This window comes from Rosa rugosa, chromosome 1, assembly GCF_958449725.1.
Source record: "Rosa rugosa chromosome 1, drRosRugo1.1, whole genome shotgun sequence".
In the NCBI taxonomy this organism is placed as follows: domain Eukaryota; kingdom Viridiplantae; phylum Streptophyta; class Magnoliopsida; order Rosales; family Rosaceae; genus Rosa; species Rosa rugosa.
The window spans coordinates 68,196,360-68,337,729 of NC_084820.1; the positions used below are offsets into that span (position 1 = coordinate 68,196,360).

General features: G+C 40.0%; 12 protein-coding genes, 3 long non-coding RNA genes and 1 pseudogene across 26 annotated transcripts; 7 read left to right on the top strand and 9 right to left on the bottom strand.

Annotated features, from left to right (window-relative positions):
* Positions 1–6,417: 6,417 nt before the first annotated feature.
* On the bottom strand, positions 6,418–9,883 carry LOC133733766 (uncharacterized). The gene is made up of 6 exons (XM_062161409.1): positions 8,997–9,883; positions 8,792–8,923; positions 8,636–8,722; positions 8,222–8,401; positions 7,963–8,154; positions 6,418–6,477 (listed from the first exon to the last, which is right to left on the bottom strand). Exons 1-6 carry the CDS (start codon positions 9,801–9,803, stop codon positions 6,418–6,420), a joined length of 1,458 nt encoding a protein of 485 aa, XP_062017393.1. The 5' UTR covers positions 9,804–9,883.
* A 3,006-nt stretch (positions 9,884–12,889) lies between these two features.
* On the top strand, positions 12,890–16,812 carry LOC133726386 (defective in cullin neddylation protein AAR3). Its single transcript, XM_062153918.1, has 9 exons — positions 12,890–13,126; positions 13,764–13,887; positions 14,104–14,155; positions 14,337–14,412; positions 14,541–14,623; positions 15,071–15,167; positions 15,769–15,814; positions 16,054–16,139; positions 16,257–16,812. Exons 1-9 carry the CDS (start codon positions 13,069–13,071, stop codon positions 16,559–16,561), a joined length of 927 nt encoding a protein of 308 aa, XP_062009902.1. The 5' UTR covers positions 12,890–13,068; the 3' UTR covers positions 16,562–16,812.
* A 3,051-nt stretch (positions 16,813–19,863) lies between these two features.
* On the top strand, positions 19,864–23,305 carry LOC133746083 (uncharacterized). Of its 8 annotated transcripts, none has more exons than XR_009863961.1 (10): positions 19,864–20,132; positions 20,248–20,275; positions 20,318–20,546; positions 20,669–20,749; positions 21,168–21,320; positions 21,578–21,638; positions 21,716–21,773; positions 21,978–22,083; positions 22,170–22,356; positions 22,833–23,305. It is a non-coding gene; the product is annotated as an uncharacterized LOC133746083 (long non-coding RNA). The 8 variants fall into 8 exon arrangements; XR_009863957.1 differs by having other exon boundaries at positions 20,404–20,546; positions 21,151–21,320; XR_009863953.1 differs by having other exon boundaries at positions 20,404–20,546; positions 21,941–22,083.
* A 54-nt stretch (positions 23,306–23,359) lies between these two features.
* Positions 23,360–28,628, top strand: LOC133733784 (uncharacterized). Its single transcript, XM_062161424.1, has 4 exons — positions 23,360–23,776; positions 23,902–24,085; positions 24,206–27,196; positions 28,546–28,628. Exons 1-4 carry the CDS (start codon positions 23,360–23,362, stop codon positions 28,626–28,628), a joined length of 3,675 nt encoding a protein of 1,224 aa, XP_062017408.1.
* A 743-nt stretch (positions 28,629–29,371) lies between these two features.
* On the bottom strand, positions 29,372–35,297 carry LOC133726387 (granule-bound starch synthase 2, chloroplastic/amyloplastic). The gene is made up of 8 exons (XM_062153919.1): positions 34,594–35,297; positions 33,759–34,320; positions 32,528–32,592; positions 32,173–32,250; positions 31,956–32,066; positions 31,796–31,840; positions 31,098–31,271; positions 29,372–30,605 (listed from the first exon to the last, which is right to left on the bottom strand). Exons 1-8 carry the CDS (start codon positions 34,951–34,953, stop codon positions 29,649–29,651), a joined length of 2,352 nt encoding a protein of 783 aa, XP_062009903.1. The 5' UTR covers positions 34,954–35,297; the 3' UTR covers positions 29,372–29,648.
* A 530-nt stretch (positions 35,298–35,827) lies between these two features.
* Positions 35,828–39,509, bottom strand: LOC133726388 (cyclin-T1-4-like). 3 transcript variants are annotated; one of them, XM_062153920.1, is made up of 7 exons: positions 39,243–39,508; positions 38,630–38,845; positions 37,597–37,678; positions 37,345–37,479; positions 37,102–37,265; positions 36,840–36,991; positions 35,828–36,566 (listed from the first exon to the last, which is right to left on the bottom strand). In XM_062153920.1, the coding sequence occupies exons 2-7, from the start codon at positions 38,794–38,796 to the stop codon at positions 35,998–36,000; spliced, it is 1,269 nt and encodes a 422-aa protein (XP_062009904.1). In that variant the 5' UTR covers positions 38,797–38,845; positions 39,243–39,508; the 3' UTR covers positions 35,828–35,997. The 3 variants fall into 3 exon arrangements, with proteins under 3 accessions (XP_062009904.1, XP_062009905.1, XP_062009906.1); XM_062153921.1 differs by lacking the exon at positions 37,345–37,479 and having other exon boundaries at positions 39,243–39,509; XM_062153922.1 differs by lacking the exon at positions 39,243–39,508 and having other exon boundaries at positions 37,597–37,727; positions 38,630–38,766.
* Positions 39,510–40,387: 878 nt separating this feature from the next.
* On the bottom strand, positions 40,388–41,369 carry LOC133746108 (protein DMP8-like). Its single transcript, XM_062174275.1, has one exon. It carries the CDS (start codon positions 41,299–41,301, stop codon positions 40,561–40,563), a length of 741 nt encoding a protein of 246 aa, XP_062030259.1. The 5' UTR covers positions 41,302–41,369; the 3' UTR covers positions 40,388–40,560.
* An 844-nt stretch (positions 41,370–42,213) lies between these two features.
* LOC133726389 (ATP-dependent zinc metalloprotease FTSH 6, chloroplastic) lies at positions 42,214–45,197 on the top strand. The gene is made up of 5 exons (XM_062153923.1): positions 42,214–42,947; positions 43,343–43,883; positions 43,975–44,288; positions 44,387–44,627; positions 44,710–45,197. Exons 1-5 carry the CDS (start codon positions 42,349–42,351, stop codon positions 45,052–45,054), a joined length of 2,040 nt encoding a protein of 679 aa, XP_062009907.1. The 5' UTR covers positions 42,214–42,348; the 3' UTR covers positions 45,055–45,197.
* Positions 45,198–55,076: 9,879 nt separating this feature from the next.
* Positions 55,077–55,613, bottom strand: LOC133718552 (uncharacterized). Its single transcript, XR_009850365.1, has 2 exons — positions 55,327–55,613; positions 55,077–55,232 (listed from the first exon to the last, which is right to left on the bottom strand). It is a non-coding gene; the product is annotated as an uncharacterized LOC133718552 (long non-coding RNA).
* Positions 55,614–55,869: 256 nt separating this feature from the next.
* LOC133726390 (pentatricopeptide repeat-containing protein At2g36730) lies at positions 55,870–57,800 on the top strand. The gene has a single exon (XM_062153924.1). It carries the CDS (start codon positions 56,024–56,026, stop codon positions 57,539–57,541), a length of 1,518 nt encoding a protein of 505 aa, XP_062009908.1. The 5' UTR covers positions 55,870–56,023; the 3' UTR covers positions 57,542–57,800.
* A 218-nt stretch (positions 57,801–58,018) lies between these two features.
* On the bottom strand, positions 58,019–60,051 carry LOC133726391 (amino acid transporter AVT1I). 2 transcript variants are annotated; one of them, XM_062153925.1, is made up of 3 exons: positions 59,743–60,051; positions 58,821–59,428; positions 58,019–58,714 (listed from the first exon to the last, which is right to left on the bottom strand). In XM_062153925.1, the coding sequence occupies exons 1-3, from the start codon at positions 59,930–59,932 to the stop codon at positions 58,199–58,201; spliced, it is 1,314 nt and encodes a 437-aa protein (XP_062009909.1). In that variant the 5' UTR covers positions 59,933–60,051; the 3' UTR covers positions 58,019–58,198. The 2 variants fall into 2 exon arrangements, with proteins under 2 accessions (XP_062009909.1, XP_062009910.1); XM_062153926.1 differs by having other exon boundaries at positions 58,821–59,486; positions 59,743–59,900.
* Positions 60,052–78,621: 18,570 nt separating this feature from the next.
* Positions 78,622–80,805, top strand: LOC133746119 (aquaporin NIP2-1-like). Its single transcript, XM_062174284.1, has 5 exons — positions 78,622–78,744; positions 78,928–79,152; positions 79,828–80,022; positions 80,136–80,197; positions 80,357–80,805. Exons 1-5 carry the CDS (start codon positions 78,664–78,666, stop codon positions 80,619–80,621), a joined length of 828 nt encoding a protein of 275 aa, XP_062030268.1. The 5' UTR covers positions 78,622–78,663; the 3' UTR covers positions 80,622–80,805.
* Positions 80,806–84,133: 3,328 nt separating this feature from the next.
* On the top strand, positions 84,134–88,234 carry LOC133746128 (aquaporin NIP2-1-like). Its single transcript, XM_062174292.1, has 6 exons — positions 84,134–84,397; positions 86,266–86,416; positions 86,513–86,737; positions 87,468–87,662; positions 87,737–87,798; positions 87,879–88,234. Exons 2-6 carry the CDS (start codon positions 86,291–86,293, stop codon positions 88,138–88,140), a joined length of 870 nt encoding a protein of 289 aa, XP_062030276.1. The 5' UTR covers positions 84,134–84,397; positions 86,266–86,290; the 3' UTR covers positions 88,141–88,234.
* LOC133746137 (uncharacterized) lies at positions 87,994–90,160 on the bottom strand. Of its 2 annotated transcripts, none has more exons than XR_009863983.1 (4): positions 89,820–90,160; positions 89,064–89,237; positions 88,736–88,888; positions 87,994–88,112 (listed from the first exon to the last, which is right to left on the bottom strand). It is a non-coding gene; the product is annotated as an uncharacterized LOC133746137 (long non-coding RNA). The 2 variants fall into 2 exon arrangements; XR_009863982.1 differs by lacking the exon at positions 87,994–88,112 and adding an exon at positions 88,355–88,600.
* A 7,474-nt stretch (positions 90,161–97,634) lies between these two features.
* Positions 97,635–98,690, bottom strand: LOC133726392 (gibberellin-regulated protein 6-like). Its single transcript, XM_062153927.1, has 4 exons — positions 98,515–98,690; positions 98,348–98,389; positions 98,219–98,252; positions 97,635–98,024 (listed from the first exon to the last, which is right to left on the bottom strand). The coding sequence occupies exons 1-4, from the start codon at positions 98,581–98,583 to the stop codon at positions 97,843–97,845; spliced, it is 327 nt and encodes a 108-aa protein (XP_062009911.1). The 5' UTR covers positions 98,584–98,690; the 3' UTR covers positions 97,635–97,842.
* Positions 98,691–103,071: 4,381 nt separating this feature from the next.
* LOC133733803 (ATP-dependent RNA helicase DEAH13-like) lies at positions 103,072–115,455 on the bottom strand (annotated as a pseudogene).
* Between the last annotated feature and the right edge of the window lie 25,915 nt (positions 115,456–141,370).

The following is a 141,370-nucleotide window of genomic DNA, read 5'->3' on the forward strand; positions in this document are numbered from 1 at the left end:
CCCAGATGGCCCAACAGCCCACAGAGTCCGCTGTGGCCTACCTTCAGCGCGCTTCCAGATTCAGAAGGCCAAACTGAATGTGATCCTGCCGGAGAAAGAGTTGATCAAGTTGGCGATCAAAGGCTTAGAGCCGCGCCAGCGAAAGAAGCAGCATGGAAGCATGATTCAGTCAATGGGAGAGCTCATCACAGAGGTGGGAAGCTTCGAACATCTCCTCAGAGAAACTGATGCCAGGAAGAATGCGTCCAGAGGGACATATGTACCAGGGAAAAATCGCACCATAGCGGCCCTGAGCTACCAGCCGGCTACGTATGATCCTTACTATCACTATCACAGTGAGGATTTGGTTCAGGAGGACGATGAGGAAGATGAGAGCGACATCGCCGCTTATGAACTGACAGGGAGAAAGAACCCAGCCTTGAAGCAACTGAAAATCTCCAAGGAACCTGTCAAGCTCAAATCGATGGCCTTCACTAAACCTGAGTTCGCGGCGTATACGTATGATGCCAACAAGGCACACGAGATTCTAGATGAGATGATCGCCGCGAAGATGGTGAAGACCGACTTTGGACCTTTCCCTCGACCAGATCAGCTGAAAGGAAAGAAGTATTGTAAATTCCATAACTTGTGGAACCATAATACAGCTGACTGTGTGAAGCTCAAGGACCAGATTCAGGTATGGCTCAATAACGGTAGTCTTCAAGTGGAAGCTCCAGTAACTGCAGCAACGCTTGTTGACCTAAACCCTTTTCCTGATACTGGGATCAACATGGTCGATGTGAACTGGACCAAGCAGAACCAGAGGAAACCAACCCTGGATTTGAACACACAGGGGCGCGAAGGAGAGCCTAACGAGGCCCCTGCCCAGAAGAAGGCTAAACCATTTGGTCAAGCCTCACCCGTAGTGTTATGCTCGCGATGCAAAGAAGAGTGTGGCATCCAAGTGTCGCACGAAGAGGTCGAGCAGACATTTCGTTTTGGCTCTCTCCCGCCCATCAAGTGGGCCTCGCCATCGCGAAACTATCAACCTTCCAGCCCGAGAGAAAGGGAGGAAATGGGGTCACCTACATCACTAAAGGACTCCAATCTGTTCAAGAAGCTGAGGGCAGCTACGGTTGATCAGCAGACAGAGGAGAAGGCTGCAAACAAGCACAAAGACATTCTGACCAAACCCTACATACCACCTGCTTCAACCGCTACCATCAAGGAAGGGAAGTGGTACACCAGGGAGAAGGGAAAGGCAGTGGAGATAAGTCCTTCCAAGAAGCGAAAACTGCAGCGCAGGTTTGGGGAAGCCAAGCGCGCGCTCGAGGCTTTAGACCAGGGCCTGATCAAACCTTCACAATTGGTCAAATCGCCTGAGCAGTATCAGAGGGAGATGGAAGCACTTGCTGCCAAGCCATTAGTGGCCCCTCGCAGTTTGCGAAAGCAAGCGAGCTCAGCAAAAGGGGCATCTGAGCCCAGTGTTTTTTGCAGAATTACCAAGGAGAGAACACTTCTGCCAGCCAGAAAGGAGAGCTCGCCGTCCAGGCGACCGCACGTCAGGCGCCGGTTGTTTCGCGAGGAACCAGAAGCCAAATCCTCAGTTTTCGAGAGACTGGGGGGCAAGGATAGGACTACCGACACTTTACAGTGGAGACCTAAGAAAGTCCAGAATGTAGTAGTTGCTCCCCTAGAGGCGGACGCTGCTGGGGAACCAAAGTCAGTTTCCCCTGAACAAGCTCCCGTGGTTCAGGAGCATGAGCAGTGTGAGGTTGGCTAAACAGTTCAACACGGCTATCCCTGTCAACGAACCCAAGCTCAACCTGGAGGACGACATAGGTGAATTAGATACGTCCTGCAATATGGTTTATGTGCTCCCAGCGCGGTATGCAATACCGGTCGCTGCTCAGGAATGCGTAGAAGCTGAGAAATGTAATACACAGCCCCTGCAGATCACGTCAGCGGTCACAACACCGGTAGAAGAGACTGTCTTTCTGGAAACAGAGGACGCCAACAGTAAAGAATTCTTCATGAGCTTCACTAGGCCAACGTCTGCTATGGTCCAGCACATGAGACCTTTATACATCACGGCAGAAGTTGGCGGTACCAAAGTTAGCAAGATCATGGTTGATACTGGAGCTGCTGTTAATGTCATTACTACTAGGACCATGCACTTGCTTGGAATCAAGAAGGAGAAGATCCAGTCAACGTTTCTCACTCTCAAGAACTTCGCGGGGACTGTAACAAAGACCTTGGGATTACTTTTCTTGCGTATCAAGGTAGGTCCAGCAGAGGGAGTTTATGTTTTCTTTGTGACAGATTGCTATGCGGCCTACAACGCTATCCTGGGAAGGGACTGGATTCACCGGAGCTACTGTGTTCCGTCAACCCTCCATCAGGAACTTATTATGTGGAACAGGGAGACAGATAAAGCTGAGGTGATCAAAGCGGATCCTCGTCCATTCCCAGTTTCCGCAAACTATGTAGATGCCAGGTACTATTTGGAGCCTATCGCTCCATTGCAAGTCAGTGGCCTCGATAACAAAGGCCGCCCTACAGGGGTGACGGCCTCTGAACTGGCACAGTGGGGGCTTACGCTCGCAAAAGAAGGCTTGGAAAGGCCTGGCCACGCTGTGCCTAAACCCTTAAACGATTAATGGATTACGAGCTTCTAGAGGAAGGGATAGAGGCCCTCCACTCGCTGTACGAAAGATTATCATCATATCTAGTGGAAAAAGAGGCCTATGAGCGAATCGCGATTTTGGAAATCGTTGAAGAAGAACTCTCTGATCAGGAACAAGAGGATGAGGTGGAAGTTCAGCTCGCTCCGGCAGCGTTGGACGACACGCCTCCCAAAGTCAGAGACCCTACCGAGAAAGTCAATCTCGGGACAGCAGATGAACCTATGGAAGTGGCTATCAGCGCTTACCTAGAGCCTAGCGAGAAACAGAGGCTTATCGACTTATTGCTAGAATTCAAAGACTGCTTTGCGGAAAAGTACGAGGATATGCCCGGCCTGTCACCGGCACTGCAGGATATCACCAGATTCCGGTCGCAGAAGAGGACAGACACAAAACCGCGTTCCGTTGCCCTGGGTTCACGGGCGTTTTTGAATATGTGGTTATGCCTTTTGGACTGAAGAACGCTGGAGCGACTTATCAAAGAGCCATGAACCTAATCTTCCATGACATCCTTGGAAAGATTTTGGAGGTTTACATTGATGACGTGGTTGTCAAATCTCAGAAAAGAGGGGATCACATCACAGATCTCAGGAAAGTATTCGAGCGCATGCGACATCACAAGCTTAAAATGAATCCCGCTAAGTGAGTTTTTGGGGTTCAAGCAGGAGACTTTCTGGGGTTCATTGTCCATCAGAGGGGAATTGAGGTCCCTGAAGACAAAGCGAGCGCAGTCATCAACGCATCTCCGCCACGCACGAAGAAAGAGCTGCAGCGTTTGCTCGGTAAAATCAACTTTTTGAGACGCTTTATCTCTAACTCTGCAGGTAAGATCCAGCCTTTCTCTCCTCTGCTGAAGCTACAGGGCCAGAGCGAGTTCGTCTGGGAGCATAAACACCAAGAGGCTTTTAATCAAATCAAGGCCTACCTGGCGAGCCCACCAGTGCTCGTTCCTCCTAGGGCTGGATTCCCATTAAAACTATATATTTCAGCAGCTGAGGCCTCCATTGGCAGCCTGCTCGCCCAAGACGATGAGGACGGTGTCGAACATGCCATATTCTATCTTAGTAGGACACTCACAGACTGCGAGACAAGATACACTCCGATGGAAAAGCTGTGTCTCACATTGTACTTCTCAGCATGAAAGCTGCGCCACTACATGTTATCCTTTACCACTTGCATCATCGCTCAGACTGACTTGGTCAAGTACATGCTGTCGCGGCCTATTCTAAGAGGCCGCATTGGCAAATGGGTATTGGCTTTATCTGAATTCTCGCTACAATACGTGCCACAAAAGGCAGTAAAGGGACAGGCTATCGCAGACTTCCTAGCACACCACCCTACCTTGGACATCCCCATAGTGAAGGAGTTGGAGATAGCAGTTGTGACCATAACTCGGCCAGATTTAGCGCGCATCCCAGAATACGCTGTTCGGTATCAAGCCACAGTCTCCTTGCAGCCCTGGATACTATACTTTGATGGTTCAAGAACGGAAACGTTAGCAGGGGCAGGGATTGTTCTGGAGAATCCAGCGGGCGATCGTTTTTCTTATTCTTTCCAGTTGGAGTTTAAATGTACAAACAATCAAGCAGAGTATGAAGCCCTTATCATTGGCCTAGAGGTTCTGCTAGAGTTGGGAGTAAGGGACGTTCAGGTACACGGCGACTCTTTGCTTGTAATCAACCAGCTCCAAGGAAAGTACAAGTGTGAAAGCTTTTTGCTTATACCCTATTTGCATCGCGCCATTAAACTTCTGGATCAATTCGATGATGCGGATTTGGAGCACATACCTCGTGAGCGCAACTTTGCGGCAAATGAGCTCGCTCAATTGGCTACAGGCATTACATTGAAGTATGGCGTTCGCGAGCGCATTCTGAAAGTCGAGCGCCGCACACTGCCTTCGTGGCTCGCACGGCCTGACCCACCGGATGATCCAGTCGTCGCGGTTCTCGAGCCTATTGATGTCGATTGGCGCATTCCGCTGATTGACTACCTCAAGCAACCAGATCCTACAGCAGACAGGAAGACTCGTTTTCTTGCCTTGAATTATTTCCTCAGAGGTGACGAGTTGCGACGACGTGGGGAAGATGGCGTAGACTTTCGCTGTGTCTATGGCCGCGAAGCCAAGAGGTTGATGCGCGAAGCGCACACGGGAGTATGTGGAGCCCATCAAGCAGGCCCCAAGATGCGTTGGCTTATCAGAAGACATGGGTATTATTGGCCCAGCATTTTGAAGGACTGTATCGCGTTCGCGAAAGGCTGCCAAGACTGTCAGGCGCATGGTCCAGTGCAGCACATTCCCAATATTCCCATGCAACCCATTATTAAACCTTGGCCTGCCCGAGGCTGGGCTTTGGATTTGATTGGGATGAGTTCATCATTGTAGCCACCCATTATTAAACCTTCACCCTCACTCCTCGCTCCAGCATAAGTTCATCATTGTAGCCACCGATTTCTTCACGAAATGGGTTGAGGCTGAACCTTTGAAGGAAGCTTCCGGCGCTACCATTCGCTAGTTTATCTTTCAGAATATTATTTGCAGGTTTGGCATTCCAGAAGTGTTGGTCTCAGACAGGGGGCAGCATTTATGGGCGGTGAGGTAGAGAAACTTGTCAAGGACTTGGGCATCCAGTTCGTCCACAGCACACCATATTATGCCCAATCCAATGGTCAAGCAGAGGCCAGTAACAAGATTATTATCACCTTGCTCAAGAAGATGCTTGTTGAAAACCCTAGACAGTGGCACGCTACGTTGTATGAGACCTTATGGGCTTATCGTACCTCCAAGAGGAATCCCACTGCTACGACCCCCTATGCACTAATGTTCGGTCATGATGCAATCTTACCTTTGGAAATCAACGTCCAGTCTTTGCGCGTCCAAGATCAGCATCACTTGATCGGGGAAGATTATGTTCAGGCGATGTGGCAAGAACACGAAGATCTCAGCGAGCAACGTTTAGCAGCTTTGGACAACTTGGTCTTGGAAAAGCAACGGATTGCTCGCGCCTATGACAAGAGGACGCGTGGCCGTAGTTACAAAGAGGGTGACTTGGTTTGGAAGGCTGTTTTGCCTTTTGGCGAGAAGTTGACCGGTCGCGGTAAATGGACTCCGCGATGGGAAGGACCCTTCGTTGTTCATCGCATTCTGGAGCGCGGGGCCTTTCACCTCAAAGATTTGGATGGCGACCTCCACCGCAATCCCATTAACGGGCGTTTCCTGAAGAAATACTACCCTAGTGTTTGGGAGTTTGAAGATCCACCGGATCCCCCTTCTTCTCAGACAGGGGGGCAACCTTAGTCTCCCCAGGTTCGCTTCATCCATATTCAGGCCTTTTCTGTGGCCTTAGTATCCTGTACTTGCTTCACCTACGAATACTAGGGGGCAACACTCTATACATTCAGGCCTTATTTGAGGCTTTATTTTTGTTCGGGCCTTATTTGAGGCTTTATTTTTGGTCAATAATTTCAAATTTCTTGTTATTGTTGTCAATTTTTCTTTTCTTTGACATTATGGGGGTGTTAAGAATGCATGTAATGGCCTATACCTGAGGCATTATTTTATACATTGATTTGCAAAAGTGTTAAAAACTTTCATTCATAAAGTGGCTTTGCGGCCAAGAGCAGTACAAAGTGCAAATCAAAATAATTACATTTGCGGTTTACAAGGCCAGAAGTGGCTTAGAATAAAAACCATAAAGTTACAGATCTACTAAGAGTTTCTGGATCTTGTGGCAGCGAGGGGGCTGTGCTCGGGTGTTCATACTCTCCCTCTCTTCACCCACATGCCTCCTCTGATCTGAGTCGCAGCCGCTACCGTCTGTACAGGACGAAAAAGGAAGGAAATAACCCATCGCAACCCTTCTGGTTGGATTATCCTCCGGGATGGAGATGGTCTTCACGGAGAGTGCGACTCACAACCACATCTACCTCCAGGGGAAAAACATAAGTCTTGCAGTCAGACCCTGGAGGTAGGCTACGGAGCAAGAACAGGCGACCCATATTGGTCTTCAGCCCTTCTTCCTCCTGCTCCACGCGGGCAATCTGAGAGAGGGGACCCCTCAGAATCGGGTTCCGCCGCGTCGGGAGCACCACATGTTCTTCAGTCTAAATGAAACCGGTGGATTTCACCGCGACTTCCAGAGACCAAAGACATGTGGTTGGACCTGAGGTTAGGCCATAAGACCTACCCAGGTATTGAGGTTAAGCCATAAGGCCTAGGAATTTGAGGCTAAGGCTGATATCGTGAGGAGAAGATTGTAGAAACTAGAGGAAGAGAAGTAGAGATTGGGATACTATTTCTGGGAAACCCATATTCATTTGTGTATATCATCTCTCCAGAGTGCAGGTATTTATAGTGCCAGTCTCAGTGGCCTTGACCGTACGATAGGCGGTTGTGATATTCTCACTGCCATCAATGAGCGTATCAATTGGTGTTAAATGCTAAGATCTCGGAAATGAAGATAATTGAAAGCGCGTGGGAAGTGGGGCAGTCTCCAAGGAGGTAACCGCTCCATTTCGAGATTATCTTTTCAATCTTTTCAAACAGTTTTAAAAGCATTAAAACAAATTAAAGCGCTGAACAGTTTGAGAAGTTAAGTTGATATGTATTTGGGCCAAGCAATGTGGGCTAAATATTAAGTTAATAATAATATTATTGTTCGTACGAAACATGGGCTTAATTCTAGAGGCCCAAAAGTCTGCGGCCTGCATGGGTCAGGCGAAGGAAAAGTTCATCTAAACGAAAACTAGCATCCGCAGCAGCTTGTGCGGCTTGTTGGGCTGCCACACGAGCTTGAGCCAGTTCCTGGGATAGCGTCTCGAAGGCAGCGAGGGGTTGTTCTAACTGAGGCTCCGCATGAGTAAGCCTGGTAGTAACGTCAGTTAACCGGGCTTGAAAAGCCTGAATCTGGGACCTCAAGTGGTTCATTTCGAGCGTCAGTTCCCTGATGAGGTTAGCTTGGTCACCCAAGAAGTCGCGCGCGGTCTCTGTGTGCTGAGTGAGGTTCTGATAGTGCGTCTCAGTCTGCCTAGCCTGCGCGTTCGCGACTGCCCGCTCATTGAGCCCTTGAGGAAGATTTTGCAGCAGTTGATCGACCTCTTGGAATTGATCTTCAGTGATGGCTCCCTCGCGGAGAAGTACCCTCAAATATTCTAAGACTCTCACGGGCGCACCAGGAATCAAGATATCAGGGCCCAGGAAGCGACGAAGGCCTTCTCTAGCTTCATCTACGACCCCAGGAGGGGTCACTTCGAGTACGCGAGCTAACCTTTCCAGAGTGGAGGGAGTTGGTTGCTCAGCGACAGGGGCCTCAGGAGGCTCAGCGACAGGTGCTGCCTCTGGCATTGGTTCAGGAAGGTCTCCCAATTCTCCGGCTTCAGCGACTTGGGGGGCAGGGGGAGGAAGTTCCTGACCAACCATATTAAGAGCGGGCTCAGCAGCTTCTGCCTCTACAGCTTCAGCTACAGCGTCCTCAGTGTTGAAGGTATTTGGATTCTGAAAGAAGGTATTGTCAGAATATTTAAGCCAGGAAGTAAATGAATTAGTTGGTTAAGGGAAATACCTCCTCGGCTGGGGGCTCACTCACAACGACCGCTGGCATTGACTCTGGGTTAACTTCGCTGGGAATAGGAATTGAGTCAGGCGCTATTTGTTCCAGGACAGGTATATCGCTTGGTTCCTTGCGAGGTGCATCCGGTAACGGTACTCTATCTTCGGCCTCAGGCGAGCTATCATCTATGATCTGCACTGGGATCAAGGCCAACTGTGCATTACTGGCAGCGCCCGCAGAAGGTGGAGAGTTGTTCACAATAGTTGGCGCTTGGGCTTGGGAAGCAGATGTGCCTTCACCAGCAGCTGAAGATCCTTCTTCAGTGTGTCTCAAGGACCTGTGGCGAACCTGCGAATGAGGATTGTTACATGGTCGCATAGAATGAAAAGAAATTGCTAACAAGTATTGAGTGTGCTTGTGTCTTACCAGTCGATCAACGATTGGTTCATCTTCTACCCATAGGTCAGTTCGAGGATCAGAGCGACTGCGTTTCCGAGCCGAGAGGGCGGCGATCTGTTGGGATCAGAAGATTAGGTTTGATTCGTGGAGGAAGTATGATTTACTCAAACAGAAAGTTCTTACCGTCTGCGAGTCATCATCATCAGAGGAGGATTCTTTGTCTTCAGGCTCTGTCATTACTGCCTTTTGTTTCCCAGACTGGCCAGTGGCTTGGGAAGTGTTGGCTGCGCGACAGCCAGAAAATGGCGCGTTTCCCTGGAATAGCAAAATTTGAATTAAAAGGGAAGAGCAAATGAACAAAGGACAAAACATGAGTCAGGATATTTACCTCTTGAGGGGGTTCGCGGATTACGATACCAGTCTGGGCCTGACGTGGGGCTCGCGCGGGTCGCGGAGCCGGCTCAGCAGCAGGAGGAGGAGCTTGTGCAGCGTCTTCAGGGACGCGAGCAAGTAGATCGACGTCGGCAGTATAGGGGTATCGCAGTTCCCCGAAAATGGCAGCGAATAGCTCATCATGCTGTTGCCTCCAGCAGTTAACAGAAACTTCTGCCCACCATGCCTCGTATCCTTCCTCAGCCCCATCCACAGAGTCAATCTCTTTAGCCCAGTCAGGGAGATCAACCAGTGCGAGTGTGCTTTGTGCTGGCGGAGGCCCAGAGAGAGGCCCAAGTCTACGCCAAGAGGTGTTGTAGTTCCAAGCATCATACAGAGGGAATGGCACTAATTGAACAAGGCCGAATTGGCGAGCGAAGTGGTTGGGAGCGTAGAGCTCGTAACTGAGTTCGTCAGCGGCAATCCTGATGTCTGAACAGGAGATTGCGCGGCGAAAAGCCAAGCGCTCGCGATCACTGTAGCGAGAGGCGCCAGGGAGAAATCCGTGTTCAAGCGGAGCCGGGAATCTTCTACTCAGCACTAAGTCGCAGTATGGCATCTCGTGCAGAAGGTACAAGTATGTGAAGCACTCAGAATAAGGAGGGGATGTGTACCTTTCATCGCGACTGAGCCATCGTCCCAGGAGTTGATCAGTAGGTGGAAGCAATGGGATGTCGTCGCGACGAAAATATGGGAAGTAAATTTGAATCCAGAAGTCAAGAATCCAAAAAGGGCCAGAAATGCTAGTCTCGAAGGGATGCATGGTGGCTTGGTACAAAGTGCGATAGAGGGCACCCAGCACTGGTTGTCCTAACCCCACGCGGCGACCGTTGTAGAGGGCCGTTGCCAGAAAGGTCCAGGCACCAATGGGCTTACAGGAGGAAGTACAAAAGATAAACTTACAGAGCCAGTACTCCAAGAAAGCAATCCCGCCAGTCGCATTGTGCTCCTGGCGGTAATAAGCCAACCACCGCGGATAGGAGCCGCTATGAGCGCTGCGACCATGTTGGGCCATGGTGGAGGTAAAAGTATCAGAGTCGAATTGGCCATGCAGATAAGGCTCGCCGTCGATGGGTAGGCCAGTGACGGTGAGAATGTCCAATAAAGTGATACTCATTTGGCCAAATCGAAAATCGAAGGTGTTGGTGGCGGTGTTCCAAAAACAGAGAAAGGCAGCGAGTGGCGAACGATTGCCACCGCGCGGAAGACGAAAACAAAGATCGATAGTATGGGTGATACCTGCTGCGTTCCACCGAGCCAGATCTCGAGCTCGCACCTCACGATACCAGGAAAGCTCCGCCGCACTGATAAAAGATGGCCAATGCCCTATTTTTGATCGATGATTAGGGGCACTCCAACTGGTAAAATCCCCAGGAGTCCTTCGGAGGACTGGGATGGGGCGGCGAACAGGTAAGCCATAGAAGGCGATGGCGTCGGCCGGGAAAGAATCTCGCGGTGTTGGACCCAGTCCGGCATGGTTGTTCGAGAGTCTGAGGAGCAGGGGTCTCTGGATAATGGTCTGGAGGACCAGGCAGGCACCGATGTTGGTTCCCCAAGAATGGGCGGCCTGTTTATTCAGTTCTTCTTCTTGATCGATAACCATCTTTTTCGGGGGAGCCATTTCTGGGTTTCAATGAGGAAGATGTGTGCAAAAGAGGGTTTCTGGGTTTAGGAGACTAAAGGAGTTTCTGATGTGACAGGTCTGAAGTGGCTGCGGATTTAAATAAGAGATTTTGTGAGGGAAACGATACGACAGAAAGGGCGTTTTTCGTGAGCGAAAGGACGCAACCCTCATTAATGACATCGTTTCAAGCATTGAACGCGTCGTTTTAGTACCCTTCAATCAGTTACGTTTTCATGGGCCTGATTTCGAAGCCTGGGGGGCAATGTTTGAGCCCAAAAGTAATTTTGGCAATATCCTTTAGTGGATCTAGCACAGCGGGCCGATACCTGCGGCCCAAAAATAAGCCTACTAGGGTTTGGGTTACAGCTTCGCCCATTCCGGAATCCATGAGGAAAACGAAACCTTATTGGAGTCAGGTAGCAGAGATTGACTAGGAAACTTCAATCAATAATTCTTCTACAACAAGGAGCTGTCGAAACCCTAGGTATATATACCAGGTTTCAAGGACGAATTAAGGACCACTCTCATATCAATCAATCCTAGCGATTACAAAGCCTCCCCGGAGCAAACCTTCAACCTTGTTGAAACCCGGTGACCGTGCGCCAGTCCTAGTTTCTCCAAGAGCCGACTGTCAGCATCACCAAACCAACCGGCGACCGTACTTCCAGTCCCAATCTCCCCAGGAGCCGACTGCGAGCGCAACTGCCACCGTTACTACCAGCGAAGCAAGGGTGACGCCCTCGCAACCCAGCGAAGCTAAAGTCACGCTTTAGCGCAACCCGTGCTTTCTCCAAACTTCCCAGTGATTGCTCTGCTTAGTCTACAATACTAAGTATCGATTCGGTGACGCGAAGAGATCACATCCAAAGTCCTTATCCGTAAGGCAAAAGTCCTTTTCCGAAAGGCTAGAGAAGAACCCTGTGACGAGGTTGGTGCTCTCCTCGTCCACAGCGCTTGAAGAAGAAGTCAGGTCAAGGGACTACCCCAACGACTGCACCCCGCGGTGCTGGCACGCCTGCGCAATCACTCGCTCAAAAGAGACAGTTTGCAAGCCAACTGGTTTTGGAGCCAAACAGCCGCTGTCACATTTGGCATGGCCTCTATGGCGGCCGCGGCCTTGGATGCCCTCGGCCACGACACAGGTGTCCAATTGATGACTCCAGGTAGCCCTCCAGTAAAAATTCGCCCTCCGATAGTAAATCTGTGCGATGGCACGCCTTGGTCAGAGGAGGAGCCTAATATATATTAGGCTCTTCCTCTGACAAGGCGTGCCATCGCAAACGACGATGACCACATATCCCTATGGGAACTATATAATTCCCATAGGGACATGTGGTCATCGTCGTTTGCTTCGGAACTAGACATATCCTTTGCTTGCTCTTCTTGATTACTATCTTAGGAGAAGTTATCTAATTGATGACCCATTTCATTGACTGCATATAAACAAGTATGCAGCCCTAATTCCTGACTCGTGAAGGAGAAGGCAATCATTTCCGTGTAGGAATATGAGTACGCCTTCTTGTACACTGTAGTTATATAATTACGTAAATGACGCACCGGTCTTGCTCAAAATTCTCGATATGGACCTTTTTGGTAAATTTCAAAATTAATATAATTTAGTAAATTTTGATCTAACTGTACAAACGAAGGTTAATGTCGAGTGATTTAACACAATTTAACTAAATTAACGGTCGAATTATTTTTTTTTGAGAAAGGGAAAACATTGCATAAAAAAAGCGATTAGAAAGTTACATCAGCAATGAATGCATTGGATAGCCATTGTGATCCATCCTCTACCCATACATCAGCAATTAACGGTCGAATTAGAACGAACTAATATTGACAGAAAATACATGATAAGTAAAATTTTCAATTCCAAACACCATGCATGTTGCTACCCAGGCATCTAGTATCCCCTCATTATACTTATTATGAAGAAACTTATGTTCTTATACATTCAGATTCCGTTGCGTCCTAAATCGACGACGATCACGATTCTAAAAAATTCTCCCTCTTTCCATACCTACTCTCCACAAATAAAAGCGGCATCATCGACGACCAACTTTTTTCTTTCAAAAAATTCCATAACCAAATTTTGTCACCCTAGATCTTTCAAAAGATTTTCTCTTGCTTTCTAATTTTCTATCCAATATCAACCGGGCTGAGACTTGAGACCCGCAACCCGGTTCCGGATCCGGTTCACCAAGAGCTCTCTTTTTGTTGGGTTCTTCTCTCTTTCTGTCCTACACTGAAACAAAACACATTTTCACAACACAACAAAAGAAAAAAGAAAGAAGAAAGGAAGATAGAAAAAGCGTCGGTACCTTAAAATTTGGTGGTGTTGTCGAGACTTACAGACCACCCCCATCTCCTCCGCTGCGAAAGCCAACCTCGCCGGAGCTGCATGGATCCGTCGGCCTCCGCTTCTTCCGACATATACGAGATTTATCGCCGATACTGTGGTAATTTGAATTCCTCCCAAGCTTTTTTATCTTTAAATATCTTTGGTTCTAGTTTATACTTGGTTTCTCTAAATTTTAAATCTTTGATTGCTTTGGGTTACAATTGAACAGTCTTTGTTGGTGGGTTGTTTATATCTTTGTGTTTGATTACCCAGAAACGGTACAAAGGGTACTCTGTTCTTGTTTTTGGAGTTGGGTTTTTGGGTTTGGTAATTTTTCTTTATTTGATTGGGGGAAAAATTGGGTAGAAGATTGAGTTGTTTGGGTTTTTAAGCGTTTTGGGACAAGTGGTGACCTGTACTGAGCTAATTGCATTTGTTCATTGCATAAAGTTTTGATCTTTTTATACTAGCTAATCGCATTTGTCAGCGGATTAGTGAATGAGTTTTGGATTATCTTTAACTATGTTGGGGAAGAATGGAATTCAATTTGACTGGTCTTTGGCCATACATGCTCACAATCTCAAAAAGTACCATAATTTTTGTTTTTTTTGTTTCTAGGAGATTTGTTCTGAAGTTCCAGTTTCGAGTTGATGAGATATAAGTTGTTTAAATCATTGGTTCTGTACAGTCTATCCAGTCATTTTGAGAATTTTAGTTTTGAATTTTAACAAGTATATCCGACTGTTTTATGGCAGATATCAGAAGAGGAAATGGGTATGGGGAAGGTTACAGACAAAACGATGAATCACTGGTCGTCCAATATTCAAAGGAGGCATTAACTCAGCTCTTAAATCTGGTGGACTCAAAACTGCGTGCTAGGTATGAAATTTCTATATTCAAACCAGGGTTATGCTACTGTCCATAACTTGGAGTGCCCTTATGAACTGGTCGTTGTGTCCTGCATCATTCTGTATAGGAAATTTCCTGTTCAAGTAACATTCTGAGTTTCTGACACTTGGCTTTGGAAGTGGAGCCATCTTTATTTTTCCCTTGGTTATTGGATATTTGTATAACCTAGAGTGTTCACTTTGACAGGGTATCACTCTTTGATGAAATTGGCAAGCTAATGTCACAGCTTGACTTGGTGGTGAGATTTCTGTGCCAGAAGTTTTTAAAGCAGATTCCTGTTAATGACTAGACTAGTGCTTTATATGCTATTGTTTTGTTAAATGAATTCTCTAAGTATGTTATGGGGAAAGTGTGTATTTTCTACTTTAAAAACAGAATAATTTCCCCCCCCCCCCCCCTCTCTCTCTCTCTCTCTGCAGGTAGACTTTTCAGAATTCTCGCGCTTCTATGAGTTTGTTTTTTTCTTATGCCGCGAAAGTGGACAGAAGAGTATCAGTAAGTTTTATTTATTTATTTATTTTTATTTTTTTGTTCCGGGCAGTATAATAATTCTCAATCTCTTTTATTAATTTCCAACAATAGCCATATGAAAATTCATTTTCCTTTCTTTGAATTATTTGCAGCCGTACCTAAGGCGATTTCTGCATGGAGAATAGTCTTAGCTGGGAGGTTTCGCTTGCTGAATCAATGGTGTGAATTTGTTGAGGTACAAACATGCTAAGATTGCTGTGACTCTATGCTTGTTAGTCTTTGTTATGTGGGGCACATGTTTTTTATTAATGAAGACACTGGCTAGATCAAGAATTTATTGTTCTGATGCCATGTAGTTTGGAAATATGACGTGCTAAGTTTCATCACTAAAGTGGCTTTGTAATCAAGGATAAAAGTTGTGCCAACACCACCATTATACCCACTACAAAAGAATTAAAGTCTGTGAAATTTGGCAACTGTTGTATGAGGGAATTTTTCTGCCTTTTGTTTATCTCATGCCGCATATTTCTCATCCCCAACCACCACATCCATGGATTTAGACATTTAGTTTTATTTGGTATAGAGGAACAGGAAATATAATATTATTATTATTCTTCCTTTCTTTCTTTCTTTCCGATTCATGTGCGTGTTTCAAGGCAACTAATTTTGGTTTTCCTCATAGAAAAATCAGCGGCATAACATCTCTGAAGATACTTGGCGGCAAGTTTTAGCTTTTAGTCGGTGTGTACATGAAAATTTGGAAGGGTATGATCCTGAAGGTATCTATCATCTAAATTCTATCTGATGATTGAGATGACATATTTTGAAATGTATGTATTTGAATTTGTTTTACTGAATCAATCTGTCCTGTGAGTGAGGCTATCAAATAGGACCCATCCAATATTATTATTTTTTTGCTCCTATTCACTTAACCCCTCTCCATCTGGTTATACTTTTTGAATTTTTGTCTGGTTGTTTCGGCTACTGATCCTCTTTTATAATTTGCTACATTTGAAATCACTGGAGCTGTTTTTGGTTCTTGATTTAATGCGTATTTTATAAAATTGAGGTTCTTTAGCAAAGTCAAATATGTATGTGAGGTCAGAACTTCTGAACGTCATTTTAATTCACTAGAGATTTACAAGCATCTCCAAATTTGTCTCTTCTATCTTGGCCAACTAAACATATGATAAATACTTCCCTCAATTTGTGGATATTGGTTAGGATCGTCTTTGTGGTTGCAACTGGAAATTATACGTACGTGCATTTGACTTTTATTTGTAGTTTTTGGTATGTGACTTCTGTAAGACAACTCCCTTGAGAGTTTTATGTCATCTCGTATGAGAAAAACTTTTAACCTTTTCTTTTACGGTTTTGCAGGAGCTTGGCCTGTCTTAATAGATGACTTCGTTGAGCATATGTACAGGTTCTATTACTAGACTCCCGTATCCTTCTCACTCCTTTACAGTATTTGGGTCAAATGGCATCTTCTCTACCCATATGGTTGGGGGTGGAGTGTGACTGGACAATGTAGCTGGATAACACCTAAATGAATAATAGCTAAAGTTATAGTTATAAAATGCCAGGGAAAGGAGATAAAACCATTTAAACTCTTAACTTTGTTATATGTATGCATCTAATTCCTTTGTGTCCTCTGTCTTACAGGTTTTCGGGATCTAATGTTAATTCTAACTTCTGTAACTGTGGCGACTCAGAATCCTGGTCATGCATATATGATGAACCTCTACCTGGTACGTCAATCACTATTCTTCCAACCAGCTCCATTGTCCTCTACCTTGACAGTTGCCAGATTTGTATGTGATGGAATGTAACGCTTCATTGTACTGTTGTGGTGTTTTCTTTGGCAGGCTTGAAGAGTTATCCTGGTTTGAAGAGGAAAATACCAGGGGATGTTGATATCGATGAAATGGAGTCCTCACCTACCTCCTTCCCGGAGTGTACAGACTTGAATCCTACATTAAGCTTTAAGAGGAGTCGGGTGATGTCATACGGGCCAGCAAATGATATACCAGGAAATCATGTAGACGAATGCATGGAAGTTATTAGACACAGCAGTCCATTAAATTCTTCCAAATCTCCATGTGCAGTTGAAGGTTGCCTGTCAAAGGGCTTTGCAGGGCTCTTACGGGAGAGGGGAGTTTCATTTACATAGAAGTCGCCAATATTCTTTCATCTGATCTATTTGTATGCTTTGGAGACCAATTAGGATTCCTTTTTTGGGGATGTCTTTCATTAATTTGGTTGGCGAGTGTTGATAGTCCTTGTATTGCAATTGATAAAATGAATAAATTAATTTGTTTTTTTTTTCCTGATATATTAGGGTAGTTATTTGAATTTTAAACATTTATGATGTTGGAGAGGCCAATTGAAATGCAATTAGTGATGAATTATGTGATTCTTTTCCATGACCTTGTCGTGTTCTATTTAGATTGAAGAATGCCTAGGCGTTAGGGGATACAAGATGGTGAAACCTCTGCATGGTCTTTAATCTTTCCAAAACTTGAATCATTTAAATGAAGGCTTGGAGCCTTGGATGGTTTTTTCATACTCTGGACCTTATTCAACAATGAGGATGGAAAATTCCGCTGGATCAAAACATGGCAAAACTTAAACCAGAAAAATGCAACCATAATCTTTCGTTTCTTTTCTCTTTAACATGTAATTCGTAGAAAGTAGGAAGCCTAGCTTCCTTGTTTTGTTGAAGCTTAGAAAAAGCTACCCATTTCTTCTTCTGAGCTATCATCAATTGTTACTGTGATGCGCCCATCATGTCCTGTGCGCTAACTCAAATAGTTCCCGTCAATTTAAATCTTAATTTCTTCTTCGAGGAATCTGCATTAGATTCCCAAGGACCGTATTTTAGTATGTTAATCAGATATCATTAGTCTATAATGGTCCTGCATAGTTGGATCTCGGTCTCATTTTATTGAGTTTCGTTCAATAAACAACCAACCGTAAGTCACTTACAAGTTACAACTAAAAATGTCAATTGAAGAAATGATTGATTAACCAAATCGAAGGATTGCTAATAGCAAATTACGAACTATACTAGAGCTTGATCTAACTTGTTTTCTTTCACTGATTTCTACGAACAACAACTAGTTGCTGATAGCATTGAACATTAATACTAGACCTTATCAAACACAGTTCTACCTATTTTCTTTTCCTTTTCTTTCACTCTTTCAGTTTATCTAAACGCTGATTAAAACGTTGTCGTAGTATAGTGGGAACGACTGTCGTTTAAGTCATCTCTTTCACCTCAACTTCAGGAGAGCCATCGGTAAATCGTTTCCAGTCCCTCGGATAGCTCCATCCACCGTAGACGGCGGAGGTTGGCTGTCGATAACGACGGCGACGATCTCGTCGTCCTCGCCAGCTTCGACGTCGTGAACCGCATCTCTGAGTTGAAGCTCCCATTCCTCATCCACAACATACTCGAATTCACCTCCGCGAATTGAGTGAGTTCGCGAGCTCGAATTGTCCTGACGCCGGCAGCGGCTGACGTTGCCGATCGCCAGCCGGAAGCTTCCGCCGGCGGAGGAGGCTGTCTGGAGGAGGAGGTCCGAGTCGGACCGGAAGACCTCGGCGCGGCAAACTGGACAAATCAGCGACTCGCCGGCGAGCCAGGTGTCGATGCAATCCACGTGGAAGGCGTGGAGGCAGAGAGGGAGGAGGCGGAGCTGGTGCTCCGGCTCGAACTCCGCCTGCAGGCAAATCGCGCAGTCTCCGCCGACGGTGACGGAGCCGGGGCGTTTCAGGTCGGAGAATTTGAACCGCGGGAGGAGGAGTAGGAAGGAGCAGGAGAGACTTGCCGGAGGCGAGACGGTGAGTGCTGCAGCGGCACGGCGGCGTTGGCGGAGTGACGGACAGGTTGTGATCGGCGGAGGCGGAGGTAGTAGAGGAGGTTTGAAGCAGCGACGACCAGGATGAAGAGGATGAGGAGCACAATCGCCGGCGACGACATGGTTGTGGCGGTGGTTAGGGTTTTGGTCCAGTGAGAGAGAGAGAGAGAGTGTGTTTATCAGATTTGAATTTGAATTTGGTTTGGAGTAGTGAGCTTTATATAGTCGCCGAAGGAAAGAGACGAGGATTCAAAAAGGAGGGAAAAATTTAAGTCGGTCCCTTCAGCCTTTAGAATCTATGAGAAACTGACACGTGGCGAATTGCTTGGGGTTTAAATTTTATTTTATATAACAAGGAATTCACTATATATGTTATTATTCCTAGTCGAAAAAAACCTATATATGTTATTATTCTCAGACCAAAAAAAAAAACTATATGTTATTATTCAGCATCATGTGTTAAAGTATGGAGTTGTGATTGAAAAACTGTTGGCATCACCAATTGAAACTGGTGTGTGCAATGGTGGATGTGGAAATTAAGACTTGCATAGGGAATGGAATGTATATGTGTCCCCCATTGTTATGGACTTGTTTCTTTTCTTTGAGTTTGTTATATATAGCAGATGGGAGGGATCCTCCTAGATCTTGTCAATGCTGAGCATGGATGTATTTCTACACCTACTTGATTCATAACCATTTTATCTTCAAAGAACCAACTCCTCATCAGTCAGGCTCTTATATTCTCAATGTTGTTTCTGCTCGTATTTCAGTCCCTAACCCAAGTGAATTGAGGTCTGGTCATCTGAGCACAAGGTAATTGAGCTTCCTCCAAGAAAGACAAAGCACAGGCTTTCTGGACGTGGCGATCTTCTTGATTTTAAGAGGTATTTACTTTGTTTTTGCTCTTCTCGATCAATTGGGTTCTTGCTCTTTTCCACCATTAATGATTTTGTATTTGAAGACGATTAGGGACACCAATTGTTACTTATTGTGTTGTTCTGAATTGGGTTTGTGTGTGATATGAATGAGTTTGATGAAATTCATTTCCGTTGTCGATACATCAACTTGGGTTTGAAAGTTTACTAACCAGGTGCGATTGGATGGACTTTCTAGTCTATGAAATATGAACACTCAAACACACATGGTATATAATTATATAGACCTAATAATTTTAACTTCTTGCTTTGCATAATTCTTCAGGCAAGAAGGATGATGCTTTCAGTAACTTTGATATTTGGGTTACAAAGTCAGATTTGCTCTATCTGGTGATTTGGCTATTTTTAATTTCAATTTACACTTTTATCTATTTATATTTTATTGACCTAATTTAATAATTATGTTATGAAAGGGTATTATAGACACTTCAAAATTTGGTGAAGCTCTTTGACACCAAAAGAGGGCCTCCATTTATAGTAGTAGAGATAAAGGACAACATTCTAACACTTGAGCATTATCGACTCGCAGTGAATCATATCTCTACTACAATAAAGCGAAGCGTCTAAAAGCTTCACCAAATTTTGAACTGCCTAATTTACCCATATTTCATCTGACTCTGACAAACAAACACAAGGTTATTACTGTAAAAAAACCAAACAAAAAGAAATTGAATTTGTTTATCCGGGGAGAGAGTCGGACGTGGGAGACGCACGAAATACCCACTCAACTGAGAATTGCCTCCTTCACCGGTAATAACCAACCAAAAAACTCACGATCTTAACATGAACGTGGGAAGTTATCGGCGCTCAATGGGCTCACCACGATTTACCAACTATAAAAGAGGCAAGATGGATGATCAACCCAGAACAAGGAAAAAGAAGAAAATCAAATTCCTGCAATTTCAATTTGGTTCGGAAGAGCACTCAACTGAATCGTGTTTAGAAGGTATAATCGTACTCTTTGTTTTTCTTTTTCTTTTTTCTGGTACATCCCAGAAAAAGGGAAACAAGAAAAATAAATTCCTTCGATTCTACTAATGGTGTTGTTATATGTGTAACAGGATTGGTGAGAATCAGTGAGCAATTAAGGTATCAAATTTGGTCGTTACAAAAAAAAAAAAAAAAAAAAAGGTATCAAATTTGGACAGAGTTCTAAGGTTATATTAATTGATTTCTAGAATCAGTTCATATCTTTATTTTTCTTTATGTGATTGCAGCTAGATGTGCAATACCTTCATGTTAATGCAGCTATTGATTCCAGCATAGGCCTTAACCCAGCCCCTCTTTTAGAGTTATCAGCAACAATTGGAAGTAAGGATCTTAGGAAGGTTGATGAAATTGGAATTCAAGTCCTTATTAGGTATGCCATTACATGCTTGATTAGCAATTCCATTGGTTTGTAGTTTTATTTTACACTTAATTTATGATTGGTTGTGTATGCATCATTTGAGAGAGGAGAATTGGTAACTTGCTCCATATCAGATTAACAGGACGGGTGAGCAATTAAGGAAGAATTGATTGAAGCTGTGAGGAATTAAGGAGCATATTGAACAAAGCTTTAAGGTTATTACTTGATTTCTAGAGTCTGTTAAAACGTCTAATTTTCTTAAAATAATATAAATGTTATGTTCACTATATACGTAGGAAGTAATTGCTTCTGCAGATTACTAGGAACAGTCAGATGGCATGCAAACTGTGTTCTTTTTATTGCTCAAAGTTAATCATTCAAGGCCAGATCTCTCTATGTCTTCTACCTCATTCATGTTGTTGGCTTTTTCTAATCTTAATTTCTAATATTGTTTACCGGTCAAAATTGATTATAGAGGGTTGTTATTTGTTTCCTTTACTTTTGTTTCTAATACTGAAACTGTGAAGATTCTTAACAAACAAAATGAGGTGACTTTCTGCTTATTGAGTACTTCGCTTTACTTTGATTTTGTTTTACTTAGTCAAATTGATTTCAGATGCTCTGTGGTGGCAGTAAAGTTGAGAGTACGTTCATAGGCAACGGTGAAGCAAACCACTGAATTACTTAGCTCGGTGCGCGTATACCCTACACAAATCAAGTTGGGGCTTTGATTGATGTTGCAAAGGTAGCTGGGGAGTAGCTGATTGCTGCAAATCTATGGGTAAGGTGCGTGGAATGTTACATGAGAGTTGCAGTGGTTATGAGAATGCAGTATATATGTTTAAATTAGTAGATTTTGTCAGTAGTACAGAGGTCATTGATGTTACTAAGACATCATTGCTGCAAATATGTGGGTAGGTGCATGGAATGTTACATGAGTTGCAGTCGTCATGAGAATGCAGTATCCTCCTTAAATTAATAGATTTTCCCATTAGTACAAAAGTCATTTATTTTTTTTTCCTTATATTGTTTTTGGGGTGCAGGACATTTAAAATCATAAACTTTATTGACGAAATAAAGAAGAATACATCTACAAGTTTTAAGGTACTCTTTTTAATGAATTTCAAAATCTCTCCATCTCTTTTCTTTTGTTCTCTGATTTACTTTGTTATTAATACTAGAGTTGTGAAGACTATTGACAAACAAAGTGAGGTGGTTTGCTTCCAAAAAAAAGGACTGGTAAGCAACTGAATTTCAATAAACATTATGTCTTTTTCTCATGTATCAGTTACTTTTGCTGGTATACATTGGGTTCCCAAGTTTTATTTGGATGCCCAATTTTCATACATGGTTTCAATTTGTATTTTGTTTTTTGTCAATTGGTTGGTGTGTTGAACTTTTTTCAGGTAGTGGTTTGATATCAAACTAAAACTACATTTATAGGTCTGAAGACATAGTTGCTGAATTATGGTATGCTTCCAGTGAAGTACGCATTGGTTAAATGGCTTCTTCATCACGGTCTCTTCCGCCGCCACCTAATGGAGATCAGGTACATTCACAAGTTCTGACTTCCATTGCTAGATAGGTTTGAGAAAGACAATTGATATTATTATGTTTATGTGGTTAACAATATAGGGAAACACAATGCTACATGCATTAGAGGCAGAAAGGCATCGTAGGAATGCCCGACAAAGAGAAAGGTGACTGTCATTAAATTCCTCACAACGAGCTGAGTGTTCAGCCCGAAGACGCGCCAATTATCAAATGCGGCGAAATATGGAAAATATAAGTAACAATGGAAATCAAGTGGAAGCAAGGGAGGGTAACTTACTGACTTGGCTTTCTAGAACTAGAATGTATTAAATCTTTTCAAAAAAAAACCAAGCACCACTAATTGATTATTGAATATTTTTATTCAATTCGTGTGTCTTCAATTCTTATATTTGTTAGCAAACACTATCGTTTTTTATGTAGTTCATAATTTGCTGAAATACAAAACTTTTCTATCAATAATATAGACAAGGATCGAACAATGAAAAAATAAAAATTAAAGAAAACAAGCTTTTTAGTTCCTTTCCTAACAAACAAAAAAAAAATTACTAAAGCTGTTGAATTTCGCTACCATTTATTACTGCTCATGTTCGAATACAAGAAATTATTCGAACAATACAATTTACATGTGCAGCACAAGTAATTTATAAATCTAAAATTATTATGTTTGTGACTATAGTAGCTTATTGTTAACATTACCACTTAAAAATATAGTAGCTTATTGTTAACATTACTATTTAAAAACAGGAAGTAGTCTCGATCCTATTCATCCAAACAATAGGCCACGTAGTAGTGTTACTGCGCAAGCACATGGTAGAGGTCGCGGACGCAGGCGCGGGTGCGGAACTCATAATTGTGCTAGAAATTTTAATGAGGCCATCGGAGTCACAAAATTTCAGTTGCCAGCATCGACGACATGTCCACATTGTCATGCCCGTTTGTTCTATCACGAAAGTAGAGACATGTGTTGCTCCAATAGAAAGATTGTCTTGCCTCCCATACATTCTCCTCCAGATATGATCGAGCTATTCTCCTCTGAATCTCCACAAGGAGCCCATTTTAGGCAAAACATTCGAGCCTACAACCATGTATTTTCATTCACATCAATGGGTGTGCATGTCGATGAAAGTCTTGCAACCGGGGGTGGTACTTTCACATTTCGTGCTCAGGGATCCATATATCATAAGATAGGAAGTCTTCTACCAAATGCCAATGATAGACCAAGATATCTACAATTGTATATATATGATACTGACCATGAAGTGGACAATCGTATGCTGGAGAATGCAGCATTACATAGAGATGTGGTTGAAAAAATACAAAGAATTTTGAATCAACATAACCCATTTGTGCAAACATTTCATCACCTAGCTCAGCGTCCGGATTTGCAAAATTGCAGACTCATCATTAGAGAGCAAGCTGCAAACCAACATCAGTACAGTTTGCCTTCAGCATCCCAGGTTGCTGCAATAATAGTGGGTACAAATGATGTGGAAAATCTGACAGGTCGTGATATTGTTGTACAAACAAAGCAAGGCCAGCTTCTAAATATTCAAGATTGTGTTGGGTACTATGATCCCTTACAGTATCCATTATTGTTCCCATATGGAACATATGGATGGGATGTGAATAGTAGGAATAATAATGGTCAAAAATTGACGTGTCGTGACTATTATGCATATATTTTGCAGGTGAATAAATTTTCCTTCATCTTTTTACTATGAATTAAAAATAATTAATCTTAAAGGACATCCCTGTATTCTATTTTTGTGAATGATTAAGAATATCACGTTAACTACTAAATTTATCATTTCAGATCCGTCAATATGATGATTCACTTTTACTCCGAGGGGGCCGTCTATTGCAACAATATGTCGTGGATAATTACGTCAAAATTGAAACACAAAAGTTGAGATGGATTCGCAGCAATCAAAGTACTCTTCGACGTGAGTTGTATGACGGACTACATGACTCACTTAATGCTGGTGAAAATAATGCAGGTATGAGTTTTTTCAACTTTTAATTTTTTAATTTAAATTTTTTAATTTAATTTTTTTTATTTTTTTTATTATACAAGTTAGTTTGTTTTAGTAGAGATGAATCAAATGCATTGAAAACAGGTAACATTGGTCGCAAGACTATTTTACCATCATCTTTTATTGGAAGTCCACGTGATATGCACCAAAGATATCAGGATGCAATGGCTTTGGTCCAAAAATATGGAAAGCCGGATATTTTTCTCACAATGACATGTAATCCAAATTGGGAAGAAATAAATGCAGAGTTATTACCTGGTCAAGTGGCACAAGATCGCCCGGATCTAACTACTATAATTTTTCGTGCCAAATTTGAAGAGTTAAAGAATGATGTTATTAAAAAAGGAGTCTTGGGTACTGTTGTTGCATACGTATATGTCATCGAGTTTCAAAAACGTGGTCTCCCACATGTTCATATGCTTCTCATGTTGAGTGACGATGATAAACTAAACAACCCAGATGATTATGACCACATTGTTCGGGCTGAAATTCCAAATCAAAATGAAGAGCCAGAGTTATACAATGCAGTGTTGGGGCACATGATACACGGTCCATGTGGGGTACATAGGCGAAATGCTCCATGTATGAAGCGTGGGAGCTGCAAACGAGGCTATCCAAAGCCATTTTCAGTAACCACATTTCAAGGAAATGATTCTTATCCTGTTTATCGTAGACGAGACAATCAATCAGATATGCAATCTAATGGCAATCAAAATAGACCACTGGATAATAGTTGGGTTATCCCCTATAATCCATGGTTACTCACAAAATATGATTGTCATATCAATGTGGAAATTTGTTGCAGCATTAAGAGTGTCAAGTATTTGTATAAATATGTCTACAAAGGTCCAGACAGAGTAACATTTGAAGTTCGGCCTGAAGCAAATCAAGATGAAATAAGAAACTTTGTTGATGCAAGATGGGTTTGTGCACCAGAAGCTTTGTGGAGGATGTTTAAATTCGTGATGAATCGAATGTATCCATCAGTTGAACGATTGCAAATTCATCTTCCAAATCGACACAATGTTTTCTTTAATGCCACTGAAAGTGTAACAGCAATTCTGGCAAATGAAAGAAGCTCGATGACAATGCTCACAGAATTTTTTACTAAGAATACTTATTTTGAAAGTGCACGTCAATACTTATATCGAGAGTTTCCTGAGCATTACAAATGGGATGGGAGACATAAAACATGGGAAGCAAGGGAGACCAACCAAAAAGTCATTGGAAGAATTTACACAGTGTCACCTTCAGAAGGAGAAAAGTTTTACTTGCGTGTTCTTCTTAATCATGTTCGAGGACCTAAGTCATTTGAGGATTTAAGGACAGTTGATGGGGTCTTACAACCGACATTCAAGAAAGCAGTTGAAGAACGTGGTTTGTTAGAAGATGACGAAAGTATTAGACAATGTCTACGTGAGGCCTCTAATATACGTATGCCGTCATCTTTAAGAAGATTGTTTGTCACCATCCTGGTTTATTGCATGCCCCATGAAGTACGCAGTTTGTGGGATGAATTTTATCCATTCATGATAGAGGATTATCCTTCTACGAGCACCACGGACAATGTACGTATCACAAATAGACTTTTACGAGACTTGAACGAGTTGTTGGTGCAGCACAGTAAGTCCGTTTTTGATTATGACTTGCCAGAAATGACTCAAGATGGTGGTGAAAATTCTTCAATGCCAAGGCTAATACAAGATGAAATTTCAATTAACATTCCTCAAGAAGACCGGGATGCAGTTCATCATTTGAATGAGGATCAAACTTTTGCATACAATTCCATAATATCTGCTATTGAGTGTCATGACAATGCCATATTTTTTGTTGATGGTCCAGGAGGAACTGGAAAGACATACTTATATCGTGCATTATTAGCAAGCTTGAGAAGCAATGATCATATTGTATTGGCAACAGCAACTTCTGGCATAGCAGCAACAATACTACCTGGTGGGAGGACGACACACTCTAGGTTTAAAATTCCTCTTAATCTTGATGCATCTTCAACATGTTATATTAGTAAACAATCTGATTTAGCAGAGTTGATAAGAAAGTCATCGGCAATTGTTTGGGATGAAGCACCAATGATGAATCGATATGGGTTTGAAGCTCTTGATCGAACATTTAGAGACATAACAAGTGTCGATTTGCCATTTGGAGGAAAGGTGATGATCTTCGGGGGTGATTTCCGACAAGTTCTTCCTGTTATCCATAAGGGTACGAGATCTGAGATGGTGCAAGCCAGTTTGATTAATGCTTCATTTTGGAAGGATGTGAAGATTCTTCGTTTGACGCAGAATATGAGATCCATCAACGATCCAGATTTCTCAGAGTTCTTACTTCGTGTTGGTAATGGAGAACAACCAACTGTGGTTGAAGACATAATACAAATACCTTGGCCCATGATCATACCATGGGAGAATGAAGAATCAATCAACCAGTTGGTTAATCAAGTCTTCCCTAATTTGGATCGTCATGTAAATGATGCCGGGTACATGGTTGAAAGAGCAATAATTACTCCAAAAAATGATGATGTTGACGTACTCAATGAAAGAATCATACAACACTTTCCAGGGCCTGAACGAATCTTATACTCTTTCGACTCAGTTGAGGATGACACCAGAAATATGTATCAACAAGAATTTTTAAATTCGATTTCACCTTCTGGTATGCCGCCACATCAATTGATTATAAAGAAAGGTGCCCCAATTATGCTTTTGAGGAATATTGACCCAAAGATGGGGTTGTGCAACGGTACAAGATTGACTTGCCGCGGAGCATATAACAATCTAATTGATGCAGAGATTTTAACAGGACATTTTTCGGGAACTAGAGTTTTCTTGCCAAGAATCGCTCTTAAGAGTGCCGAAAGTTCTGGACTCCCGTTTGAGATGACAAGAAAGCAGTTCCCCGTAAAGTTGAGTTTTGCACTTACCATAAATAAATCACAAGGCCAGACAATACCAAATGTTGGTATTTACCTTCCTGATCATGTGTTCAGCCATGGACAGCTGTACGTGGCTTTATCGAGAGGAGTTTCAGAGGCAAGCACCAAAGTTTTGGTAAAAAAAGGTTCATTAGAGGGTGAGGAAGGGGTATTCACAACATACGTTGTGTATAAAGAAATTTTGCTTCCTTCCACATAATGCAATTTTAGAAGGTACCTAAGGGGGGTGTATTGTATATGGAATTAGTGGAACTTTTAAACAAATCTATAGAATTTAAAAGTCTGGATGTATTCAATATAGACTTTTAGAAGTCCATGAAAGTCTTGAGGTATTCAATTAGGATTTTTAAAGACTTTATGAATTCCACCAAAATCTAGGGGTATTCAATTAGGACTTTTAAAAATGAATAAAAGTACAGAGGTATTCAAAATATCATTCATACTTATGGAATTAGAAAATCATGGATAATTATGGACTTTGTAGTGTTAACTATACATATCAAAATCCAATAATTTTCCAGCATTCAGACCAAAGATTTGAAAAAGTCTATCAAAGCTCCCTCTTCCAAAAAAAAAAAAAACTATCAAAGTTCTTCTCTCTGCGCCCGAAGTGGTTGGTCCTTCATCATCTCTCTTTCTTGATTTTTTGTCTTTTCTCTAATCTTTTATGATATCAACGTTTTTTGATACTCAACATGTTCATTGCAGCTGTTGAATGTGATTTATTTAATTATTTTTTAATTGTGATACTTCGAACTCTAATAGCAATAAAAATTATTTATGAAACCCTAGCTAATACCCAAATATTGTGGTCTACCCCTAAAACCTTAAACAGTGTTGCTATGACATACTAAATTTTATCTTATCAATTATTCTCATCAATTTGAATTTATATTATGATTCAAAGAAAGGTTGAACAATTGAATTTTATTTGATTGATTATAGATCAAGATATTGACAAATATTGTTATGATATATGTTAATCGGCGAAAACAAAATTGATGAGAATAATTAACCATAAACATCAAGTGATCTATATTGTATCTTTATGTTGTTGGAAGATTAGGAATGAGAACAAACTAGCTAGACAGAGTAACAATCATTCATTTGAGTCAATTTCTATTAGAAGATACATGAACATTGAAGAGGCAGCGAGTTATTATTTTGTTTTGTGTTTGGGCTGCATTGGTTTTGTTTTTTGTTTTTATATTTTGTACATGCTAGGAAATCTTTAGAAGTCATTCAAAATAAAGTATATAGATTTTCATGAATCAATAAAAGTCTGTTGCTAAAATCAATGGTTTTAAGAAATCAATAACAATCTATCAACTTTTTAAAGAGTCTGTGGACTTTTCAAAAAATCTACAAAAATCCAAATACAATACACCCCCCTAAGACGATTGATTATTTTTTTTATAAAAGAATTTTTTTTTAGTTGATAAAGCTGCATATTTAAGACATTTATATTTTTCAGGACACCATGAGATTGCTAATCTTAAGAGCCGCAAGGAAGATAACTTTTCAAAGGAAAAAGAATCCGTGAATGCAAGTGTGTAGAAGCTGGTCTTCATGTTACGGTGATCATAATACTTTTCATTATATTTTTAAAGCTTTTTGTATTGGCAGCATTATATAAGGGGGTAAAGCTATAGTATGTTAACATTTCTCATACATCAACTATTTTTACCACTTTAAGGACTCATGTTACCACTTTGAGGACTAATATTACTATTTTGAGGACTCATATGGTAAACTAAGAAAATTTACCACTTTAAGGACTCATGTTACCACTTTGAGGACTAATATTACTATTTTGAGGACTCATGTGGTAACTAAGAAAATTTATCACTTTAAGGACTCATGTTACCACTTTGAGGACTAATATTACTATTTTGAGGACTCAAATTACCACTTTTAAGGCAATTGTATGCATGTCATACGTTAACATTTTGTAGAATTTTCCTATATAAGGTACTTATATTTTGTTAGTTTTTTTTTCTTATCATTGTCATTTGTGTTTATTTAATCTGGGTACAAACAGCAAATATATGAGATGCCTTTTTTTTTTTTTTTTTTTTCCTCGCACTTTCGAGGTTTTCTTATATAAAATTAAAGATTTACGGCACTAGATTGAAAGTAGACACATTTAAGATGCAAAAGTAATAGTGAAAACATCGTACAAAGATAATAGCCCGCAAATAATAAAAAAAACACAGAACCTAATCGCACACGCGAGCGCGGCCCTTCTGCACAGAAATGGATAAAATTCATCCCACAAACTATGTACACCATTCAAAGAGTTAGGTAACATGCAACACAGAAATTATATTTCACTCATGAGTAACATTTCAAACATGCGTAGCAAGAAAGGAAGAACAATACGCACGCGCGAGCGCGGCCCTTCCGCACGCGCATCGCGCGTGCAGGAAGGCTAGTAGAAATAAAGGAAAGACAAATGATCTTTTAACAATATTTACATAGTAAAAACCACCGTGGTGACTTTGTTTAACAAAACCCGGCATATCTCGGTAAAGCTTGCCAAGAGTCAAAATTGTGGCCATGAAGCAGCAACAGCTCTCACCATTGGTACTTTGCAGCCACAACAACCTCCTCATACTTCTGAGCAGCATTGTCCCAACTTAGGTCTTGCATCATCCCTCGTCTCTGGATTCCTTCCCAACTCTGCTTGTACTCTCGATAAGTATATATGCAATTACCTAATGCATGGATGAGCTTACCTGTATCAGCACTGTCAAATGTCCACCCAAGTCCTGACTCCTCATATGGATTGAAAGGATGTACAGTATCTTTGAGTCCACCAACAGCATGAACGACTGGAACTGTCCCATAGTTCATGGCATATAGTTGGTTCAGTCCACAAGGCTCAAATCTCGATGGCATGAGCAAAATGTCTACACCGGCAGTTATTCTATGAGCTGTTTCTACAGAAAAACCAACCCATCCCCTGACCTTGTCTCTGTGTTGATGTTCAAACTCTTTCAGCATCTGTTCCAGGTCAGGTCTTCCAGTGCCTAACATGACTAGTTGCACATCTTGATCCATCATCCACGGAATCGCCTGTGCTATAAGATCAACACCTTTCTGGGGATCCAGTCTCCCAATGAAACCAATTAAAGGGACATCCTCACGGATCGGCAAACCCAGCTCCTTCTGTAAAGCTGCCTTACACTGAGGCTTGCCAGTCTGAAGTGTCTCTAGGGAGTAGTTTGTATAACCATCTGATCTCAAGAAAACATCAAACTGTGGATTCCAGTCTTTATTATCAATTCCATTAACAATGCCGCTGAGTTTCCAGTGATTTTCATTTATGATCCCATGCAATCCCCAACCACCTTCAGGTGTTTTAACCTCCCAGGCATATCCATGACTTACAGTAACCACACGGTCGGCTGTCTTCAAACCAGCTGCAAAGATATTGAAGTGCTCCCCTCCAACGGGATCATACAATTTGAAAAGGTCCAAGTAGTGTTGTGGAAGATCAACAAAGGAGAAATCACTTACTGGCCCACGACCCTGGATCAAATACAAAAGTAATGTAGTTCATATATCTTCTATTATGATTATCCCAAGAATTATTTTTACTAGGATGACATTCAAAATTTTTTAACAGCTTATTGTGTTCTGGACTTTACTTGAAAACAAAATTCCAATAAAAACTTGAATAATCTTTCCAATTCAAAGAGGTTTTGGCTCATCTTTGCAAGTTGTCCGTTTAGCGATGTTTATGCTTTACATGCAGTACAGACTGGAAACTCAAGTTCCTAAACTTAAATTGGCCACAAAGTATAGACAAGTTGGTCTAGTTTAATTACAATCTTGTGAGGACATTTTAACACATTCATGTTAAGAATTCTGCAGTCTCCTCTATATAAACCTGTATTCAACCAACTGATAGTGAAACCACTTGAGTTTACTTTCTAACTATGCAGATGCTCAAGTTTCCCGAGACAACAATATTATTTAACATCAAGATTCAGTTAGATGAATTTTATGCAAGGAACAAACCTGGTGAGCTATGTTATGGATTACAAGGATGGACCTTGTATATATCATCAAGCCATTGTCTCGATAGTACGCCTTCAAATACACTGGCAACAGTGCAGTATGCCAGTCATTTGCAATGAAAGCCAAGTTTCCATCACCATAGCAAATGCCACCACAGGGAACATGCCAAGGGGCCTGCAACAAATATATTTACTTTATGGAATCTAAGCAGATAAAAAGGACATAAACTTCGTTTAATCAACTTTAATATTAAAGAGAAATGACCTAATATTTGTTGTTAATTCATGTTCAACATTTCTAGGTGCAAGACCAACAAAATCAAAATTCTTGGTGGATGCTGCATTTTGTACTTCTTTCCTAAGAATTATAGAAAAATGTCGATGAATGATGGAAAAACTATAAGCACACTTGCATGTGACCTATTAAACTGGTTGCACCAATATACTTGTCATCATTTTATTCATTCGTTTATTTATTCTAGCTTCTGACATGAAATAGGCGATGGCTAACAGAAGGTCTATGGCTCTATGCACATAGATTTTTTCTTTTGTCTACATATCTGGACTGTGAAGTCTGTATCTGCTTCTATGCACTGATATGATACTGATATCCACCACACAAATTAGATGCTTGAGAAATGTAAAACAGCATTTGCTTATTTATTTGACTCTATACAAATGAGCATTCAACTAATGTACCTCAACAGCAGCCTTGCAAAATAACACCATCCGCTTTAAGATATCCTGCACCATCATCCAACATTATTCAAATGAAAACCAATCATCTCCAATTGTCGGCAAACCATTGTTTATCCCTCTTGAGAATCAATTGAAGCTAAAATGACAACAGATATTATACCTCACGCTTTCCTCCATATATATTATTCTCCATGTGACGGAACATAGGAGAGTCAATGAAGACAAAATCTACGCCATCAATATAGGAGTGAAAGTATGCTACTTCCATATGCTGCGAAGTCATTTGTTACAAATGAGCTGTTAAAAGCTATGTAATTCAGAACTTGACAGAATATTTGTTATAAAAAAAATAAAAAAGTACTGCAGATGCTGCATACCTGGCCATCTACTTTATATCCTTTCCGGACTCCTAAATCTTGAGGCTCAGCATAATTGCCATACCGAGGTGCCACAACCTGTGAGAGAGAGAGAATATTTAACAAAATTAATAAAAACTAGGAAATAAAAGTATTGAGGATAAACACTGAACAGCCATAGAATTGTAAATCAAATAGGGGGTAATATTAAACTCAAGTGCTGGATGTTCTAAATGTAAGTTCCCCAGGCGTAGAATTCCAATAAATTGGAGCTCATTTCCTTGAAACTGCTCACCAAGGAGATTCTGGAAACCAGTTTCATGTTATGATGTAGTAACACTTCCTATTGAAATAGTATTCAAGAGAAAAGCAATACCATAACCCTATGGCCACGCCGAGCCAAAGCCTTTGGTAAAGCTCCAGCAACATCTCCAAGCCCACCTACAAGACTCTTCATTATTAATCTCTAAATCATCAACATGCATAAGTGTGTGCTCAAACACACAAAAACAGAACAGAAGAGTCAGGTCACAGTGGTAAAATTTAATCAAGAGGTTCAACAGCTTGACCAGACTATTATTATCAGTACCCTTGTTTTTTTTTTTTTTTTTTTTTTTTTTTGCTAATCTTAAGAAAAGGAAAAAAAAATGGAGACATCTTTGGCAAGATTGTGATGGTCTATGCTATCAACTTTCAACAGTACCTTTCTAGTGATGGCTGACAACAATTGACCTCATTTCCCTTTTTCTTTTACTTTAAGTATCTGGAGTAAATGTAACTAGAGAGTAGAGACCTTATAGAAGCCAAATTACCTATGCAACCAGTTTACATATTAGGAAGATTAGTTACAGAAATGAATATATGCATGTCTATACAATATTATTTTTAAATTCAATTTTCTATCAACACCTTATCATGTTTCAATTGAAAAAATAGCAATTCTGATGGTTCAGTGAGTAGCCTGAACTTCAACCAGTTAACTTGACAATGACGTATTCATGACTAGTGACTAAAGGAAATAAGCATTAACATACTGGTTGTAAGCATTAATATTATTTTTAAATTCAATTTTCTATCAACACCTTATCATGTTTCAATTGAAAAAATAGCAATTCTGATGGTTCAGTGAGTAGCCTGAACTTCAACCAGTTAACTTGACAATGACGTATTCATGACTAGTGACTAAAGGAAATAAGCATTAACATACTGGTTGTGAGCATCACTAGAAGACTAGATATTAGCCCACGAGAAGTTCATTCAGCAACGATCCAATTGAAGACCCATGTTAGCTTATACTTTAGCATGAATAACTAACCAAATTGACTGAGATGGTACAGATAGACATTATGGATACATTTCATCTCATCTCCCATCTATGCCAATCTCTTTGGGAACAAATCTCTAACTATCATATCAAATTTCAGAAGTGTAAAACAATAAAATGTACATATATCCCCATTCTTGTTTGTACTTCTATGTACATGTGCTGGTCAGAGTGTTTATAAAAAATTATTTTCTAACCAAAAAAGTGTGCTACGTGGATAGAAGGATATTTTCTACCCTATAAATGATATATCACTTCAGAGTATGTGCTTATTCAAGTTTACCTGTTTTCGACCACGGAGCACATTCTGCTGCCACCAATATGATATTCATGACATTGGGCCCAGCCAAAGGAGGGGGCTTCATGTCTTCGATTGTAGGATCCGTTACCCCAACATTGACCTCCTGTAAACTTGGTTCTTTCAGATCTACATGCTCTTCTTCATCTTTCAGAGAGGATGTCTCAACAGTAGTTGAAATAAAAGATGGCAGAGAATCGGACCACTCTGACTTGGCACTAGTCTTATTCACATGCTTTGTGGACTCTGCCTCATAGGGAGCCTTATTAAGAGGCACAGTTTCTTCATGCTCCTTCTCAATTTCACTAAAGCTTCTACTAACAGCAGAAGGTACTGTTTCTAGTTCCTTTTCTGCAGTTGAATGACCATAGCTGCTTGAAGCAATGCTGTCATTTTGTTCTTCAATAGTGTCATTACCACCACCTGAACTTTCTACATCCGAAAAAGAATCCTCTTGTTCAAAAGAATCAACCTCTTCTTGATCTTCTTCTTCTTCTTCTACAGTACTACTTGTTATAGAAGATACCAGTTTCCTTCTTTCAGCAATCTACAAAACACAAAGTTTCTTACTTTAACTCTCCTTAGCCACTAAAAACACCTCCACATACAGAAACACTATATACAAAGCAGACATTCACTCTATATTACATATTTTATTTCTTGCAGCAATCTACAAAAACAAAAAAAATCTTCCTTTTAACTCACCAACACTAAAAAGACCATCAAATATAAAACTACTAAAAGGGAAGCTAACATTCTACATTTGAATCATTTCTACTACACAAAAAAAAAAAAAAAAAAAAGCCATGGGAGAAATTACCTGTTGAAGTAGGTCTCTTTGCATAGCAAGAACCTTCTTGCTCTTTTCAATGGTGGCCTGAAGCGCATCCTCTGATTCACCTTTGTCCTCCACACCTTCCCCAGAGACCTTACGAATTGCTCTAACAGGCTTCACTCTCCAAAGCTGACCTTTTGTGCAAGAACTAATCTGCCCACTACACAACCCCACAGCTTGTGAACACCCACTTGCTGAACCACTGATCAGACTCACCTCACCGGCCCTCCTCCGCCGGTGAGTGAAGAATGGGAATCGGAGCCGGCGACTGTTCTCGCTGTGGAGCAGCACAGAGCTCTCAGCCTTGGTCTCGATCACAAAAGGCACAGACTTTATGGAAGCCATGAGTGTGTGAGATGATTTGAGTGGGGGTAATAAAGCAGACCCAGTTGAGGAAATTGGAAAAAGAAGCAAACCCAATTCAGGAAATGGCGGCTGAGTGATGCCCAATAGAACAATGCCTGAGAATCTGACAACTTCTGGAAGCAAGAGACAGGGGAACCATGGACATAGAAGAAGGAGCACAATCTCTGTGAAGAGTCGTTGAGATGGGTCCCTCAGAAGATGAAGGAGTGTAAATCATGGAGGGGTTTTATGAGGCTGAAAATATTTGCGATGAGAACTCAAAAACTCAAAAGTAGTGACTAGTGAGAGGGTAAACAAGTTAAGTTTGAGGGTTTACTCTGACACAAGTGTCAGAGATTTTGGGGTGTGTGGGCCTGGGCTTCTATGCAAGGCCTGCCACTGGCACTAATATTTTACTACCAACCTTATAATAAAGCAATGATTTTCTCTCTGAAAATCAAAGGGATTTAAAACGTGGTGGCTGAAATGACCCACCAGCTCAGTGGTGATTATCATTAAATTTGATCCGTTAACGAATGCCACGTTTTGCTAACCTTTCTGGTTTTGAAAGTCACTCTTTTGCCTTTTTCTCTGACTCATGGCCACTAGCCTTTCACTGAATCAAGAGGTTGTTGCTTTTTCAACAGAAAAGAGTGATGATGGAAAACGTGGTTTACTTTGTCAATTCAGCTTGAAGATTTGGATAATGTGTCAAGTTTATTATACTTGTTTACATGTAAAGCTCAACAACTTTTCTAGATAAAGATCTATTCTTCAGTATACACTGATGAATTTCAATCTGTCTAACGAAGTTAGATCCTTGGTGGCAAAAAGTTGGCATCTTTTCTGGATCTAAAATATGGATCATGAGATGAGTATGAATGAAGTTCCTTTACTGATAAAAATGAAAAGAACTAAGTTTAACAAGTAGCAACTGCATATAAAAGAGCAGGTGCTACAAACTAGTACACAATCACATTCCCAACGAAAGTGATATACAAAGGAAGTGATACAAGTAATGGCATGAAAGCCCAATTCAAAACCTCACAATACCTCCTTTTGTTCCTTCTCTGGGGAGGCATCTTCTACCACTATACCACCTTCAAGCTCACTTTCTATCCAGGCTTCAGCATCTATCTCTACATCTGTGGCATCCACCATCTTCTTATTCAAAACTTTACCGCCTGATCTCCGCCTCTTCAATTTATCTCTAATCCGGTCAATGTCAATCGCATTATCGTTCTGATCATCTGGTTCCTCTCTGACAGGTTTGATCCCAGCACCACCATCCTCAACATTGCCACTTGGACTGCCACTATCACATGTGTGGCATGACAAAGCTTCCTTCGTGGTGGTACAGTTTTCACCTTCTATAACATTTTGGCCGCAAGACATAATAGACTCTCCTAGTCCTCTGTCCTCTTCCACCAAGGTGCTGTGCCTAAAATGACAATCAACCACTGGTTCACTTGAAACACATGATTGAGAGCTACTAGGATCACTTGGCCTTCTTATTAAAGTTTCAGACTGATTTCCCTTCCCACCATTTTTGGGTGATAGAGCTTGTTTTCTGCTTGCCTTCTGCAAACTACGTACCATCTCTTGAATGACATCTGAAAAAAGTTTACAAAGAAGTTATAATCCTTTTATAGTATTAAAAAAATAATAATAATAAAAACAAGGGAGGCACTAAAAAGAATCTATTCAAATTTGACACTATTTCTGACCAATACTATCCGATATGAGAAAACATACCAAGGTAAGGATTCTGTATTAAGACATGACTTATATGGCCACCCTTGGTTTGAGAAGTGGTAAACAGAATACGACTTCAATAGAAACAATGAAACAGAAATAATAAGAAATTGAAAGGACTTGCAACTAACCATCTAACTGTTTCGGCGAAACATTAAATTCCACCCACCAAACTTTTCCCTCCTCCTTAGGAAGTTTGACTTTTTCTATTTCTGCAGCAAGAAACAGTGAACCAGCTGCAATGTAGTTGGGCTCATACTGCAAGCACAATGATGTGCAAAGGCTAGACATTCATTCATGAGAACAATCAGTCATGGAAACGGCAACCATACAACCATTAAATCTACCTAAGATGCATACAGAAAGCTCTGAATATAAGAATACAATCCTCACCAATCATTAACATAATTCCATGCCCTCTCAGCAAGGACAGAGAAAAGATCTAATCTCCTTAAAGCTTCAACAAGTGACATGTACGGAAGCTTCATCTCAAAATCAAAACCAATTGTGGACAACAGAAGTATCTCTGCAACTAAAATCAATTCCTTGAAGACTTCCTACATGCAGAAGGAAGAAAATAAGCAACAATGATTACTAGGCAGCATATGATCTATACAAATGGGCATGTCTGCATACTTTTCGTCTGACATATGGTAATGCAGAAGCATCCGATTTGTGAAGCATATCAGATGCCTCACGAAGAACATCATTCAGAGGGCGCCGTGTATCTTGTATTTTGCAAGCAACAAAGATGCTTACAGTTGCAATTGTCTGAAAAATGTTGGCAACCATGTACTTAAATGAAAATGGCATATCCTGCTACATCTAGATAAATCATAAATGCAAATTATTTAACACTGTTCAGAAACTCATACACAAAATCTGTACCTTCCAATCATTCTTAGCATGAGATTGACGCATGAAAAATCGGTGGCACAACATCATTGCACATGCTATTGTCACCTGAGGCCTGAAAGATATATAATATCGATCACCTTTACCAGGAATTATTATATGCCCTGAAATTTGTATGAGTAATTAAAGAATCTGATTGGAAAATGGAAACAACAGGAATGAGACATATTTCCCCCACGGCAACTCAAAATAGAAGTATATACGACCTAGGAAATAACATTAATGCAACTAAAAGGGAAACAACAGATATATAAAATCGATCACCTTTACCAGGAATTATTATATGCCCTGAGATTCATATGAGTAATTAAAGAAAAGTGGCATAAATCTGATTGGAAAAGGGAAACAACAGAAAGGAGATATAATTCCCCCAAGGCAACTTAAAATAGAATTAAGCTCTAGGAAACAATACTCTAATGCAAAAAAAAGGTAACTCTTATAAATATGGAGACACTCAAAAGGAGAGTAACACGAGCAAACAATTTATTGGGTTATCTAATTTACAATTGCAGGCAACTCATCTGAAGGGTCTTGCGAAAACCTCATGGAAGACGAGGTTTCTGAGAAATAAGAATTTGACAACAGAGGTTGAAGCTTCAACCGGAATTCAAACAATCATACAAAGTAACAATAAAGATGCTGATGGCACGCAAAAAGATTTCAATCATACCAATGGAGAATCCCGAAAATATCTCATCTAATCGCAGAAACAAATAAAGAATCTTATAAATAGCGTAATCAACAGCCAGATAATTATGTCAACTGATTAATCCATGCACAACTTGATTAACTGATATAGAAAGAACAGGCCTTAAGCAATGATGGAAGTTTCTTTCTTGTTCGTTCAAGCTATAAAGAGAAAATGCAGCCTATGTTTGTAGACATAATAACAACTTCACCATTCTACTGGAGTCAACCAGCCAAAACAAGCCATACAGTCAGAAAAACCACAGAAATTCCATAACTAACCTGAGACACTATCAATACAAGTATGGTCTCAACTTACAAATCAAGCCTCATGCCAAGCTCTTTAAGATACGAGCAATATAACTCGCGCAATTCTGTCTCTTTCTTCCTGCTAATCCCATCCCTCCGAGATGGAGAACAATGTTCTATCTCCTGCCTCGTAAAATACCACCCACGACACTGTGGTTCTTCTTCTGGTGTGCACATGCTATATAACACAACCTTTTGCAAACTTGTACTTCAACTAGTAATTTGCCTGGATAGTGAACCATTCAAAAGAAATATTCATTATTAAACCTCCCAACTATATATACTATGCCCAAATCCCATGAGAACTTATTTTACTACAAATTTTCATTAAAGATCATAACTTTCACCAAACCCATTTATTTTCATTAAAGCTCACAACTTTCACCAAACCCATTTCACTCAGATAACAGAAAAGCTTATACAATTACAAACCCATCAATCTCCAAATTGCAATTACAGAAGCAAAAGAATTCTTCAGAAGCAAAAAAATTTAAACTTGCAATCTAATTGTGTTAAATTGAGCGCATTTGAACCAGATTAAATTCAAAATCAAACCCAGTAAATCAATGAAATTTCAATCTTTATGGGTCATTTCATAATGGGTTTATCGAGCAGAGCATTACCTGTTTCTTCACTCGTCAGAAAATCAGTCGGCGCATTCTTTGAAGTTGAGAGAGAGCCAGTGGGAAATTTGGGGAAAGATTTAGGGATTTGGTAAATAGGGTTCGACCAAAAAAGAAACAAAACTTTTTGGGAAAAGATTTGGGAAATTTTGGATAGGTTTAAACCGAAAAGGAAAAACTATATATTTCTTATTAGCCTTTCTTGATCACCAAGTATCCGATTTGCTACTTGGATGTGTTCCTGGGCTTGGACCACATTTGGATCGTCTCTGTCTTTTAATTATCGATTTTATTTTGTAGTTTTCTTTCTTAGTATTGTAAAAAAAAAAAAAAAAAAATTATTTCAGGGCACATTTTTGAGTTTCATCGATTCAAAGAGTACGTGTTTAAAAATTATATGGGAACATTTTTGTTATAAAAGAAGAATATGATATTTTAGTAAAAAAAAAAAAACAGATTTTGATGAAAAATGTCAATTTGAAAAATTTGAATACTGTTGAAAGTAGATCGTATGATCTCAAACTTTCACAAGATTTTATGTACCGGTCGTAGTTTTTTATAAATAGAGATTATTAAAAGATGCCACCACCACATATTATAATACAAATATTTAAAGATGATTGTCACTTCACACTATATCTTTATCCCCTAATGCAATCTCGGTATCTTTGGCATAGATTCATTGATTTCATTCACATTCCATCACTACTTTTCTTTCTATTTTACGTACCCCTTAAGAATTTTAACTTATTTTAAACATTTTGCATACTATGTTGGGAAGGGGAAAATTGTTATTATTAAGGCCGGAAGATTTAGGTGTCATGGACGCTTGAAATTGATTTAGAGTCCAACTCTACATTCATTAACACGGTAAAAATGAGAGTTTCACAAAGCTCTTTTAACGACTAATATGTAGGATAACATTGATCTGGTTTAATTTTTTTACTTGTTTATGCATTTCTTCAATCTGGCTTTACCCCACTTTTTTTTTAATATAAGAATATGGTTTCACTACATGCAGGATACTTTTTGTAATTCGTTAAAAGAAAATAATGTGCATTTCTTTTTCTTAATAACTAACAGTAATCATAGATCATGTAAAGAAAAGACACATGCACAGATACAAATTACAACTAATCGGATCATCATCTTCGTCACTAAGGTCAGTTACAAAAGAAGTAACAAACAGTTTGAACAAATTACAACAACATCACTACAAACACCTTCTCAAACCCTACCACAAATACAACATTATTGCAATCAAAACAAACCCTATTCAATACTTAGAAACTAAATTAATTAACAATCTAATTAGTTTTCATGCGGCCATGCAGCCAATCCCATGGCGAGAATTCGGAAACACAAGAAACAAGCCACTGCAAACAATTCCCACCATCAGCGGGAAACTCTCCATGACCTCATCCATGTCCTTCTCGTGCCCGGGAAACATACACTCCGTCACACGCCGATCCGAAAACGCAATCGCCATGAACACCATCACTGACATTATGGCATGAACAAAGTCCGTCAGCCCCACCCTATACCTCTCATCCTTAGGCACGTCCACCGTCAGCCCCGGCTTGAAAACCGCCAACCCCTTAGGCGTCACGAAGCCGTAGTACATCTTCCCATCGGCGCCTTTAAAACTGTCGGTGAAGTGGAAGAAGAAGCAGGAGAGGGAGCAGATCCCTAGGAGGACGTGAGTCATGGTGGTAGTGACGGTGGTGCATTCGCCGTTGCGGTAGATGGCGGGGAGGACCATCTCGAAAGTGAGGAGGGTTCCGGTGGGGAGGAAGTTGACGAGCATAGAGGTTTTGGAGATGGTTTTCTGGACGCCTTTGGCGACGGCACGTCGTTTGCGGCCGTGGAGTTGGTCGTGGTTGAGGCGGACGAGAGGGAGGGATGAAGAAGGTGGCTTACTGGGGTTGGAGCCGATGCAGGAGGAGGAGGAGGCGGACTTGGGCTTGGCCTGGTCCTCGGGGTCGGGGTCGGGTGGGTCGCCGTACACGGCGTTGTTGTAGATTTTGATTCCAGAGTTTTGGGGTTGATCCGGATCCATTTCGAGGGTTGTTGATGATGATGATGATGGGTTTGCGACTGTGAAGAAAGTGAGATGAAGATTGAAGATAAGAGTTTTGGGAACCGTTTTTGAGGATTTGAGGAATGTATATATAGAGGGTTTGTGGATTTGAATTCAAAACTGAGGTGGTTATCGGCGGTTATTGACTAGTTAACTGATGTAATATATCCACAGACCACATTCAGAAGGATTCTGATTCTAAATAAAGTGCAAATTAATTCCAGAAATATTATTTATATCAAACAAAATTCCAAGAAATCTTACACTTCGCACCATGAAACTGTCTCAAAAATAAAAAATAAAACACTTTAATTGTTTGAATAAAAGCATCGGAGCACTTAGTTTTGGTGGTAAAAGTTCTGAATTCACACTGTTTATTGGTACACATATTTTCATCAATCATCTATTAAAATCGATCAATTTGAATACGGGGAAAGAGATATGACTACACCTTATTTCTAATTATTTATCAATTGTTTGTTGAATTTCTTACAAAATGTATTTGGAGACTGTGACAATTTATTTAATTATCTTAGGGGAAGAAGAATTTTAATTATAACTACGGTTAGACTAATTATTCATGAAATTTAACTACTTGTGGTCAATCCAAAAGTAGCTCTATTCATTTCAACAGTATTCATGAAATGTTCTAGTTGTGTGGTCGATCCAAATGGAGCTATAACTTCCGATCCATAAAAATTAAACCAAAGAACAACGTGATATTGAGTTTTGACTTTTGACCTATGATTATGCATAATCCCATTTCATTTCTTCCAAGTGTGTGGCTTAAAGAAAGGATAGTTTGTAGATGTCCCATCATCTATGTGACATAGTTCTAGACAGTTCCTGAGTCATATGGAAGGTAGACCAGACAAAGCAAATTTGCAGTGCTGGAAACCTCCAATCTCTCCATATATAGCACTATTTTGACACACCCTCCAAACCAGCTTACAACTTACACTAAACAAACCAACTGCTCAAAGCTTAATCCTCACAGTACTACTGCCTCAACTCTTTGACAAAAGAATGTCACCTGCTCTCTTTCTATCTCTCCCCCTCTCTTCAGTCTGTAAAACCCAGGAAATTTCCAAGGACACCTACCTCAACACCAACAGAGAAACCCCATGTCACAAGTCTCACTCAAACTTGAAATCCACTCGAAGATCTCTATTAAATTCTGCCACTCTTGGACTCATAGTGCCTGGACCCCTCTCTGTTTCTCACCCTGCAAAAGCTGAGCCTGAGCCAGAGAGCCCGATTGCATCAACTTCAAGCAGAATGTCATACTCAAGATTCTTGCAGTACTTGGATGAAGGAGTTGTGAGGAAGGTAGACCTGTTTGATCAGAATGGAACTGTCGCGATCGCCGAGATCTTCAACCCCACATTAGAGAAGCTCCAGAGAGTCAGAGTTCAGCTACCTGGATTGCCACCAGAGTTGCTGAGGAAACTAGAAGAGAAGAACATAGACTTTGCAGCTCATCCAAGGGAAGTGGATTGGTGGCCTGCAGTACTGGACTTGTTGGGGAATTTTGCTTTTCCATTGATACTTCTTGGGATATTGCTTTTGAGGAGTTCATCACCAAACATACAAGGAGGCCCCAACTTACCTTTTGGACTTGGAAGGTATAGTACTCTCCTATTACCAAATTTCTCAGCTATGAATATGATAATGTTTTAAAGAATTCAAGATGTTTGACTAAATTCTAGCATAGTTAGTAGACAATTCTTTATTCCTGTTAATCCTATTTAGTAATTAAGAGGTATTTGAGCAGTTAGGAATTAGTTTTGGTGTAAGAAATTTTTCTCCAACAAAAATGTTAAAAGAAGTCTCGAGTTCGAATACGTTTTCCATTTTGAGGGAAAAAAAAAAAAGAGTGAGATTATGACCAAGCTTTTAACTGTTCTTCTAGTAAAATTGTTCGAATAATATACCTACCTATTTTGTACTTTCGATATAAGTTACTGACTATGAATGCAACTAAATACTTGACATGAATACTTGTACTATGGACCAACAGGAGCAAAGCCAAATTCCAAATGGAACCGAATACCGGGGTAACATTTGATGATGTGGCTGGGGTCGATGAAGCAAAGCAAGATTTCCAAGAGATTGTTGAATTTCTCAAAACTCCAGAGAAGTTTGCTGCCGTTGGTGCAAGAATTCCCAAAGGGGTTCTTTTAGTAGGGCCACCAGGGACCGGAAAGACATTGCTGGGTAAGGCCATTGCAGGAGAGGCAGCGGTGCCTTTCTTTTCTCTGTCAGGGTCAGAGTTCATTGAGATGTTTGTAGGAGTAGGAGCTTCTAGAGTAAGAGACTTGTTCAACAAGGCAAAAGAGAATTCGCCGTGCTTGGTTTTCATTGATGAAATTGATGCTGTTGGGAGGCAAAGAGGGACAGGAATTGGTGGAGGAAATGATGAGAGGGAGCAGACATTGAATCAGCTGCTTACTGAAATGGATGGATTTAGTGGGAACAGTGGAGTAATTGTTATTGCTGCTACTAATCGCCCTGAAATTCTTGATTCTGCTTTGCTTAGGCCCGGAAGGTTTGACAGACAAGTAAGCTCTCTAAGCTATGTAATAAGTCAAGTCTTCTTGAAGTGTTTGAATTATGAAACTGATGTATACATTTGTCTTTGTTGTCGTGTAGGTCACAGTTGGATTGCCAGATATTAAGGGAAGAAACGATATATTAAAGGTTCATAGTAACAACAAGAAGCTTGATAAGAGTGTTTCTCTTGATATTATTGCTATGAGAACTCCTGGCTTCAGCGGTGCAGATCTTGCAAACCTCATGAATGAAGCTGCGATTCTTGCTGGCAGGAGAGGCAAAGATAAGATAACAATGAAAGAAATAGATGATTCGATTGATCGAATTGTTGCAGGGATGGAAGGCACCAAAATGACTGATGGAAAGAACAAAACTCTTGTGGCTTACCATGAAGTAGGCCACGCCATTTGCGCGTAAGTAGAACATTCGTTCCTCATATGTATTACATTATAATACTCTCAACATTGTGTACTAAAACTAATGTATTCGTATTGTTTGTGATGAATTGCAGAACATTGACTCCAGGCCATGATCCAGTGCAGAAGGTCTCTCTTATTCCCCGAGGCCAAGCTCGAGGTCTCACATGGTTCTTACCGGGTGAAGATCCCGCTCTTATTTCTAAGCAACAGCTGTTTGCTAGAATAGTTGGAGGTCTAGGAGGTAGAGCAGCAGAAGAAGTAATTTTTGGAGAGCCAGAAATAACAACCGGTGCAGCAGGAGACTTGCAGCAGGTCACACAAATAGCAAGACAGGTACATGTAACATATTTAAGAGCTAAAGTTAGGCACTAAATCCTTAAAAACCAAACTAACACTTTTCTATTAATCTTTTCAGATGGTAACAGTGTTTGGCATGTCCGAGATTGGACCATGGGCATTGACAGACCCAGCGGCCCAAAGCAGTGATGTAGTGTTGAGGATGCTAGCAAGGAACACTATGTCCGAAAAACTTGCAGAGGATATTGACTTGTCAGTGAGACATATAGTTGAAAGTGCATATGAGGTTGCAAAGAAGCATATAAGGAATAACCGGGAAGCCATTGATAATTTAGTAGATGTGCTATTAGAAAAGGAGATCCTCACTACTGGAGATGAGTTCAGGGCAATTCTGTCTGAATTTACTGATACTTCTATGGTAGAGCCGGATAGAAACTCGGTCAGGGAGATGATTGAAGCCTAGTAGGTATAAGGTAGGACAACTGATGTAAAGATAGTAGTGACATTGTTATATATGTATATAGATTATCACAAGTTCGGTTATGTTCATGTAATGATATATTACAAATTACAGGAATAATCTCACTACACTACTAATTCCATTTAGGGGAACAATGTTAAATTATCATGCTTGGTAAATTTACAACCATATATCATATATCATTGCTCATGGCCAATTGGCCATCATCAAAGACAAACTCTATATATAACCAACAGATATTTATCATGATCATAAACAAATACAGATCTTCACCTATACATTGACTGATCTGCAGAGGCGTAAACTTTGGTGATTTTTTGGATGTTGAGTTAGCAGTTTTCTGCGGTTTTAAACCTTTGTTGAGTTGGCTCCTTTTTGTTGATCCAGCACTTTTTTTTTTAGAGAAACTTAGAAAAAAAAACCCAAAAAATGAAGCTCCTATTTAAGAAACACCCATTCCTATTAGAATCAAATTCCCCTTTTTTTAATTTCAAAAAAAAAAAGGTGCTGGAACAACAAAGAGGAACTTACTTTGTCGCAATGGAGTCTAAAGCATGGGATTTTGCTTTCAGCACATGATGGCTCCTGATCTGTGCCCAGTTCCACCACACCTAATCTCCTCTAATCAATCTGTTCAACAGAGGAGACAGCCAACTAGCCAAGTTCTCCATTAAATATACATGTTCAACCGTAATCACCTGAACCAGAAATTACATAGATTAGAACTAGATTAGAACACTAAATAGAACAACTAAGAATCTAATATAAAAAATAAAACGTTTTGAATTCACACTGGAGTTTTTAGTACAAAAGGTATACCATTTTTCCATTTTATCAATGCATGAAGTCCTCAACTTGGCAGATTCTGCATTCGCCACCGCTTGAGGAGGAGGAAGATCATAACTCATAAGTACAATAGCAGATTCTGCGTTCTTCATGCTTGTCTAGGTTGCTCCTTCTGACATATGAACCGGTTTCTACGTCGTCCGACTCATCAGTAATCCTCCCTGCTCGAATTCTTCATTAAATATGCATGTTCAACCGTAACAACCTGAAACAGGAACAACATATATTAAATTATTAATAAAGACCAAGCTCAAATGAGACAAAATTGGAACTTGAGGAAGAATAATGTGCTCAAGAATAATGAACTGAATGGAAAGCTAGCTAGAGAGTGAAAAACACATCGACAGAGAATTCGATTATTTGATCTCTCTAAAATTCCCAGGCTTTCTCAAACTCACACTCACATCTAGCTAAGCTTGTGTGTTGCATCGAAGGGTTTAGCAGCTCCTCACATTTATAGCACTGTGAGTGCTGGAGGTGGGTTAGGCTCGGACACACCGAAGCTGACTTTGAGCCTGAACCTGCCTGGAAACCATGCTAAATTACAAAGATGAAGCCCATTTCACCAGGCCAGATCTGGAAACAGATGCGCAAATTGGGTGTTTTTTTCTGGCACATTACTTCCATCACATGAAATTTCTGTGAGTGCATTGTTTTGCTCAGTATTTGTTGCTTTTTGCTCTGTTTTTGATGCTTCCTGGGTTTGTTTTTAAATTTGACGGTTATAGAAGGTTGGATTGTCTTGGCAAGTTACTAATGTCTCCTTCACCTTTTTAGTAATTTTGCAAGTTACTAAATTGCAAAATTACCGAAGATGGAGTCCATTTCACGAGGCCATATCTAGAAACGGATGCGCAAATTGAATGGTTTTTTTCTGGTTCTGGTACATTACTACCATTACATGAAATTTCTGAGCGCATTGTTTTGCTCAGTATTTTTGCTACCTGAGTTTGTTTGACGGTTATGAACTTATGGAAGGTGCTTCGCGAATGGCGAAGTTACTTATGACTCCTTCACCGTGTAAAGAAATCCCTTCTATTTGTTAAAAAAAAAAAAAAAAAAAAAAATATTACGTACACGTTTGAACTTAATTATAAGATCTTCAAATTAGTACCAGAATCAATAAAACATGTAATAAAATCACATCCGTCATATTTCTATCACATAACTTTAAAAAATTGGTATATGAATTATATGTAAAATTTTGTTTATGCAAATAGAATGGCACATGGAGAAATTATACGTTACAGTGTAATTATGTATATTCAGTAAAAATAAACATCTACAAACAGAATATACGTAATTTCACTATTATATATGACTTTGTTGTTACTCAGTAATAGCATGTGGAAAATTGTGATGATGTGCATGTTAGTATGTGATGCTCATCATCTAGATTCTGACAAACTTAAAAATCTTACTTTTAAAATGTGAAAAATTATATGTAAAATTTTGTCGTTACTCAGCATGAAAACCAAATAGAATGTACGTGAAAAATTTATACGTTATGTATATTCAATGAAAATAGGCATCCACAAACAAAATACACGAGTTTCAGTTTCACTATAACGTATATTTTTGCCTATAACTCATCAGTCACCACATTACAAAGTCAAGGAGGCGGAAGTGCATAACTCATCAGTCACTACATTACATTGCATGATTTACATTTGAGGGAACCGATTATTCGAGTACTTGAAGCATCAATTGCATGGTGCTCTTTGCAACCATCATTGCTCATACCAATCCAGCACATAAACTATCAATACAACCTACGTACACATATTCATCATGATCATACACAGATACAGATCTTCAGTTATCCATCAACTGCAATGCCACTGCGATTCTGACGGGTGCGGATCAGCCTCCGACTCGATATCAAAAACTATCAATTCAACCTACACATATTCATCATGATGATACACAGATACAGATCTTCAGTTATCCATCAACTGCAATGCCATTGCGATTCTGACGGGGGCGGATCAGCCTCCGACTCGAAATTCGGATTGATTCAGTAAATCGAAGATGAAGACTAAATGGTTGTTTTAATTAATCTGAACCAATTTTTGTCGGGCCGTCCTTACCCACCCATGCACTTGCAAGCCAAAACCTGTTTAGAGAGAGCCACCATCATAATGATGAACTGTGATGTTAATCTTAATGAAATAACAATAATCAAGCTGCACATTTTTTTTTTTTTTTGAAAATGGATTGTGTTATATTATGTAGATTAATAGTCAACTTACGACCACAGCAACATATATAAGCATTAATTACTATATGCTGTTCTCAACCCCACAAACGCCAATCACTGCGCAATTGAAAGTTTGAAACAATAGACGGACGAGAGATGGAAAAGTGAGTTCATAAAAAGATAATTAATTGAGAAAAGGAGATGCAAATGTAACTCCGGCCACACTAACCCTGGACTATTATATATTATCCCTGGTGAATTGAGGAGATAATTGAGGCCGAGGTGAAGGTGACGGTGAAGCCGAAGGTGAAGGCTGTCCAATCCGAATCTGAAGGCCGCCGCCTACGTTACTCGCTATGATCAGAATGTAAAAACCGATAACCTATAACAACAAACAGAAAAACCGCGATAGATATATAAGATTTCGTTTTGTCATTTATTTGATGAATTTAATTAAGCAATCAATTTAGGGTGGCTTACAACGAGGATAGCAATGCGGCAAAGAGCACTTCGACTTAAAACGGTATTGTTTGCCGCATTAAGTCGAGCGAGGTATAATTCTGCTCTTGCTGCCGCTGCATGCAACCTTCAGCCTCCTCCATCACCCTCCTAATCTCCTCAATCTCCCTCCTAGCTCGTAGGCTGCGGCGGCTTAGCAGGTGGTGGCACCGTTACTCTATAACCACCCTCATACTGCTACGTTTCAGACAAAATTAAACACAATTAAATATTGGTACGTATTATCCAAAACAAGTACTAATGTACGTATTTTCTGTGCGCAGGTTATGTATGTACCTGGTTACAGATCTCACAAGTAGTCTTGAAACGAGAATTGACCCATCGCTGGATACAATCTCTGTGCGCAAACTGCGCGCATATCAAAATAAAGAAAAGTAAATCATATTGATTCACACTGAGCCCCGTATACGAGTAATCTACTATATGCATGCATCTGTATCATGTGGTGTATATCATATATATACCTTTAGGGTGCCATTGCACCGGCAAGGAGCCTCCGTGTGGTCGATGGAGTCCTCCGTCTGACAGATTCGGCACTCGGGGCTCAAAACAGTCGTCAAGGAGGCGGAAGAGGATCGGTCGTCCTCTGGCATGTTGCCAGCTTCCTCTCTGACTGATTCCGCGACGGTGGAGACTGACACCTCCAAGCTTTAACTGCTTGAACTCTCCATTATAATAACACCTGCGCGAGAAGCTAGCATCAGAGATTAAGAAATGAAGAACAAGATCGATCGAGAAGACAAAGACCTAAGAGGCAAAAGCAAAAGAGTAGGAACTAGCCAGCAAATGGTAAGATTATAAACCGAGAGAGGCAGAAGAATAAGATCTCTTCTGGTCAGACCTCTTGCTCTCTCTCGAACTCAGCAACGAGCTAGTGTGTGTTTTGCATGACCACTGGTTGAGAAGCTGGTCACATTTATAATGCTGTTTGTGCCGGTGGTGGGCATAGGCTCGGATGTCCCATAGTCGGACCCTGATCCAGCTTCGTGAATTGCGTAAGGTTAAAGGTCCATTTGGCTGAGGGCAGGGTAGAACACCGACGCGTAATCGAGGTTTCTGCCACCTAATTTCAATTTCATGCAGAAGTGCGTGGGTTGTGCTTCTTCTATTTCGTTCGTTTCTGGCCGGGTTTGGCTTTATTTGAGCGGTTAGACCAACTCGGAATTATGTTGGCGGACTTTACTCTTATATCCCTATGCTTTTGCCGAAGTCCTTCTAGCTACTTGAGTGGGTTGGAAATTGGAATTATGTTTCACTAACCTTTTTTCCGAAATTATGATAAATTGAAGATATAAATTGGCATGGCTATTCCATTAGCTAAGATATAGTATTTGACATTCAATACTTAAAATTTTTTCCATCTATGGTGATAATTGATACTGTTGCATCAAAGAAAATGTTGCTATATACATAAGTGACATTGGATATACATGATTGTAGCAGACCACATTTCTGAAGTTTTTTTAGTGAAGTATAATAGCTTTGAACTTCAAAACCATCCGATAAGTTAGCTAAGAGACTACCAATTACCAGAATTGCAAACTCTTATAAAGCCATAGGCCACCACTAGATAGTATCGCCTCATAGATCTGACCATATCATGATCCTTGAGAGAGAAAGAAGAGTGGAAAGGAGGAGGAGAGAGAGAGAGAGAGATTAATGTTTGTACTACAGTCCATTTACCTCAAATTTTTAATATCTAGTCACATTTATAGCGAGGTGGGCAACTCGATCTTATGAAACCATTGAAGTACCAAAATTGTTGAAGAAGATCTATGACTGACATACCCATAGGCCACCGCTAGATAGTGTCGCCTAATGGGTCTGACCATATCGCGATCCTTGAGAGAGGAAAAAGAGAGAGGGAGAAGAGAGATGGAAGAGAGAGATAGAGAAATCTACAGAGGAAAATCAGTATTTGTTCAGTCCACATGCCTCAAATTTTTAGTATCTCGTCACATTTATAACGAGGTGCGCAACAATGGTATTCTTAGGATCAGATATATTAATGTTGACTCCGAGCCTATTTTATGTTTGGAAAAGTGGAAAAACAAAATCTAGAATATTCCGCCTAAGAAAAAGCCTGACACATAAACGAATGTTTTCAGCTGCACATGCAAATTATTTTACTTTTGCTTTTGTTTTCATCGTATTTTGAACGTGTTTATACGTGACAGTTATAATAGTTTGTATCATCTAAAAAATCTATTTATACTAGGGGTGGGTTCGGTTCCGATCGGTTCGGTTCGGTTCCGAGCCTAAACCGAAAACCGAACCGAAATTAGAATCGGTGCGGTTTTTGCGTTTTGAGAAGTTGGCACTGAAAACCAAACCGAACCGAACGGTTCGGGTCGGTTCGGCCCAGTTTCGGTTTTTTTTTTTTTTTTTTTTTTGAAAAACAGATTGTTACCAAATTTACTTCTTTGGTATTGTAACTCAAGAAGTTTTTGTTTCTTGAAACCTATAATAATAATCTATAACAAGAAGTTTACAAGTTTACTAATGCATGCTTTGTACTTCACTAGACAATATATAATCTATAATTCGATACTCCATAGTCCATATAATTCAATTGATATAATCCATCAAATTCTAGCATCAACATATGAAATGGTAAAAAAATATAGAGTCCAAAGTTTATAAAAGTCCATCATTACATCAACACTAACCTCACAAATTAAAAATGTATAAGTTCACTAAAAGATTAAACATCACAAAAAAAAATGAACCAACATCAACATATGAATGAGGGCAATGGCATGATCTCAAGCTCGGAAAGATGAAGTCTTCGACTTTGGAGGTAACATTCCGCTCCGACTACTCCCCACTGCAGCTCCACATGGCATCTTAAGTATCTCTACATTAGTATAAGAGAATAAATAAAAAAAAACAACATTAGAAAAGAAATACATACAATCATATATAACATAAATATTACAACTTCATTAACCCAAAAAACTTTAACTAAAAAAATAGAAACAATTACCTCTTTCCGCTTCTTCACACAACTCCATCTCCTCAATAGTAGGCATATGATGTAGATACACATTTTCACTCCTAAGCCAATTTTGTGTACATATCAAGGCCTCCACCATTCTAGGACTTAGGGAGCTACGATATGGATCAATAATCCTCCCACTCGTGCTAAAGGAAGATTCCGAAGCTATGGTTGACACCGGAATAGCTAGAACATCCTTTGCAATGCGGGCCAATATAGGATATTTACAAACTCCATTCACCCTCCACCAATTCAACAAGTCAAAGTCTTCACCATCTCCTTCAATAAGATCTCCAAGATATCTATCCACATCGTTGTTTACAATCCCGGCTTTCTTTGCTCTTCTCCTTTGCTCATTCTCTTTCAATCTCTTTTCTAACTCCGTTAGACCCTTACTTGAACTAGATATCCCCTCACTTGATACTTGAGAACCAACAACCTCACCAACACCACTTTCCCTTCCCTCTTCCTCATACACCTTGTAAAGGTCATACAAGAGATCCTTCACAGTCTTTGTGTTAGCTTCCACATTTTCATCCGTATCCCCATCATCAAGAATCTCAAAATAGTCAACAACTTTCTCAAGTTTATGACGTGGATCAAGAACAATAGCAATGAATAGATACTTATTCAAGCTCTCAAAGCTACCCCAATACTTGAGAAACTTGTCTTGCATAGGTGATGCAATCTCAGACAAACATGGGTTCTTTTGTTCTTGCAAGAGACCATAAATAGAGAGTATATCACCAAAAGTACTATGAACGGTAGGAGAATTAGAACAACATACCTTCAAAGTGATTTCATAAAATGGTCTCAAGAAATCCATAAATTGCTCCCCATATTGCCAATCAACACTTGCCGGTGGCCCTTCTTTTGGCTTTTCACCCTTGGCACCTTCAAGCCATGCACAAAAATTACCCGCATCTTCATCCACCATTCTATCAAAAGCTTTTTGGAATTTCAAAGCCCGTTCCAACATCAAGAATGTGGAATTCCACCTAGTAGGGACATCCAAAATCACAAGCCATTTGCACTCTAGTTTCACCCTTTCAACACATTCCTTAAAAAAATCAAGCCTTTGTGGGGAGGATCTAACATACCTCACCACATTCCGAATGGCACCAATATATATCTTCATCACACTCAACCCATCATTGACAATCAAGTTAAGAATATGGGCGACACACCTCATTTGCAAATTCTTCCCTTTATGCAAAAGTGCATTAGGGACACCTCAATCACCTATCCTCCTACTCAACTCCTTCAATGCAACATCATTTGACGAAGCATTATCAACGGTGACTGTGAGAATCTTCTCTATACCTCATTCCAACAACCAATCCTCCAATAGCTTAGCTATAGCCTCTCCCTTATGACTAGGAATCACACAAAAATTTAAAATTATCTTATGCAACACCCAATTATCATCAATAAAATGTGCAGTGAGGACCATATAATTAATGTTTTGAATAGAAGTCCAAGTATCGGTTGTAAGAGACAACCTATATCTACTCAATTGATCCATCAATTTTTCCTTTTCCCCCAAATAAAGCTTAAGGACATCCTTTGCTATTGTCTTACTGGAATGAATTCTCCAAAAAAGAAGAGCTCTACCCATAAAACGCCTAAACCCCTCTCCCTCCACATGAGAAAATGGTAGCTCATCTAATATAATATACTCCACACATAACATAGATAGCTCTTGTTTAGTGCATTCTACAGTACACAACTCAGTAGTTGGCTTTTTAAAAGAGAAAATCTTTTGTCTTTTAGCTTTCATCATCTCAATATTAGGGGGATACTTTAGACACTTGTCCATATGATTATTAAGGGAGGTTGTACCATTCTTCCTAGGATCGGCATAGTAAATTTTTCCACAATAATTACATTTACCCTTAATTCTACCATCCACCACATCCCTCTCAAAATGATTCCAAATATCTGACCCTTCTTTTCGTTTCAACGCCTCAAGGATGCTTTCCACACTTCCATCATCTGCAAGCTCGGTTGCTTGACTTCCTTGAGTTCCTTGAACTTCCGGAGTTGCAGTAGAAGTTCCTTCGTGGGGAGGTATTGGTGTTGTAGATTCACCAACACTAATGTTGATCTGCAAAACAAAACAGAAACTGCAATAAGTAACAAAAAACAGAAACTGCAAACATAAACAAAATACCAAAACTGCAATAAGAGACAAAGAACAGAAACTGCAGTTTTGGTGCGCAAAACTCAAACATAAGCAGTTTTGATATATAATAAACAGAAAACTGAAACTGCAGTTTTGGTGCGCAAAACTCAAACATAAGCAGTTTTGATATATAAGAAACAGAAAACGAAAACTGCAGTTTTGGTGTGCAAAACTCAAACAGAAGCAATTTTGATATATAAGAAACAAAAAACTGAAACTGCAGTTTTTAAGCACAAAACAGAAACTGCACTAATGACAACATAAAACAAAAAGCAGAAACTGCAATAATGCCAGCACAAAACAGAAAATCAAACTGCAAAGTGCAAACAATCTTGATATATATATAGCATAAACACGTGTAATGTGATTATCTCAAATCCAAATCAAATTTCCAGAAAATCCAAATCCCATAGCACAATAAGTAGATTACCAGCAGCCCTTTAGGATAGAAGCACATACCTGAGATGATGAAGTCGATTTCGGATGAGTACCCGAACCGGTAGCAGCTGATTTAGATTGCCTCTTCATTTTCTAGCTATGCAAATTATTCCTATTCAAATCAGTAAACAGAAACGTGATTATAGAGGAAGAAAAGCAAAACAAACCAGTCCAAAACATTCAAAATATCATTCCAAAACAACAAACACATTCAAAATATCATTCCAAAACAACAAACATATTCAAAATATCATTATGGGCAGCAACCAGCAAGTTCGTTCATAACAGTTATCAAATTCCACAATAGTAAACATTCCAAAACAGACTCGATAGTAATCATCCTAGGATTTGTATCAAAATCACACAATGTTTTAAGTTAATAAATTTGGCTAAACTTTGCAATTCTTTCTGTAAATGATAATGGAATCATCAAGAGAGGAATTTGCTTGACAAAAATAGTAATCAGTGATCAACCACTCAACCTACCTGTAACCCACTGTTACACTTAACTTGAATTGATTCTACAGCTAACTAATTATACAAGTTCATGATTTGCTTTAACTTGCTTGGCAAATAAAAAGAAAAACATCAAAACTACATAGAAAAACAACTCAGAAGGGCAGAAACCCCCAACCCTCATTCTTCATGAAACGAAAAAAGAGATTTACCTGATAATGAACTTGATTTAATCTTCAGACCAGCTGCACCACCATCGGAACTTGACTTCGATTTGAGAGGTTTTACTGAAGGAGAAAATCAATTAGGGACTGAAGAAGCATCTTTAGTTTCGAAATTGTGATCTCATAATACCTGCTTACCGGCAATAGCCGAAGAATTCCGGCGAAGGTGCGAGGGAGATGACGAGATCGTCCAGATGTGTTGATTTGATTACCAAGCTGTCAAGCTCAGATCGAGAGAAAGGTCAGAGCTTTGCTTCGAAATCGATTGGCGGCAGACGGTTGGAGCTCCAGCAGCTACACACACACAAAGATTTTTAACATCAGCTCAGATCGTTGTAAATCAAATTGCAGACGGAGCTGGAACCTATAACTCTGGATCCGATCTTACCTTTCAGAGACTGAAAGAAGGAAAGCGGATGAGTACGTGAGGCTGTTAGCCTAACAGGGGTCAGAGAGAGAGGGAGAGGGAGAGGTCGGGGGTAGGGGCTGAGTTCGAAGCTCGTTCGGGACAGAGAGACTGAGAGAGTGAGAGAGAGGGACTGAGACGAGAGAGGCGGATTGAGGCTTTTAGGTTTTTAGGGTTTCCGCATTATATTTATACATATACAAAACGACTTCGTTTTAAGGGTATTCGGTTTTCGGTTCGGTTTCGGCCGGTCCGAAACCGAAAACCGAACCGACCAGATTCGGTGCGGTGCGGTGCGGTTTTTCGCTTTTCGGTGCTGTTTTGTTCGGTCCGGTTTTTTCCGATTTCGGTTCGGGAATCGGTGCGGTTTTTTTTTCGGTTTTCGGTCTCGCGAGCCCACCCCTAATTTATACGTTTGCAAAAATCATTCCTCTTTTTTCTCATAGCTGAAAATTCGTCGGCAAAGTTCCTCACCCTTTTATCTTCTCCATCTTATAATATCTTTACTCTTTCATTTTCATCATTACTTTATTGTGGGCTTTCTTCTAAGTTCTAACCATCGCAAAACCAATTTTGCCAGAAAAATTCTTTGGGCTTTCTTCCACAGTCCACCTGATATATGTTTTGTTTTGAGGGTTCAACTGGATTTTGAGAGCGAGTGTGACCACTTTGCTAATGAATGGTTCGGCTTCCAATCCCACCCGCCAAAACCTGTAATTCAAACTTTGGCTCCAAGAAGCACCAATGTCTCTTCCTCCTCAACCTCTGCCTCTCCTTCAAACCCTTCTCTCAGATTCACGCCCAAATCCAACTCTCTGGCCTCCACAGAGACCCCTACCTCCTCACCCAACTCATCCGCTTCTGCGCTTTATCTCCCGCCAAAAACTTCACCTACGCTCGAACCCTCCTCCACCACTCCCATGCTTCGCCGCCGTCTTCCTGGAACTTCCTCATCCGAGGCTACGCCTCCAGTGACTCCCCCAGAGAGGCCATCTGGGCTTTTCGCGCAATGCTCCGCCGTGGAGTTAGGCCCAACAAGCTTACATTCCCTTTTCTTCTCAAGTCCTGCGCCATGGTCCCGGCGCTGAAAGAAGGGAGGCAAGCTCATGGATATGTTTTCAAGTTGGGTTTGGACTGTGATTTGTATGTTCAGAACAATTTGGTTCATTTTTATGGGGATTGCAAGAAGATCAAGGACGCAGTAAAGGTGTTCGATGGAATGTCTGAGAGGAGCGTTGTTTCGTGGAATGCGGTTGTGACCGCTTGCGTTGATAATTTGCGGTTGAGTGATGGGATTGTATATTTTTTGAAGATGAGGGAGTGTGGGTTTGAGCCGGATGAGACTACGATGGTGGTCGTGTTGAATGCGTGCTCCGAGCTTGGGAACTTGAGCTTAGGACGAGGGGTTCACTCCTATGTAATTGCGAGGGGCTTGGTCTTGAATTGTCAGTTGGGTACTGCGCTTGTCGACATGTATGCGAAATCTGGGGCTTTGGGTTATGCCAGGTTGCTTTTTGATAGAATGGAGGGGCGGAATGTGTGGACATGGAGTGCAATGATTCTAGGCCTAGCTCAGCATGGGTTTGCCAAGGAAGCGCTTGAGCTTTTCCCAAAGATGTTGAACTCTTCGATATGCCCAAATTATGTCACATTTCTCGGAGTCCTCTGTGCTTGTAGCCACGCTGGACTGGTGGATGATGGATACCGATACTTTCATGAAATGGAACATGTTTATGGAATTACACCTATGATGATACATTATGGTGTCATGGTGGATATCTTAGGGCGTTCTGGCCGTCTGAAGGAGGCTTATAGATTCATGAAGAGCATGCCCTTTGAACCTGATCCCATCATATGCAGAACATTGCTTAGTGCATGCAGTACTCATGATGTAAATGACGAACTAGGGGTAGGAAATAAAGTTAGAGAGAAATTGCTTGAATTGGAGCCGAGTAGGAGTGGGAATTTTGTGATGGTGGCAAACTTTTTGGCTGAAACTGGTATGTGGGACAAAGCAGCCAATTTGAGGAAGGTCATGAAAGAAAAACGGATGAAGAAGAGGGCAGGGGAGAGCAGCGTTGAGTTGGGCGGATCCATCCATAAGTTCTTTTCTGGCTATGATTCTCATTCTGACTATGAGGATATCTATCGGATACTAGATATATTGAGCTTGCACATGAAGTTGGTTGACATGTAGTCCAAAATCACTTATGAGTTGACCTCCTTCATTTCAAAATCTCATGATGGAATAGCAAAGTTTTGATTTTTTTTCCCTTCATTTTCAAACTTCAATATCTGCTATTCTAGCACAGAATTTCTTATTCATTTACATCCAATACAGGATCAGAGCATATGTTACTAATTTGCTTCACTGGTTTAGCAAGCTGCAAGCCTGTAATTCCATATATAAGATGGACAGAGAGAATTATGGGGAGTGAAATTCCATATATTTGATCCATCCATACTTGATGTTTCATTTTTTGGTATCTCAACATCACATTTTTACAATCTACACTACAAAAAGACAAAACTTAAGATATTAACAAAGGAAATACGGATTGTCAAATGCAGAGTGTGAATTTGACTCCCCTTTCTTTTTTGTTTTCCAATCTTGATTATGAAATACTTTTGCTTCATAAGAGGTGACATTAACCAAAAACACTATCTTTACGAGTTGAGGAAAGACTTTCAAATCCTGAAATTGATCAATGTAAATGTTAACTGCTTCAGCTAGTAACAAGCTAAGCTTTCCTTGAATAATAACTCACTAGCTAGTCAGTTACAATAGACTAGCCTAAGAAGAAACAAGAATGAGCGAGAAAACTACTACAGTAACAAATATAAGGGTAGCCTTCTACAGATGCCCTATTATTTCTACCAGAGATGTGTAAGTACCAAAAATGACTACTGCAGCACCTAGTAGTATTATACCCCATATGATCAACATCTCACATCCAATTTTTCGATAAGTGCCAGAAATCTTAAGGTAGCAAAAGCATGGCATTATAATTGAAGCTGTGACACTCAAAAACGCTCCAACAAGTGCCATGAGATATGCGAAAAAGGGTACAGCCAAAGCTACTATAACACAGCTGATTACCAGGGTGGTACTGACTAATATGTTAAAGAATCCTTTATTCTGGTAACCAGGAAACCATCTTTTTGCAGCATTCATTATTGGTGTAACCATCAAAGCAAATTTGGATATTGGATTGACCAGGGTGGTGTATATTGCGACTTGTGAGCTAATTTTGGTAGTCGGGAGGTTTAGAGTAATCTGCGATTGAACTGTTGACCCGAACATTAAGTACCCAAAAACTGCCATTGATGCATAACAGATGGTGCATAATATAAAGCAGACAAGGAGAACCTGCAAGAAAGAAACAACAGATTGAAATTCGGTATGAACCAAAGCATTTCAAAGCCCAAATATGCAAACAGTATGAACAAAATTTGAGCATTCGAGCATTACTTACATTGGAGAACTGTTTTTTGTTTTTCATAGAAGTGTACAGGGTAGGGAACACAGGATGAGCACAATAACAAAAGGCGTATAAGCTGACAGCAGTAGGGATTCCACTCCACTTAATCGGTGACCCCTTCTGATGAAATCCAACTCCGTCAAAAGCACCAGTCCACAAAATTGATCCCAGAATGATAGCAGAAGCCAAAACCCCACTAGCAGATACATAGGAAAGAAGGCTCAAGTTGTCTAACCAAACAGTTGGCAGAACAATGAGGGCAGCAATCACTATGAAGCATTCTTTCCCACCAATTTTAAAACCCTCCACTTCAAATCCAATGGTTGGAAACATGTTATGTAAGTTATCTCCTTCCAAAATCAGGAAACCTGTTGCGACTAAGTAGAGTTCTAAGTTCATGAAAATTGACATCAATATTTTTCCCTTCTTCCCAAATGCGCGTTCGCCTATTTCAGGATAAGTTCTTATGCTAGAATCCATATCCATACATCTCTTGATTAACAAGCCCGAGTAAAAGGCTGCAGCAGCGAACAAAAACAGAAGTGCTAAGCTTGACCACCCTCCAGTTGCCAGTGCATAAGGAACTGATAGGATCCCAACTCCTGAAAACCGAAAACAGAACAATTCTGGCTTTGAAGTTCTTTCTACTGCTTGAGCAAGCTGGCACTCATGAACAATTACATAGTACAAAAATGCAACATTAATTACTCATAGATCAGAAATGGTGCACATAAATGCCCCAAAACTCATTCAATCGTTCGATATCAAATTACCATGACATGAAATGCTCCAACAAAATTGGTAATAACTAATTAATAAGTGAATTGTTGGAGAGTTTATCGCTTAATTAGTAGCCTAGCGTGTCAAAAATGAATTAAAATACAAGAAACTGACATATACAAGAATTATAGATAACCTGAGAGAGCATTGAGTCCATTGAAACAGGTTTTGAGAGTAGATGTTGTGGCTTTACTTTGAGGATGAGAATTGTTGGACTCTAGTTCTTCTTCAACTAGCTTAGCATTGCATCCTGGCTCATCATATTGCCGCTCATCCACGATAAGAGGAGTGGTCAGTGACGATTTATCTAGCGGTTCAGCTTCCATTGCACAGAGAGAGAGAGAGAGAGAGAGAGAGAGAGAGAGAGAGAGAGAGAGAGAGCACTTGAACCAGAGACGAAAACAATCCTAGGACAAAATATTATGAGGCTTGTGATCGATATGCGTGTAGTCTATATCTGGCCAGCCTATATAGCCAAAGAAAGGTGTTAAGGGTCCAATACTGTTTTGGTTTTAAATTAAATGTGGAGATTCACTAGTCTGAAAGAACGAGAAGCTGGAAATTGCATGTGTGCACGACAGTAGACCTTGGTCCACCTGTACCAGGCATATTTTTGGCGTGTGAGGCGTGTGAGCAACACGCACGTTGCCAATCTAACTGCGGTCCACTTGCACCTTGATCCACAATAGAATTTTCGGCCAAAGAATTTAATAAAAAAGATCCTGTGAAATATTGACAGAACAATATATGTTACTTTCAGAATGAATCAAGTGATTACCAAAAATACAAAACAGCGAAGACATCCGACCCACATTTATATAAAGAAGCATGTGCTGCATTATATTATATACATATTTGGCCGGCCCCCATTATTATTAGACATAAATAAGGAAAGTTATCCTACAAATTTGTAATATTATATACATGTTTGGCCCCATTATTATTATTATAAAAAATTATGAGCGCTCGAGGTACATGTATTACGTCACATCCGATGCGACAACCTATAATAAATAATAATATGGGCGTGGGGATGAGCCTCCCAGCTTGATTGAGTTCCAAACCCTTTTTCAAAAAAATTATACCTAAATAACCAAAATTAAAAGTTATCCTGCAAATTTGTAAGATGCATGCACTGCAATTTATGATACAAGACTGGGACCAAAAGGAGTATGGTTATTCTTTAATATGCAATTATTTTCCTTAATTTAGGCAGGGGAATAGGGAAATCAGAAGCCTCAGCCTCAGCCTCATAGTACGTGTAAATGAGAAATATCACCGAACTAATAGATAATCATTCTTATCAAAATGACTTCTAGGGAAGTTGAAAAATTAATAAATAAAAACTTCTATCATGGAAAATGATCTGAATGTCCAAGTACGAAGCATCTTCTCAATTTTTCTATATGTAACTTTGTCACGGAAGTCTCGTGTGAGGTGCGCTGCTTAAATCTAGTACAGAGGGCGACTAGGCAATTAATAATCCATTGATTAGCATAAGTTAAAATTGGTGTTGTCGCCCACCATAATAAAAGCGTGGTTAATTAGAGTCAGAAATATAATGATTAATCAAGAAGTGAATTAGATGAGGATTGAGTCCCCAGACACATGTCATGCAAAAGGAGGACGTGCAGGTTTTGCAACCGCTGCTAGTGCTGTCTGATAACATGGTGCTGTGAGTTGCTGATTAAGATAAGAAAAATCCGGTAATCTTCAGCTTGATTCTTATACTCAGAAACTACGGTAATAATTACCGACTCAATTCTAAAACAGCCGCTGGCACATGGAGATAAGGTGACACATGTCAAGAGAACGCTGGATCTATCTGGAAGTCTTCGGCCACGTCATACAGTCAACACAGCGCCACGAACACTATGTTAACACTGCCGCGGTCACAGTTTACATTAGCCTCCTCTTCATCAACTAATTTGTCGTCGTCATGCATGTTTCGAATTCTAGTACGAATTCTTTTGCATGATAATATATGGTGTTGAGGAAGGAGACCCCATCACGATTCTCAGCCTCCATATATGGTTCTGCAGACACAGACAATTAAACCACGCAAATGACAGAGACAAGAGAGAAAGAGTTGAAGAGTACGTAATGTTGGTGATGGGCTCAACCGAAAAGGAAAATGAAGAAGAGAAAGAAATCGTGGAGACTGGAGAGTATTCGATGATGTTTTTCGTGGTTGAAGTTGCAATACTTGCGAAGTACATGTATATCCACAGGCGTAGGGCTAGTGCTTACTGTTGCACCAACTTTTTTACATTAGCTGTAAAAAAAAAAAAATTATTTTTTCTTTTTCAAAATTTAATTGCATTTTCTAGTTTGACGCTGTTGAATCATGCCCAGCCCGATCTTTGGGGGAGCGAGAAGTGAAAATTCTCACAAAAAAAATGCTCGAAGAGTAAAATTATTATGTTATGAGAAGTTAAGTATAACATTATGAGAATGTAGGCGGTCATGTGACTTTTGTTGAGATTATAGATCTCACAGGGAAAAATTGGGATATTGTTTATCAGTTTATAAGGATTTGGATCACACCATTTATTGTCAATTGATTTTAGATGTGAAGCTCATATTACTTTATCATAGTATAAGAACGGGTTATCTCACGTGTGAATGCATCACGCCCACACGGACTCTATATCACCTAATATAAGTTGTTCACATATATGGCTTGAAAATTGTCATACATGCGGGGACATTTTGAGATTATAGATCCCACATGAAAAATGAGAACTTTGTCTATGAGTTTGTAAGGATTTAGACTACTACATCCATTGTCAATTGGTTTTGGATATAAAACCCAGATTGCTTTATCAAAATGAATATTCTGCTGTATTATTCACAATCGTTTAAAGGGATTATATACAACCCTATTGTACTACACACTAATTGTAGTACAAGTCAGTACAATCTAATACAGTAAACTTATTTCTGTAAGATAACTAATGAATACATATATTTAGCTAATAATCTTCTCTAATAATTCTATTAATGAGTTAATGACTCACAAGTCAACAATCCCTCTCAAGTTGGGCATAAACATCACGAAGACCCAACTTGCCTAGTGAGTCATAGGTAACTACTATATATTTACCTACTAATCTCCTAATAATTCTATTAATGACAGTTCTCCTCAAGTTGAGGTATAAACATCACGAAGACCCAACTTGCCTAGTGAGTCATGAAACAACTTTGCTGGATATAGCTTTGGTAAGTATATCCGTTAATTGCTCCTCGATTAGAACAAAAGGAAAGAAGATTAAGTATACTTACCAATATCAATACTTTCTCAATATTTCCATTTTTTGGACTGTCGATATTTCCTCAATATTCGAAATTTTGGTCCTTGAACTGAGTAAATTGTTGTGAAATTTTAATTAAAACTCGCAAGCGCACGAATCGTCGTTAGTATAGTGTGCAAGTACGAGGTCGTTCCAACTGAGGATTGATAATCAATTTAAATCCTAACCTAATTAATCCAAACACAAAAACACATAAACAATCAAACTAAAGAAGATATGATTTTAAGGTTTTCGACTAAACAAATAATGTGAAAATTAAAGAAAGAAAGAAATAAACAAATAATGATAAAACTTAGGGTTTTAGAATCAACCATTAACAATCATATTTATGTTTCAATGCAATCAATAGATTCTTTTGTTTCTCTAGATGATAATTCCCGTATCTAAGTCCTTCTCAGGTACTCTAAACCATAGTTTTCCTTAAGTTTATGATGCTCTCCCTCTCGGGTAAAGATCTTATATCCTAACTATGCAGTTTATCATTCTCAGGTATAAATTTAACATGCAAGACTCATTACGCTTTAGAAAACAAGGGAATCAAGCAAACCATTAGTCTTTCTCAAGTAATAATGTAATTTACCACACTTAATCACAAGAAGCTAATCAAATTATATTGCATCTCTGATTCAAATTTATCTTCCAATTACTATATGCAAAGCCCTAGGGTGATCAATCAAATAACTTAAACATAAAGCATCAATTCAAATAGTGATTAAGCATTCATCATAAAGAAACTATAAATCCATCAATATAATATCAAAGTACATAAACAATCATGATAGAGCATCATCTTAACCCTAGAAAAAGGTTTAGCAAAAGATAACTAAATAAAACATAGGAAAGACATAAAAAGAATGGAAGGGAAAAGATGGGGAAGATGGATGAGTCGTCTCTGCTCCTTAGGCGTCTACATTGTGCTCCCGAGACTCTCCTCTCATGTAAATTCGTGCTCCCTTATATAGGGAAGATTTCTGCTCATCTTTGGCTTCATGTTTCCTTGTAAAACTTGGATTTAGATTCTTTTCTTCATTTGGAATGGGAAAACCTTGAAATATCTCTTGTAGAAGTTGGAACAAGTTCATCATTGAATACTCATTTGAATTAACTTCCTTGAAACATTAGGATTGATGATCTTGTGCCACGGAACTTGAGTTCTCCACCAATGGTTGTAAATTCCCGAGCAGATTTCCTGTCCGACCTATCTTCACTCAAATAATCATAACTTGCTCTAGAAGAATCGAAATTGAGATCCGTAAAATTCTACAGAAAGTTGACATCCGTAGCTTTCCAATGATATAAGGCTCATTGTCTGATTCGATCTGAGTAACTCCTAGTAATTCGAGGAAGTTGGATGTTCTGCACAGATAGATTCTGGGACCTGGGCGTCTTTTAATCCTTGTTAGCTCATTTTGGCTTCTTTTCTTCTTTCTATGGAACAAACCTACAAAAACACTAAAAGATGTAAATGAATCATAAATAAGGAGAACTAAACATAAAAACCAAGATTAAGAGGCATAGAAATATAGGAAAATATGAGCACATCATAAATCTGCCAAACCAAGGACTGAAAAATCGATAATATTCTCGAAATTTCGGCGATATTTCCGTATTTTTAGGGTTTCAATATATCTTTGACTTACCATGAGAATATCGTGAGAAATTTTCGAAATTTCGTGATATTTCCGGAAAGGGTTATTATCATAAATGGTACCTGAACTATACCTCAATTTTATTGATGGTACCTGAACTTCAATTTTGATCACAACCAGTACCCGAACTTTTCGATTTCATTTTAAATGGTACCTAGAGCCACCTCCGGTCACTATTCCGACTAAAAACGGCAAGGGAGGCGATCATAGTGATGATTTTTGATGATTTCAAGGGTTGCGATCATATATAGTGATGATTTTTTGGTAATAGACTTTCCTTGAACTTGTTTTTTTGTTTTTTATTTTTTTAGATTTGGGTTTTTTGGCCGGAATAGTGACCGAAGGTGGCCTTAGGTACCAATTAAAATGAAATCGAAAAGTTCGGGTACTGGTTGTGATCAAAATTGAAGTTCAGGTACCATCGATAAAATAGAGGAAAAGTTCAGGTACCATTTGTGATAATAACCCTTCCGGAAATATTCGAAATTCTCGTGATATTTCAAGAAATATTCAAAATTTTAGAGAAATTCCTGATATTCTCCCGAAATTTCGAGATTAGTATTGTCGCCTCTCGCGATATGTGGGTTTGTCAGAAAGTATTTCGACCAAAATTGAAGCCAAATTTTGACGAGGTTGGGGTTTGAACCTGATAGTCTGATATCTCGTGAAAAGTAAACTAGCTTTTGTCCTTATCCAATCCGACTAAACTATATAACATCTAAAAAGGAAAAACTTTAAAAATTTATAGGGTCATGTATCGCTCTTTGATTCTTTTCCCTCCACGCTTATAAATCTTCTGATTATCTAATTTGCTAACTAGTAAACATTTGGCTCTATTATAGAAAAGAAAAAAAAAACTTTTCTATGTATTTCTATGGACCATTTTCTACTTCTTTTCCTGTTTGTTTCAAGAACATATCTATTTAATTGTAAAATATTATTATAATTAATAATTAACTCTCCTAATCTCCTATTTAAGTCATTTTTGAGATTTCTCATGAAGAATTTCATTTATTTGTCATGTCAGTGTATCTTATTATACTCTAAATTACTACAATCATTAGACAATTAAGTTTATCAAACACTTTTTTTGAAATACTATAGGTAACTGATCATGTAAACATTTCATGAAAATTCATTAATGATTTCCATGTTACTTTCTAAATTTCCATCATTTTTTTCAAAAATTTACTTAAATAGAAATTTCCTTGATATTTCCATCGAAAATTTCATTTTTTAGACTATCGATATTTCCTCGATATTCGATATTTTAGTCATTGTGCCAAACCACGCCTGGGAAGACTGTTTAAGTCTATAGATGGATTTCTTCAATTAATTTTGCAAAAAGAAAATATATGAGAATTTTCAATTTTGGTCTCTTTGCCCAATATCAATTAATTTTGACTGTAATTCATGTATCATTCAAGTGCAACGTGATTCCTCGTATCTATCAATATATTTCACCAAGGAGTTAATTTGTACTTTGTGCGAGCTGCGTGGATACAGCAGTTCCACCGAAAACTTACATAAGCATGATGAGGAACGACCGTCACAAAACAAATGGGACAAACAGAACGAAGAAATCTTCCAGGGTTGGTTTCAATCACGATTTGCAAACTTACGTGGCTAGTACACAGTGATCGACCCGCCAACAACGTTTAATCTGATCGAGCTCTACGAATAAGATTAAATAATTGGTTGTATTTAATGACATTTTCTAGCTAGGCTGCTGAACTAGTGGCTAACCTAGTACGCCATTAATCTTTCTTTTGGATAGAAAGCTAAAAGTCTCAGAAGGCAGAACGAAGGTTCAATCATGTACTTTAACTCAATAGTAAGTTATAGTAAGAACTAGCTATTACAGGTCACTTGGCTAGAGGGATCAATAGTAAGTTATAGCTCAGATTACAGTAAACTATTTTATCTTTCACTAATAACTAGGTGTAACACAAATACACAATACATACTTCCATACGGGCTGTTTTTTTTTTTTTTTTTTGGTCAACTGAAACTTCATACGGGCTGTTAGATCAGCTCAACCGCTCATAATTCAAGAGCACAATTTTCCTCCTCCTTCGATCTACACGCTTTCTCTCTGCTAATCATCATCCAAACGTACAGCCACCATCTCCGACTTGATCGAATCTCTTCCTCCTAATTGAGCATGCAGACCCAAAGAGGAAAGTTGGGTTCTTATGAATTATGTGCGGTCGAGTTGATCAAACGGTCACTATGGAATGTTTGCATCAAGTCGACGAGTGCGCAATAGAGACAGCCTTTGTGTGTGTGTGTGTAGTACATAAACATTCTCATTTTGTATTTTTTCACTCACAACATTAAGAGATTCCAAACCAGCCCATCCAATTGATTTAGATCGACAATATAAAATTTAGAATTTTCAAATATATAATTAGATGAGATGGAATGTTTATGGCAAGTCTCAATCCAATCCAATTCAGATAACATCTTCATCTATAAGGTTTTAGTCTTGATTTAACAAGTGTAGCTATATACATTATCAAGAAGTCTAGCTCTTGATAGCTAGCTAGAATTCTTTTCACAAACACACACACACACACAAAAAAAACCTAAGATAAATATTTTATTTATTTTTATTTTTTTTATAAATATTTTGTTTCCTGAGATCCCTTTGTATCTTGTAATTTAGAATCGGCTATTCAATCTAGTTCACTCTAAGTGAACTAGATTTAGGTTGGAGTGAATTCCATTTTTAATATCAATCGTTCTTATATAAAGAAAAGAATAAGATTAATTGGATGTGTTACGGGTCTTCTTTTTTTTAATAACTTTATAATTCCATTTTTGTTTTTTTGCTCAAAAAGAGGGGGACAAAACCAAAACGGCAAAATCTCCGTGATAAAACACCAACATATATTAAAGAAACTTAGCTAATGAAAACGAAATATCTAAACGGTACTGCAAGTTGAAACAATTGACTTTAAATCCCACCAAACTAAACTTGTTAAAATGGTACTATGATTTGCCAAGATGTCAGCAAATATGTTACCTTCCCAAAAAAATATGTAAGGAACGAAAATACATTTGAGAAATGCGATCCAAAAAATTCATTTACTCTACTAGTCTACTCTAAGTTGTCATGACAACTTTATACTTTCTTTTCTTTTCTTTTTGACAATGAATGAAACTTTCATCGAATAGGATCAAGAATTATACAAGGGAAGGATGTAACTACATCTAGTACATCTTATGATGGTTTACATTTCAAGCAAAAAAAAAAAACACTTTATTATGATTTCGTGCAACTTGAGCAATTCTTCTATGAGCTTTTGGAATAAATTTTCTATTTGTGTCTCATAAAAAGAGTTAGTTAGAATTAAAAGAGTATGAGTGTAGAGATAACTTTTGGGTTTTGAACTTATAAAAAAAATTTGAAAAGTGAATTATATTAGGGGTGATTAGGCGATAAATGACTTAACAAAGTTGATTACGTAACTGATAATATGTTAAGAGCTTATCCTGTAATTTGTTATTAAGGAGATGGTCGGTAACATAAAAGATTGTGGTGGGGGTGTCTCCGAGCAACCTCAGTTTTGAAACCTAGGTTTCGATTGGAGGCGGCGCTTTCCCTCAGGCAAGGCGGCGATCGTGAAGCGGCGAGGTAGGGCGGCGACGTGGGGAGGGTTCTCTGCATTGATCGTGGTGGCGGTAAGAGTATCAGCGATCGTGGTGACGCGGTGAGGGTTCTCATCGTCGATCCTGGTCTAGGGCCTCTCTGACAGTATTTGTTTGGTTTCGATCCAGCCTGTGTTGCTTGGCGGCGGCTTTGCTCCGGCCTTGGTTTCGGATCGGATTGGAGGTGAATTTGAGGGGAAGGTTCTGAGTTCTTGATTTCTAGGGCAGGGCCCAAGGTTTCTCCTTAGTTTTTTCGAAGATGGTGGAGGACAGAGGCCGACCACCTGACAGTTGAAAGGCAGCTACGATGCCGGCAGTCCCTTTTTTGGTCAATCCAGAAGGTGAAGACAGGTTGATGGGTTGTTTCGATCGGAATCAGAAAAGGCTTCCTTGGCTACCTGGGGTGGTGATGGAAACGGATCTGCCTAGGTTTGTCGAGGGTGGCGCGGGGTTCAATCGGACTATCTATCCGGTTTTCTTGCCTGGAGACCCTTGGGTTTGGGCCAGAGCTGGTGTAGGGGGTTAATGGGCGCTCCGTTGGGCCTTTTGGGTTGACTTTCATCCTTTCTTCTCTTCTGATTTGGTGCTTAAATGCAACTTACGCACCAATAAGGGCACGGTCATCAAAGAAATGGGAAATATTTGGATCCTAAATTATCGTACCACGAGGATTGAAAAGCTAACTTCAATCATTGGTTGTGCCGATTACTAAGTCACTAACAATTATAAAACCTAAAATATAGCACCAAGTTATTTACATGCTCGGCTCGGAACAACCAAGCCTAAAATGGGTCAAGGGATCGAACCACAAGTGAATGCGGAATCTCACAAACCAAGTGATATGGACAATGAAAGTGGTTTGTGAAAATTGAGTTTGATTGCGAAAAATAAAATTGACAATTGAAAATTAAAATTGCAACTAAAAATTAATATAATAGGTACTAATCAAGATATGGAAATTAGGTCACTAGGATATCCTCTTAGCCAAATTTAATGCACAAATATATTCCGATAATGATCATTCAATTCATAATGGCATCAATAACCGTACCCAAGGCTTTTCAAGGCTCATGAGTCATTAGATTCCTTCAAGGGTATTCCTACTCCGGATCAAGGGTCGTAGAAACTCAATGGGGACAATCTAGAGCCTTGTTAATTAGGGCCTCTAGTTGCACCAAAAGGCGAAGACTCCTAGAATCAAGGTTCCCAAGCTAGCCAATACGGCAATCGAAATTGATATTGTAACTAACCATGTTCTAAACAAGTGTCCTAGCCATAAATTAGAGAAGTGATTAGGTCCCCTAATTTGTTCTAGACATGCTCATCTACACATTCAAGAATTAATCAAGCTCCTAAGCATGCATCTAAGCCAAATATTATAGAATATAACATATGTCAAACACAAAATTGAAAACCATTAAATCAAAAAATATTTATTACATTAAATCCATGCTAGGGCTCAAACCCTAGCTTCCTAAATAGACTACTCAGACCATCTCCAATGGAGAGGTTAAAATTTTTTAGGTAAGTTTGAAATTTGACAACGGCAAGGAATTGTCAATTTTGACAATTTTTCACTCCAACCCATAGGTTAAAATAAATAAATATTGGATTAAATACTTGTTACTCCTTAAACTTTTGCCTGAAAAACAGTTTAGTCCCTCGCCTTTCAAATTAAACTGGATAGTCCTTATTCTTTCAAATTCTCACACAACCGGTCCAAACAGGTCTAAAATGACTATTCTACCCCCAAGATCCTTTTTTTATTTTTTCTCTCTCTTTTTTCAATTTCTCTCTCTTTTTTTATTTATTTTTTCTGCTTTTCTCTCTCTCCCTCTCCACAGATCGATCTTCTCTCTCTTTTTTCAACTTCTTTCTGCTTTTCTCCCTCGCCCTCGCCACTAAATGGGTCTTTGTCTTCCTCGCCCTCGTCTTTCTATTCAACTCCCTCAACCGGCTCAGCAGCACCGCCGCCTCCGACGACTACTCTGACAGCCACTCCACGCTTTTCAATTCCTCCACGGACCTCTCCAGCCCTTCACTTTTAGCCTCCAATTTCCTCAATTCACCGGCCAAAAAAACCCCCCTGTCCTCCACTTCCTTCCTCAACTCTCCGACCTCCTTATCGATCTTCCGGCTCGCCACGTCCACCCCAACCTGAAGCATCCTAGAGGTCTCCTTCATCGACGCTTCGACCTCCGCAATCCGACCCTCCAAGTCGGTAAACGCCATGGGCACGGCGGCGGTGGAAGTGGAGCCGTAAGCAAGGCGCATGAGTATCTGGGCCAAACCACCAGCGAAAACAAGAAGAACGAACCACTTGCCGAAAATACGAACGAACCTGAGCCAGCGAGGTCGCTTAGTTCGGGGTAGGGCTTTCCGGGAGCGGCGAGTAGCGGAGGGGGGTGAGACGGTGGAAGTGACGCCGGTTCTACGGGTCTGGGCCGAGCGGTCGACGGCGGTTTCGCTTCTGATGGACTGGTGACTTAGATCTCTGGCGGTTTCGGGTCGGGGGTCGTCGTCGGCCCTCAGTTCGGCGGAGAAGAGTTCGAGGTTGGTCTGTGGAGAGGGAGAGAGAGAAAAGCAGAAAGAAATTGAAAAAAGAGAGAGAAGATCGATATGTGGAGAGGGAGAGAGAGAAAAGCAGAAAAAATAAATAAAAAAAAGAGAGAAAAAATAAAAAAAGGATTTTGGGGGTAGAATAGTCATTTTAGACCTGTTTTGGACCGGTTGTGTGAGAATTTGAAAGAATAAGGACTATCCAGTTTAATTTGAAAGGCGAGGGACTAAACTGTTTTTCAGGCAAAAGTTTGAGGAGTAACAAGTATTTAATCCATAAATATTTTATTATTATTATATTGTATTTAATTAAAACACAATTGCACTATTGCTTTCTTTCTCTCCATCTTCTTCTCTTCTGTTTCTCTTCGCCTTCTTCTAGCTTTTCTGGGCAATTAGAAAAGCCACCATATTAACAAATTTGAACAGATCCAAGCAACCACAAGTAGCCCAGATTCCAACATCGCAAACACAATCGCGACCTCAACACTGTGATCGACCATGGCGACACTCAGATGTGATCGGAGCTGTTTGAACCCAATTCTTTAGTTTTTCTTTCCAACTCCAAACTCTAACTCTCTTCCTCTTTTTTTCCCCAAATCTGAATGAAAATTTAATTTTTGGTTTGATATCAATGATTTTTGAAGGTTTGGGTATGAAGATTTGAGTATTGTAGGAAGAAATAGAAAGATGAGAAAGATCATGAATGACTTTGATCTGGGTAGCATGAAATTGAGGAGAACGATAGAGGAGAAGGGGAGAAACAATAAAAAATAAAATGACAGATGACCTAAGTCTGTCAAATTTGACAGATGAAACCAAGAATTGTCATCCACGGTGGATTTGAAGGATGTGTACGTTGAAGAGGAAGATATCTGCCTTTTGTATCCGTTGGAGCTCCACGGTGGATTTTGACACCACTGTTGGAGATGCTCTCACAACCCATCCACAAATCAATAACAATATACATCAATTAAAGAGGTAAAGGTGAAGAGGAGTGAAAAGTAACAAGAACAAGTCACAAATTGCTATGGAGTAATTATGACAAATCTTGATTTATGGCTTCCCAGTATACCTAATCTCAAGTCTTGGTGTAGATGAGATCCCTTGAAGCTCCTTGAAATTCCTTTGAGAAATTGATGAAGTTTTGATGGTGGAAATGTGAGGAAAAGAAAAATGGAAATTAAAATGAAAAGTGGGAGTGGTTAGTTTTGGTGGAGGGTGAGAGAGAGAGAGAGTAATGGAGTGGTGGGTGAGGTCGGTTTGTGGCGCTGTAGGTAAGGGATAGAATTTGTTTTGGTCCGAGGAATAGAATAAATAGAAAATTACATAGTAGCACATGACCAAAGATGTAAACACAGAAAACCCACTTTCAATAAGATTTATACAAATAAGGACATGAGCCCAGGCCCAAAAGTCAAATGATGCAAGCCTGACTCCTAATTTTAATGTAAAATGACTAAAATGCTCGAGTTTCATCACAATTTACAGGCATTGCCCCTGACCCAATATCTAATAGCCAAATACCCAAAAACGGACGACCTAAACTGAACGACGAAGCAAACAAGCAAAACCCCAATTTCGCAGTAGCAGAAACCCCAGCGACAGGGCCAAAGCAGTAGCAGCTACGATTAAATCCGTGCTCAGCTTGAATTTGGCTTCAATGGCAGTCCATAAGGTAAGCCCTTCGTTTATGTTTCTTAGAATTAGTAGTAGCAGCGAAATTGCTTGTCTGATTGTTTGTGTGGTGATTTTGCTGCATTTCAATTCTTGTACTTCTATTGATTTATGGGTGCTAGTGTTGCTTTCTTGCTCCTGGTGCTTTGTTCTTGTTGCATTTCAATCGAGAGCTCTGTAGCTTCTTTTTGGTTTTTCTCTCAGCTTAATATGTGGTGCACACCAAGTGTTTGTGAAAATGCTTGTATGAACATTTTACTGCTTTTGATTCTTATTCGACCTCTCCCGAATGGCCAGAATTGGGGGGACTGGTGGGTAAGATTGGGAATTGAATACCCAAGTGGTATTGTTTAAACTGAACGGTGTCGAATTGCTCATCTTCAATTTTGTGTGTGAGATTCATGATCTGTGTTCTGAGGTTAAATAAAATGTGGAATTGTTAAGCTTTTTCTTGATTAAGGCTTGAAAAGTGAATAGGTTTTCAACTTTGGTAATTCAATGAGGAAAGCGACATGTGTTGGTCAAAGTGACAGAGACATCAGAGTATTAGCACATCTTGTTCAACTAGGATAATAATGACTGTAAAAAGCAAGTGAATAAGTTTATTTCCACAGTAAATGTAATATTTCTATTTCTCTGAGCTCAGTAGCTCTTTTGCGTAGCACATCTTGTTCAACTAGCTCTTTTGTTCTTGAAGGCAATCAAGACCTGAGTTTGAAATGAAAATTGTTAGCCAAACATGTTAGTCATGAATGTTTAGGATATTTCTGTCTGTATTTTGTTGGGTTTGAGTATTCTGGTAATAATATGAATGTCCTGTATGCTCTAGCTAGCATGATGGCAATCAAGACTGGAACTTGCAATGAGAATAGTACTCTTATAGTATATTCATGAGTGTCTAGCATATACTTGTCTAACTTTTATTTTGTTTGAGTAGTTTGATAATAACATGGAAATCCTCGTCGTAGGCTCTAGTTTGACATGTTTGCTAGTTATCTAGCCTAAACTTGAAATATCTTTGTTGTGATTTGTGAAATATCAATGCTGCAAGCATTTTTTCAGAAAGAGTTTTTCTTGACCCGCTCTCCTCTTTTTGACTTTCTGCTGGGATTTTAAACAGAGTATGGCCTCTTTATCCATTCCCTATCTCTTATCTTCATTTATACATTTTGGATATGATCAATTGCTGTAGGGTATACCTAACATTGATGTGCCCTTTCGTGAGATGTGATATATTCATTTCTTTCGTGGGTACTTTCAATGGTGTCTAGAACCTCTGTGCTAATGCTATCTCTTGGAAGAAACCCCCTGAAAGCACCTGCAAATCGAATGTTTATGGGGTAAGATTGTGATTTGTCATAGGAATTGAATCAAAGAAAAGAGAAAATAAGAGGAGGAAAGGTGAAATGAAGGTAAATGTTTAGAGTTGAGAGATTCATGTAAAGAGATCAGACACTGAAACATGAATGGATTGACCGAAGTTTATTAAGTTCATTGTCACCCACTCTCAAACCCATATATTAGGAGAAGAGATATCGTTTGGAATAGCTGAGAACTAAAATGGGCAAAAGGTCCTGAAGGATTGAGCATTGAGGGCTGAGATGCAAAAGTTGACTGATTATTGACAATTTGTTGATATTGTTGTATGTTATTATTGTTTTCACTGTGCTTGCTTCAAAAATGAGTACATATGACATTTTGTATTTGCTGGAAAATGAGAATAGATGAGATTACAAAGTTTATTGATCTGCTACTGTTCAAATTGAATTGAGTTGATATTCATTGTTTATGGTTCAAATTGATATTCAACCGGAGGCTTCAATTTCATTCATGGATTGACAGATCTAATTGCTTCTACTACTGCCCCTGCTCCTGCTTCTGCTCCTGCTCCTGCTACTGCTACTGCTACTGCCCCTGCTCCTGCTCCTGCTTCTGCTTCTGCTTCTGCTACTGCTACTGCTACTGCTACTGCTCCTGCTCCTGCTCCTGCAGTAGCAAGATTAGGCGATGACGAGTGCAGTAGCAGAACTGGACGAGTATGAGTGTAGCGAGTGCAGTGGCAGGATTGGACGAGTGTAATAGCAGGATTAGGCAATGACGAGTGCAGTAGCAGAACTGGACACGAGTACAAGTGCAGTAGCAGAACTGGACGAGTATGAGTGTAGTAGCAGGATTAGGTGATGACGAGTGCAGTAGCAGGATTAGGCGATGACGAGTGCAGTAGCAGGATTAGGCGATGACGAGTGCAGTAGCAGAATTAGGCGATGACGAGTGCAGTAGCAGAACACGAGTATGAGGGCAGTAGCAGAACTAGACGGAGTATGAGTGCAGCGAGTGCAGTAGCAGGATTGGACGAGTGCAGTAGCAGAACATGAGTAGCAGAACTGGACACAAGTACAAGTGCAGTAGCAGAACTTGACGAGTATGAGTGCAGCGGGTGCAGTAGCAGGATTGGACGAGTGCAATAGTAGGATTAGGCTTTGAGATAAGAGTAGTAGGAGAGTGAGGTACGAGATTCTTTCTCTTAGCAACGTGTAAAAGAAAGATATATATATATTTTTTTTTGCTTTTGAGAAGTAACATAAATGGATTATTCTTAGAAAAAGAAAAAAAAGTAATATAAAAGGATTAGAACTCAAAATGAGTAGTTAAGGGGGAAACTTTAAACGGATTATTCTTAGGGCAAAAAAAAAAAAAGTAACATAAATGGATTATTCTCAGAAAAAAAAAAAGTAATATAAAGGGATTAGAAGTCAAAATGAGTAGTTAATGGTAAAAAAGTAAATTAACTCATGACATGTGGCAAGTGGAGAGCAGATTGTCCTTATTTGTAAGATTTAATCCTTATAAAGGGATTACAAGTCCAAAATATGTAGTTAAGGGTAAACAAGTAAATTAACTCACGACATGTGGCAAGTGGAGAGCATATTGTCCTTAAGTGTAAACTTTTGTCCTTAAATGTTCAAAACCAAATGTTGTGGAGTTTTGTGTGTTTTGAAATCCTATCAAGGAGGTATATGTAGTTTGCTATAGAATAAATGGGTGGCTGGCATTCTCTGTGGGTGATAATGGGATTAAGCTAGGACACGTGTCACCTGATCATTGGTACAGATGATTAATATTAATCAAGCCTTTGCCATTTCTTCATGACTAATTCTTAGGTGCGGCTACCCACATCACGTGTAGGGTGCGGCTGCCCAATCAAGTCTCAGAGTTTTTCTTCATTCTGCTGCTACACATCCCACGTGCCAACTTGGATTAATTAAACAATCTTAATTAATTGAACATTTGTTTAATTAATTAGACATTTGTCTAATTAATTATTCTTTCCTTCTCAATTTTTTTCTTCTCATCTTCTCAAAATACTTCCGCACAAATTCTCAGAGAGAATTGGATTCAGCTCCCTTGATGACATTGACCACGGTTGACCCGCAATGACTATTTCATCATTTTGTCGGAAAAATCCATTTTGCTCCAATTTCGCCTCATTTTATCAAGATTTCCGCAACTCCACTTATTACCTATAAATAAATAAAAATATATTACCTACATAATAATTGACTTAAAAATTAGCTTAATTCTAGTATTTAGAGTGCAATTACGTGCATAGAAATACGTGTAATCATCTTCCGAATTGGCCTAGATTTGGACTATTGGTAGGTAGCTGTGCTTTTTTCCTGCTTTCAGTAAATACTCTCACATTGATCTTCCCGAGTTGTAGCTGTTTGCTGGTTGATGAGTGGCGATGTACACCAAAATGGTCTTAGGTGTTTTTTTCAGTGGTTTTAATTTAGGGTTGGATAGTTTGATTTGTTTACTATTGATCGCTCTGCTTCATGCAGTCTGCATTGTGCATTAAGTAGTAATATGAGGAATCTTTTTCAGATTCCTCTTTTTCAGATTCCTCTAACTTGATTGAGAGAGATCGTTATATTAATAGAACGTGATTCCGTTCCCTTAAAAAAAAAATAGTTGGTCGGTAACATTTCTATACAATTAAAATGCTTTTTGCTATTTCTTCTAATTAACAACATTACCACCAGCAACATTAACTACTAAAGAAACCTCAAAATTGTCTTTTTGTTTGGAGCAATATCAGTCCGGTCGGGAATATTTTGGAGTTCGTACTTGGTAGTATCGAAAGTACAAGACTATAGAGCGACCCCTGAGAAATATAAAACTACTTATTGCACTGTCAAATATGCTCCGGTTCTTAGCCTATTTGTAGACGGGCACCGATCTATATATACTCTATTGTCCCCGTGGTGAAAGAAAATTTAAATGGCCCGCTGGGTTTTCATTCAAGTTGCTAATATAGTACGACCAAATTGATTAAACTCGTTTGCAAATTTCTTTGGTTTTTCAGTCTCTTGTGCTGCCAATCCCCATTTTGCCTCCTATAAATGACTGTAACTATTAGTTAATATGAACACTAGCTAATCCCTAGTCTATTCAATCTTTTTCATAAACAAATAAGAGTTTTTATCACCACTAGAGTTAAAACTTTCTTGTACCGGATAAAATGATATCCAACTTTCAAAAGTGATCAAAATGATACCTAAATTTTTAAAAACAAATCAACTTGATACCCAACTTTCATAAGTGATAAAAATGATACCTAAAGTTTTAAAAACAAATCAACTTGATACCTCGGTATATTTTGTGTAACTTTCTGTTAAAATTGATCACATGTGGTGCGATGTTTTGTAGGATTATAATATTATTTTACACAAAAACTATTTTTCAATTATTTTTTATTTTACTTTGCTAATTCTCTTCTTCTTGTATCTCTACCTCTCTCTCTCTCTCTTCCCATTTTTCTTTTTTTCTTTAGAAGTTGGGAAACATCTGAATTTTATTTGCTTCTACGATTGATGGTAGAAATTGAAATTGAATGGAAGATTTTTTTCATTCTATGGAAGAAGAAGATTGAGTTATAGATGGTTGATGGCCCTCTGACGACAAATCACTTCAATTTTTGGGCTTGATTTTGCATTTGATTTAACAAAGAAGTTAGAAAAAATAAACCGATCACTTATGAAAGTTGGGTATCAAGTTGATTTGTTTTTAAAAATTTATTTATCATTTTGATCACTTTTGAAAGTTAGGTATCATTTTGTCCGGTGCAAGAAAGTTTTGACCCTAGTGGTGATAAAAACTCAACAAATAATTACATGTCTAGCAGCTATATTGATGAAATCTAAAGTTCAAATATCTCATTTCAAAGCAAGATGGACAAAAACTTGTTTGAAAGAACGGCAAATGATCATGTAAGTTGTAAGAGTAAGGACTTGTATCCTAGCTAAAAATGGATGATATATAGGTGAGGTTGTAAGAAATTAAATACATAAAACCAAGATCTAGAACTTACATGATCTCACAAAATTAACCGTAAGGCGGAAAACATTAACTACATACCTTGTTCCATTGGAGCAATATGTAGTATACTAAGACGCAGAGGTTCGGCGAAGTCGTCAATCCAAAGGAAATGGTTTCTCCTCAGCCCTTGCACCTCAAACTCTCATACGCGTTTTGAGTACTTTATGTGTGTACATAAGATGGAATTGTGCACTGGTTATATCGGGTGAGAGAGGATCAATTTCTGTCAATGACTTAAGTGATTTCCATCCATCATGGAAATAGATATAGGAAATTCCCTCTGATTGATCAATTAGGATCCATCAATTAGTCTATCAAATCATATATGAAATATACACCATAAGCACCAATTATTTCATATGATCCACAATTAAAGGAATAAATTCTTACAGAGGTATGTCGTTTAACTTATTCTCTATTTAGTTGCGTAATCGTAATCACAAACACACAATTGCTAGTTGCTAGCTAGCGTTAGCATACTATACCTAATACCAACTACTTTATAAAAAACATTATGCATTATCACAGCAACTAAAAACCAAAGACCTTCAAGAATTTTCATTAATTCACTCAAAGTCTCTAAGTTCTGTAATAATTATCTTAAAGTAGCAAGTAAATCCTCTTCCTATCACTTTCTAGTCCTTATATTTTATGAATCAAACGTCCTAGTCCACACCGGCCAATTCCCCACTAGGAGGTACCTGCAACCTTCGCACTTCACTAGCTAATTTACTATATATATCCTTCATTCCTTCCCGTTATCTAAGATCTACACCAGAGAGAGAATAATATTCCAAGTATTAAGGGTTATTAGAGAAACGAGAAATGGCCACGACAGAGTTAGTCTCAGTGGAAACCCCAATAGTTGGAAAAGGTCCATTTTACCCACCTGGGTTTTTGAAAAAGGTAGGTTGTATGTTCATACATTTGCATTATACATTCTATATAGATATAACAACAAATATATACCATTCTAAAAAAAAACAACAAATATATACATGTAGCTTTAATTTCTTTAGTCTACAACAAATACATGTCAACGTATGTAGCATTTATATTGGAGCCATAATTATGTGTCAGTGTGTATAGGTGGTGGCAGAGATGATAGCTACCTTTCTGCTGGTGTTTGTAACATGTGGTTCAGCTGCTCTTTCAGCGAGTGATGAACGCAAAGTCTCAAAGCTTGGAGCTTCCATGACCGGAGGGCTTATAGTGACGGTGATGATCTACGCAGTTGGGCACATATCTGGGGCACACATGAACCCGGCCGTCACTATAGCCTTTGCTGCCTTTAGACATTTTCCATGGAAACAGGTAAACCTAGCTTTGTGAGATCCCCCTGCAGCAGTTTTCATATTAATGCATGATGCATCGACCAGGTAAAGGCCAAGCACATCTGGAGTCGGGGCCACGACACCTACCTGATTGGTGCTCAAGTGCATGAGGTGTTAAAGTAATCTGGAGTTCACATCTAAAACCAATTGGCAATTGATTGAGTGAGTGAGTGACTAAAACCATTATAAACCCATAGGCAATGTCACATTTTTTCCATGTGGGATGTATATATATTCTCAACACGCTCCCGCACGTGTGGCGAATTTTCAAGCCATACACGTGGACAACTTTGGGTGACGTGGAGCCCGTGTGGTCGTGAGGCATGCACACGTGGGTAACCTGGCTCTGATACCATGATAAAGTAATATGAGGTTCACATCTAAAACCAATTGGCAATGGATGGAGTGGCCCAAACCCTTATAAACCCATAGACAAAGTCCCATTTTTCTCATGTGGGATATATATATTCTCAACATGAGGTTCAGTACACGAGTTATGTTGCAATTTAAGCTCTGCGTCACTTTTTAAGTCATAAAGCTACTCTTCCCATCAAAATATTTCTCAAGATTCGTTCATTAAATACTTGAGTTTGTCGGTGAATCATCTCTGTGTCTACTTATTTATGCTTCATTTTGTTCTTTTTTGTCATTTCAGGTGCCAATTTATGCGGTAGCACAACTAACAGGATCAATATCTGCCTCATTTACTCTGTCTTTACTATTGCACCCTATTAAGCATGTGGGCACTACATCACCTTCTGGATCAGAGCTTCAAGCTCTAGTCACAGAGATAATCGTGACATTTTCTATGATGTTCATCACTTCAGCGGTCGCCACCGATACTAAAGCTGTAAATTGTGCCCTAACTCGATCACATACTATAATTTTTACCTTAATTTTGTCTGCCATGCATGAACTAATTAATTCCAAGTCTTATAGTTAGCATTTCAATGTTGACAACAGATAGGAGAGCTAGCAGGTATAGCAGTTGGGTCTGCAGTATGCATAACATCCATCTTTGCTGGGTAAGCAATCATTTGCCAATTTTTTATTTTTTTTGTTTTGAAAGGCAATCATTGCCAATTAACAGTACTTAATTAGTTTGTTCGTCATTATGTGATTAACCCTAAAATGATATATGAAACCCTAAACTAATTAAAGAGGTTTGGAGTGAATATGCTCAGACCAATATCAGGTGGATCTATGAATCCAGCAAGGACAATAGGACCAGCACTTGCTAGTGCATATTACAATGGGATTTGGATCTACATGGTAGGACCAGTGATCGGAACACTACTAGGGGCATGGGCTTACAGCTTCATTCGGGTCAGTGACAAGACGGTTCAGGCAATACCACGGCGTTCACTTTCACACCAGCTTCGTCAAGTGAGCGATGTTAATGGTGGGCAGGCTGTTACCAACTGCAAAGACCCTCTAGATTTAGCTTGAAATGTCCATCTGTATATATGCAGAATATCAATCAACTGTATCAACTACAATCTATGTAGATCAGTCAATATAGACTCGATGCGATTTTCAATTTATGTAGAAATATATGTTCCTAGCTCTATGTTTAAAGTTCACTGTACGTATCTTTTTCATTTTTCAAAACAATAAAGAACTCTCACTACACCCAAAATCACTGACTATTGTTAGATAGAAAATACTTAATTCGGGTCGAGCCTACTATACTTCATCTAATTCATCGTCGTCATGCTTCGAATTCTCGTGCATGATAGGCGTGTTAATAAGAAAACCCATCACGATCAGAGCTAGCCTCGGCCAGAGACAAAGCTCTAACCACAGGAGACACAATTAATTAACAGGGAGACTGAGAGTCAAATAAGAGGTCTTGATTGCCAAAAACAAAAAAGAGGTCTGTCTCGTTACGAAGTTGATGATGATGATATATATATATACAGCAAGGATCAGGGGCGGACGTCCGTGAAGGAGGAAATATGCGGACTAAATACGTGTCAGGCGTTCATTGGTTTAAAGAAATTCAACGAGCTGGGCTTAATTTTCAAAGCGCATATGCGGGTCCCACTACATCATCTTCTCCATCTCTCTTGAAGCTAGGATCCAGAACGAGTCCGACTCGAGCCAGATACAGGTCCTCCCTTTTTGAATTTCAATCTTCTGTCTCAAAATTAGGGTTATATGGGCATCAGTTTCTCAGATACATAGTTTCCTTTTTTCTGGGCATCAATTTCTGGTTTGATTTCTTTCACTTCCTGCAAGGACAAGCGGATGTCCTGCTGCAAATTTCTTCATCGAATCCCCCGAATTTGCATTTTGGCTCAAAGTTTCCAACAAGGGATTAAGCACCAGCTTGAAATCTTCAGGGTTTGACGCATTGTTAGGGCTCGGCAACAATTGAGCGGGCTTGTCTTCTTCGATTCCGAACATGGTGATCGATGTTCTAGTATCGAACAGTGCAATCACAGGGCCCATATGATTGCTTGGTGATGATTAGAGAAATTTTGTGAGAGAATGATGTTAGCTTCGCCGTAACAACTACGAAACTGGTTTTGGGCAAGGTCTCCTCTACAGAGTGCAATTACATTCACTATGTTGGTGCCAGTACCCAGAGAAAAATTGAGGAACTCGTAGTTGGTGTGGTTGTTGGAAGACAAAGAGAGGAGTGTGTTGAGGTTTTGTTTGTACTTTGTAGTTGGTGGTGGCATTAGATGTTTGAAGATTAGAGAAGATGAGAGGGTAGAAGGGTATGGGATTATGAGAATGGTGGAGGGGAGGTGAATGTGAATTTGGAGTGGAGCTTGAGACGGCGGTGGTTGGTGGTTTTCTTTGGGGAATGAGAGATTTGCTTGAAGTGCTATGGTGACATATATGAATAGTTCAAAATTTACAGTTTCTAATCAATATATTTCTGTTTCTGGAGATTGGAGAGGATCAGGAATCAAGAGCAAGTTTCATGCGTTTAGAAAATTAGATCGAAGAGTTAGAGACAGAGAAGGAGTGTTGACTAGCTAATTGGACTGGGTGAGACTTGAGAGACAGAGAAGATGATGTGGATGGTGTTTGAGCCCAAAAGTAATTTTGGCAAGATCCTTTAGTGGATTTAGCATAGCGGGCCGATACCTGCGGCCCAAAAATAAGCCTACTTGGGTTTGGGTTACAGCTTCATCAATTCCAAACTCCATAAGGAAAACGAGCCCTTATTGGAGTCAAATAGCGGAGATTGAATAGGAAACTTCAATCAATAATCCTTCTATGGCAAGGAACAGTCGAAACCCTAGGTATAAATACCAAGTTTCAAGGACGTATCAAAGGGAACTCTCTCAATCAACTAATCGCACAGATTATCAAGCCTCCCCGGAGCAAACCTTCAACCTCGTTGAAACCCGGCGACCGTACTTCCAGTCCTAGTCTCTCCAAGAGCCGACTGCTAGTGCTACTGCCACCGATACTACCAGCGAAGCAAGGGTAACGCCCTCGCAACCCAGCGAAGCTAAAGTCACGCTTTAGCAAACCCCGTGCTTTCTCCAAACTTCCCAGTGATTGCTCTGCTCAACCTACAACGTTGAGTATCGATTCGGTGACGCGAAGAAATCACAACCAAAGCCCTTACCAGTAAGGCAAGAAGTCCTTTTCCGAAAGGCAGAGAAAAGAGCCTTGTGACGAGGTTGGTGCTCTCCTCGTCCATAGCGCTTGATTCAAGAAGTCAGGTCAAGGGATCCCCGACGACTGCACCCCACGGTGCTGGCATGCCCGCGCAATCACAGCAGCAAAAGAGACAGTTTGCAAGCCAACTGGTTTTTGTGTCAAACAGGTGGGACCCGCATCCGAAATTAAGTTGATTGGTGGCTGACACGTTTCGTCTGTAACTTTCTAATTTTACGGACGTCCTCTTCAGAACCTTGCTCTCTCTATATATATATATATATATATATATATATATATATATATATATATATATATATATATATATATGGAATAATTAAGCAATTAAGTTGCAAATTAATTTGCGTGGTAGCAATTGAATCCATATTCTGCGTTGCACGTAACAACACCCATTAATGTCCAAACTTTTTTCAACATTATCTAGATATGTTGGGGAGAAAGTTGGTGTTATATTATCTTCTTTTGTCTGCAAATGACATCGGCTTTTCAAACCTTTACTGTTTTATGACTCTTCTGGTGAGGAATTTTTTTTTTTGTTATTTTAAAAGATCGCTTATTAGATCAATTTTTCGATCATATATAGCCATCTCTATTGTTCAGTTTTTAGGTTTATATGAGTAGATCATTTCTGCAAATTTTCTACCAAATTGATCATTGTTAAGACATTTAAAACTGTGATTTACAATTATAAACATGAATGGTTCAGGTTAAACAAATTTAGTTTGTCTATTGATTTGATCTAGTTCGGTACCTTAATGATCATCAATTTGGCTGAAAAATTACAAAGGTGATCTATTCATAAATCATAAGAACTGAACGGTCGAGATGCCGATATGTGATCAAAAGTAAGTCCCACAAAAGATCCCTTAAATTATGGTATATATATAATTTCATGATCTAATTCCCTTTTACTCCGCCAAACTAGTATCAATACGTGTTATTACTCACTAATATTAGGGTCTTTCTAAATGTACCCAGCAAATTTTTATGTAGACCCAGCAAGTTTTTTACACCCAATAAAAAAATAGAATTTATAATTGTACTCAGCAACTTTTCCAACAATACCCTTAACAAAACTCACACCCAGCAAAACTTGGATTATCTCCGCATCAAGTTTTGATGTTGATTGTTGCAGTGTGCATTTGAGCCATGTATGCAGGGTTGGTATTTCGATCAGCCAACTTTGGTTGACTTGGAGGAATTGGAAGCGAAGCAACTTTCCATCCATTTTCGTAGCTTTTTTTCTCAGGGTGATTATTATATCTCGTAGTTAGTAAAACTGTGATTATATAATGCAAGTAGATGGAGTAGCACGATAAGCAGGACAGCTATTTGTTTGCGAGAGAGAAAGAGAGAGGAGAGAACCCATCTTTGATCGAGAGAGAGAAGCTACGTACGGATTAATATGAGGGAGAGATTTGGAGATGAATTTGTTGCGAGTCCATATATGAACTCATATGACATTACCCCAGAGAGAGAAGGGCTGCAGCAGCAGCACTATTCTCTATCATAACCTGTGAGCTTGTGGCACAGCCCATCATCTTCTTCAGTTTCAGAGGGCTCTTCCTCCTTCAAAACCAGTAAGTTTTGTACTTAATTCATATAAGAACCAACTCTTCGTCTGTCTGTACTAAAGCATGAACTGTTTTGGATGATGAATGGGCCCTACCAAAAATACCAACCCTGCAGGCTCAAATGCACACTGCAACAATCAACATCAAAAATTGATGCGGAGATAATCCAAGTTTTGCTGGGTGTGAGATTTGCTGGGTATGACTATTGTTGGGTGTGAGTTTTGCTCAGGGTATTGTTGGAAAAGTTGCTGAGTACAATTATAAATTCTATTTTTTTATTGGGTGTAAAAAACTTGCTGGGTCTACATAGAAATTTGCTGGGTACATTTAGAAAGACCCCTATTTTATATATATATATATATATATATATATATATATATATATATATATATATATATCTCTCTCTCTTTTGCTTTGCCAAACTAGGAACAACACGTGTTATTACTCACTAATATAGTAATATATTTCCCCCTATCTTATTGATCACTTAGATTTTTCTGTTTGGATTTTGTGAAATATCAGTACCTATCTAAAGGTGTTAAACAATCATTGGATCTTTTCTACACACCTATTAATTTATAGTATGCGAACTATACACAACCTCGATCAAGAGGTTTGATGATTGATGTCTTTTCTGATAAACTGCTTACTTCATAGTCTAAGACTCTAGGTTATGCAAGGTCTTTGGAAACAAAAAGTGACCAAAAAAAAAAAAAAGTAGCTGACTAATGCTGCATGTATAAGTTGGGATCTCCTGCGTGTGTAACTCTTTGGACGAAGTTATTATACAGTTCTAATCTATCTTCGGTTTACGCAATATTTTTTATACTCGCAACAGTTCTGAAAATACAATTGATCAAACACCCTTCTTTCTCACTGCTCAATCGAGTATTTTCGCAACACGAGTGCTTCTGTAAAACTCAACTCACCCATCTTAGGTTGGCTAAGTCCATTTTGGGATTCCCACGCGTTGAGTGCATGAAGCCTAATTAGTGGGTAAAAAGTCTGGTCCCATGCAATCTTACCTAGCTTATTATTTTCATATAATAAGGGTGTTTATTATATGAATGAAGAGCCGCCCGCCGGATCGACCAATAAATGATAGGCCAGAGATATAAATGAGCCCATTTATCTCTTCTAGCTAGGATCTGGAGATAAGATTGATATCTTTGACCTGTCCATGATTGAAGCCAATGCCCAATTCATTTTAATTCTCGTTCAAACTTGACCTAATGATCGATCCAAAAGAGGAGTACTGATGAGTGATGACGACAATGGGCAGGTAAGATTGACGGCGAAGATCCTCTTTGCAAGAGTAAAGAGTTGAGTAGTTTTGTTTATGTATGCTAGTAAGCCAAAGCCTAAGTTTAAAAGGTAAGTTGGGTTTTATGTTACCATTGTTTAGTACGTTTTAGTTATCATCACCAGAGTTGATCACTTCCTGGCCTAGTTACCATTGGCAAACCGATACTCCCTAGCCATTACAAACTAAACAAAGCAAGACTAACCCGAGATATTTTTCAAGCAATTAAAGTAGTACCTAATTAACCAATTTAGAACTAATTAAGTACATTCTATTCGAATCCAATCATATTTTTCTTTTCTTTATATAGTGTCTAACCAAGACCACTCCTCGCCACTTTGCCACCAAAAAGGTTGGAACCTTTTCTTTTATGTGAACAGATTTCGCCACTATCATCAAACACAATCCCAGCTTTCGAAACCCTCCAAAATTTAGACGTCTGAAATTGAAATCTGAACTACCATGTTGGTGAGATAGCCGCCCGCTAAGTAGATGGAACAGTGGAACTTCACTGTATATATATACTTGTATCCTTCATTCCTTTCCATCATATCATTCCAGAATATTGCAGGTTCTCTGTAATCAATTGAGTAGCAATGGCGACAAAAGAGCCTACAGAACACAGAAATGACACAAACGAGTTAGACTTGGCGGAAAACCCAAAATCCCAAAGTTCAATATCAGTATTTGAACAACATTACCCTCCTGACTTTTTGAAAAAGGTAAGTTGTGTAGTTTTATCTTGAGATTGTAGTTATTTTCTACAATCTCTAGTCTATACATGTAAAAGTAACACGTACAAACTCAACGATACATAGGTGGTGGCAGAGACTATAGCAACGTTTCTGTTGGTGTTTGTGACATGTGGTTCAGCTGCTCTTTCAGCGAGCGATGAACACAAGGTCTCAAAGCTTGGAGCTTCCATAGTTGGGGGGCTCATAGTAACGGCCATGATCTATGCTGTTGGGCACATCTCCGGTGCACACATGAACCCGGCTGTCACTCTAGCTTTTGCTGCCGTCAGGCATTTTCCATGGAAACAGGTACAGCTAGCTTTCTTTCATTCTGAGATCCCTATGCTTCACATGAAATCAGGTACTATTTTTTTTGGTTTCATAATTTTTGTTTGGATTAAATTTGTGTACGTTGTGGACTGTCCAATTAATGTCATATATGCAACACACATCTGGAGACCATGACACCCACAAAAAAGGTGCTTGTGGGGTCAGTCCAGGGGCATCAAGAACATATATGTGATCATTTCCAAGAGAATTCTACAAATGGTCACTCAACTATGACTCATTCGACACTTTAGTCACTCAAGTTTCAAATATATCACTTTGGCCACTCAACTATTACACTGTCAATCACTTTAGTCACCCAATGAGTATTTTTTTTAATGAAAAAAAATTAACAAAGTGACTAAAGTGATTGACAGTGTAATAGTTGAGTGACCAAAGTGATATATTTGAAACTTGAGTGACCAAAGTGTCGAATGAGTTATAGTTGAGCGACCATTTGTGAAAATTTTCCTTTCCCTCCACACAAACAAAAATGACAAAAAAAAAAAAACACTAATATTGTACTTAATGTAATTTAATTGTCTTTCATTTTGGTATCAATTTATTAGAGCTTAACTTTGGGCTTGGCAGAAGCCGCAGAACACTACATTTTTGGATTCTCAAAGACTCTTACAAAGGTTCTGAAAGAATGATCGCTTTTAGTTCTGCTTGAAGTGTGCATGCTTACGTACGAGTCGCTATTTTCTTTCAGGTACCAATTTATGCAGCAGCACAGCTAACAGGATCAGTATCTGCCTCTTTTACTCTGTCTACACTATTGCATCCCATTACGCATGTGGGAACTACATCACCTTCTGGATCAGATTTTCAAGCTCTAATCACAGAGATAGTCATGACATTTTCCATGATGTTCATCACTTCTGCCGTCGCCACAGATACTAAAGCTGTACAACATCTTTCTCCCTAATTTCTTTGCCACGGACTTTCAGTTATTCTTTAACATTTCCGTGTTCACAACAGATAGGAGAGCTAGCAGGTATAGCAGTTGGCTCTGCAGTATGCATAACATCAATTTTTGCTGGGTAAGCAAATCCGGCCTTAAAATTCATCATAATTATCTTATTATAACCCACCGAACAACTAACCTAGTGAATATAATCAGACCAATATCAGGTGGATCCATGAACCCAGCCAGAACATTAGGACCAGCACTTGCTAGTGCATACTACAAGGGAATTTGGGTCTATGTGGTAGGACCTGTGATAGGAACCCTACTAGGGGCATGGACCTACAACTTCATTCGGGTCACTGACAAGCCGGTTCAGGCCATACCACCGCACTCATTTTCATTCAAGCTACGGAGAATGAAGAGCGAAAATGATCCGCAGGTTGTTACCTGCACAGACCCTCTGGATTCAGCTTGAATTTCTGTATTCAGATCAATCAAATGTATTCACTTTATGTTTGTCTTAGCTTATTAGTCAGTCAATAACATTTTCTCTCGTATGTATGGTTCAACATATAAGAATCAATGCACAATGCTAGGGGTATGCTTTTGTAGTGTGTTCTATGTAATGACTCTTTCTAACGGCAACATCATTGTACTGCTTGTTGATCTATTAAAGAATGACGTATTCAACTAAAAAAAAAAAAAAATGCACAGTCAATAGATAACATAAGAAATTATTCAAAGCACAAATATGAAAGTAATACATATGCATCTCTCTGCATGCCTTGCCATCATCTCCAATCATTTCTGTTATTTCTGCAAGTTTGGTTTCAGATAAAGTTGGCTAGTCTCCTATGTATTTTGCAACTCTCATATAGAGATAATTGTCATTGACAATCTTCCCCAGTTCAGGAAAATGCCATTAGTACCGTTCTCTGTGGAGAAAGTGAAAAGCAGGAACAAGCATATAAAATTATTATTACTATTTTTTCTTTTGGCAGAAATTTCTCATCATAAATACAATTGTCAAACATTGTTATGAAATCTGTATATGATTGCCAGTTTTATACCTGAATCTCATGGATAAGCTATTGACATCCTTATCAAGGTTATCGTGAGTGGCGATTGCTGGAATCACCATATTGTCAGTACTATTATACTTGACCGCGACTCTGCTGAAACTATTTCCCAGACCTCGATGAGCTGTCTCTATGTCGCTAAGCCTGTGTGAGAAGAGCAAAGAATAAACAAAAAAAAATTGAAAGAGCAGAAATTAAAGGATCATATATGGCTTTCTATATCTTAAACCAACAAACTGAAAAATAGAACATCGCTGAAGACAGTGTAATAGACATTTATAAGGAAATTTTTGGAGTAAAGGTTAAGTGCTTGAGAAACCTGTCAAAATGTGGCCGAATTCCACAAAGCAGCTCATGAACAGACTGATTACTTTGGCAAGGAATTTTGGTGACTTCAAAAATGTGAGACCTGATCTTTGGTTCAGCTACTCACCGTCCTTAACTTTTGGAAGGTTAAGTTCCAAAAAGTTCCTCAGTTCATAACTCATAGCCCCTGAGATTTAAGCAGAACTGATAAACACAGACACTTCAAGTTGATCCAACAAGATTAACAAAAGTTAATTGAACTAACAACCTTATGTGATTGAGTATTGGGTGGCATCCCCTTAACCATTAATGTATCAAGACAGTAAGGCAAGGCCAACATGAGGATGATAGGTTGTCTACTGTTATGTTTTTTGTTCAAAACCATTGAAAAGAAAGGAAATCGTATACACAGTTTATCCTAGCACAGGCGGGCAATTGTAATAAATTTCAAGTAATAATCTCTTTTTCAAGTCTATCACTAAAGCTTCAAGTCTTGGATCAGAATTGTCTCATAATTTCTTAAGAATTCTGGATTAGTTCCTTACTATTCCATAATATAAATCAACAAGAAACTTTGTTCCTAACCAAACAACTAAGAATGAAATTGATCTTGTCAAAAACAAAACAAAAAACCAAGGATCAAATAGAAAGGAATTCAAAGAATACAGCTAGCCTAATCAAAAGTCACATGTACATAATGAAAGATATAAATTCACTAAAAAGAGAACTAAGACAGAAAGCTAAAGCCATTAAGCTCTAATTTCTCTACCTAGAGAGACTTCGATGCATTGGTTTAAGCCTTTAAGGCATCATCGGATGTGTCAAATGTGCAAAAATTAAGCTATAAGCTAAACCCCCTTCCTGAATCGGTTTATATCCAAAACAGAGCCCTGAACTGCCTCAGTGCTCTGCCCAACCTGATCGAGACCGGCTGTGAGCCAGGTACAGAGAGTACGTACCCCATATACTTCAGAGCAGGAAAAGTTTAACTAAACTTCAATCGAACCCTTTTCTTCCCTATTCTCTCTTTCTCAATAAGGCGCTAGGAAAATAGAGGAAGAGATCGAAGCTGATATTTGAGGGTTTTGGGTAACTTGTGGGTTGTGTTAGGGTTTTGTAGAGATCAGATTGTCTGAACAAAAGAAGCCCACTCTCAAATTTATAGCTACAGGCCCATAATTTGGTTGGGTATCCCCTGGATTAGCTCAAGTTGAGGCCCCTATCTGACAGGTCGATCCTTCATCTAACGGTCCTACATGCATGAATTGAAAGGAAGCAATGTCAACCGTCCAATGCAATATAAATAGTAAAGGGTAGGTCTGTTGCTCTGTTTCACTTGGCCGAAAGAAAAGGGTCTCTTTTACTTGTGTCAAAACTCTTGGCTAACAGAGTTTCCTCTCTAGTCTCTTCCTCTACCTTTTGTGATCGATGCTCAAAATTTTCATGGCTAAATAGGTCGGTGTTTGGGTCCATCGCTTATTCTATTTGTCACTCATTGATTTATAGCAGCAAACAAATGGGATAAGCGATGGACTCCAATCGTCCACCTATTTTTATCGCCATTTGCTTTTATTCTTGAAGCTAGCTAGCACCTAAACCAGGTTCTTAACCAATTATTTCCCATCTTTGTGCAATCTATAATTTTGTCTGCAAAGATTGGCACTACTACAAAATTGAGAGTATCCTGCAGCCTTCTTTTTACTATCTTTTGTTACTCCTCTGCAATCAAATGCTACATTCTTGCAACAACTTAATTTAATTAAGAGGGATTCCGTGGAATATTAACATGCATAAACTCAATTTTAATCAGTGAGATGATATATTTCAGCTGTAGATGATCACATCCAAGTTAAATGAGGTAGATGGTCACACATAATTGAATTTCCGAAAAGAACATTGTTTCATATTTTCTTCTCCTTTTTACTTTTTCCAAGCCAGAACAAACTGAGAAGTGAGAGATAGGTAACTCGTTTTGGTATACTGTGTTATTATTACTGGTAAGGCAGTGACTAGTTCATATGCTTCAAATTGAACACATACGAGAGGAGAAATACTTATACAATATGTAGTATATACAGGTATACAGTCCGTACAACCAAGATGAGTAGTCAATATGTAGGCATGGACAACCAGCACTACGTACTTTGCTTGTTGAAAGTGAGATGCCACGTACATTTGCAGAGAAACTAGACTTTGATTGAGTAAGATGGAGCTTTCATATTCAAGCTTCCCCAGAAACTTTTTCATACAATGAATTAAAAAACTTTCAAATTTAATTGATCAGTGCTACTTGAGATTGCTTCACATGCATGGTCACATTAGATGATCTTGATATTCTTCACTTAGATGCATCATGCATGGATGCATTAAGTTTAGGTAGGTTATCGCCACTGACTAGCTAGTTCATTCATAGCTGCGATAACTATGGCTGCAGGGTGATGATGAACTTAGAAGAGCAGTACGTAATACTAGGACTTGATGAATGAGTACCGCTAGTAGTAGTAGCTGGTGCATTGATTAAGTTTAGGCGGGTGATGGACTAGTTCAAATCATTCCAAAGAACTAACCAACTTTCATTATGATCATGAATTTTGCATAATTTTGATAAAGAAACTAGACATTGATTTGAGATAGAGCATCAAATTCAAGCCAAGACATATACTGTTTTGGAATTAGAAGTATGATATGGCAAGGTGATCATTGTATTCAAGCTCAGCTACATATATATAGGTAATGGAATTATGTATATGCTGCCTTATTAGTAAGAACGATTCGTATATGAAACTGGTCTCCAGCCTAACTAAACTGATTGTGTGACTACGTACTGATGAGCTAGCAAGGCTTATCCAAGTAGTACATAACTTCAGAGATGAGGAAGTAACAAGCAGATAAATAAAAGGTAAAACCAAACAGGAACTTACCCAATTGAAAATTTTCCATCTCATGAAGAAGATGACAATGCCATTCTTACACGCGCGCCTGGGTATCACCTATAGTTGTAACCATTGAAGTGAATAGACAAATGGATGATCTCAGTAGTACTTGAGATTCCCTATGATACTCACATGTCCACTGTATTAACTAAAAGTCCAGCTCCATTGCTTTGTCTAATATAACATCGATCACCACCATGGATGCACCAATTAGGTCATCATATCATCAATGAGCTCTTCAGTTATCGTCATAAGTTTAGGTAGGTTATCACTACGTACGTACTGACTAGTTCATTCATATTGGGGGTTAGGTCAGTTGGGTCATTAGTATACAAGAGCTCACATGCTGTCACAAATGAGAGAATCTCAATTCATCAGACGAAATGAAAGGAAGCTGTTATAGATCGATGGTTCTTTTTGAGCTTCCCAGCACTACTGTGAGAGAGAAACTAGACATTGATTTGGGAAAGTATCAAATTCAATCTAAGACACGTAGTTTGGAATGGTAATAAGTAAGATGGTGATCATATTCTCAATGAATTAGCTAGCTATAGGTAATGAAATTAGTAAAAGTGATCCATATATCATATATGCCATGCAGTATTCTCCGGCCTAACGGAACTAATGTAGTATTTACTCATATATAACACAGTAAGAATATTCAAAGAAATAAAAAGCAAAACGTACCAAACAGGACCTGAATTTACCCAAGTAAAAAAGTTTCAATCATTAAGAAGATGACCACTTGACCAGTACTCTTGCACGCCTAGCTTGGAATCAGAGTTTGTAACTCATGCCAGTAAATATGAAAATAGATGATATCAGTAGTACTTGAGATTCCTGTCATGGTCACATGTCTAGCTTGAATTGGTCACCATTTAGATTCATTAAATTAGCTTGATACATCTATGAATTAAATTTAATATAATTATAATAGCCGCCCAGCTGGGGGTTGGGGAAGTTGGGTCATTGTTATATAAATAACTCAATCCAAAAGCTGAATAGCTCGATCTGTCTCTCTTCATTTAATCTCAAAACCCTTGTACTCTTTAAAAAGTATTAACCCTTTTTTATCTTCTTGCTTATGTTCTTTCCTCCTTCCTTCACATTTAACTATTTAAGTACGTTTTTGGTTCATTTTTAACCTATTTGCTCCCAGAGTCCCAGTATATAGTTCATCTGGATCTGATCAACCTTTCTTTTCAAATCTTTCACTTCCTGATTCTCTCTTAATATTGATTCTGTTTATACTTATGATCAAACCCTTCATTCGAATGTCACTTCTTTCTACTACAAACTCTCCTGAGTTCGGTTCTTCTTCCCCCCTCACTTCAGTCATCATGAACCAAATGATTGGTCAGGATCTTGATTCCCAGTTTGACAGATGTAACAACTGTAATTGTGACGACAAAAATAACTCGAATTGGAGATTGGATTCCATTGCTTTTATCTGCTTTCTCTTCGCAGCAGCCATGTCGTGCACCTCATCTACATGCCAGGTTCCGACGAAGGTCCTGGCTAGCCGTCCATGAGACTAGCCGTCCTCCGTCTTCAATCTTATTTCCTATCTCTGCTTGCTCCATCTCAATTTTGTCAACCGATAGTTGCACCTTTCTCATTTATCTCCGGCCGTCCAGCATAGTTGTGGCTCTCCGCCGTCGTTGCAGCTCCCACTCCATCTCTCGCTTGGAAATCCGAAGGCGATGAAATCCATATTTTCACAAAAATTGTGCGAATTGAAATGTTAATTTGCGTGCCAGAGCTCAATGGGTGGATCAGGCTATCGGAGTCCCTCGCTTAATGTAACCAGTTACATTACATAGCTAGTAAATCGAGATATGGTTTGTAAAGTGTAATGTGTAATGTTTTTGTTTTCGGCTCTGCTGTACGTGTTAGTAGAAAACAGAAGACTGCCTCTTTTATGTAGCATTGTAGCTACATAGATTGCTGACCATCTTCTCCACAACAAGAATGCTGTTAATAATATTTGGTACATAAATGTTGAACAATATATAGTAATTAATAGTCTCTCGATATGAACTATGGTAAATCATCAAGTCCACAATAAAGAATGTTTATGACATGAACCGTCGTCTCTGGTCTCTGCTCATCACTTGCAAATCGCTCTTCAACAATTTCAAAATAAATTGTAAAACAGTCCTAAAAAGTTTGACAACTAACCATCTTGCAATTTGAGTATGAATTTGAGGGCTGTAGGGTTTTTAGTTTTACTTTTATTTGGAATAGGTCATTCCTCTTGCATCTCAAATTACGGGTAAAGCTATGGTATGTTAACATTTCTCATACATCAACTATTTTTACCACTTTAGGAACTCATGTTACCACTTTGAGGACTAATATTACTATTTTGAGGACTCATATGGTAAACTAAGAAAATTTACCACTTTAATGACTCATGTTACCACTTTGAGGACTAATATTACTATTTTGAGGACTCATTTGATCACTTTTAAGGCAATTGTATGTATGCCGTTTGTAGAATTTTCCCTCAAATTATATAAGGTTAATATAATATGTTATGCACGCATGAATATTATATAGGCAGTTTTGTTATCTTATAAGTGTATATTACCAATGGCGAGCTGCAAAATATAATCGCAGTTGTCAAGGATCTAAATTTCTTGTTATATAATGAATTTGTGCAAATCATTACTTTAAAAAAACAAAACAAAACAAAAAAAACAAAAATCAGAGAGTTATATCACAAGTTTCATTTGCTTTCATATTTTCAAAAACTGAAAGGAGAGGAAAAATCAAAAAACAAATTGACTGGGGCATGGCAATTCATCCAACCCTATGTAACCGTCCCACATAGAACCAAAATGGAACAACATCGATCGAAACCAGAGACAAAAGCAAATCAATTTGCATGGAACTTGAGTTGTACTCCATTCGGCATCCGTTTCTGTTCCAATATCCGAGCCTCAGCCAGTCAGCCTCAGCTCACCGGCCACCGGCACAGACAGCGTTATAAATGTGATCGAGGACTTATATATAGCGAGCCGCCCAATCAGTCCATGCAAAACGCAAGCAAGCTGAGCTATCTATACACGATGTGAGTGTGAACGACGTCTGAGAAGCTCTGTTGGTGTGTTTTCTTCTCTCTCCTTCGTTCTTTCTCGTTCCAGTACCATTATCACCGAATCGCATTGCTAGATTTTATATAAATGTTTTTTCTTTTGCATGTGGCTGATCTTTGAATATGACGAGATCTTCTTTCTTATATGAGTTTATTCCTGGTGAAGGTATTAGTACACAGTTGAGCTTGACATCAAACATATATATATTTGATGGTGAATTGAATTACAGAGAAATCGGAGGTGTCTATTATCTCTCTCTTTGAGAGCATGGATCGGAAAAACAAGAAAGAAGACCAAGAGGAAGGGGTTAATATTCTTGATGACTTAGCAGCTGGGATTAAGGGACCAGAAGAACCACCACCATCATCAAGTGCAGAATGTAGAATCTGTCAGGCAGAGGAGTTCATAGACAAACTGGAATCCCCTTGTCATTGCAGTGGTACTCTTAAGGTAATTAATTAATTATACCACATGGTATCCGCATGAAGTAATTTATACTTGCTTTAGTTAATCACACCATGACTTTAATTTTCTTTATATGTGGAAAAAGTAAAAGTACAACGGTGAATGAAGTAGGTAGAGCTTCACTTTCTCTTATTTTTCTTCTTTTGTGTAGTATGCACACAGAAATTGTATCCAGCGGTGGATAAACTCTTGCTACAATACCATGTGCGAAATCTGTAAACAGGTTCATAACGCTTCCTTAATTCACTGCACATTTTCTTGACATGCATCGATGCATAGTACCAATGTTACAATGTACATATGATGTTTTGTCATAATTTGTGCCTGATGTGGATTACAGCCATATGAAGGTGGGTTTACCATAACAGTACCACCCCCGCCTACTCCGGAGGAGTTGGAAGCTCAAATGGCACGAGAAGAGGCTGAGAGGGAGGCCGAAATAGCGAGGGAAGAGGCTCGAAGAGCAACAGGGGTGGCATTAGCGGCTATATTGCCGGATTTGAATAACGCCGCTATTGGTGAAAGTCTTGTATGCCGGATTTCTTCTATCCTTGTAAGCCATGCAGCCATCCAAGTATCCAACTTCGTAACTCAAACTTGACCAAGTGAACAAAATGTTATATATGTGATTTTTGGTGTGTTTGTAGTGTGCTGCTATGTACATTATTTTCATGGTGGCTCTTATAACCGGCCTCCTTGACTTTCGACCATCTTCACCTTCACCCCAGCCCCCAGCTCCGGATCAATTACCTCCTCAATTATTCATGAAAAATATTAGTGCACGGTTAGTGGATGCATTAAGCATAAAAAAATTTCAACGATTTCCCTTTATTTAATTACTGTCCATCTGTATGTGTTCTATATATTTTTCTACATATTTGTACACTCTGGACTCTAGTATGTTACTCTCTGCAACTCATCTATCTATTGTCTTGCAGTGCCTTGCGTTTCTGGCTCTAAAAGAGCTGCCATTGTGAATTAGGCCACAGGCCTGTCACGGTTCTGTTCTGGGTCATCTTGTCGATCTCGAGTCCTTGGGCTGGGATTTGATTGGGCTACTATAAGAAATGTATTAGGCTGGAGAGGGTTTTTCCAGTAAAGTTGTTGTATTGGGCCTCGGTGTCTTTTCGGCTGGGTTTCAAGTTCTTAGCATTTTAACCCATTTATACACAATTCTCGACCCAAAAAATGTCTCGACTCTTGAGCACTTTTTTTCTTCTCTTTTTTTCTTTTGAATAATGGGGTTTGGAACCCAATCAAGCTAAGAAGCTCATTCTCACTTCTATGTTATTATTTTTTATATCTTGCTGCAACGGGGATGTAATACATGAATCCCGAGCATGCCTTTTGACATTACGCAAATCATCGTAAAGGACATCCTGAAGAAAACCAAGAGCCTCCTTTAAACACATATCAATAAAATGATCTAAACTAGCAAAATAAGCCAACATATTAACTGCACTATTTGTTTCACAAAATACATGTCCACTTGAGCATCTTTTGTGCATTGGAAAATCGGCATTCACATGCACAACAGGGAACTTCCATCATGAACCATGTTAGGCTGTGCTATCAATGATGAGAAATTATGAGAACTTCCATCATGGGTCAATTCAAACTCTACTTTTGTTCTTGAAATTATTTCCCTCTTTCTATTATGAGATGACTACAATTGTAAAACTAAGAGATTCATGATGGATCTGAGTTAAAAAGAAAATGGTAACATGGCTTCAGTAGGCCATTATGGGAACAAGTAGGGTACCCTAAACTATTTGCTTTTGTACAAGTCATTGGTTTCTGTAGAGTTTTAGCTGGGATCCAAATTCCAGAAACCCATTTCATGTTCTCAGACATAAACGCGCTATAATAATTTGTCTCCATAAGAAAATGGTAACATGGCTTCAGTATAGTAGAGGCCATTATGGGAACAAGTAGGGTACCCTAAACTATTTGCTTTTGTATAAGTCATTGGTTTCTGTAGAGATTTTGCAGGGATCCAAATTCCAGAAACCCATTTCATGTTCTCAGACATAAACACTATAACAATGTGTGTCCCCACAAGACATAATTATAAGGTGGTGCAAGTAAAAGCCTGAAATTGCATCAGTGACTATAGATTAATAATAGCCATACCCACATTTTAGGTAAACTCTTTCTCAGTGACCAGATCACAGAGATTTCTGATCTAGTCCCTTTTAACCAACAAAAACAAACCCAGCTCAAAGAGAATACATATCATATATATAGTTAGTAGTAGAGTAGACTAGATAAGAAGGAAGAGGGCTCAAAAGCTTCAAGGGCATTTTGGTCCTCCTTCCTTGGTCTTCCAGTTGTTGTAGCAAGGGCACACAGCCTTGTTTCCATAATACCCTGGAGGCACACACAGGCACTTGCTGCAGCATTTCTGGCAGAAAAACATGCAGGGCTTGTGGTATTGGGTCTGGCTGCACCTCCTTGTGCACTGTGATGGGCATTCTGGTCATTCCAAATGAAAGAAAACTAACATCAGTCTTTCTGCTTTTTCAAAACTGCCAAACACATCCCCAAGACCATGGTCAAAACTTTTGACTAGGAATCCCATTGTAAAACCCCAAAAGAATAAAGCTTTTGTTTTAGATCTGAATTGAGTGAAAAGAAAGAGAAACGGGCACTGAAGATTTAGAACTTACGGTAGCTCTTGAGACTCCCTGGTCCATATTGATTCTGAAATCACAGAAAAGTACCAAAATTTAAGCAAAATGCTACCATTTGAATCATAAACAAGGTAAAGACAAAATCTTTCAAGAGAGAGATCTTACATTGCCTTTGTGGTGACCTCCATGGCCATGGTTTGCCATAACCTGCAGATTAATGAACCAAAACGTGTTAAAATTTATGAATGTGGGTCAAATCTCATTTCATTCAAGCAAAGTTTGGTTCATTTTCTCTGCCAAATGAAGAGAGTGAGTGAGTGAGAGATTCATACCATGGTTTGGAGCATGGAGATTGCAAGGAGTGACAAGATCAAAGCAGCAACAAACTTGACTGTGGCCATTGCTACAGACAAACCTAACCCCTCCTAAAATGGGAAAACCAAAACCTCAAAACTAGAGGAAGATGGAGACTGAGAGTGGAAGGGGTTAGATTTAGAGTGGGATGGTACTCGGTGGTTTGGGGGGTATAAATAGCAGAATACCCAATGATTCAATGGGGTAGGAAACTTGTTGGGTAGAAATACTCACATGAGTGCTAGTTGTGGAAGCTCAGGATCAAAGGACACGTTTCCAGGCACATTGATCAAGCGGCTAGGATGTAGTTGAAAAGGAAAAGAGGGTAACATTATCCAACTTTGGTCAGATTTAGTCATGATATCTTCCTGAGTTTACTTGGGATGTGAGATTAAAATATCATTGCATAGAGACCATAGAGCAGATGAATTATCATAGGTTCATGGCTAACTGCAACACTGTCCTGGATTGGTATATTAAAATGTGAAGAAAATATCATTGGGTAGAAGAACAGATGAAAATTGTTAAGAAAAGAACAGTATGGGATGAAAATGTTGTCTCTCTTGAGAATATGACTGGTTTCTTTGTTGAATTATGTACAATAATGCTCCACATAAAGTATTTGACTTTAGAACTAAAACTCAACACATTGTAAAATTTATAAACTAATAGTTTCCAATTTATAAATTAATAGTTTCTGGCTCCTCCAAAGTACCAATACTCCAATGTGCAGTAGAATTTTTGACACAATTAAAATTGAAAACAACTACCAAACTGCTGCACATAAATATGAGAACAACCCTCAATTATTTTAGACGGAAGTGAATGCATTTTGTGTTCAAAACTTGAAACAAAAGCATTACCCGTAGAAGAGATTCTGCAACAATGCAGTAGTTATTGTATAAGGTACAAAAATGGTGAGCATGCAATAATGGGTAGAAAACATTGTTGGTGAACTGGTTTGGTTGATACAATGAAAGTCATTAAGAATAAAGGGCAGCTCAGCCTTATAAAAGGGAAGACAACCCAAAAATAAGGCCACTCTAGTTGTACTAGTGGGAACTAACTGTATCCTTATTTTCTGTTACTGAGAGAGAGTTCGGACGGTGCATTGAAGAAGGAAGGCAGAGGCAGTTACGTGAGGGTCCCCAAAGGGTCAGGGTGGACAAACAAGCCAACTAAGCGAAATCTTTTGTTTACTAATTTTGACGATTTTTTTTTTTTTTTTTGAATGAAGGGCTGGTGGAGCTGTCCTCAAGCCTTGATTAATGAAACTGTCGAATACAAGGGGAGACATTGAGACTAATTTTGACGATTTAATCTATAAAGAAAATAAAATAAGAGATAAAAATATTAAATGACCAACAACAATAGTTGTAGGAAAAAAAATAGTTTATTAATTTTTACGGAAATTCACCGATATTATCTTAAAAAATAAAAAATATTAATGTATCTTAACATCGTCTATTTGCTACAATCAACAGTATGATTTTATCTTATAAAACTAATTAATTGAGGTGTGGTTAAGATGGCAAACTCGGCTTCAGCTTGGGCGAGTTTTCAATTTTGGTATCCTCAAGCCTCACCTCTGAAGTTCCATTCCAGCTGAAAGCATATGTGATTAATGAAGTCTCCTTGGTTATCCGTTTTGGGAGAAACCACTCAAAACAAAACTTTTATATATCAAATTGCATCAAGAGTTCATTTTTAAAGTTTAAAAATTCTAAAATACACCTAATAATGTGAAAATTCGAATTATAATTTTATTACAAAAACATTGAAGACCGCAAATTTTTATCACAAAATGTAACAATATATGCCCGGTAACTAAATGGTGCAAAAATTTTAATCCATAGACTCTATGATTAAATTCAAGATAAGATAGAGTACTAAATTCAGGAAAAGAAAAGGCAGGCTCTTTGTCTCTCACCATGTGCCTTGCACTGAGCAGAGCACATGACCCAAAGCTGCTGAGGGGCCTCCTCTTGCGGTTGATGCGGCGATATGACAAAAGTGCCCAACCCATCCCTTTCGTTTTTCTGGTCCAAATATCCCGTCCGTCGACACTCGATCACACTCTCTCAAATGGCATGGCTTGCATGTTACCTATGGTTAATGCTCTCTGCTCCCTCCCAATACAAACTCCAATCTTCAACTGCTTCACCGACATTTCTCCTCCCAAGTAAACCGTCACGATGTGAATTCTTTACACAAGTGAAGTCATGATTGTGGCATTTTATCAAATATTCTTTAGATATTATTATAAATATCGAGAATGAAAGTTAATATACTTGAATCAATTTCAAGCGACTCTTCCTACTACAATGATATGCAATGGCATGTCTTGTAAAGTCATACATAAATGAAGAAAAGTGAGAATTTGAGGCGTTGAAACTAGGATCCTTTAACAATTGAAATTTAGATATCATATTTGACAGCTATTATATTGGTAAATCTTGAATTATCTAAAAATCGACAGAAAATAAGTTAAAATACACGATGTGAAACTAACCAAATCAATACAAGCAATTGCTTGTTGTGTATGCAGATATTGAATGTTGAGCATGTGTTGAACAAGTAGATGGGGAAGATGTAGTCATATTCCTCTCTCAAAAAGGACATTCTCTAATTTGCTACTCTAGCCTTTCATACTAGCTAAGTTTGGAAGTGGCAAGTTGGCTATTTTGGCACCGACTTGAGGAAAGCAAATTAAAGTTCTTTCATGGTCCACTTATAAAAACAACTATCACATAAATGGAAAAGGATGAAGCTTAAGCAATTTGCATTATAGAAACAAGGAGTCGTGGATTGCACGGTGCATCAAGGAAAGAAGGAAGAAAAGGTAATACCTTATTGCACTACTCATGTTCTTTCATGTGAGCATGATCCGACTTCCACATGGGGGACTATCTACATATTTAGTTTGAGCCCAGCCACTTGACTCCTCTGTCAAAAGTTCAGTACGTAAACCCATCTTCCTTCTTTGCTTCATCCTCTATTACACTTGCTTAACATTTTGGTATATCTTCTTTTTGGTCTTAAAATACGTTGGTATATTTGGTACCACCTGATTGTATCATAGGAATTGGAATGACACTTGGAAGTGGAGGGATTATGGATTCTGTAGCTATTCCCACTTGAGGCCGCTGGATGAACCACCATATTTGAAACAGGAGGGACTTGCCTGAAGATGTAATTATTTCTGGCTTTCCCAAATCTTCCAACAAATGATAATGGAATTCTCAATGAAGGAGTGATCGTGATTGGAACTCGTTTAATGGTGCTCAAGTGTTAAATTGAGCTCCACCATTACCACCATACGACAACGTAGGGTGGCTGATTCAAATTGTTTACGAATCCTCTATGAATCTACTGATCCATTGTCCAAAAAACAGACAAAAATCTTGTGCGAATGTAGTCGAGAACTTGGATTATATAGGATTTTTTTGATTATGTAGTTGAGAACTTGGATTATATAGGATCTTTTGCCATTATATATGGGAAATTCTAGTGTAGTGGTGGGTATCTCATACCCACATTTACAAAAGTGAGAACAAATTTTGTTGTCAAAGTTGTAATTTGAGTCCTACTTTGTGTAATCTTAGTTCTAATAATGGTAATTACACATCTTACGACATTTTACAAGTTTTTGAACAAATTCGTTGTCAATATTGTAATCTTAGTTCTAATAATGGTAATTACACCTCTTACGACATTTTTACAAGCTTTTGAACAAATTCGTTGTCAATGTTGTAATTTTTGTTTAACTATATGTAAATAGTGTAAATGAATATGGTAACTTTTGTTCTCAATGTTGTAATTTTGGTTCAAATACTTGTAAATTTTTGTTCAAATAGTTATAAATGAGGGTATCTCATACCCACCAGTACACTAGCTTGTCTCATTATATATGCTCGTCTCCTGTTAGACATCAGACATCAAAACTGTGACCTCCTGATGAACTTTACAATAGCAACACCATGTCCAAAGTTTCAGGGATTCGTGGATGGCTCATTGAAAAGTCTTATTCTAACATTTAGGCCACCAGATTGGCATGCCTGTCCTCAACTGAGAAAACCTCTTTTACTAGACTTAACCAACTCAGCAATGAGAACTACAAAAGATAACGCAACAGAGAATTCTGCAAATGAATTTGCAGTCCAAAAGAAACAAAAAGAAAGCAGCAGATGTATGATATCACATAATCGAAAAACGAAAAGAGGGAAAGAGGAATTATAACATGGTGTTGAGCTAAACAAGAAGATTAAAAACAGAAGACAAATCAGCCAGAGTAACTAATGAATTATACCCGACCAGCGTCGATAGACAGATTGATTTTACAGTTTTACTGTTAAAGTCTTAGCAAATAAGGTTAAAGTTATACATCATTTTCGCATTATGCCAAGGAATCCATAATATGACCACAGTAATTGCAAACATGACAAAGTGGAATGTTTAACCTTGTCAAGAATGTTGGTAAGTATTACTCAGCATCCAGGAATCGACGCCACAACCAACACTGTCAAATTTATAATAATATCAACACAAGCAAAATGTGTAACAAAGTTTGCTCAATGTCTGTTTGTATTGGAGGGTATATACCTAAAACAATTGGACATGAATTTCCCCCAAGATTCAAAAACCATAAAAAATACCAATATGATCTGCAGCATAAGCAACAACATTTAATACCTTCAAGCAATCAAGTGATCAGCATGTCAACTTTCCATAATCAATCTCTTACAAAAAATTACATCCCGGCAAAATAAGAGCGTTCAGCATTGTATTACAAACCATACTTTTCATCAAGCCCAAGTTCAGTATGTTAACCTTCTCGAAGTTCAGATCAAACACAGAAATACCCCATTCAGTAAACCTTTTGTGTGAGTTCACTGCATTTTGAAGTGGTGTTGTAGTTATCATAAGCAACAAGCAAATATTGCTGATTATCAATGAAGGTATGCAAGTTACAGTTTCCAAACCAGCCATTGTCTGATTCATGTATACTACAAAAGGGCTTCATAAAGCATCTTGACCCAAATTTCCCTAAACTTCTGGTGGAAACTCTCCTTAAACCAGCTCCGGATTTCCGGATACAATTCAGTGGGATTTTCCTTCCACACCTCTATCAACATAGCACGGCTGACTATCTTTTTCTTCCCCAGCTTCGCCAAGAGATTATGAACCCGTTCTCGACCTGCTGCCTCTGGCCTTAAAACAGTGTGAGGACGTTCTGCCATGGACTCACGCACAGGTCTTAGGCAATGCAAAACCTTGCCATCGAGCAAAGCAAAGGCAAAAGCTTGAACTGCGCCTGTATGATCAAAATTACTAATTGGCAAAGAATGTTGTGGAAGCTCCCACCGTTGAACACGACCAAAGGTTGGAGTGACACTGTATAATAGTTTGTCAGTTTGACGGTCATAGTAAGGCGGAGTTTCTTTTGAAAATGTGCACAAGCACCGATCATACATGGCAAGCAGACCATACTTGACGAGCCAATCTGGACTGACACAAGTAATGCCGTACATGAAAGGTTTCTTTGTCTGGATCAACTCACTGTACACCAAAAACTCAGGAGCAATTTTAGAAACAGGTGACTGCCAGTGGAGGAACACAGTCTCTTTGACCATGCAGGCCTGATATGCACTTCCTTCAATGCGTTTGGCAACCCTATCTATCCAACCAGCACAGATAGCTTGGCGTAAGAGCTCTTCCTCATTGACTGAGAGAAGCTTCTCATCATCCCTCCAAACAGTTTCAACATCTTTCTGACTACCATAGATCCACGAAAATTCCTTCACACCTCCAGAAACACCATTTGGATTAAAGACAAGTTTGAGGAGCTGCTTTCTCAGCTTGGATATTTCCTCCATGGTTTCCGGGTGTAGAGCATTTTCCTTGCAGAAACCCATTTGGCTCTTGGAAAGTTCATAGCCTCGCAAAGCATAAGCCACTACTACAAATTGGGCCTTAGGGCACCAATAATAGACACTATTAGACAATGGTTTGTTTTAGAAATAGTGATACACCATTCAACACAAACGGTGTTAACGATTGGGCTTGACACCAATAGTCAGTGGCCCATATATCACATCTAAATAAATAATGAAAATGCTGATGTTTCTAACACTGGCCACCAAAACATACACTCTTTCTTGAAAGAATGGGTCAATCAACGCATAAAAAAGCATGGGTGAGTAAGTATGGGTCAATCAATTGGTATATTTAATACCAAAACTCAAACCTTCACATTTATATCAATATACAAGTACAAAAAAACGATGGAGTACTTTTGGCCTCTGCAACAGAACCAGCCATGGCATCATTTCTCAGCCTAAAAGAAGAACAAACGCACAACAAGAGTAGAAGGCAATACCTTCCCTTGCCTGTTCTAGCTTCAAATTGTTTCGATAGTGCGTTCATTCTGATTGAAAATCCAGAAGCTCCAAAATCCATAACAATCTCAGCAACCCCTGCATCACCCAAACCCATAATCAGTGACATACAAAGATCTAGATTGAGTTTCCGGCATATGCTTTGAAAGAAACCCAGCAATTACCCTTTCTGAAACGAAGAAAGGTGCTCTGTCTCTCTCGTCGACGAAGTTCAATCACCACATGCCGAGAACATGAGACCCAAAACCAATTCTCTGCAACACTCTCCCTTAGCCTCTTTCTTGCTTCTTATCAATCCTCTCATATGATTTTTTTTTTTTTTTTTCGACTCATATTTCTGCTCTTTATATGACCAAAACGCAGCGTTTTGGCTAATGCTTCTACGACCTATACATATCTTCTCCTTTCAGTCAAAGAAAAAAAAAACAAAACAAAACAGAATACCCGAAAGTGGGCTTTTAATGTCGTCCGGGATATTCAATAGCCGATCTCAATACCAACCTGACATGTAGAAGTTCAAATTGGTAATCCAAGGGATTCAATTAAACTCTTGTCTTCTGGAGCAGCTCTAATTGGTATTGCAATAATCTTCTGGCCAAGTATTTTTTTTTTTTCATATATCTATATATATACATACATACACACATATATCGAAATCTTTTAGACAACTGAGTTGTCCAGTATGAAGCTACTTTATGTGAGATTGATTTTGTGACTCTTAACTTGAATGTATCAAAGAATATGGCTTTTATTAGGTGATCCTATTTCACAAAGCATGTTATATCGAAGTGTTCTGGTAAGCTCATGGTGATGGACATGCATAATATATATTTTTTTTTTTTTTCAAATGTACATGTGGCAATTATGGAACGGGTTCCCGCTTGATTGTTTGAAAAGGACAGAAGTGTGGGAAAACCACAACTCAAACTAGAGCCAAAGTTGCTAACCCGGGAAAAGGAGTTTTGTGGGACTTGAAAAAGTTTTAAAAATGGACTGCCACGGGATGGTCAGCCATATTAACCCTTATCAATGTTAAAAGCATTCTCCAACCTCCCTCTCATCAGTTAGAAGAACAGAGAGCTCAACCACATTTACAAATAAAAAGGTACGGAAGGCTGAGCCATGGTGTTTGAACATTTCATGGCTGAAATGTTGAATTGTATGGTTACTCTTTTACAAGTGAATCCAATTATCATTTAAGTTTTGTATACTTTCTTTTCTGTTTCAGCAAATAGGCTTCCTCTAGGCTGGGATAGAAGCTTTGAAGGTATGTAATTCCTTGGCTTGTGAGTTCATTTAATGATGCATATACAATCTTCCTCTGCCTATGAGTTATATAGTTGTTGTGTTGTTAAATAAGATTATATGCTGTAATTTGGTGATGGTGCATGTTTCCGGAAATTTAATATCCATAGTAATATTTAAATGGGGTTGCTGCTTCTCATTAATATGACAGTGTGTGCCCAAAGGCAATCCATTTAGTTGGCTAATACATATGGCCAACATTGATGCAGATGACCAATGATACGGTTGGGAACGAAAGTTGGGCTGTATCATTAGGTGCAGACATGGAGACGCAACAACCGCTAGACCCTTTGTACCATTACAACATGGAGGTGAATTCTGCTATGAATGATACAGCGGAGGAGACTGAAAATCCAAATTGTGCTGAAGGATCGAGTGCAGCGAAGATGCATTGATTTCGGCCTAATAGAGGCCCTAATAGGCCTAGATGGGCCGCAAACGGGACTGTGGAGAAACTGAAGTTTAATGCCAAAGGACAACCAGTTGCACCACCTCACACAGTTGCCAGGTTCTCTAGGTTCTTGGGGTGGCTCGCATTGGAGTCATCGTTCTTCCCGATTGATAATACTGATTGGAGAAATTTCTACAAGGCCTCAAACATGGATGCTGCTTGGGAGAGGATTAAGGTAAGTAATCAAGTTTATAAAAAGATTTCATCCACAAGAATATATACAGCAATGAGGTAATTGTACAGTGTTATTAAAATGTTATTATGTTAAGAATGAAATTGAGCATGTTTGCCATCTCAAATCATATATTATTCATTGTAAGATAACATAATGTGATTGCAATCCAATTGTGACTGTGGAATTGTATTTATTGGTAGGGAACGATTGATTGGAGCAATGTAGATGTGGCAATGCAGCCATTTGTTCGCCGAGTCTGCGAGCTCAAATTGAATGATAGATGGAAGAGTTATAAGTCACGACTCCGGAGGTTATACTACAAGCCAAACATCGGTACTCCAAGGAGATTTGCCTGCAGCCACCCTAGTGTGAACCAAGCCCATTGGAGGTCGCTCGTGGCTGAGTGGGATAAAAAGCCTAATCAGGTATTACAAATCATATAAGTTTTTAGGTCAATTCGACTGCACTATTTAGTTCCTCATTCAGGCATTACCCTATTAAAATTGAAAACTTTGGAACTGCTTTATTTTTCAACTATCTCGACTCATTATTGTTGGTTGCAGCGATGTACAAAACTGAATGTATGATTGTTGTGTCCTTCATACATGTGTTGAAATTTATTTAAAAATGCTTGAGACTTGGGGGGTCAGGGATATTAAGAAGCAACAGAGCTGCTTGTTTAAACACATTATCCTTGATTTTGAACATATATGTTTGGTAATCCCAGGAACGTGCTTTGACATATGCCAACAATAGGAAGGAGCTGAGGTCGAGTCACAATAATGGAACAAAGACTTTTGCACAGATGCGATATGAATATGTGAGGATATTTCTGAAAATAGCTTCTGTATCTTATATTATGAAAGGAATTATATTTAAATGTTCATTCAATTTCAGGAACAAGTGAATGGTTATGCTCCTGATCGCATAACATTTTTCACAATGACACATACTCGTGAAGACAGAACAGTAGTAGATGCCGAGTCAGCAGATATAATAGTGAGTGCTAAAATATTTGAATATGTAGGAATCATGGGGACAGAACCTAGCTACTAGTTTTCATCATGTTATATCGAAGCTTATGCATAAGTGTCGGTTAACTTATTTCAATGTTTCTAACAAGTGCAGGCCAAGTTCAAAAATGGATTAAAGGAGTATGAAGATAGGCAGGAGATACTGACAGATGAGATCCGGCACATTGTACAGTGATGTACTTGGTCCAGAGAAAAGGAATCGCGTTAGAGGTTATGGTTTAGGTGTCCATTCACTGATGTTCCAGGAGTTATCACTGAGGCAAGAGGTATGTGTAGGGAAGTGCATACTCTCAGAGCTGCGTGGGAGCAACAAAAACAAGCAACAGAAGAAGCTCATGTTGAAATAGAGAGTTTAAGGTTGGCTAATGTCAACTTGGCTGAAGAGTTGAGACAGGAGCAAGCTGTAACAATGGAGGCACATAAGAAAAAGATGGAAGATTCATTTGCAAAAATGAAGGAAAACATGATGAATGAGGTAAACAAGTTGTTTCATAACTCATCAAGTACTGATGGTGAAGGAGGTGTAATGGAGAATCAAATGGCATCAAAGGACAGAATAGATGAAGAGGATTGTGTAATGGCTGATCAGGAGAATGTTGAGGTCTATTCACCAATTATGCCATTTGATCTGAACAGTCTGTGAAGCTCAAGGTAAATATTCACCTTGATTATGTGCTCTTTTGGTATAAATCAAGTAGCATGATGTTAGTTCTCTTCTAAGGCCATCAACATTCCCATTGAAATGGAGGAGCTTGTTCAAATAGATTGACTGCCCAGCAATGAAGTGTTACTTTTTGAAAAACATGGAAGATTTGAATGGTTTAGCACAATAGACAAGGTGAAGTGTATTAGGTAGGTATTAGGTCTATGAACTTTGTATTGACTCTATTGGGATGTAAATGCCCTTCTGATGTAATGTTAATAATGATGATGATTAATTTTACCTTTATGAGTACATCTTGGTGTTGTTGAAATTGAATACAGAGTAATGGTGTATTACAATTTACAAGCAGCTAAACCATCCATACGTGCTGCCATCAAACCAATTCAAATAAAATTCCATTCCCACCATTTGCCATTACTGGCACTGATATTGCTGAGGCCAATCTCATGAAAAATTGTTGGATAGAGAGAACTTTTACCCACCATTATATGCAGGTGGGGGTTAATTACACACCAATATATGCAATGCAATGATAATATTATCCATCAAATCTCAAACAAATCACACACCATTGAAGGGTCAGTGGGTCTTAATTACACACCATTTACAAGCTCACAAAGAAACGGTGGTTACAATTGATACCAAACATTGTACTATTGCTGACAAAAGATATGGGAAAAAGCAAAGTAGTTATTGACTACAAAATCCTCTAACATTCAAATTAGGCACCATTAGAGTATTGGTGTTCTATGCCACAATGGAAACTGGAGCAAAGACCACTGACTGGGCTTGGGTGGCTGCATAGTGCCTAAAGCTCATATTGGTTGCTGTTGTAGGCAATAGGCACCCATAATAGATGGTGTCCTATAGCCAAAATTCTAGTAGTGAGCTCTTGACAGAGCATCACTGCTGCTACTATGAAAATTTTCAGAAGACACTTTCAGTTTCTTCCTCCTAATTAGTATCTCTTGCTTATCCATATACTCACTGTTAACTGGAGCACTATAACTTCCATTCTGACCTAAGTCAAAGTTTTTTATGTGACTATCTTCAAATTGACTGTCAAAAGGATTAGACACACTCAAAGCTGCAGCTGCTGCAACTGCATATGCTAGCACTAAATTAGCTCGGGAATATATAACTTTGCTTCATATTCAGGATTTCAATGACCGTAAGGAGCATCTTAGATTGGCGAGGACTTATGGGGTAACAAGCCATGGCCTTCCCTAAAGGTGTCACCTCTCCATTGCTATCAAGTGCTTTGAGGAGCTTCAAACGATCCTCTGCTTCATCAATAGTATCACCATTTGGAGGAGTAGGAAACTGAAATTTGGATACCTAGGAAGCACAGAAAACGAAAAAAAAAAATATCAAATTACAAGAACAGTTCATACGTAAAAAGAGAAAGCAAAAGGCATATCATTCTTATTGAACAAATAGAATGCAGAAAATAACCTAATGGTAGCAAAAGAAAGCAAGGAAAGGACACTCCGAAAGTACTGCCTCAGAAAGAAAGCTAGGTTCTGAGGCACCAAATGATTGCCTCAGGGACAACCCGAAAGAATTAGGGGTGTAAATGAGCCGAGTCGGAGCGAATACCAAGGTGATCATGTTCGGCTCATTTGCTTTTTATCGAGCTCGAGCCGGCCTAAAGCTTGAATATTTTTTTCCATGCTCAAGCTCGGCTCGGCTTGAATATTTTTCTTAAGCTCGAGCTGAGCTCGGCTCAGTTTGATTTATTGGACGAGTTTGAGCTTGAATAGGTTCGGCTTGGCTCATTTGACTTTAAATTTAATAAATAATATAAAAAAAATAAAAAAATAAAAGGAAGACGGAAAATTTAAAATAGTAAACCAAATTTGATGTCTAACCATCAAATTTGGATTTATTGTACTTAAATTCTTAGATTCTCTTCCAATTGAAAAGGAAGGTAATAAAAAGAATTACATATTTGAGATTAGAAAAATTATATTTTTATTTATACTATAAATTTTCATGAGTCGAGTTTTAATAAACAAGCCGAGTTTTAACAAATTAGATCTACTCATGAAAAATACGAGCTACTCACGAGCTAGACGAGCCGAATATATCATTGTTCAAGCTCAGCTCGTTTTTTTGTCGAGCTTCATATTGAGCTCAAGCTTGGCTCATTTATCTTACGAACACGAGCCGAACGAGCTAAAATCGAGCCGAATACGAGTCGAACACAAGCTGTATCGAGCCTATTTACAGCCCTAGAAAGAATGAACCAAAATCAAGACAGTGACACATCTAAAGCAGATAAGCAGGGTTTATTGAACCCTATCTCACCACCATTGGCAATATAATGTCAATGATAAGAAGTTAGAAATAGCCAGGGGAATGCACAGAGTTAACCCATATCCTCGTACTAAAAATAAAGTAAAGAAAACTTGAAAATGATCAATTTTAACAAAGAACATAAATTCAATCAACAAACTTTTCAGTTATTAAAATTGAACAAGATCAATAACAAAAATACTTCTTTAACCCACCGGTATTTTCATAGCCTTCATAAGAAGGAGAACACCATCAACAGGGACTTTGGATATTTCAGCTTCGGAACAGTCAAGAAACTCATTGTCATATACTGCAGAAGAATACAAGCGGAAACAGTGGCCAGGCCCTGTTCTTCCAGCTCTTCCTTCGCGTTGAATAGCTGATGCCTTACTAATCCACTGTACCTTATATGTTTCCATGCCATTTGAGAAATTGTAGTCCTTCACTTTCACTTTTCCAGTGTCGACTACATACTTTATCCCAGGTATAGTTAAAGAGGTTTCAGCCACATTAGTCGCCACAACAAGTCGTTCCCCCTCCTTGACTTTTTCAAATACATGACGCTGAGCTGCTGCAGGCAGCATGGAATAAAGAGGAAGAACACGCAGTGAACCTAGTTTTCCAGGGTCTTCAACCCCACCTTTTGTCCCCAAGCTCCAACTATGATTGGATTGGTTAGAGCAAGAGTCCAGAGTACATGAGATAGGTTCTCTGCAAGCTGAAGTAGAGTCTGAAGAAGATTTTCTGGCCAAAGCTTCAAAAGATGCCTTCAGTGATGCAATGGTCAGATTCTCTCCTAAAGCTTGCAACATTACCATCAACTTCTTGTTTATCTTCGCATAATGAATCCCTATCATCACCAATAGTTTCTAGCTCACTCTCTGTTTCTGCATCATATATAGAATCCAACTCATACTCGTCTGTCTCACAATGATCTTCATCATTATAGCCAAATCCATCAGTTTGATGGAAGGCTGAATTACCATTACTGTCAAATGCTTCCATTTCTTTCTTCATATTTATTTCCTCAACAGAGTTTATTTCACGACCTTCAGTGGCACAACTTCCAATTGATGTTTTTATAAGTTTCCTTGAATGTCTGCGTAGCTTTCGACACAATTCCTCTATTTCCCGATACCCGGTGAGAAAGACAAGTATGCCTCCATGAGGCAGCGTCTTATGAATTTCCAAGACTTTTTTGTATGCTTCATTAATATAATGACCTTCAGTTGTCGCTGAGAACTGAGTGCTTACTTTAAATTGTCTGGACGAAACATTTATAACTTGTGGGGGATCTGAAAACATCTTTCTAAAGTCTTCCACTGGCATGGTAGCACTCATGAGCACAAGCTTCAATGGAAAAATCCTTTTCTCACGAACTATTGATAGTCCTTGACGCAATTTCTTCTGCTGATCTTCATATAATTTCTGCCATGACATGCAAATGATTATGACAGTGGGTTACAAACCCTTACTCATATAAGATCTAGCAAGTTATACCAGTATTGAGCTTCACCTGACGAACACCAATTATAGCTGAAAGCATTCCGATGAGCGTCTCTGTGCACAAGCTCCGCTCATGGACCTCATCAAGAATTATGACAGAGTATCTCTTCAAATAAAAATCACCCTACACAATAAAGAGTTTTTATTTAATTACTTCAACAAATTAAATAAGCACTTTGCATAAAATCTCATTACAAGGGGTAACTGATTAAAACTCAGGATTTTTCAAACATATATCCATACATACTACAAATAATATATTATCCTGTGAGTGTTAATATTTAAGCAAGACAATATATTTTCTGCAAGATTTCTATTGTCAAATATATATAGTTTTCTGTAACACCCAAAGCTGAAAGCTATATTGCCACACTAGCAGTGTGCATGCAAGGCTATGATAATGGATGCCAAGGCACCGCATATTCTTGCAAACGCACTGCCTCTGGGAGATCGATTCCAAGACCAATCTCCATATTTTTTTTAACCACAGGGAATACCCCAAAACCTGCTTCACTGATCAAGGCTCCAAACTGAGGCCTCGACCAAACCCTACAATCCCAAAACCATGGCCAAGTTTCAGGCAGATGTGTTTAGCCACTGGGCTTACTGGATTGGGATTCATAGTGAAAATGCAGAAGGGGGTAGAGTCCACCAGTCTAATGGGTCTGCCTTTTTCAGCAATTCAACATACAAACAGATTCCAAGCTAAGTAAAACCCAAATAGATAAATTAGCATTCAAACCATAATTTCTATGCTTAGCTGATCAAAACATGAAATGTATTAAAAATCGCAATTGCTTAACGTAACCTGGATTTCTCGTAGTAATATTCCATCTGTCATGAATTTGATAGAGCAACTTTCACCAACCTTTTTGTCATATCTATATTGAAATCCAACCTCCTCACCCAATTGTAGACCAAGCTCATATGCCACACGCTTAGCAGTCGCAGTGACTGCAATGCAGCGGGGTTGAGTAACACCAATAATACCACTTCCAAGAGGGCACCCGCTTGAACCGATGCCAACTTCATAAAGAAACTACAAAATGTCAATATGAGAAAAGGAGGTTCAAGGGGAATTAAGATCATGGATATATAAAAGAATAATTGTTAGAAACATCAAGCAAAAATTTATGATCACAGACCAACAACAACGATAACGGTAAAAGCAAACCAACCTGAGGAACTTGGGTTGTTTTACCACATCCAGTCTCTCCGCGTATAATTACAGTGGAATGCTCGTTTATAGCCTCCATTATTCTCTTGCTCCATCATTACTATTGGAATATCATTCCTTGCATCTACAACTTCACGAGGTCTTGATATATGCCGCCTATTCTTTGAATCTTTCAGAAAACTCAGTGCAGGAAAATCTGCTAATCCATTTTCCCAGCTCGTATTTGGCTTTGGACTCTCTTTTATCTTATCCCGTCCAATATGCACCTGCATATCCAAGTAGTCAGTAACAAACTAACAATATTCATAGAGTAATGATATTCATAGACTTGTCAATGGCTCACTTACGAACCAAATCACTCTAAATCCAATTTGATAAAGGAAATCTGATAAGCCCACAGATTACTGCTAACGTAATGCATAATGAATCCATTGAAGTGTTTTGAATGTAGAATAAGAATTCAAGTCACTCTAACATATATATAATACTTAAATGTAAACATAACATAAAAATGAATTATATATTATGTATTATATGTAATTAGATCCAATTATTACTGGATTGGATCAACTCAATTCATATTTGTTTAGCTAACTTAATGGTTTAGCAGATTCAGATATCAACTTGAACCATCTAACATTCTCTTATTAGTAACAACAGATTCAAATTAAAGCCCAATTCACTGACAGGTCTAAGTATTCATATATAAATGCATGCCGGTTAGAAGAAAGGTAGACATCTAACAAACTGGTAAGAAACAAAGTCATGAAGTGCATGTGCATCTTGATTGGATTGAGCTCATCAACTCTTTGAATCCTTAATACCCTACCAAAATCCACATATGATAGGACTTGAAGTTAAAAAATATATATAACAGATGAAAAATAAAAAACCTTGTAGAACCACAGTATGAGATCATATTCCTATGTTACACTGAGGATAATCCCTACAGATATAATCAACTCATTTATTTTGAAGCTTACCATTGAGTTTGTGCTTTCACTGTCATCATTCATGCTTGAAGTGCAGAAAATATTTGTGTTTTCCCGTAGAGACATGTCATACGTGTAACTAATATCATTTTCAGATAGTGAGACAGCTGCACATCCACCATTCATGTCAAGTCTTCTACCACAAACAAGCCCCTGAGAGCAGTGCAAAGAAATAGATGTGTTCTTCTCGACTTGTTTTTCTACTATCGTTGATTGCACCTGATCCTTCCTGTCAAGACCCTGCATTGATTGAATTATTTCCAACTCAGATTCACTTTCACAGCAAGCACCGTCGCCATCTTCCGTTCTAAATGCTTGGTCGGTACGGGGAACTCCAAATCCAGCAGCTTTGCCACATTTAACCTTTCTACATTCAACCTTAACGAAGAAAACACTGGAATAAAGATATGCAAGAAAAACTCCATTACATTTACCAACAACAACAACAAAAAAAAAAACCAAAAATACAAACCTGGCCAATGTTCCGCGATGACTGAAGGCCTCTGGAATCTTATACTTCCTAACAAAAAACATGACTCGGATACAAAAAAACAGAGTAAAAAATACTAATCCATTATCAAGAAAAGAAAAATACTAGAGTCCATACTCCAACGCTTTTCGACAGCAGCTCTCTTTCCTTCTCCTCCTGGGAAAACACAAACCATTCCAAGTTAAGCTGAGTCACACATTACAACACAAAAGACGAATCACACACACACACACACACCTGCAACTTCTTCAGCTTCCTTTTCTGCAATGCTCTCATCTTCAATGCTTCTCCACAATCCTAATTAATGTAAATCAAATTCGTAAATTCTTCAATTGAAATACACAAGAACAAGAATGCAACTCATTGGTTCGCTTCCTTTTATTCCTCCTGAAATCCATACGCTGATCGCGGATTTTCATGTGCGGCTCGATTTTGATCTTTCGGCTGAGGTTTAAGAAACTAGGGTTTAAACCGGCTTATTAGGCGGGTCGGGTCGGGTCGGGTCGACTGTGCTGTGACACAGTGGGTTTATACCTCATTGTTTTTTTTATCCGAGGGTAGCAATTAGATGTATTGGGCCTGTTTAGGCTCTCGTCGTTTAACAAAACCCTGCAGTATATAAGTACAAACTATAAGGTCGTTTTTGTGACCAAAAAAAAAAAAAGTACTATAAGGTCATTTTTGTGACCAAGATAACTAAAAGTTCGTAGAGGCAAAGCAGGACCAATATTAAGCTTCAACTTTTCCAAATTTCTACCCTAAACCCCAGCTGAATCGATCAGCTCTGTATTTTAGGATGTTTTTTTACAGATTTCTCGGAACTCTTAGAGTTTTCTCGTATACCTTGTGTTTTCTCGTATTTGGCCGTGCAGTCCTCTGGCTTCGCTGGTACTTGGTGGTTGTTGCCGTACGGGTATTTGGATTCTTCGTAGGGTTGGAGGCAAAGTCGCTGCGAGCGACTCTTCTTTGCCTTGGATGATGTTGGCGGCTCATCTTATGGCTGTTCCGATCTGGTCAAGAGTGCACGACGATGGCAACAATTCCAATGTTAGGTTGTGTAGATTTTTGTCCATAATAAGAGTGTTCGGTGCCAGGTGGGAAGGCGGGGTTGGTCTTCATCACATTTGATTTTGTCTTTCTGTGATAGAGGTCGGCGGGAGGCGGCTGGGCATATTGGTTTTTGGAGGAGGATTTTCAGGACCGGTCGGGTCTGTTGGCATGGAGGATGGATATGGCGGTGGTTGGGTTTTGTTGGTTGGGGCTTATCACAAAACAGAATTGTAGTGGGGTGGAGCGATGGTGCCTGTACCAATCCAGCGACGGCGGCAGTCATTGGTTATCTGGCGACTGTTGTTTGGCAGCGGATTGTCGGTAACAACAATTTCCTTTTAGTTTTTGTTAAGGTTTTGTTTTTTCAGTTAGTTTGTTGGTTAGGGTTAATAAGTCCCTACTATTTTGAGTTAGGGTTATGTTCTTACTCTTTTGAGCTAGGATTAGGTTTAGATGTTATGCCATGTAAATGGTGTCATTTCCGAGGACAATTTTTGTTTCAACTTCGGTTTACTGTTGTGGGCGATCTGCTGATGAGCGATCCTTTACACGGGGTCTGGTACTTTTTTGCCACGGTGTTGAAGATGACGCAGTCTTTTTGTTGTCGACTACTAGGTATTACTCGGTCATTCGGGATAATATGATCAAAGTAGCCTTGGAAAGGGATGTATTGTGGTTAGAGTTAGGACCCATTGGTCTAATAGTACCTGTAACCGCGGTTTCTTGGGGTTTCGGTTTATGTCCCCGTCAATGTATGCTTTTTGATTGATTCAATGAATTTTCAATCTTTCTCAAAAGAAAAAAAAGAATCGATCAGCTCTGTCTCATACTCTCACATACCATTGGCAGCTGCTGGTTTATAGGAATATCAATCGAGCTAGTCTCACACAAGTCGACATTAACCAATATCAACATCTTCTTCCAATGAAGGATCGGTCATCCCAAACAAGACTTGATTGAGAAAAACAATCAAGCCTTCAAAACAAGTGTGAGTGTGGAGTTATACCTAATGCAAACTGGCCCAAATTACTGTTTGAGCCCAAAAGTAATTTTGGCAAGATCCCTTAGGGGATTTAGCGTAGCGGGCCGATACCTGCGACCCAAAAATAAGCCTATTTGGGTTTGGGTTACAGCTTCACCCATTCTGAAATCCATAAGGAGAACGAGCCCTTATTGGAGTCAAGTAGCGGAGACTGAATAGGAAACTTCAATCAATAATCCTTCTATGGCAAGGAACATTCGAAACCCTAGGTATAAATGCCAGGTTTCAAGGACGAATAAAAAACAACTCTCAATCAACTAATCTCAATGATTATCAAAGCCTCTCCGGAGCAAACCTACCTGCAAACTAGCGAAGCAAGGGTAACGTCCTCGCAACCCAGCGAAGCTAAAGTCACGCTTTAGCAAACCCCGTGCTTTCTCCAAACTTCTCAGTGATTGCTCTGCTCAACCTACAACGTTGAGTATCGATTCGGTGACGTGAAGAGATCACAACCAAAGCCCTTATCCGTAAGGCAAGAAGTCTTTTTCCGAAAGGCAGAGAAAAGAGCCTTGTGACGAGGTTGGTGCTCTCCTCGTCCACATCGTTTGATCAAGAAGTCAGGTCAAGGGACTCCCCGACGACTGCACCCCACGGTGCTGGCACGCCTGCGCACACGCTCAAAAGAGACAGTTTGTACGCCAACTGGTTTTGAAGCCAAACATTTTGGCACGCCCAGTGGGACATACATAGCGTTTCTTCGCGAACGTAACCATTGGGAAGTCAAGCGAAAACCCTTACCAAAAGGTTTACGCTAACTGCCCAAAGCATAAGACCTCCAGTTACAGACCGCATTCTCGCGCAGATTGTCGTGGTCTTTCTGAGGAACAAGTGACTCAAAGGTTTTCTTGCTACTTCCAATCATCAGACATGTCAACTGAACAGGGAGAAAATCACCCGCCCGCTATTGAGGGTCAGAATGTCACTGCTAACCAGGCAAGTGAGCCTGTCAACACTACCGTCGTCTCTAATACTGCGGAAAGTGAAGAAAGAGAGGCTTTCGTTCCGAAGCCTATCCCAGAAGGAGCGACTTTCGCGGAACAGCTCGCGATCATCATGGAAAATCACGATCCAGACCAGCTCATACGCGATCTAGACCAGCGCATTGCCCAACGTGCTGAGGATACTAAGCGACAAATCGCACAATTAGAAAATGCAGTAAGGGCCCATGCCAGAGGTATCGCTGATGAGCAGAGTCAACGACAACACCAAGTCATGGAGTCCATCGCAAACCAAGCCAAGCAGACTGTGTCAGAGTTGGCAGGTCTTCGCAAGGATGTTTCTAACCTTGCAACAGAGGTCGCCATGCAGAGAGCTGAGTTGAACCAAGCTAAAGAGGTATTAAACAAAGCTCTTGGGGATCCTAATGCCATCCTTGGTTCGCTTGGCCAACCCTCTAGTTCTGGCAAGTATATACCACCGAATGCTCGGGAAAAGGCTAACAGCAGCACGGCTACACCTTCTGCAACGGCTACTGCCGCGTCGGCTAAGAGTAAGGAAAGAGCCTTGGTAATTGGTGGTAACAAGGCCACTCCACAGGCCCTGCAAAAGAGTAAGACTCAGAAAACCGGTGAAGGCACTCCTGCTGATCCTGTTGTGTTTACTCAGTACGACAGCGACGGGGCGGAGAATGTGTATGAAAAGCTACCAGGAAACTACTATGGCATTGACCAGGCTGGCAATCCGATCAAGATAACGGCTCTGGTCAAAGATGTGACCACGCCAGCTGTGACTCTTCAACCGTCTGCCACTCCCCGGACAGTTCACCTCGGGGAAGGAACAACGACTGCTAGCCAATCCGTACCGTTACAAGCTGCTCGCCAGAATGTGAAGATACCTCCTCCTCCCGGCCCTGACTATGTGCGACGCGAAGGGGTTGAGGAGATGATCAGATTGGCTAACCCTAGGGCCCAACTTGACGGAGTGTATGAGGGGTCTTTCCCACCGCATATAATGCTCGCGCCTTTCCCTAGAGGCTACAAAAATATCATATTCTCTACTTTTTAAGGAGAGGATACTAAGAATGCGGCAACTCACCTGGCCAGGTTTAGGGTGCAATGCGGCCAATATCAGAATGATGACATCCTCAAGTGTAGGATCTTTGGCACTTCTCTTTCTGGAGCTGCTTTTAGATGGTTTTCTAAGCTCCGACCAGGAACAGTGGCAGATTGGCCCGCAATGGAAAAGCTCTTCCGAGAAACGTTTGGAGCTATAGAGCCTGAGGTTGATTTGGCCTCTCTCACTCAGATGGCCCAACAGCCCACCGAGTCTGCGGTTGCTTATCTTCAACGCTTCCAGATCCAGAAAGCCAAGCTGAGTATCATCCTGCCGGAGAAAGAGTTAGTCAAGTTGGCAGTCAAGGGTTTGGAACCACGCCAGCGAAAGAAGCAACATGGCAGCATGATCCAATCGATGGGAGAGCTTATCACAGAGGTGGGTAGCTTTGAGCATCTCCTCAGAGAGACTGATGCAAGGAAGAAAGCGTCCAAAGGGACATACGTGCCAGGGAAGCATCACACAGTGGCGGCGTTGAACTACCAGCCGACTACTTATGATCCTTATTACCACCATCAAGGGGAAGAAGTGTTCCAGGATGAAGATGAGGAAGAGGAGAATGATGTCTCCGCATTCGAGCTGACAGGAAAGAAGAACTCAGCCCTCAATCAATTGAAAATATCTAAGGAACCTGTCAAACTCAAGTCTGTAGCCTTCACCAAACCTGAGTTCGCGACGTATACATATGATGCCAATAAGGCACATGAGATTTTAGATGAGGTGATCGCTGCGAAGATGGTGAAGACAGACTTTGGACCGTTCCCTCGACCAGATCAGCTGAAAGGAAAGAAGTACTGCAAATTCCACAACTTGTGGAACCATAACACGGCTGACTGCGTGAAGCTAAAGGACCAGATTCAGGTATGGCTCAATAATGGTAGTTTGCAGGTGGAAGCTCCGGCGACCGCGGCGGCATTAGTCGACCTGAACCCTTTCCCAGACACCAGGGTCAATATGATTGATGTGAACTGGACCAAGAAGAGCCAGAGGAGACCAACCTTAGATTTGACTACAAAGGGGCGAGATGAGAAGACTGAAGGGGACAAGACTCCTGCAAAGAAGAAAGCTAAACCCATCAGCGAAGCTTCACCAGTAGTCCTGTGTTCGCGATGCAAAGAAGAATGTGGCATCCAAGTGTCGCATGAGGAAGTCGAACAGACATTTCGCTTTGGGTCTTTCCCGCCAATCAAGTGGGCTTCGCCATCGCGAAATTATTAGCCTTCTAGCCCAAGAGCAAGAGACAAGATGGAGTCACAACCATCCCCAAGGGACTCCGACTTGTTCAAGAAACTGAAAACGGCTGCGGCCGATCAGAAACAAGATGAGAACGTTAAGAACGAGCACAAAGACATCCTGACCAACCCGTACATTCCACCTTCTTCAACGTCCTCCATTAAGGAAGGCAAATGGTACACCAGAGAGAAGGGGAAGGCAGTAGAAATTAGCCCTTCTAAGAAAAGGAAGCTGCATCGCAGGTTTGGAGAAGCCAAGCGAACACTAGAGGCTTTGGATCAGGGCTTGATCAAGCCTTCGCAACTGGTCCAATCTCCTTAACAATATCAGAAAAAGATGGAAGCACTAGCAGCTAAGCCATTGGTGGCTCCCCGTAGCTTTCAAAGACAGACCAGCTTGGAGTCAAGGGCTGCTAAGCCCAGTGTTTTCTGCAGGATCACTAAAGAGCGGACACCTCCACCAGATAGGAAGAGAAGCTCGCCAACTAGGCTGCCACATGTCAGACGCAGGTTGTTTCGCGAGGAGTCAGAAACCAAATCCTCAGTTTTTGAGAGACTGCGGGGCAAGGACAACACTACAGACGCCTTACAGTGGAGACCTAAAAAGGTGAGCGAGATGCAAGAACACAAGCAGTGTGAGGTAAAAGGCCTTCCAGAAGAATCATTAGTAGACCGGTTGGCTAAGCAATTCCACACCAACATCCAAGTTAACGAGCCCAAACTCAACCTTGAGGATGACTTGGATGAGACAGATGTGGTTGACACCTCATGCAACATGGTTTATGTACTTCCCGCAAAATATGCTTTGCCAATTGTCGCGCAAGAGTGTGTGGAAGCTGATGGAAGTAGTGAACAACCTTTGCAGATTACCTTAGCAGCCACGACACCAGTAGAAGAGGCTATGTTCTTGGAAACAGAGGATGCCAACAGCAGAGAGTTCTTCATGAGCTTTACAAGGCCAACACCCGCTATGGTCCAACACATGAGACCTCTATATATCACGGCGGAGATTGCTGGCACTAAGGTCAGCAAGATCATGGTTGATACAGGGGCAGCTGTCAATGTTATCACCACAAGAACCATGCATCTGCTGGGAATCAAGAAAGAAAAGATCCAGTCCACCTCCCTCACGCTAAAGAACTTCGCGGGAACTGTAATGAAGACGCTGGGACTACTTTTCTTTCGTATTAAGGTTGGACCTGCAGAAGGGGTGTATGTTTTCTTTGTGACAGATTGTTATGCAGCATACAACGCCATTCTAGGCAGGGACTGGATTCACCAGAGCTATTGTGTTCCGTCAACTCTTCACCAGGAACTGATTATGTGGAATAGGGTAACTGACAAGGCTGAGGTGATTAAGGCTGATCCTCGCCCATTCCTTGTTTCTGAAAATTACGTAGATGCCAGGTACTACTTGGAGCCAATCACTCCATTGCAGGTCAGTGGCATCGACAACAATGGCCGCCTCACAGGGGTGACGGCCTCTGAGTTAGCACAGTGGGGGCTCAAGCTCGGGAAGGAAGACTTGGAAAGGCCTGGCCACGCTGTGCCCAAACCCTTAAATAATTAATGGATTACGACCTTCCAGAGGAAGGGATAGAGGCCTTCCACTCTTTGTACGAGAGACTATCCTCGTATCTGGTGGAAAAGGAGGCCTATGATCAGATCGCGACCTTAGAAATTGTCAACGAAGAGTTCTCTGACCAAGAACAAGAACAAGAAGCAGAAGAGATTCAGCTGGCTCCGGCAGCGCTGGATGATACCCTTCCTAAGGTCAGGGACCCTACTGAGAAGGTCAATCTTGGAACAACTGATGAGCCCATAGAAGTGGCCATCAGCGCTTCTCTGGAGCCTAACGAGAAGGAGAGGCTTATTGACTTATTATTGGAATACAAGGACTGTTTCGCGGAAAAATACGAGGACATGCTAGGCCTATCATCAGAACTGGTATGCCACCAGCTACCAACGATGCCTGATAAGAGGCCGGTAAAGCAAGAGCCGCGAAGAATGAATTCGAAGACCCAAGTTCTGGTCAAAGAAGAAGTCGAAAAAGTGCATAAATCAAGCATTCTCAGGGTAGCCAAGTATAATTAGTGGCTATCTAATATAGTGCCTCTGCGCAAGAAGAACGGCAAGATGAGGGTCTGCGTGGATTATAGAGACCTTAATATGGTTACACCTAAAGATGTTTACCCCATGCCGGTAGTGGATATGTTGGTAGATGTAGTAGCAGGACATGAATTATTGTTCTTCATGGACGGTACCGCAGGGTATCACCAGATTCCGGTTGCAGAGAAAGATAGACACAAGACAGCATTCTGTTGCCCAGGTTTCGCGGGAGTTTTTGAATATGTGGTTTTGGACTGAAGAATGCTGGGGCCACGTATCAGAGAGCCATGAACCTGATCTTCCATGACATTCTTGGCAAGATCTTAGAGGTTTATATTGATGATGTGGTTGTAAAGTCAAAGAAGCGAGTTGACCACATCGCAGATCTTAGAAAGGTTTTTGAGCGCATGCGGCTACACAAGCTCAAGATGAACCCCGCTAAGTGCGTTTTTGGAGTTCAGGCAGGCGATTTTCTAGGATTCATTGTCCATCAAAGGGGCATCGAGGTCCCTGAGGATAAGGCCAGCGCAGTTATCAACGCATCTCCCCCGAGAACGAAGAAAGAGCTACATCGATTGTTGCGTAAGAACAACTTTTTGAGGCGTTTCATCTCTAACTCTGTAGGTAAAATCCAGCCCTTTTCTTCACTACTAAAGTTGCAGGGACAGAACGAGTTTGTATGGGAACTTAAACATCAAGAGGCTTTTGACAAGATCAAGGCCTATTTAGCGAGCCCACCAGTGCTTGTCCCTCCTAGAGCTGGATTTCCATTAAAACTGTATATTTCAGCAGCTGAGGCTTCCGTAGGCAGCCTACTTGCTCAGGATGATGCTGAAGGTGTCGAACACGCCATCTTTTATCTCAGTAGGACACTCACAGATTGCGAAACTAGATACACCCCAATGGAAAAGCTATGTCTTACCTTATACTTCTCAGCATGCAAGTTGCGCCATTACATGTTATCCTTTACTACTTGCATCATTGCTCAAACAGATCTCATCAAGTATATGCTCTCGCGACCTATTTTGAGAGGTCGTATAGGCAAGTGGGTGCTCGGCTTGTCGGAATTCTCGCTACAATATGTTCCACAGAAAGCAGTAAAGGGACAAGCCATCGCCGACTTCCTGGCACATCATCCTATGTTAGACGTCCCCGCGGTGAGAGATTTGGAGGTCGCTGCTGAAACTCTAGATCGCCCGAACTTGGCGTGCATTCCAGAGTACGTCGCGTGGTACCAAGCCACAGTTTCACTCCAACCCTGGGTGTTATATTTTGATGGCTCGAGAATGGAGACACTAGCAGGGGCAGGGGTTGTCTTGGAAAACCCAGCTGGCGATCGTTTTTCCTAATCTTTCCAGTTGGAGTTCAAGTGCACCAACAACCAGGCAGAGTATGAGGCCCTCATTATAGGCCTAGAGGTGTTGTTGGAGCTAGGCATCCGAGACATCCAGGTTCGCGGTGACTCTTTGCTCGTGATCAATCAGCTTCCCGAGAAGTACAGGTGCATAAGCTACTTACTCGCTCCATATTTGAGTCGCGCTGTTGAACTTCTGGACCAATTTGATGACGTGGATTTGGAATACATTCCTTGCGAGTGCAACTTTGCGGCCAATGAACTCGCTCAGCTGGCTACAGGCATTACCTTGAAATATAGGGTTCGCAAGCGAATTCTGAAGGTTGAGCGCCGCACGCTACCTTCGTGGCTTGCACGACCTGACCAGCCTGACGATCCGATCGTCGCGGTCCTAGAACCTATTGACGTGGATTGGCGTGTCCCTTTGATCGCTTACCTCAAGCAGCCGGATCCTACCGCAGACAGGAAGATCCGTTTTCTTGCACTAAATTACTTCCTCCGAGGTGACGAGCTACGACGACGTGGCGAAGATGGCATAGACTTCAGGTGTGTGTTTGGCCGTGAGGCAAAGCATTTCATGCGAGAGGCGCACGCAGGCGTGTGTGGAGCCCATCAGGCGGGTCCAAAGATGCGCTGGCTAATCAGGAGACATGGGTATTACTGGCCCAGTATTTTGAAGGATTGTATTACATTCGCGAAAGGCTGTCAAGATTGCCAGGCTCATGGCCCAGTACAACACATTCCCAATATACCCATGCAACCTATCATTAAACCTTGGCCTGCGCGAGGCTGGGCATTGGACTTGATTGGAATGATTCACCCTCATTCCTCACTCCAACACAAGTTCATCATTGTCGCTACTGATTTCTTCACTAAATGGGTGGAAGCTGAGCCTTTGAAGGAGGCCTCTGGTGCCACCATTCACCAATTCATTTTTCATAATATCATCTGCAGGTTTGGCATCCCAGAGGTGTTGGTCTCGGACAGAGGGGCAGCATTCATGGGTGGAGACGTAGAGAAGCTCGTCGACGAGTTGGGCATCCAGTTTATACATAGCACTCCCTATTACGCTCAATCTAACGGTCAAGCGGAGGCTAGTAACAAGATCATCATTACTCTATTGAAAAAGATGCTCGTCGAGAACCCTCGCCAGTAGCATGAAACATTGTATGAAACACTTTGGGCTTATCGCACTTCCAAGAGGAATCCTACTGCCACTACGCCCTATGCATTGATGTTTGGCCATGATGCAGTTTTACCTTTGGAACTCAATGTTCAATCCCTCCGCGTACAAGATCAGCATCACTTGATCGGTGAAGATTATGTTCAGGCAATGTGGCAGGCGCATGAAGACCTTAGCGAGCAGCGCTTAGCGGCTTTGGACAACTTAGTGATCGAAAAGCAACGCATTGCTCGCGCCTATGATAAAAGGACGCGCGGCCGCAGTTACAAGGAAGGTGAACTCGTTTGGAAGGCTGTGCTTCCATTTGGCGAGAAGTTGACCGGTCGCGGTAAGTGGACTACGCGCTGGGAAGGACCCTCTGTGATTCATAGAATTTTGGAACGCAGGGCTTTCCACCTAAAATATTTGGATGGCGACCTCCACAGCAACCCCATCAATGGTCGGTTCTTGAAGAAGTATTACCCCAGCGTTTGGGAATTCGAAGATCCCCCAGACTCTTCCGTTTCCGGGACCGGGGGGCAAACTTAGTGACTTGGATACACATTTACGCAAGCGTACGTATCATTGTCAAGATAGGGAAGTATTATGCCCAAAGTTATCGTACCACGGGGATTAGTGGCTAACCCACAATCCTTGGGTAATCGGAAATAAAGACACTTAGCACACAAAGAAAAAGAAAAGGAAAATAAATAAAAATGCTACTCTAAGGCACCAAGCCTTAGCAATGCTCGGCATTGGTTTGCACCGAATAAGCCTAATCAAAACTAAGACCTAGTGTTGACTATTTACAATGAAGTAGGAAATGTCACCGAAAATGTAATTTGCATTTCTAACAACTAAAGTGCAAGAATTTAAATGAAGACTTTAATTAACAACTAAATTAAATAAAGCAAAGAAAAGTAAGAAATGATATAGATATGGGATTGGTAGTTAGGGATGAATCCTAACCCTAATTCAATGCTCTAGATGCTAATTTGATTTACATGCAATTTATTAAAGATGGTAGAAGCCGTACCCAAGGCTTTTCAAGGCTCAAGGGTCAAAATTCCCTTTCATGGTATTCCTACTCCGGTTCAAGGGCCGTAGGAACTCACTTGACATGAATTAGAGCCGGTTCAAGGGTCACTAATTCACATCAAGAGGCCTAGAGTTCGAGGAATTAGGCAACTAAGCTCACCATAATTGTGATCAAGCTAATCATGTAGTGAACCATGCTTGTACTTCCCACGAATATTAAATCGGGGTTCTAGCTCTAAAATCTAAGGATGTCATCCCTTAAATTTTAATCTAGACTTATTAAAACACATACCCAAGAGTTGACAATTCCTAAGCATGCATTCTAATCGATTATCACAAAACACAAGCATCCAATAATTAACAAATTTCATATATAAATTAAATTAAGCATCTATTACATCAAATTTGGGTTAGGGCACACAACCCTAACCCCCAACAAAGAAATTACTCACTACCCATAATTAAATTAACATCAACAAACATCAATAAAGAGGAAAAGGTGAAAAGAAGTGAGAAGTAACAAGAACAAGTCACAATTGCTATGAAGCAATTATGACAAGCCTTGATTTATAGCTCCCCACTTTTACCCAATCTTCAAATCTTGATAATGATGAAGTCCTTTGATGCTTAGAAGCTTTGGGTGAGTAATCCTCAAATACCCAAAAGAAAATTAGGAGAATGGAAAACGGGAGGGGAGGGGAGAGAGGGCAGCCCTCCCCCTTTGAGAATGGAGAGCGCGGCGTCTGTAGCTCTAGGGTTCTTGGGAGAGGGGTCGAATCAATATATATGTGGTCTCCTCCTTTTAATTGTGGTTGTCGACTGTTGGAAGAGGTAGAGGAGAGATAAGGTGATGGGTGAGCTGTCAGCAGATGATTCAAAGAAGAGAAAGAATGGTCTGCCGTTCATGAAGAATGAGAGTAAGGTCATGGACTGCCACTTGTCATCATGTAATTGACTACTTTAATTAAACAATTTTGTTTAATTGCTGCACATTGGCACGTGATGATGGCTCTGATGGTGAACTTTTTTTTTTTTTTGATCGGGTTAGTTGTTAGTAACTCACACACCCATGTATCCCAGCGACATTGCGGCGAAAGCCTGGCAAAGCCAGACTAATCCATTGTACCGCAGACGCACGAACCCAAAGGGTTCCTCAAATATGCTGGCCACGGGATGGAGCTGGGATTCGAACGCTAGACCTGGGGGCTCTGATGGTGAACTTCAATTAATCATTATTCAATGATTAATTAATGAAACCAATGATTAATTAACAGAAATTCTTATTTTCTTCATTTCTCAATTATTTGCTCTGATTTCACGTCATTTTATCTCGTTTCCGCAATTCCGCTTATTTCCTACACAATAAATAAAAATGGATTAATTACATAATAATTGACTTAAGAATGAACTTATTCATAATGTTTTAGATACAATTACATACATATAAATGTGTGTAATCACTTAGTGTTCCTGGGCTCGCATCATCCTTTACATTTCAGGCCTTTTCTGTGGCCTCCCTCTCATGTATTCGCTCCGCCTAAGAACACTAGGGGGGGCAACACTATATGCATCCAGACCTTGATTAAGGCCATTAGACAGGCCGTTTAATTTCATTTTTTTGTAAATTTTCTTCTTTCGATATTTTTGACAATATGTGTTAGGAGTATATGTAAGGGCCTATAACAGAGGCCTTATTATATAATAATATTTTAACATATTCATAAAGTGGCTTTGCGGCCAAAATCAGTACAATATGTTCGCGAAGATTACATTTGCAGTTTACAAAGCCAAAAGTGGCTAACCATAAGGATTTCAGACTTCTAAGAGTTTCTGGATCTTGCGGCAGGAGGGGGCAGTGAGATGATCATTCTTACTCTCCCTCTCTTCACCCACATCTCTTGAACCCGGACTGCAGCTGCTGTCATTTGTATTGGAAGAAGAGGGAAGGAAATAATCCATCCCAACCCTTCTAGTGGGTTATCCTCCTGGATGGAGATAGACAGCAGAGCAGAGTGCAGCCTAGTTGCGTGATCTACCTCCAGGGGAAAAATAGAAGTCTGTTTGTCAGACCCTGGAGATAGACCGCGGAAGAAGAACAGTCGGCCTCGAGTGGCCTTCCACCCTTCTTCATTCTGCTCCACGCGAGGAAATCTGAGGAGAGGGACTCCCCAGAATGTGCTATCCCGCGTTAGGAGCGCCGCTTGTTCTTCAGTCTAACTGAAACCGGTGAATCCCTTCCGGATTTCCAAATACCAAAGACATGCGGCTGGACCTGAGATTAGGCCATAAAGCCTACTCAGGTATTGAGATTAAGCCATAAAGCCTAAGATTTGGAGGCTAAGAGCGAGATCGTAAGGAGAAGATTTCAGAAATAGAAGGAAAAGAAGCAAGGCTTGCAAAGTTATTTCTGGGTAAGCCATGTTTGCATATGTTTTCACTTCTCCAAAGTACAAGTACAGATATTTATAGAGCCAACCTCAGTGGCCTCAACCCTTTGATCTGGGCAGTTGAAGTAGGTTCAACGCCATCAATGGGATCATTAAAGGGATTCAATGCTGTGATCTCGGAAATGAACAGAATTGAAGACGCGTGGGTAACAGAGCGGTCTCCAAGGAGGTAATTGCTCCATTTCGAGGTTATCTTTTTTGAAACTGTTTTGTGCAGTTAAAACAAAATTGAACATTGTTTTGCCTATGAGAATAAACAAAATTTGGGCCAACAAAGTGGGCTAAATAATTAACTTAATAATATTAATAATAATATTGTTCAAACAAAATAATGGGCCTAATAATGGAGGCCTAAAGTCCCCGGCCTGCATAGGTTAGGCGGAGAAAATGTTCGTCCAAGTGAAAGCTAGCATCAGCGGCAGCTTGGGCGGCCTGTTGGGCTGCCACGCAAGCTTGAGCCAGTTCTTGAGACAGTGTCTCGAAAGCGGCTAGGGGTTGCTCCAGTTGTGGTTCCTCATGGGCAAGCCTGGCCGTCACAGCAGTTAATTGGGCCTAAAGATCCTGAACCTTGGACCGGAGATGGTTTCTCTCAAGCGTCAGATCCCTGATGAGATTGGCATGTTTGCCCAAGGAATCGCACGATGTGTCCGTCTGTTGAGCAAGGGTCTGATAGTGCGTCTGGGTCTGCCTGGCTTGCACTGTCGCGGCTGCTTTTGCATTAAGCCACATAGGAAGGTCTTGCAGCAGTTGGTCGATATCTTGAAACTGGTCTTCAGTGATGGCACCTTCGCGGAGAAGTACCCTCAGATACTCCAAAGCTCTTACCGGCGCGCCGGGCGTTAGAATATCAGGTCCCAAGAGACGACGAAGGCCTTCTCTAGCATCATCTACGACTCCAGGTGGGGTCACTTCAAGCACGCGAGCTAGTCGTTCTAGTGTGGACGGAAGAGCTGGCTGAGCGACAGGAGCCTCAAGAGGCTCCGCGACAGGGACTGCCTCTGGCACTGACTCAGGGGGTTCTCCTAATTCCCCTGCTTCAAGGACTTGAGGGCATGGGGGGCAGGTTCCTGGCCAACCACATTTTCGAGAATTGGTTCAGCAGGGTTCTCGACCGCTATCTCTCCGGCGGCGTCAACTGCTTCCTCGTTTGGAATGGCATTTTGATCGTAGAAGGAGGCATTGTCAGAAAGAACCAAGATAGGGGTTAAGAGTAAAAGACATTTGTCGAGAAAGTTACCTCTTCAGCAGGTGATTCGCGGAGATTTGTTGTTGCCGTTGGCTCTGAGTTAACCTCGACAGCGCCCGGAACTGAATCGGGTGCTAGTTGTTCCAGATTAGATGTTGTTGCAGTGGGTTGCTCGCGAGGGGCGTCTGGAGATGGCACTCTTTCCTCAGCCTCGGGTAAGCTGTCATCCAAAACCTGCACTGGCACCAAGGCCAGCTGCGAATCATTCGCGGTATTGATTGGAAGTGGGGGAGTGGTTGAATCAGGCCGCGCCTGGGTTTGAGAAGAGATTGCTCCTTCACCAGCAGTAGATGATCCCTCACCAGTTTGCCTTGAGGGCCTGCGACGGACCTGCAAATGAGGAACATTATAGTTTCAGGCATAGGATGGAATGAAAAATTTCAGTGCTCGCGTTAAGTATTTATTACCAGTCGAGAAGCGAGTGGCTCATCTTCTTCCCATGGGTCAGTCCGGGGGTCAGCGCGACTGCGTTTGCGGGCCAAAGCGACGGCAATCTTTCAGGATTGAAAGAGAATCAAATTAGGCTTTGAAGGAAAATGTCAAAATGTTATAGTCTAAAGGAGATTCCTTACAGTTTGTAGGTCGTCATCATCGGAAGAGGAGTCTTCAGCTTCGGGCTCCGTTGCTACAGCTTTTTGTTTAGCGGCCTGACCAGTGGCCAGAGAAGCATCCACTGCGCGACGGCCGGGAAGCGGTATACATCCCTGCTGCATTGAAATTTGAGTTAGAGGAAAAGAGTGGAAGTAAAAGCAGCAGAAGAAAATGAAGAACATTCTAAGACAGTTACCTCTTGAGAGGGCTCGCGAATTACAATGTCGGCTTGAACAGGACGCGCGCGGAGCCGGCTCAGGCAGTGGAGGTCGCGCCTCATCTTCAGGGAAGCGAGCAAGCAATTCAGTATCAGCATCATAAGGGTACCTTAAGTCTTGGAAGAGGCTCGCGAAAAGCTCGTCATCCCTTTGCCTCCAGCAATTAACAGAAACTTCTTTCCACCATTGATCATACCCTTTAGCGGTCCCATCAACGAGAGCGATTTCATTGGCCCAGCTGGGGAGATCGACCAGCGCAAGCATGCTTTGGGCTGGCGGAGTTCCAGTTGAGGGGTCAATTCTGTGCCAGGAGGTGTTGTAGTTCCAAGCGTCAAAGAGAGGGAATGGCACTAGTTGGATCAGGCCAAGTTGGCGAGCGAAATGGTTGGGCGCGTAAAGCTCATAATTGAGTTCTTCCGCGGCGGGTCTGATGTCTGAACAGGAGATCGCGCGGCGAAAAGCCAAGCGCGCGCAATCACTGTAGTTAGGATCCCCAGGAAGGAACCCATGTTCAAGCAGAGTTGGGAATCTTCTATTAAGCACTAAGTCGCAGTAGGGCATTTCGTGGAGGAGGTACAAATATGAGAAACACTCGGAATAGGGTGGGGATGTGTACCTCGCCTCGCGACAGAGCCATTGACCAAGAAGGGCGTCAGCCGGTGGTAGCGGTGGAATGTCATCGCGGCGGAAGAATGAAAAGTAAATTTGAATCCAGAAGTCAAGGATCCAAAAGGGGCCTGAAATGATGGTCTCGAAAGGATGCATGGTGGCCTGATATAGAGTGCGGTAGAGGGCTCCCAGCACTGGTTGTCCGAGCCCTACGCGGCGGCCGTTGTAGAGGGCCGTGGCAAGAGAGCTCTAAGGACCAGTGGGCTTGTTGGAGGAGGTGCAGAAGATGAATTTACAGAGCCAATACACCAGGAAAGCAATTCCTCCGGTCGCATTGTGTTCTTTGCGGTAATGGGTCAGCCACCGCGGGTAGGAGCTGATATGGGAACCGCGACCGGCTTGAGCCATTGTCGAAGTGAATGTGACGGAGTCAAATTGACCATGCAGGTAGGGTTCGCCATCGATGGGTAGCCCAGTAATAGTGAGGATGTCTAGCAAGGTGATGCTCATTTGGCCGAATCGGAAATCAAAAGTGTTGGTGGCGGTGTTCCAGAAACAAAGAAAAGCAGCCAGGGGTGAACGATTGCCACCGCGGGAGACAGAAGCAAAGATCAATAGTCTGAGTAATACCTGCCGCGTTCCAGCGAGCCAGATCTCGCGCTCGCGCTTCACGATACCATGCGAGCTCCGCCGCGTTGATGGTGGTGGACCAGTGTCCTATTTTGGCTCTGTGTTTTTGCGCACCCCAGCTAGTGAAATCCCCAGGTGTTCTTTTGAGGACCGGAATGGGTCGTCGGATGGGCAAGCCGTAAAGGGCAAGAGCGTCGTCCGGGAAGGAATCTCGCGGCGCGGGACCCAATCCGGCGTGTTGGTTTGGAAGTCTGAGAAGCAGAGGTCTCTAGACACTGGTATGGATGAAACAGCGAGCACCTACACTGGTTCCCCAAGTATGGGCGGCTTGCTCGTTGAGTTCCTCTTCCTGGTCGATGATCATCTTCTTTGGGGGAGCCATTTCTGGGTTTCGGTGAAGAGGTGTATGGCACAAGAAGTTTTATGGGTTTAGGAGACTGGAAGGGTTTCTTATGTGACAGGTCTGAAGTGGCTGCGGGATTTAAATAAGAGATTTTGTGAGGGAAACGATACGACGAAAAGACGTTTTGCAAAGCGAATGGACGCGATCTTCATTTATGGCCTCGTTTCGATCGTAAGGCGTGTCATTTAAGTCCCCTTCAATCAGTTACATTTTCGCGGGCCTGATTTGGGGGTCTGGGGGGAATGTTTGAGCCCAAAAGTAATTTTGGCAAGATCCCTTAGGGGATTTAGCGTAACGGGCCGATACCTGCGGCCCAAAAATAAGCCTATTTGGGTTTGGGTTACAGCTTCACCCATTCCGAAATCCATAAGGAGAACGAGCCCTTATTGGAGTCAAGTAGCGGAGACTGAATAGGAAACTTCAATCAATAATCCTTCTATGGCAAGGAACAGTCGAAACCCTAGGTATAAATGCCAGGTTTCAAGGACGAATCAAAAACAACTCTCAATCAACTAATCTCAACGATTATCAAAGCCTCTCCGGAGCAAACCTACCTGCAACCTAGTTGCAAACCAGCGAAGCAAGGGTAACGCCCTCGCAACCCAGCGAAGCTAAAGTCACGCTTTAGCAAACCCCGTGCTTTCTCCAAACTTCCCAGTGATTGCTCTGCTCAACCTACAACGTTGAGTATCGATTTGGTGACGCGAAGAGATCACAACCAAAGCCCTTATCCGTAAGGCAAGAAGTCCTTTTCCGAAAGGCAGAGAAAAGAGCCTTGTGACGAGGTTGGTGCTCTCCTCGTCCACATCGTTTGATCAAGAAGTCAGGTCAAGAGACTCCCCGACGACTGCACCCTACGGTGCTGGCACGCTTGCGCACACGCTCAAAAGAGACAGTTTGTACGCCAACTGGTTTTGGAGCCAAACAATTACAACATGCAAAGCAACAGGCCCAAACAATCCGTGGGAAAATCGAAATAGAGTGCTAATAATGTCACTATTTTCGGGCAATACATGCACTTTTAATGTGTATCTCAGGGTTTGTGAATTTGACTCCGTATAGCTTGAGTTTTGTCTTGGGTTCAGTTTGGTTCTGGTTTGTTGAACTCAAATACAATTAAATCTGATTTTCTGTATGCTCCGGTCGTAAAACTGGCAGACAACTTGTATTTTATTTAGTTTGGCTTACTTCTAGTTCATTTAATCGAGCTCAAATTGAAATATGAGTTATGGTATGCTCAAGTTTTTGATACAAGAGTTTTGATACTCCGGCTCTCAATCTAGATCATGAATCCCAAATTTGAATATAGTTACTCAGCTCGGCTTGACTCGTTCAGTGATGTCTTGTCTGTTCTTCAATATATACATTTATACAAGATTGGCATGGATAGGAGCATTACAATTGAATTGGACAATATATAATAGTCTAAAATCCATGCATCTTTGTTAAGTTGGCCACAAGGTAACCAAGGTGGGGGTTAGTGCAATAACCTAGCTAGAGTGAGCCCAGTAAAAGATGAATCATTGGCGTAATCCCACTCCCGCACAAACCTCATAATAAGTATTGGATTCGATCACTTCCAGAGAAGAAGTTATACAAATTGTACCAACTTAACAACATATAGGTAGACTTGTCAGACGCCATTAATGGGGTATTTATGCTGTCTCTCTGGTCAGGCTTCTTCTGTGTGGTCTCCGTCATCTTCATCTTCTAATATCGAGTAGGTAATAGGTTATGCTCAGAGGATTGGGTCATTTATAATTGAAACTTACTGTGATCGAAGACGAATGCTAAATGATCGATCAGTTGATTCGGTTTTAACCCTTCGATCGGTAATTCATCTATCTCTAGCTGCACTGCTGCATCATTGCCCTCTGTAAAAACCACGAGCAATCAAGTTCAGTGTTTTTTTTTTGGTTAATTTTTCATAATTTTCCCCAACTTAAAGGTAGCTCCATCCACAAGGAACTGTGTGTTTATAGAAACATAGGTCATCATGCACTTTCAGTCTTTGAGGGTATATCTCTGGCTCTCCGCTATGCAATAATTTCGATTTCCATAATAACCATTGCGGTACTGTTGCCAGAGATTAACACTTTATATATGGTCAAGATTTACATGTGCAAGATTAAAGTATAAAGAAGATTTGTGTATAATCCGTGAGAGAATCTCATCCGTAAGCTTTAGATCCAATTAGAGTTAAGGTAAGGTCCTAATTGGAATCGATGTCAATGTAGGTCATACTACCTTGGAGATGAAACACGCAAGTGCAAGTGCTCTATAAAAGTGATGCTGGCCGGTTGTTGCCTTAACCCATTACATGGGAAGCAAAAAAGTGCAAACCGTCCCATCTATTGAGTACTACTATTTATGTTAATGTTGTTACAAAATACAAACCCATTATGAAATTTGTTATATATATTTTTTAGGCGCGCATATATAATTAAGGACATTTCATTTACTAACTTGTTGGTAGGAATTGCAGTAAGAGTTATACGATGAAGTAAAATATGCATCACAAGTATCCAATGACGATTTCTTACTGCATTATACAATTATTATCCTATAAATCGGTTAAATTGCTACTACACTGTCAACTACACACTTTTATTAATCACTAATGCATTACTGGACTTCGACTATGATTTTATGGTGCAAGAAGAAAGTAAGCTAGGGAAAGCTCGTAGGTCTTGTGTTGTGTTGTATATTGTTCATAATTACTTGCTAAAAATGTCTTTTTAACTGTATATTGGTATAAATGATAATTTTTGAGTAGGCTTGGGTATAAATTTAAATAATTCTAGCTAATTAAGTCAATGGTCCTTAATTTGCAGTTCTAAAGTAGTTTCGCCAATCTCTCATTTATTTCCCCTACCCAAAGACATGGGAGGTAGTTAAAAAGCAGTCTAAGCTGAGACAACGTAGGCAGCTTTTACCACGTACGACCCAAGCTAGAGTTAATGTGATATCTAACTTCCCCCTTGGATCCTAGGTATGAACTCTAAATTATAAAACTCTCAATTCAGTACTTGCCCTAGGGGTTTTATTTATTTTTTTGTATAAGTACTTGCCCTAGGGTTGGAGTGTTGGGTATGAACTTAAGGTGAGTCGGAAGAGATGACCGCCTTTTAAGTCGGAAATAGTCTAAGTTTAAAATTGACTCTTATGAAAATATTATTTAGTGTGAATATGTTATATGTATAGTAAAATGTTGTATGTTTTGGTGGCAAAACATGCATATTCGTTAGTAGTTGAGAGCTAGAATAGAATGTCATGTAGTAACATTTGTAGTATGTGTTTTTTCTATATGTGTGTGTGTAAAAATATGGGTTCATTTTACATTTTTATTTTCGCCTCATGCCTTAAATCTAGTGGCCTGTTGAAGCTAGAAGAAGATATATCTTTGCTATGTTTGACTACTGTATATTATTAATTATTGCATGCAACATCTATGATTAAGACTTGTTTATTAAGTCTATATATGTTCCAGACTAGATCTACAGGAGATCCTACTAATTAGTATTCGAACTCTATCTATATCTAGTACTTTATTTCTGAGAAAAAAGGGTCAAAAATTGATGCAATTATTGGGTTGGTTAGGTAATTGAGCAAATTGGTTTTAGTACAAATTATTTAATTAAGGGAAACCCTAGCCTAGATAGCTAGCTACATGACTCGTGCCAAAGAAAGGGAAAAACTCACAAACAGTACCTAAACTTCAAGCCACTAATAACTTTCGTACCTCAAGTTCAAAAAATATCAGATTGGTACCTGAACTTCTGACCCCAACCCAATATAAGTATCTGGGAACAGTAAAATCGTTAACGGAGTTAATTTTTGAAGGGTAAATCTGTCATTTCACTGTTCGTCATCTCCAAAACTCTCCCCTCTCTCTCTGCAAACCCAGATTTTTCATTATCTTCTTCATACCTCACACACACAAACCCAAATCGACCAAAGGAGAGGTGAGAGGTGAGAGGAGTTGGTGGTGGATGGGACGGTGGCTATTGAAGAAGTGAAAGGTTGGTTGATAGTGGTGATGAGGTATGAAGAAGAAGAAGAAGAAGAAATCTGGTATTGCAGAGAGAGGGGAGAGTTTTGGAGATGATGAATAGTGAAATGACATATTTGCCCTTCAAAAATTAACCCCGTTAACGATTTTACTGTTCCCAGGTACTAATATTTGGTCGGGGTCAGAAGTTCAGGTACCAATCTGATATTTTTTGAACTTGAGGTACGAAGGTTATTAGTGGCCGATAGGTCAGGTACTGTTTGTGAGATTTTCCCGCCAAAGAAAATGAAAAGCAATTAATAGGCGGGTCTATCTTGTGTGGTTTGAATTAGTTAGCTAAGGTTTGGCGATTACGTTCGCTGACTAATATGCAAAAACCCAAATGAAGACAAGGCATATTAATTCCTAGGATTAGTTGGTTAAGCTCCTCTGATCCATTCATTGGTTAACATCCTAATCCATTTAGTTTGACCTGAAGAGTAGGAATGTTGTGTACTCTTCTCCTTACTTTTGAGATAATGATAGTGCATTTGTCTTACAAACCTTGATCAAGTCATTTCATATATTCATAACTTTCGAAAATGAAAAATCCGGATAGATAGAATTTGAGTTGAAATCTTAAGACTAATTAATAACCTTTGTAACATCAACATCTTCACACTTGTATTCAATGATTGTGGTGCGTATATACATATATATGTGAAATGACCATTATTGGATGGTGTGGTAGGGAATTGTCTGAGGGTCGAAATGCATCACTGGCTGTCTAGCTAGCTAGATTGATTGTTAAATTTAATGATTGAAGGTGTGTTGTTTCCCTTCAAAGATCTATAATTAGTTTATTTTGGGTTGTTGAGCTTTCAACATTGTGCCACACTATCTTCAGGTTGTGCAAGCTGGGTAACAAGAGGCACTGTTATTGCTCCTGTAGGAAACTTGCATCAGTTCTTTCAATCAAATTATCATTAGTTTGGTTATTCTGCTATAATTTCATGTTCTACATTTCCTCAACCTCCATACAGGCTCGTATTAGAGAGGAATCGAGTACATATATTGATTAAGACTTCGACTATTTTCGCTTATTATGTAATATGGTATAGTGATTCAAGCCGTTAATTATGAGTTTTTATCCTATAATCATATGTGCAAAAATAAAGAATCAAATCAATGAGAATTTAGTCACCTAATTAACTGTGCAAACATATACCTTCTGTTGACATATAGAACTGGAATGTGAATTATGGAAGTCAAAATAGGATGAAGTCTTCCATAGCTGTTGTATACTTGTATTCCGATCCCCAGTACGTAGAAATAAACTGAGCCCTACCTAGCTTGCTACAGTTCAATTAAAATTGTTTTACGGTTGCGTTACTCTTCATCTAATTTCTAGCAAACTGTTATGGACGTTGAAAACCAGAGAGAGAGAGAGGGGCAGTAATTATCAGAGGATGATAAAATGTGATGGACTGTCCCTAAGAATGGGAAACCTGTAGGTGTGTGGGTGGCATGTCCCTTTTCAAGCCTCTGGTCATGGTCAGGAGGACTCGATCGATCCGGGAGCTTTTGAATGGTCTCAGAAGTTGCAATTCGAAATCGGGTCCCATGCATATGTAGTGGTCGGAGATCATACCCGGGTTCCACCATTGAATCCGGGAACAAGTGTCAGGATATTTGGGACAAAAGTCGTAGATCGAGCTCATACATCATACAGCTAGCTCGATCTGTTTCTTCTTTTCAATTTTCATTATCTAGCTAGCAATTGATCGAGTATTTGTGGACATAAACCATTATATTCGTATAAATGGTCAGCTTAACCCTAATGAAGTAATGATAGTTAAGTTAGAACTCCCATGTGACTTCTGTACCCCCACCCATGAACCAAAGCATAGTTTCACATAGAATGGAATTGGACCCTTTTGGTGTTGTCGTGGTGGTTGTTGTTGTTGCTGTTGTTGTTTTTTGAATAGACTTTGTTATTAATAAAAGGTTAACCCTCATAATTCAGTAACAGGGATTAGAGCATATCCAAGAACAAGCAACATAAATGCATATTTAACTAAAAAATATAATGTTGGATTACAATAATAAAGAAAAAGTATACAGTTGATTGATCGTTAAATGAAAAAAATATATATATGAAAATTTGCCAAATTTCTTGAAAAAGATTCCAGCTGTTTTCAAGAAATCATATACAAAAACCACTTTACATAGATTAAGTGTCCAATTTATATACCTTGTAATCACGAACAATTTCTTAAATAATGCATGCAAAACTTATTTACTTACAGTCTTTTCATCATTGACATGCATTTTCCACACGGAGTAACAGTGTTTTTTTTATTATAAATATATCTCTACTTACCCTGTTTCTCGAGAAAACTCATCTTAACTCTTAAGTTGACTGGAATTTTACTGCGAGTTTATGAAGGTTAAAAACTTTCAGATAAGGAGATAGCAAACTAAAATTTGTAATAAAAACCAACAATATCCTTAATAAATTCACGGGTTGCGAGTTTCGATGCAAGTGGATGCAACGGGGATGTGGGTTAACACGCCATTGGATGCTTAAACCTTAGCAGCTCCATGATTGGCCCGCTAACGTCACCCCCACCCCCTCTCTTTTTCACCGTTAACCCCTAAAAATTAATTACTCCCCGATCCGCCACAAGTACGCTAATAATTCACCAAAATATTTACAACGAAGTCAGTGCGCTTAACGGTTTCTCAAACTTACCCGCCCCCAGATTAAAGCTACAGTACTCCCTCACGTACTGTACCACCTCCCTTTACGGCTTTACCTCTATCTTTTCCTAATTTTTGATTATTATGGCTGACCATTGACTTTAATAATTATTCGAATACGAACCGGATTACGAAGCAACGTGGCATCCCTTCAGCACACACTGTGTCGCCATATACGAAGAACTTAACACGTGTCGCGTAATCAAGCTGCTTTATTACGTATTAAGTAAGATTACGTTCCATGCAGTAGTCTAATAATTCAGCGCGTATATATGACCCCCAGTTATAACGGTACGGTTTCGGAAGAGCACCTGAAAACGTTGTCGTTTGGTTCAAGGGCCGCGTCCGAAGAATTCTCTAAAGCCGACAAAGAGACCTTTAATTTATGGGTGACGTGGTGTCCTAAACACCCTGGATTTTCACAGATTCGTTCTTATTAGTCCAAATTCCAACATTGCCCGTGTTCCGAAATGGAATAACAGTAGGTCCTGTGGTTGTAAATTAGGGGTAGAATTGTCTTTGTGAGTGGCTAAGCACAAAGTAGAGAGTGATGAAAAAACAAATGGGAAAAAGCTTACTGTCGAAGCGGTCCAGACCTCTCACTGTGCTACTAGACAAATTTATTAAGAGGGGTTACGGTCAATGTCTGAGATTTGCAGGACCCCTAATTTATATTTTCTCATTAACTCTCTCCGGGTCAACCCGGCCTACGTCCGAGTCATAATTATACGCATAAATCCCTTCCAAGGATAGCCCTAGTCACTCCTTTTTTTTTGTTGGCGATGAGCCCTAGTCACTCTTTAGCAGGGCGAACTTCTTTTGTAAGGCTGTCTAATCATTATATTGGTCTAACAATTTAGAAACGCTAATACATAAGTGAGAGAAAAATATATATATATATAGATAAGTGATGAGAAAAAAAAAAAGGGTTTTTGTCCATTTACACCATTTTTAGAGATTTTTTTCCCACTTACCCCACTAAGTTTTTTTAATTCCCTCTTACCCAAAACACTCTAAGGAGGTCTTCCCTAATACCCCATTAAGATTTTTTTTTTGTTTTTTTTTTTTTTTTAATACCATTTTACCCTCACCTTTGTTACTTAGAGAGAGAGAGAGAGAGAATGGAAGAGAGAGAAACCATAGGGGACTTCGCCGGAGCCCGGTCACCGGCCGCCGGAATCCGGTCACCGGTTGCCGGAATCCGGCCAACTTTCGCCGGAATCCGGTCAACTTTCGCCGGAATCCGGTCACCGGCCGCCGGAATCTGGTCACCGACCTCCGCCCACCGGAATTTGCTGAAAATCTCACCGGAAGGTTTTTTTGCCCCCAATAGATATCTATTGCCCCCCAATAGACCTTTATTGCCCCCTATTGCCCCCCAATAGACGCCTATTGCCCCGATAGTATATTGCCCCCTAATAGACGTCTATTGCCCCCTAATAGACGTCTATTGCCCCCTAATAGACGTCTATTGCCCTCCAATAGACGACTATCAACCATGTATTGCCCCCCAATAGACGACTATCAGTCATGTATTGCCCCCCAATAGACGTTTCGATTACCGAAATGGGAACTAATTTTCCTAAAATTACACAAATAAAACTTTGATTAAAGAAAAAAAAGAGGAGATTACGTCAATTCAAAACGTCTATTGCCCCCCAATAGACGTCCATTGCCCTCCAATAGACGCAATAGACGTCTATTGCCCCCCCAATAGATCTTTAAGAGGCCTCTATTGCCCCAATAGAACCTTTTTTTTTTCTTTCTTTTCATTTTGGGCTTCTGAACCAATTTACAGCAAAAAAAAAAAAAAGAAGTTGATTTGGGCACCCAGAGAAAAGCTTTGGGCACCAAATCGTGGTTCTCCTCCACCACCGGCATACCAGATCCATGTTCTCCTCTGCCACCGGCCTGTGTCGAGGCCGGAGAGCCTGGGTCGAGCACCAGAGGTCGAGCTCGAGTGCCAATTCCCGCCGGAGATGAGCTGCGGTTTTGATTTCGTGATCGGCGAAGCCAAGCAACCGGTAACTTCAGTCTTCAGCACGAACTCGCCGCCGGCAATGGATGGCGCGAACTCCGAGCTCGCTGCACGAACCGGAACTCCGACCTAGCTGCACGGAGGTGACGTAAAGGAGCTCCGAGCTCGCTGCACCAACTCGCCGCCGGCTGTACGATCGATGACGTCGGCTGCACGAACTCGCTGCCGTCTTCTGGGCTGCACAAACTCGTCGCCGGCTTCTGGACTGCACGACTATCGCCGGATGAGAGAGAGAGAGAGAGAGAGAGAGAGAGAGAGAGAGAGAGAGAATCAGATCGAAGAGGAGAGAGAGTCAGATCGAAGAGGAGAGAGAGTCAGATTGGAGGGGAGAGAGGAGAATGAGCTAGATGGCATATGGTGTAATTTATT

Coding starts and splice junctions, on each gene's coding strand:
- LOC133733766 (XM_062161409.1), bottom strand. CDS start 9,803: ATGCATCCCTTCGAGACTAGCATTTCTGGCCCTTTTTGGATTCTTGAC. Junction 8,402..8,635: donor AACCAATCGTTGATCGACTG/GTAAGACACAAG, acceptor ATCCCAGTGCAG/ATCATAGATGATAGCTCGCC. Junction 6,478..7,962: donor CTGAGCCTCCTGAGGCCCCT/GTCGCTGAGCAA, acceptor CGTCCTGTACAG/ACGGTAGCGGCTGCGACTCA.
- LOC133726386 (XM_062153918.1), top strand. CDS start 13,069: ATGGATCCGTCGGCCTCCGCTTCTTCCGACATATACGAGATTTATCGC. Junction 14,624..15,070: donor AATGGTGTGAATTTGTTGAG/GTACAAACATGC, acceptor TTTTCCTCATAG/AAAAATCAGCGGCATAACAT. Junction 16,140..16,256: donor ATATGATGAACCTCTACCTG/GTACGTCAATCA, acceptor TTTCTTTGGCAG/GCTTGAAGAGTTATCCTGGT.
- LOC133733784 (XM_062161424.1), top strand. CDS start 23,360: ATGCTGGAGAATGCAGCATTACATAGAGATGTGGTTGAAAAAATACAA. Junction 23,777..23,901: donor ATTATGCATATATTTTGCAG/GTGAATAAATTT, acceptor TTATCATTTCAG/ATCCGTCAATATGATGATTC. Junction 24,086..24,205: donor TGCTGGTGAAAATAATGCAG/GTATGAGTTTTT, acceptor CATTGAAAACAG/GTAACATTGGTCGCAAGACT.
- LOC133726387 (XM_062153919.1), bottom strand. CDS start 34,953: ATGGCTTCCATAAAGTCTGTGCCTTTTGTGATCGAGACCAAGGCTGAG. Junction 34,321..34,593: donor AAAGAGACCTACTTCAACAG/GTAATTTCTCCC, acceptor TGTGTTTTGTAG/ATTGCTGAAAGAAGGAAACT. Junction 31,841..31,955: donor TATATGGAGGAAAGCGTGAG/GTATAATATCTG, acceptor ATGATGGTGCAG/GATATCTTAAAGCGGATGGT.
- LOC133726388 (XM_062153920.1), bottom strand. CDS start 38,796: ATGTGCACACCAGAAGAAGAACCACAGTGTCGTGGGTGGTATTTTACG. Junction 37,679..38,629: donor CTTGGCATGAGGCTTGATTT/GTAAGTTGAGAC, acceptor TATATCTTTCAG/GCCTCAGGTGACAATAGCAT. Junction 37,266..37,344: donor TACCATATGTCAGACGAAAA/GTATGCAGACAT, acceptor TTCTGCATGTAG/GAAGTCTTCAAGGAATTGAT.
- LOC133746108 (XM_062174275.1), bottom strand. CDS start 41,301: ATGGATCCGGATCAACCCCAAAACTCTGGAATCAAAATCTACAACAAC.
- LOC133726389 (XM_062153923.1), top strand. CDS start 42,349: ATGTCACCTGCTCTCTTTCTATCTCTCCCCCTCTCTTCAGTCTGTAAA. Junction 44,289..44,386: donor GTAGGCCACGCCATTTGCGC/GTAAGTAGAACA, acceptor GATGAATTGCAG/AACATTGACTCCAGGCCATG. Junction 44,628..44,709: donor TCACACAAATAGCAAGACAG/GTACATGTAACA, acceptor TAATCTTTTCAG/ATGGTAACAGTGTTTGGCAT.
- LOC133726390 (XM_062153924.1), top strand. CDS start 56,024: ATGGTTCGGCTTCCAATCCCACCCGCCAAAACCTGTAATTCAAACTTT.
- LOC133726391 (XM_062153925.1), bottom strand. CDS start 59,932: ATGGAAGCTGAACCGCTAGATAAATCGTCACTGACCACTCCTCTTATC. Junction 59,429..59,742: donor TGGACTCAATGCTCTCTCAG/GTTATCTATAAT, acceptor TTCGGTTTTCAG/GAGTTGGGATCCTATCAGTT. Junction 58,715..58,820: donor ACAAAAAACAGTTCTCCAAT/GTAAGTAATGCT, acceptor TCTTTCTTGCAG/GTTCTCCTTGTCTGCTTTAT.
- LOC133746119 (XM_062174284.1), top strand. CDS start 78,664: ATGGCCACGACAGAGTTAGTCTCAGTGGAAACCCCAATAGTTGGAAAA. Junction 78,745..78,927: donor CACCTGGGTTTTTGAAAAAG/GTAGGTTGTATG, acceptor CAGTGTGTATAG/GTGGTGGCAGAGATGATAGC. Junction 80,023..80,135: donor TCGCCACCGATACTAAAGCT/GTAAATTGTGCC, acceptor TGTTGACAACAG/ATAGGAGAGCTAGCAGGTAT.
- LOC133746128 (XM_062174292.1), top strand. CDS start 86,291: ATGGCGACAAAAGAGCCTACAGAACACAGAAATGACACAAACGAGTTA. Junction 86,738..87,467: donor GGCATTTTCCATGGAAACAG/GTACAGCTAGCT, acceptor ATTTTCTTTCAG/GTACCAATTTATGCAGCAGC. Junction 87,799..87,878: donor ATAACATCAATTTTTGCTGG/GTAAGCAAATCC, acceptor GAATATAATCAG/ACCAATATCAGGTGGATCCA.
- LOC133726392 (XM_062153927.1), bottom strand. CDS start 98,583: ATGGCCACAGTCAAGTTTGTTGCTGCTTTGATCTTGTCACTCCTTGCA. Junction 98,253..98,347: donor GAGGTCACCACAAAGGCAAT/GTAAGATCTCTC, acceptor CTGTGATTTCAG/AATCAATATGGACCAGGGAG. Junction 98,025..98,218: donor AGGGAGTCTCAAGAGCTACC/GTAAGTTCTAAA, acceptor TGGAATGACCAG/AATGCCCATCACAGTGCACA.